This window comes from Phocoena phocoena, chromosome 17 (genome assembly GCF_963924675.1).
Source record: "Phocoena phocoena chromosome 17, mPhoPho1.1, whole genome shotgun sequence".
Lineage (NCBI taxonomy): Eukaryota > Metazoa > Chordata > Mammalia > Artiodactyla > Phocoenidae > Phocoena > Phocoena phocoena.
Window position 1 is genome coordinate 44663 of NC_089235.1, and position 144179 is coordinate 188841.

Consider the following 144179-nt stretch of genomic DNA (forward strand, 5'->3'; position numbering starts at 1 on the left):
CCCTAACCCATCCCCTAATCCTAACCCTTACTCTAACACTAACCCGTACCGTAACACGTACGCTCACCCTAAACCGTTGTCGTACCCTAACCTGTCCCCTAAACCGTCCCCGTACCCTAACCCTAACCCTAACCCTACCCCTAACACTAATTCTTACCCGAAGCCTTCCCCTAACCCGTCCCCTAATCCTAACCCGTACGCTAACACTAACCCTTACCCTAACACGTACGCTCACTGTAAACCATTGTCGTACCCTAACCTGTCCCCTAAAGCGTCCCCGTCCCCTAACCCTAACCCTAACCCTAACCCTAACCCTAACCCTTACCCGAAGGCTTACCCTAACCCGTCCCCTAATCCTAACCCGTACGCTGACACTAACCCGTACCCTAACACGTATGCACACTATAAACCGTTGTCGTACCCTAACCTGTCCACTAAACCGTCCCCGTCCCCTAACCCTAACACTAACCCTAACCCTAACACTTACCCGAAGTCTTGCTCTAACCCGTCGCCTAATCCTAACCCGTACGCTAACACTAACCCGTACCCTAACACGTATGCTCACCCTAAACCGTTGTCGTAACCTAACCTGTCCCCGAAACCGTCCCCGTCCCCTAACCCTAACCCTAACCCTAACCCTAACCCTAACCCTTACCCGAAGCGTTAACCTAACACGTCCCCTAATTCTAACCCGTAGGCTAACACTAACCCGTACCCTAACACGTACGCTCACCCTAAACCGTTGTCGTACCCTAACCTGTCCCCTAAACCGTCCCCGTCCCCGTCCCCGTCCCCTAACTCTAACCCTAACCCTTACCCGAAGCCTTACCCTAACCCGTCCCCTAATCCTAACACGTACGCTAACACTAAACGATACCCTAACACATACGCTCACCCTAAACCGTTGTCGTACCCTAACCTGTCCCGTAAACCGTCCCCGTCCCCTAACCCTAACACTAACCCTTACCCGAAGCCTTACACTTACCCGTCCCCTAATCCTAACTCGTATGCTAACACTAACACGTACCCTAACACGTACGCTCACCCTAAACCATTGTCCTACCCTAAACTGTCCCCTAAACCGTCCCCGTCCCCTAACACTAACCCTAACCCTAACCCTAACCCTAACCCTTACCCGAAGCCTTACTGTAACCCGTCCCCTAATCCTAACCCGTACGCTAACACTAACCCGTACCCTAACACGTACGCTCACCCTAAACCGTTGTCGTACCCTAACCTGTCCCCTAAACCGTCCCCGTCCCCTAACCCTAACCCTAACCCTAACCCTAACCCTTACACGAAGCGTTAACCTAACACGTCCCCGAATTCTAACCCGTACGCTAACATTAACCCGTACCCTAACACGTACGCTCACCCTAAACCGTTGTCGTACCCTAACCTGTCCCCTAAACCGTCCCCGTCCCCGTCCCCGTCCCCTAACTCTAACCCTAAACCTTACCCGAAGCCTTACCCTAACCCGTCCCCTAATCCTAACACGTACGCTAACACTAAAACATACCCTAACACGTATGCTCACCCTAAACCGTTGTCGTACACTAACCTGTCCCATAAAGCATCCCCGTCCCCTAACCCTAACCCTAACCCTAACCCTAACACGAACCGTTACCCGAAGCCTTACACTTACCCGTCCCCTAATCCTAACTCGTATGCTAACACTAACATGTACCCTAACACGTACGCTCACCCTAAACCGTTGTCCTACACTAACCTGTCCCCTAAACCGTCCCCGTCCCCTACCCCTAACCCTAACCCTAACCCTAACCCTTAACCGAAGCCTTACACTAACCCGTCCACTAATCCTAACCCGTACGCTAACACTAACCCGTACCCTAACACGTACGCTCACCCTAAACCGTTGTCGTAACCTAACCTGTCCCCTAAACCGTACCCATCCCCTAACCCTAACCCTAACCCTACACCTAACACTAACCCTTACCCGAAGCCTTGCGCTAACCCGTCCCCTAATCCTAACCCGTACTCTAACACTAACCCATACCCTAACACGTACACTCACCGTAAACTGTTGTCGTACCCTAACCTGTCCCCTAAACCGTCCCCGTACCCTAACCCTAACCCTAAACCTAACCCTTACCCGAAGCCTTACCCTAACCCGTCACCTAATCCTAATCCGTACGCTAACACTAACCCGTACCCTAACAAGTACGCTCACCCTAAATCGTTGTTGTACCCTAACCTGTCCCCTAAACCGTCCCCGTCCCCTAACCCTAACCCTAACCCTAACCCTAAACCTATCCCTTACCCGAAGCCTTACCCTCACCCGTCCCCTAATTCTAACCCGTACTCTAACACTAACCCGTACCCTAACACGTACGCTCACCCTAAACCGTTGTCGTACCCTAACCTGTCCCCTAAACCGTCCCCGTCCCCTAAACCTAACCCTAACCCTAACCCTAACCCTTACCCGAAGCCTTACCCTAACCCGTCCCCTAATCCTAAACCGAACGCTAACACTAACCGGTACCCTAAGACGTACGCTCACCCTAAACCGTTGTCGTACACTAACCTGTCCCCTAAACCGTCCCCGTCCCCTAACGCTAACCCTAACCCTACCCCTAACCCTAATCCTTACCCGAAGCCTTCCCGTAACACGTCCCCTAATCCTAACCCGTACGCTAACACTAACCCGTACCCTAACACGTACGCTCACCGTAAACCGTTGTCGTACCCTAACCTGTCCCCTAAACAGTCCCCATCCCCTAACCCTAACCCTAACCCTAACCCTATCCCTAACCCTAACCCTTACCCGAAGCCTTACCCTAACCTGGCCCCTAATCCTAAACCGTACGCTAACACGAACCCGTACCGTAACACGTACGTTCACCCTAAACCGTTGTCGTACCCTAACATGTCCCCTAAATCGTCCCTGTCCCCTAACGCTAACCCTAACCCTACCCCTAACCCTAATCCTTACCCGAAGCCTTCCGCTAACACGTCTCCTAATCCTAACCGGTACGCTAACAGTAACCCGTACCCTAACACGTATGCTCACTGTAAACCGTTGTCATACCCTAACCTGTCCCCTAAACATTCCGCATCCCCTAACCCTAACCCTAACCCTAACCCTAACCCTAACCCTAACCCTTACCCGAAGCCTCACCCTAACCCGTCCCCTAATCCTAACCCGTACGCTAACACGAACCCGTACCCTAACACGTACGCTCACCCTAAACTGTTGTCGTACCCTTACCTGTCCTCTAAACCGTCCCCGTCCCCTAACCCTAACACTAACCCTAACCCTAACCCTTACCCGAAGCCTTACCCTAACCCGTCCCCTAATCCAAACCCGTACGCTAACACTAACCGGTACCCTAACACGTATGCTCACCCTAAACTGTTGTCGTACCCTAACCTGTCCCCTAAACCGTCCCCGTCCCCTAACCCTAACCCTAACCCTACCCCTAACCCTTACCCAAAGCCTTACCCTAACCCGTAACCGAATCCTAACCCTTACTCTAACACTAACCCACACCCTAACACGTACGCTCACCCTAAACTGTTGTCGTACCCTAACCTGTCCCCTAAACCGTCCCCATCCCCTAACCCCAACCCTAACCCTAACCCTAACCCTTACCCGAAGCCTTACCATAACCCGTCCCCTAATCCTAACCCGTAAGCTAACACTAACCCGTACCCTAACACGTACGCTCACCCTAAACCGTTGTCGTACCCTAATCTGTCCCCTAAACCGTCCCCGTCCCCTTACCCTAACCCTAATCCTAACCCTAACCCTTAACCGAAGCCTTACACTAACCCGACCCCTAATCCTAACCCGTACGCTAACACTAACCCGTACCCTAACACGTACGCTCACCCTAAACGGTTGTCGTACCCTAACCTGACCACTAAACCGTCCCCATCCCCTAACCCTAAACCTAACCCTAAACCTAACACTTACCCGAAGCCTTACCCTAACCCGTCCCCTAATCCAAACACGTACGCTAACACTAACCGGTACCCTAACACGTGCCCTCACCCTAAACCGTTGTCGTACCCTAACCTGTCCCCTAAACCGTCCCCGTCCCCTAACCCTAACCCTAACCCTAACCCTAACCCTTACCCGAAGCCTTACCCTAACCCGTCCCCTAATCCTAATCCGTACGCTAACACTAACCCGTACCCTAACAAGTACGCTCACCCTAAATCGTTGTTGTACCCTAACCTGTCCCCTAAACCGTCCCCGTCCCCTAACTCTAACCTTAACCCTAACCCTAAACCTATCCCTTACCCGAAGCCTTACCCTCACCCGTCCCCTAATCCTAACGCGTACGCTAACACTAACCCGTACCCTAACACGTACGCTCACCCTAAACCGTTGTCGTACCCTAATCTGTCCCCTAAACCGTCCCCGTCCCCTAACCCTAACCCTAACCCTAACCCTAACCCTTAACCGAAGCCTTACACTAACCCGACCCCTAATCCTAACCCGTACGCTAACACTAACCCGTACCCTAACACGTTCGCTCACCCTAAACCGTTGTCGTAACCTAACCTGTCCCCTAAACCGTCCCCGTCCCCTAACGCTAACCCTAACCCTACCCCTAACCCTAATCCTTACCCGAAGCCTTCCCCCTACATGTCCCCTAATCCTAACCCGTACGCTAACACTAACCCTTACCCTAACACGTACGCTCACCGTAAACCATTGTCGTACCCTAACCTGTCCCCTAAACCGTCCCCGTCCCCTAACCCTAACCCTAACCCTAACCCTAACCCTAACCCATACCCGAAGGCTTACGCTAACCCGTCCCCTAATCCTAACCCGTACGCAAACACTAACCCGTACCCTAACACGTATGCACACCTTAAACCGTTATCGTACCCTAACCTGTCCACTAAACCGTCCCCGTCCCCTAACCCTAACACTAACCCTAAACCTAACACTTACCCGAAGTCTTGCTCTAACCCGTCGCCTAATCCTAACCCGTACGCTAACACTAACCCGTACCCTAACACGTATGCTCACCCTAAACCGTTGTCGTACCCTAACCTGTCCCCTAAACCGTCCCCGTCCCCTAACCCTAACCCTAACCCAAATCCTAACCCTAACCCTAACCCTTACCCGAAGCGTTAACCTAACCCGTCCACTAATCCTAAACCGTACGCTAACACTAACCCGTACCCTAACACGTACGCTCACCCTAAACCGTTGTCGTACCCTAACCTGTCCCCTAAACCGTCCCCGTCCCCGTCCCCGTCCCCTAACTCTAACCCTAACCCTTACCCGAAGCCTTACCCTAACCCGTCCCCTAATCCTAACACGTACGCTAACACTAAACCATACCCTAACACGTACGCTCACCCTAAACCGTTGTCGTACACTAACCTGTCCCGTAAACCGTCCCCATCCCCTAACCCTAACCCTAACCCTAACCCTAACACTAACCCTTACCCGAAGCCTTACACTTACCCGTCCCCTAATCCTAACTCGTATGCTAACACTAACATGTACCCTAACACGTACGCTCACCCTAAACCGTTGTCCTACCCTAACCTGTCCCTTAAACCGTCCCCGTCCCCTAACCCTAACCCTAACCCTAAACCTATCCCTTACCTGAAGCCTTACCCTCACCCGTCCCCTAATTCTAACCCGTACTCTAACACTAACCCGTACCCTAACACGTACGCTCACCCTAAACCGTTGTCGTACCATAACCTGTCCCCTAAACCGTCCCCGTCCCCTAAACCTAACCCTAACCCTAACCCTAACCCTTAACCGAAGCCTAACCCTAACCCTTACCCGAAGCCTTACCCTAACCCGTCCCCTAATCCTAAACCGAACGCTAACACTAAACGGTACCCTAAAACGTACGCTCACCCTAAACCGTTGTCGTACCCTAACCTGTCCCCTAAACCGTCCCCGTCCCCTAACGCTAACCCTAACCCTACCCCTAACCCTAATCCTTACCCGAAGCCTTCCCCTAACACGTCTCCTAATCCTAACCGGTACGCTAACACTAACCCGTACCCTAACACGTATGCTCACTGTAAACCGTTGTCGTACCCTAACCTGTCCCCTAAACATTCCGCATCCCCTAACCCTAACCCTAACCCTAACCCTAACCCTAACCCTAACCCTTACCCGAAGCCTCACCCTAACCCGTCCCCTAATCCTAACCCGTACGCTAACACGAACCCGTACCCTAACACGTACGCTCACCCTAAACTGTTGTCGTACCCTTACCTGTCCTCTAAACCGTCCCCGTCCCCTAACCCTAACACTAACCCTAACCCTAACCCTTACCCGAAGCCTTACCCTAACCCGTCCCCTAATCCAAACCCGTACGCTAACACTAACCGGTACCCTAACACGTATGCTCACCCTAAACTGTTGTCGTACCCTAACCTGTCCCCTAAACCGTCCCCGTCCCCTAACCCTAACCCTAACCCTACCCCTAAACCTTACCCAAAGCCTTACCCTAACCCGTCCCCTAATCCTAACCCTTACTCTAACACTAACCCATACCCTAACACGTACGCTCACCCTAAACCGTTGTCGTACCCTAACCTGTCCCTTAAACCGTCCCCGTCCCCTAACCCTAACCCTAACCCTAAACCTAAACCTAACCCTTACCCGAAGCCTTACCCTAACCCGTCCCCTAATCCTAACCCGTACGCTAACACTAAACCATACCCTAACACGTACGCTCACCCTAAACCGTTGTCGTACCCTAACCTGTCCCCTAAACCGTCCCCGTCCCCTAACGCTAACCCTAACCCTACCCCTAACCCTAATCCTTACCCGAAGCCTTCCCCTAACACGTCTCCTAATCCTAACCCGTACGCTAACACAAACCCGTACCCTAACACGTATGCTCACCGTAAACCGTTGTCGTACCCTAACCTGTCCCCTAAACAGTCCGCATCCCCTAACCCTAACCCTAACCCTAACCCTAACCCTAACCCTTACCCGAAGCCTCACCCTAACCCGTCCCCTAATCCTAACCCGTACGCTAACACGAATCCGTACCCTAACACGTATGCTCACCCTAAACTGTTGTCGTACCCTAACCTGTCCCCTGAACCGTCCCCATCCCCTAACCCTAACCCTAACCCTACCACTAACCCTTACCAAAAGCCTTACCCTAACCCGTCCCCTAATCCTAACCCTTACTCTAACACTAACCCATACCCTAACACGTACGCTCACCCTAAACCGTTGTCGTACCCTAACCTGTCCACTATACCGTCCCCGACCCCTAACCCCAACCCTAACCCTAAACCTAACCCTTACCCGAAGCTCTTACCCTAACCCGTCCCCTAATCCTAACCCGTACGCTAACACTAACCCGTACCCTAACACGTACGCTCACCCTAAAGCGTTGTCGTACCCTAACCTGTCCCCTAAACCGTCCCCGTCCCCTAACCCTAACCCTAACCCTAACCCTAACACTAACCCTTACCCGAAGCCTTACACTTACCCGTCCCCTAATCATAACTCGTATGCTAACACTAACACGTACCCTAACACGTACGCTCACCCTAAACCTTTGTCCTACCCTAACCTGTCCCCTAAACCGTCCCCGTCCCCTAACCCTAACCCTAACCCTAACCCTAACCCTTAACCGAAGCCTTACACTAACCCGTCCACTAATCCTAATCCGTACGCTAACACTAACCCGTACCCTAACACGTACGCTCACCCTAAACCGTTGTCGTAACCTAACCTGTCCCCTAAACCGTACCCATCCCCTAACCCTAACCCTAACCCTACCCCTAACACTAACCCTTACCCGAAGCCTTGCGCTAACCCGTCCCCTAATCCTAACCCGTACTCTAACACTAACCCATACCCTAACACATACGCTCACCGTAAACTGTTGTCGTACCCTAACCTGTCCCCTAAACCGTCCCCGTCCCCTTACCCTAACCCTAACCCTAACCCTAACCGTAACCCTTACCTGAAGCCTTACCCTAACCCGTCCCCTAATCCAAACACGTACGCTAACACTAACCGGTACCCTAACACGTGCCCTCACCCTAAACTGTTGTCGTACCCTAACCTGTCCCCTAAACCGTCCCCGTCCCCTAACCCTAACCCTAACCCTAACCCTAACCCTTACCCGAAGCCTTACCCTAACCCGTCCCCTAATCCTAATCCGTACGCTAACACTAACCCGTACCCTAACAAGTACGCTCACCCTAAATCGTTGTTGTACCCTAACCTGTCCCCTAAACCGTCCCCGTCCCCTAACTCTAACCTTAACCCTAACCCTAAACCTATCCCTTACCCGAAGCCTTACCCTCACCCGTCCCCTAATCCTAACCCGTACGCTAACACTAACCCGTACCCTAACACGTACGCTCACCCTAAACCGTTGTCGTACCCTAATCTGTCCCCTAAACCGTCCCCGTCCCCTAACCCTAACCCTAACCCTAACCCTAACCCTTAACCGAAGCCTTACACTAACCCGACCCCTAATCCTAACCCGTACGCTAACACTAACCCGTACCCTAACACGTTCGCTCACCCTAAACCGTTGTCGTAACCTAACCTGTCCCCTAAACCGTCCCCGTCCCCTAACGCTAACCCTAACCCTACCCCTAACCCTAATCCTTACCCGAAGCCTTCCCCCTACATGTCCCCTAATCCTAACCCGTACGCTAACACTAACCCGTACCCTAACACGTACGCTCACCGTAAACCGTTGTCGTACCCTAACCTGTCCCCTAAACAGTCCCCATCCCCTAACCCTAAACCTAACCCTAACCCTAACCCTAACCCTAACCCTTACCCGAAGCCTTACCCTAACCTGTCCCCTAATCCTAACCCGTACGCTAACACGAACCCGTACCCTAACACGTACGCTCACCCTAAACGGTTGTCGTACCCTTACCTGTCCTCTAAACCGTCCCCGTCCCCTAACCCTAACACTAACCCTAACCCTAACCCTTACCCGAAGCCTTACCCTAACCCGTCCCCTAATCCAAACCCGTACACTAACACTAACCGGTACCCTAACACGTATGCTCACCGTAAACTGTTGTCGTACCCTAACCTGTCCCCTAAACCGTCCCCGTCCCCTAACCCTAACCCTAACCCTACCCCTAACCCTAACCCTTACCCAAAGCCTTACCCTAACCCGTCCCATAATCCTAACCCTTACTCTAACACTAACCCATACCCTAACACGTACGCTCACCCTAAACCGTTGTCGTACCCTAACCTGTCCCCTAAACCGTACCCATTCCCTAACCCTAACCCTAAACCTACCCCTAACACTAACCCTTACCCGAAGCCTTACGCTAACCAGTCCCCTAATCCTAACCCGCACTCTAACACTAACACATACCCTAACACGTACGCTCACCCTAAACTGTTGTCGTACCCTAACCTGTCCCCTAAACCGTCCCCGTCCCCGTCCCCTAACCCTAACCCTAACCCTAACCAAAACCCTTACCCGAAGTGTTAACCTAACCCGTCCCCTAATCCTAACCCGTACGCTAACACTAACCCGTACCCTAACACGTACGCTCACCCTAAACCGTTGTCGTACTCTAACAGGTCCCCTAAACCGTCCCCGTCCCCTAACGCTAACCCTAACCCTAACCCTACACCTAACCGTTACCCGAAGCCTTACACCCTCCTGTACCCTAATTCTAACCCGTACGCTAACACTAACCCGTACCCTAACACGTACGCTCACCCTAAAGAGTTGTCGTACCCTAACCTGTCCCCTGAACCATCCCCGTCCCCTAACCCTAACCCTAACCCTACCCCTAAACCTAACCCTTACCCGAAGCCTTACCCTAACCCGGCCCCTAATCCTAACCCGTACGCTAACACTAAATCATACCCTAACACGTACGCTCACCCTAAACCGTTGTCGTACCCTAACCTGTCCCATAAACCGTCCCCGTCCCCTAACCCTAACCCTAACCCTAACCCTAACACTAACCCTTACCCGAAGCCTTACACTTACCCGTCCCCTAATCCTAACTCGTATGCTAACACTAACACGTACCCTAACACGTACGCTCACCCTAAACCTTTGTCCTACCCTAACCTGTCCCCTAAACTTTCCCCGTCCCCTAACCCTAACCCTAACCCTAACCCTAACCCTTAACCGAAGCCTTACACTAACCCGTCCCCTAATCCTAACCCGTACGCTAACACTAACCCGTACCCTAACACGTAAGCTCACCCTAAACCGTTGTCGTAACCTAACCTGTCCCCTAAACCGTACCCATCCCCTAACCCTAACCCTAACCCTACCCCTAACACTAACCCTTACCCGAAGCCTTACGCTAACCCGTCCCCTAATCCTAACCCGTACTCTAACACTAACCCATACCCTAACACGTACGCTCACGGTAAACTGTTGTCGTACCCTAACCTGTCCCCTAAACCGTCCCCGTCCCCTAACCCTAACCCTAACCCTACCCCAAACCCTAACACTTACCCGAAGCCTTACCCTAACCCATCCCCTAAACTTAACCTGTACTCTAACACTAACCCGTACCCTAACACGTACGCTCACCCTAAACCGTTGTCGTACCCTAACCTGTGCCCTAAACCGTCCCCGTCCCCTAACCCTAACCCTAACCCTAACCCTAACCCGTACCCGAAGCCTTACACTAACCCGTCCCCTAATTCTAACCCGTACGCTAACACTAACCCGTACCCTAACAAGTACGCTCACCCTAAATCGTTGTTGTACCCTAACCTGTTCCCTAAACCGTCCCCATCCCCTAACCCTAACCCTAACCCTAACCCTAAACCTATCCCTTACCCGAAGCCTTACCCTCACCCGTCCCCTAATTCTAACCCGTAGGCTAACACTAACCGGTACCCTAACACGTACGCTCACCGTAAACCGTTGTCGTACCCTAACCTGTCCCCTAAACAGTCCCCATTCCCTAACCCTAACCCTAACCCTAACCCTAACCCTAAACCTAACCCTTACCCGGAGCCTTACGCTAACTTGTCCCTTAATCCTAACCCGTACGCTAACACGAACCCATACCCTAACACATACGCTCTCCCTAAACTGTTGTCGTACCCTTACCTGTCCTCTAAACCGTCCCCGTCCCCTAACCCTAACCCTAACCCTAACCCTAACCCTTACCCGAAGCCTTACCCTAACCCGTCCCCTAATCCTAAACCGAACGCTACCACTAACCGATACCCTAAGACGTACGCTCACCCTAAACCGTTGTCGTACCCTAACCTGTCCCCTAAACCGTCCCCGTCCCCTAACGCTAACCCTAACCCTACCCCTAACCCTAATCCTTACCCGAAGCCTTCCCCTAACACGTCACCTAATCCTAACACGTACGCTAACACTAACCCGTACCCTAACACGTACGCTCACCGTAAACCGTTGTCGTACCCTAACCTGTCCCCTAAACAGTCACCATCCCCTAACCCTAACCCTAACCCTAACACTAACCCTAACCCTAACCCTTACCCGAAGCCTTACGCTAACCCGTCCCCTAATCCAAACCCGTACGCTAACACTAACCGGTACCCTAACACGTATGCTCACCCTAAACTGTTGTGGTAACCTAACCTGTCCCCTAAACCGTCCCCGTCCCCTAACCCTAACCCTAACCCTAACCCTAACCCTAACCCTTACCCGAAGGCTTACCCTAACCCGTCCACTAATCCTAACCCGTAAGCTAACACTAACCCATACCCTAACACGTATGCACACCCTAAACCGTTGTCGTACCCTAACATGTCCACTAAACCGTCCCCGTCCCCTAACCCTAACACTAACCCTAACCCTAACACTTACCCGAAGTCTTGCTCTAACCCGTCGCCTAATCCTAACCCGTACGCTAACACTAACCCGTACCCTAACACGTATGCTCACCCTAAACCGTTGTCGTACCCTAACCTGTCCCCTAAACCGTCCCCGTCCCCTAACCCTAACCCTAACCCTAACCCTAACCCTAACACGTACCCGAAGCGTTAACCTAACACGTCCCCTAATTCTAACCCGTACGCTAACACTAACCCGTACCCTAACACGTACGCTCACCCTAAACCGTTGTCGTACCCTAACCTGTCCCCTAAACCGTCCCCGTCCCCGTCCCCGTCCCCTAACTCTAACCCTAACCCTTACCCGAAGCCTTACCCTAACCCGTCCCCTAATCCTAACACGTACGCTAACACTAAACCATACCCTAACACATACGCTCACCCTAAACCGTTGTCGTACCCTAACCTGTCCCGTAAACCGTCCCCGTCCCCTAACCCTAACCCTAAACCTAACCCTAACACTAACCCTTACCCGAAGCCTTACACTTACCCGTCCCCTAATCCTAACTCGTATGCTAACACTAACACGTACCCTAACACGTACGCTCACCCTAAACCGTTGTCCTACCCTAACCTGTCCCCTAAACCGTCCCCGTCCCCTAACCCTAACCCTAACCCTAAACCTAACCCTTAACCGAAGCCTTACACTAACCCGTCCCCTAATCAAAACACGTACGCTAACACTAACCGGTACCCTAACACGTGCCCTCACCCTAAACCATTGTCGTACCCTAACCTGTCCCGTAAACCGTCCCCGTCCCCTAACCCTAACCCTAACCCTAACCCTAAACCTAACCCTTACCCGAAGCCTTACCCTAACCCGTCCCATAATCTTAACCCATAAGCTAACACTAAACCATACCCTAACACGTACGCTCACCCTAAACCGTTGTCGTACCCTAACCTGTCCCCTAAACCGTCCCCGTCCCCTAACCCTAACCCTAACCCTAAACCTAACACTAACCCTTACCCGAAGCCTTACACTTACCCGTCCCCTAATCCTAACTCGTATGCTAACACTAACACGTACCCTAACACGTACGCTCACCCTAAACCGTTGTCCTACCCTAACCTGTCCCCTAAACCGTCCCCGTCCCCTAACCCTAACCCTAACCCTAACCCTAACCCTTAACCGAAACCTTACACTAACCCGTCCACTAATCCTAACCCGTACGCTAACACTAACCCATACCCTAACACGTACGCTCACCCTAAATCGCTGCTGTACCCTAACCTGTCCCCTAAACCGTCCCCGTCCCCTAACCCTAACCCTAACCCTAACCCTAAACCTATCCCTTACCCGAAGCCTTACCCTCACCCGTCCCCTAATTCTAATCCGTACTCTAACACTAACCCGTACCCTAACACGTACGCTCACCCTATACCGTTGTCGTACACTAACCTGTCCCCTAAACCGTCCCCGTCCCCTAAACCTAACCCTAACCCTAACCCTAACCCTTACCCGAAGCCTTACCCTAACCCGTCCCCTAATCCTAAACCGAACGTTAACACTAACCGGTACCCTAAGACGTACGCTCACCCTAAACCGTTGTCGTACCCTAACCTGTCCCCTAAACCGTCCCCGTCCCCTAACGCTAACCCTAACCCTACCCCTAACCCTAATCCTTACCCGAAGCCTTCCCCTAACACGTCCCCTAATCCTAACCCGTACGCTAACACTAACCCGTACCCTAACACGTACGCTCACCCTAAACTGTTGTCGTACCCTTACCTGGCCTCTAAACCGTCCCCGTCCCCTAACCCTAACACTAACCCTAACCCTAACCCTTACCCAAAGCCTTACCCTAACCCATCCCCTAATCCTAACCCTTACTCTAACACTAACCCGTACCGTAACACGTACGCTCACCCTAAATCGTTGTCGTACCCTAACCTGTCCCCTAAACCGTCCCCGTACCCTAACCCTAACCCTAACCCTACCCCTAACACTAATTCTTACCCGAAGCCTTCCCCTAACCCGTCCCCTAATCCTAACCCGTACGCTAACACTAACCCTTACCCTAACACGTACGCTCACTGTAAACCATTGTCGTACCCTAACCTGTCCCCTAAAGCGTCCCCGTCCCCTAACCCTAACCCTAACCCTAACCCTAACCCTAACCCTTACCCGAAGGCTTACCCTAACCCGTCCCCTAATCCTAACCCGTACGCTGACACTAACCCGTACCCTAACACGTATGCACACTATAAACCGTTGTCGTACCCTAACCTGTCCACTAAACCGTCCCCGTCCCCTAACCCTAACACTAACCCTAACCCTAACACTTACCCGAAGTCTTGCTCTAACCCGTCGCCTAATCCTAACCCGTACGCTAACACTAACCCGTACCCTAACACGTATGCTCACCCTAAACCGTTGTCGTAACCTAACCTGTCCCCGAAACCGTCCCCGTCCCCTAACCCTAACCCTAACCCTAACCCTAACCCTAACCCTTACCCGAAGCGTTAACCTAACACGTCCCCTAATTCTAACCCGTAGGCTAACACTAACCCGTACCCTAACACGTACGCTCACCCTAAACCGTTGTCGTACCGTAACCTGTCCCCTAAACCGTCCCCGTCCCCGTCCCCGTCCCCTAACTCTAACCCTAACCCTTACCCGAAGCCTTACCCTAACCCGTCCCCTAATCCTAACACGTACGCTAACACTAAACGATACCCTAACACATACGCTCACCCTAAACCGTTGTCGTACCCTAACCTGTCCCGTAAACCGTCCCCGTCCCCTAACCCTAACACTAACCCTTACCCGAAGCCTTACACTTACCCGTCCCCTAATCCTAACTCGTATGCTAACACTAACACGTACCCTAACACGTACGCTCACCCTAAACCATTGTCCTACCCTAAACTGTCCCCTAAACCGTCCCCGTCCCCTAACACTAACCCTAACCCTAACCCTAACCCTAACCCTTACCCGAAGCCTTACTGTAACCCGTCCCCTAATCCTAACACGTACGCTAACACTAACCCGTACCCTAACACGTACGCTCACCCTAAACCGTTGTCGTACCCTAACCTGTCCCCTAAACCGTCCCCGTCCCCTAACCCTAACCCTAACCCTAACCCTAACCCTTACACGAAGCGTTAACCTAACACGTCCCCTAATTCTAACCCGTACGCTAACATTAACCCGTACCCTAACACGTACGCTCACCCTAAACCGTTGTCGTACCCTAACCTGTCCCCTAATCCTAACACGTACGCTAACACTAAAACATACCCTAACACGTATGCTCACCCTAAACCGTTGTCGTACACTAACCTGTCCCATAAAGCATCCCCGTCCCCTAACCCTAACCCTAACCCTAACCCTAACACGAACCGTTACCCGAAGCCTTACACTTACCCGTCCCCTAATCCTAACTCGTATGCTAACACTAACATGTACCCTAACACGTACGCTCACCCTAAACCGTTGTCCTACACTAACCTGTCCCCTAAACCGTCCCCGTCCCCTACCCCTAACCCTAACCCTAACCCTAACCCTTAACCGAAGCCTTACACTAACCCGTCCACTAATCCTAACCCGTACGCTAACACTAACCCGTACCCTAACACGTACGCTCACCCTAAACCGTTGTCGTAACCTAACCTGTCCCCTAAACCGTACCCATCCCCTAACCCTAACCCTAACCCTACACCTAACACTAACCCTTACCCGAAGCCTTGCGCTAACCCGTCCCCTAATCCTAACCCGTACTCTAACACTAACCCATACCCTAACACGTACACTCACCGTAAACTGTTGTCGTACCCTAACCTGTCCCCTAAACCGTCCCCGTACCCTAACCCTAACCCTAAACCTAACCCTTACCCGAAGCCTTACCCTAACCCGTCACCTAATCCTAATCCGTACGCTAACACTAACCCGTACCCTAACAAGTACGCTCACCCTAAATCGTTGTTGTACCCTAACCTGTCCCCTAAACCGTCCCCGTCCCCTAACCCTAACCCTAACCCTAACCCTAAACCTATCCCTTACCCGAAGCCTTACCCTCACCCGTCCCCTAATTCTAACCCGTACTCTAACACTAACACGTACCCTAACACGTACGCTCACCCTAAACCGTTGTCGTACCCTAACCTGTCCCCTAAACCGTCCCCGTCCCCTAAACCTAACCCTAACCCTAACCCTAACCCTTACCGGAAGCCTTACCCTAACCCGTCCCCTAATCCTAAACCGAACGCTAACACTAACCGGTACCCTAAGACGTACGCTCACCCTAAACCGTTGTCGTACACTAACCTGTCCCCTAAACCGTCCCCGTCCCCTAACGCTAACCCTAACCCTACCCCTAACCCTAATCCTTACCCGAAGCCTTCCCGTAACACGTCCCCTAATCCTAACCCGTACGCTAACACTAACCCGTACCCTAACACGTACGCTCACCGTAAACCGTTGTCGTACCCTAACCTGTCCCCTAAACAGTCCCCATCCCCTAACCCTAACCCTAACCCTAACCCTATCCCTAACCCTAACCCTTACCCGAAGCCTTACCCTAACCTGTCCCCTAATCCTAAACCGTACGCTAACACGAACCCGTACCGTAACACGTACGTTCACCCTAAACCGTTGTCGTACCCTAACATGTCCCCTAAATCGTCCCTGTCCCCTAACGCTAACCCTAACCCTACCCCTAACCCTAATCCTTACCCGAAGCCTTCCGCTAACACGTCTCCTAATCCTAACCCGTACGCTAACAGTAACCCGTACCCTAACACGTATGCTCACTGTAAACCGTTGTCATACCCTAACCTGTCCCCTAAACATTCCGCATCCCCTAACCCTAACCCTAACCCTAACCCTAACCCTAAACCTAACCCTTACCCGAAGCCTCACCCTAACCCGTCCCCTAATCCTAACCCGTACGCTAACACGAACCCGTACCCTAACACGTACGCTCACCCTAAACTGTTGTCGTACCCTTACCTGTCCTCTAAACCGTCCCCGTCCCCTAACCCTAACACTAACCCTAACCCTAACCCTTACCCGAAGCCTTACCCTAACCCGTCCCCTAATCCAAACCCGTACGCTAACACTAACCGGTACCCTAACACGTATGCTCACCCTAAACTGTTGTCGTACCCTAACCTGTCCCCTAAACCGTCACCGTCCCCTAACCCTAACCCTAACCCTACCCCTAACCCTTACCCAAAGCCTTACCCTAACCCGTAACCTAATCCTAACCCTTACTCTAACACTAACCCACACCCTAACACGTACGCTCACCCTAAACCGTTGTCGTACCCTAACCTGTCCCCTAAACCGTCCCCATCCCCTAACCCCAACCCTAACCCTAACCCTAACCCTTACCCGAAGCCTTACCATAACCCGTCCCCTAATCCTAACCCGTAAGCTAACACTAACCCGTACCCTAACACGTACGCTCACCCTAAACCGTTGTCGTACCCTAATCTGTCCCCTAAACCGTCCCCGTCCCCTAACCCTAACCCTAATCCTAACCCTAACCCTTAACCGAAGCCTTACACTAACCCGACCCCTAATCCTAACCCGTACGCTAACACTAACCCGTACCCTAACACGTACGCTCACCCTAAACGGTTGTCGTACCCTAACCTGACCACTAAACCGTCCCCATCCCCTAACCCTAAACCTAACCCTAAACCTAACACTTACCCGAAGCCTTACCCTAACCCGTCCCCTAATCCAAACACGTACGCTAACACTAACCGGTACCCTAACACGTGCCCTCACCCTAAACCGTTGTCGTACCCTAACCTGTCCCCTAAACCGTCCCCGTCCCCTAACCCTAACCCTAACCCTAACCCTAACCCTTACCGAAGCCTTACCCTAACCCGCCCCTAAACCTAATCCGTACGCTAACACTAACCCGTACCCTAACAAGTACGCTCACCCTAAATCGTTGTTGTACCCTAACCTGTCCCCTAAACCGTCCCCGTCCCCTAACTCTAACCTTAACCCTAACCCTAAACCTATCCCTTACCCGAAGCCTTACCCTCACCCGTCCCCTAATCCTAACCCGTACGCTAACACTAACCCGTACCCTAACACGTACGCTCACCCTAAACCGTTGTCGTACCCTAATCTGTCCCCTAAACCGTCCCCGTCCCCTAACCCTAACCCTAACCCTAACCCTAACCCTTAACCGAAGCCTTACACTAACCCGACCCCTAATCCTAACCCGTACGCTAACACTAACCCGTACCCTAACACGTTCGCTCACCCTAAACCGTTGTCGTAACCTAACCTGTCCCCTAAACCGTCCCCGTCCCCTAACGCTAACCCTAACCCTACCCCTAACCCTAATCCTTACCCGAAGCCTTCCCCCTACATGTCCCCTAATCCTAACCCGAACGCTAACACTAACCCTTACCCTAACACGTACGCTCACCGTAAACCATTGTCGTACCCTAACCTGTCCCCTAAACCGTCCCCGTCCCCTAACCCTAACCCTAACCCTAACCCTAACCCTAACCCTTACCCGAAGGCTTACGCTAACCCGTCCCCTAATCCTAACCCGTACGCAAACACTAACCCGTACCCTAACACGTATGCACACCTTAAACCGTTATCGTACCCTAACCTGTCCACTAAACCGTCCCCGTCCCCTAACCCTAACACTAACCCTAAACCTAACACTTACCCGAAGTCTTGCTCTAACCCGTCGCCTAATCCTAACCCGTACGCTAACACTAACCCGTACCCTAACACGTATGCTCACCCTAAACCGTTGTCGTACCCTAACCTGTCCCCTAAACCGTCCCCGTCCCCTAACCCTAACCCTAACCCAAATCCTAACCCTAACCCTAACCCTTACCCGAAGCGTTAACCTAACCCGTCCACTAATCCTAAACCGTACGCTAACACTAACCCGTACCCTAACACGTACGCTCACCCTAAACCGTTGTCGTACCCTAACCTGTCCCCTAAACCGTCCCCGTCCCCGTCCCCATCCCCTAACTCTAACCCTAACCCTTACCCGAAGCCTTACCCTAACCCGTCCCCTAATCCTAACACGTACGCTAACACTAAACCATACCCTAACACGTACGCTCACCCTAAACCGTTGTCGTACACTAACCTGTCCCGTAAACCGTCCCCATCCCCTAACCCTAACCCTAACCCTAACCCTAACACTAACCCTTACCCGAAGCCTTACACTTACCCGTCCCCTAATCCTAACTCGTATGCTAACACTAACATGTACCCTAACACGTACGCTCACCCTAAACCGTTGTCCTACCCTAACCTGTCCCTTAAACCGTCCCCGTCCCCTAACCCTAACCCTAACCCTAAACCTATCCCTTACCTGAAGCCTTACCCTCACCCGTCCCCTAATTCTAACCCGTACTCTAACACTAACCCGTACCCTAACACGTACGCTCACCCTAAACCGTTGTCGTACCCTAACCTGTCCCCTAAACCGTCCCCGTCCCCTAAACCTAACCCTAACCCTAACCCTAACCCTTAACCGAAGCCTAACCCTAACCCTTACCCGAAGCCTTACCCTAACCCGTCCCCTAATCCTAAACCGAACGCTAACACTAAACGGTACCCTAAAACGTACGCTCACCCTAAACCGTTGTCGTACCCTAACCTGTCCCCTAAACCGTCCCCGTAACCCCTAACGCTAACCCTAACCCTACCCCTAACCCTAATCCTTACCCGAAGCCTTCCCCTAACACGTCTCCTAATCCTAACCGGTACGCTAACACTAACCCGTACCCTAACACGTATGCTCACTGTAAACCGTTGTCGTACCCTAACCTGTCCCCTAAACATTCCGCATCCCCTAACCCTAACCCTAACCCTAACCCTAACCCTAACCCTAACCCTTACCCGAAGCCTCACCCTAACCCGTCCCCTAATCCTAACCCGTACGCTAACACGAACCCGTACCCTAACACGTACGCTCACCCTAAACTGTTGTCGTACCCTTACCTGTCCTCTAAACCGTCCCCGTCCCCTAACCCTAACACTAACCCTAACCCTAACCCTTACCCGAAGCCTTACCCTAACCCGTCCCCTAATCCAAACCCGTACGCTAACACTAACCGGTACCCTAACACGTATGCTCACCCTAAACTGTTGTCGTACCCTAACCTGTCCCCTAAACCGTCCCCGTCCCCTAACCCTAACCCTAACCCTACCCCTAAACCTTACCCAAAGCCTTACCCTAACCCGTCCCCTAATCCTAACCCTTACTCTAACACTAACCCATACCCTAACACGTACGCTCACCCTAAACCGTTGTCGTACCCTAACCTGTCCCCTAAACCGTCCCCGTCCCCTAACCCCAACCCTAACCCTAACCCTAACCCTTACCCGAAGCCTTACCATAACCCGTCCCCTAATCCTAATCCGTACGCTAACACTAACCCGTACCCTAACACGTACGCTCACCCTAAACCGTTGTCGTACCCTAACCTGTCCCTTAAACCGTCCCCGTCCCCTAACCCTAATCCTAACCCTAACCCTAAACCTAACCCTTACCCGAAGCCTTACCCTAACCCGTCCCCTAATCCTAACCCGTACGCTAACACTAAACCATACCCTAACACGTACGCTCACCCTAAACCGTTGCTGTACCCTAACCTGTCCCCTAAACCGTCCCCGTCCCCTAACCCTAACCCTAACCCTAACCCTAACACTAACCCTTACCCGAAGCCTTACACTTACCCGTCCCCTAATCCTAACTCGTATGCTAACACTAACACGTACCCTAACACGTACGCTCACCCTAAACCGTTGTCCTACCCTAACCTGTCCCCTAAACCGTCCCCGTCCCCTAACACGAACCCTAACCCTAACCCTAACCCTAACCCTTACCCGAAGCCTTACCCTAACCCGTACCCTAATCCAAACCCGTACGCTAACACTAACCCGTACCCTAACACGTACGCTCACCCTAAACCGTTGTCGTACCGTAACCTGTCCCCTAAACCGTCCCCGTCCCCTAACGCTAACCCTAACCCTACCCCTAACCCTAATCCTTACCCGAAGCCTTCCCCTAACACGTCTCCTAATCCTAACCCGTACGCTAACACAAACCCGTACCCTAACACGTATGCTCACCGTAAACCGTTGTCGTACCCTAACCTGTCCCCTAAACAGTCCGCATCCCCTAACCCTAACCCTAACCCTAACCCTAACCCTAACCCTAACCCTTACCCGAAGCCTCACCCTAACCCGTCCCCTAATCCTAACCCGTACGCTAACACGAATCCGTACCCTAACACGTATGCTCACCCTAAACTGTTGTCGTACCCTAACCTGTCCCCTGAACCGTCCCCATCCCCTAACCCTAACCCTAACCCTACCCCTAACCCTTACCCAAAGCCTTACCCTAACCCGTCCCCTAATCCTAACCCTTACTCTAACACTAACCCATACCCTAACACGTACGCTCACCCTAAACCGTTGTCGTACCCTAACCTGTCCACTATACCGTCCCCGACCCCTAACCCCAACCCTAACCCTAAACCTAACCCTTACCCGAAGCTCTTACCCTAACCCGTCCCCTAATCCTAACCCGTACGCTAACACTAACCCGTACCCTAACACGTACGCTCACCCTAAAGCGTTGTCGTACCCTAACCTGTCCCCTAAACCGTCCCCGTCCCCTAACCCTAACCCTAACCCTAACCATAACACTAACCCTTACCCGAAGCCTTACACTTACCCGTCCCCTAATCATAACTCGTATGCTAACACTAACACGTACCCTAACACGTACGCTCACCCTAAACCTTTGTCCTACCCTAACCTGTCCCCTAAACCGTCCCCGTCCCCTAACCCTAACCCTAACCCTAACCCTAACCCTTAACCGAAGCCTTACACTAACCCGTCCACTAATCCTAATCCGTACGCTAACACTAACCCGTACCCTAACACGTACGCTCACCCTAAACCGTTGTCGTAACCTAACCTGTCCCCTAAACCGTACCCATCCCCTAACCCTAACCCTAACCCTACCCCTAACACTAACCCTTACCCGAAGCCTTGCGCTAACCCGTCCCCTAATCCTAACCCGTACTCTAACACTAACCCATACCCTAACACATACGCTCACCGTAAATTGTTGTCGTACCCTAACCTGTCCCCTAAACCGTCCCCGTCCCCTTACCCTAACCCTAACCCTAACCCTAACCGTAACCCTTACCTGAAGCCTTACCCTAACCCGTCCCCTAATCCTAACCCGTACGCTAACACTAACCCGTACCCTAACACGTACGCTCACCCTAAACGGTTGTCGTACCCTAACCTGACCACTAAACCGTCCCCATCCCCTAACCCTAAACCTAACCCTAAACCTAACCCTTACCCGAAGCCTTACCCTAACCCGTCCCCTAATCCAAACACGTACGCTAACACTAACCGGTACCCTAACACGTGCCCTCACCCTAAACCGTTGTCGTACCCTAACCTGTCCCCTAAACCGTCCCCGTCCCCTAACCCTAACCCTAACCCTAACCCTAACCCTTACCCGAAGCCTTACCCTAACCCGTCCCCTAATCCTAATCCGTACGCTAACACTAACCCGTACCCTAACAAGTACGCTCACCCTAAATCGTTGTTGTACCCTAACCTGTCCCCTAAACCGTCCCCGTCCCCTAACTCTAACCTTAACCCTAACCCTAAACCTATCCCTTACCCGAAGCCTTACCCTCACCCGTCCCCTAATCCTAACCCGTACGCTAACACTAACCCGTACCCTAACACGTACGCTCACCCTAAACCGTTGTCGTACCCTAATCTGTCCCCTAAACCGTCCCCGTCCCCTAACCCAACCCTAACCCTAACCCTAACCCTTAACCGAAGCCTTACACTAACCCGACCCCTAATCCTAACCCGTACGCTAACACTAACCCGTACCCTAACACGTTCGCTCACCCTAAACCGTTGTCGTAACCTAACCTGTCCCCTAAACCGTCCCCGTCCCCTAACGCTAACCCTAACCCTACCCCTAACCCTAATCCTTACCCGAAGCCTTCCCCCTACATGTCCCCTAATCCTAACCCGTACGCTAACACTAACCCGTACCCTAACACGTACGCTCACCGTATACCGTTGTCGTACCCTAACCTGTCCCCTAAACAGTCCCCATCCCCTAACCCTAAACCTAACCCTAACCCTAACCCTAACCCTAACCCTTACCCGAAGCCTTACCCTAACCTGTCCCCTAATCCTAACCCGTACGCTAACACGAACCCGTACCCTAACACGTACGCTCACCCTAAACTGTTGTCGTACCCTTACCTGTCCTCTAAACCGTCCCCGTCCCCTAACCCTAACACTAACCCTAACCCTAACCCTTACCCGAAGCCTTACCCTAACCCGTCCCCTAATCCAAACCCGTACACTAACACTAACCGGTACCCTAACACGTATGCTCACCGTAAACTGTTGTCGTACCCTAACCTGTCCCCTAAACCGTCCCCGTCCCCTAACCCTAACCCTAACCCTACCCCTAACCCTAACCCTTACCCAAAGCCTTACCCTAACCCGTCCCATAATCCTAACCCTTACTCTAACACTAACCCATACCCTAACATGTACGCTCACCCTAAACCGTTGTCGTACCCTAACCTGTCCCCTAAACCGTACCCATTCCCTAACCCTAACCCTAAACCTACCCCTAACACTAACCCTTACCCGAAGCCTTACGCTAACCAGTCCCCTAATCCTAACCCGCACTCTAACACTAACCCATACCCTAACACGTACGCTCACCCTAAACTGTTGTCGTACCCTAACCTGTCCCCTAAACCGTCCCCGTCCCCGTCCCCTAACCCTAACTCTAACCCTAACCAAAACCCTTACCCGAAGCGTTAACCTAACCCGTCCCCTAATCCTAACCCGTACGCTAACACTAACCCGTACCCTAACACGTACGCTCACCCTAAACCGTTGTCGTACTCTAACAGGTCCCCTAAACCGTCCCCGTCCCCTAACGCTAACCCTAACCCTAACCCTACACCTAACCGTTACCCGAAGCTTTACACCCTCCTGTACCCTAATTCTAACCCGTACGCTAACACTAACCGCTACCCTAACACGTACGCTCACCCTAAAGAGTTGTCGTACCCTAACCTGTCCCCTGAACCATCCCCGTCCCCTAACCCTAACCCTAACCCTACCCCTAAACCTAACCCTTACCCGAAGCCTTACCCTAACCCGGCCCCTAATCCTAACCCGTACGCTAACACTAAACCATACCCTAACACGTACGCTCACCCTAAACCGTTGTCGTACCCTAACCTGTCCCATAAACCGTCCCCGTCCCCTAACCCTAACCCTAACCCTAACACTAACCCTTACCCGAAGCCTTACACTTACCCGTCCCCTAATCCTAACTCGTATGCTAACACTAACACGTACCCTAACACGTACGCTCACCCTAAACCTTTGTCCTACCCTAACCTGTCCCCTAAACCTTCCCCGTCCCCTAACCCTAACCCTAACCCTAACCCTAACCCTTAACCGAAGCCTTACACTAACCCGTCCCCTAATCCTAACCCGTACGCTAACACTAACCCGTACCCTAACACGTACGCTCACCCTAAACCGTTGTCGTAACCTAACCTGTCCCCTAAACCGTACCCATCCCCTAACCCTAACCCTAACCCTACCCCTAACACTAACCCTTACCCGAAGCCTTACGCTAACCCGTCCCCTAATCCTAACCCGTACTCTAACACTAACCCATACCCTAACACGTACGCTCACGGTAAACTGTTGTCGTACCCTAACCTGTCCCCTAAACCGTCCCCGTCCCCTAACCCTAACCCTAACCCTACCCCAAACCCTAACACTTACCCGAAGCCTTACCCTAACCCATCCCCTAAACTTAACCTGTACTCTAACACTAACCCGTACCCTAACACGTACGCTCACCCTAAACCGTTGTCGTACCCTAACCTGTGCCCTAAACCGTCCCCGTCCCCTAACCCTAACCCTAACCCTAACCCTAACCCGTACCCGAAGCCTTACACTAACCCGTCCCCTAATTCTAACCCGTACGCTAACACTAACACGTACCCTAACAAGTACGCTCACCCTAAATCGTTGTTGTACCCTAACCTGTCCCCTAAACCGTCCCCGTCCCCTAACCCTAACCCTAACCCTAACCCTAAACCTATCCCTTACCCGAAGCCTTACCCTCACCCGTCCCCTAATTCTAACCCGTACGCTAACACTAACCGGTACCCTAACACGTACGCTCACCGTAAACCGTTGTCGTACCCTAACCTGTCCCCTAAACAGTCCCCATTCCCTAACCCTAACCCTAACCCTAACCCTAACCCTAAACCTAACACTTACCCGGAGCCTTACGCTAACTTGTCCCTTAATCCTAACCCGTACGCTAACACGAACCCATACCCTAACACATACGCTCTCCCTAAACTGTTGTCGTACCCTTACCTGTCCTCTAAACCGTCCCCGTCCCCTAACCCTAACCCTAACCCTAACCCTAACCCTTACCCGAAGCCTTACCCTAACCCGTCCCCTAATCCTAAACCGAACGCTACCACTAACCGATACCCTAAGACGTACGCTCACCCTAAACCGTTGTCGTACCCTAACCTGTCCCCTAAACCGTCCCCGTCCCCTAACGCTAACCCTAACCCTACCCCTAACCCTAATCCTTACCCGAAGCCTTCCCCTAACACGTCACCTAATCCTAACACGTACGCTAACACTAACCCGTACCCTAACACGTACGCTCACCGTAAACCGTTGTCGTACCCTAAACTGTCCCCTAAACAGTCACCATCCCCTAACCCTAACCCTAACCCTAACACTAACCCTAACCCTAACCCTTACCCGAAGCCTTACGCTAACCCGTCCCCTAATCCAAACCCGTACGCTAACACTAACCGGTACCCTAACACGTATGCTCACCCTAAACTGTTGTGGTAACCTAACCTGTCCCCTAAACCGTCCCCGTCCCCTAACCCTAACCCTAACCCTACCCCTAACCCTGACGCTTACCCAAAGCCTTACCCTAACCCTTCCCATAATCCTAACCCTTACTCTAACACTAACCCGTACCGTAACACGTACGCTCACCCTAAACCATTGTCGTACCCTAACCTGTCCCCTAAACCATCCCCGTCCCCTAACCCTAACCCTAACCCTACCCCTAACACTAATTCTTACCCGAAGCCTTCCCCTAACCCGTCCCCTAATCCTAACCCGTACGCTAACACTAACCCTTACCCTAACACGTACGCTAACCGTAAACCATTGTCGTACCCTAACCTGTCCCCTAAACCGTCCCCGTCCCCTAACCCTAACCCTAACCCTAACCCTAACCCTAACCCTTACCCGAAGGCTTACCCTAACCCGTCCACTAATCCTAACCCGTAAGCTAACACTAACCCGTACCCTAACACGTATGCACACCCTAAACCGTTGTCGTACCCTAACCTGTCCACTAAACCGTCCCCGTCCCCTAACCCTAACACTAACCCTAACCCTAACACTTACCCGAAGTCTTGCTCTAACCCGTCGCCTAATCCTAACCCGTACGCTAACACTAACCCGTACCCTAACACGTATGCTCACCCTAAACCGTTGTCGTACCCTAACCTGTCCCCTAAACCGTCCCCGTCCCCTAACCCTAACCCTAACCCTAACCCTAACCCTAACACGTACCCGAAGCGTTAACCTAACACGTCCCCTAATTCTAACCCGTACGCTAACACTAACCCGTACCCTAACACGTACGCTCACCCTAAACCGTTGTCGTACCCTAACCTGTCCCCTAAACCGTCCCTGTCCCCGTCCCCGTCCCCTAACTCTAACCCTAACCCTTACCCGAAGCCTTACCCTAACCCGTCCCCTAATCCTAACACGTACGCTAACACTAAACCATACCCTAACACATACGCTCACCCTAAACCGTTGTCGTACCCTAACCTGTCCCGTAAACCGTCCCCGTCCCCTAACCCTAACCCTAAACCTAACCCTAACACTAACCCTTACCCGAAGCCTTACACTTACCCGTCCCCTAATCCTAACTCGTATGCTAACACTAACACGTACCCTAACACGTACGCTCACCCTAAACCGTTGTCCTACCCTAACCTGTCCCCTAAACCGTCCCCGTCCCCTAACCCTAACCCTAACCCTAAACCTAACCCTTAACCGAAGCCTTACACTAACCCGTCCCCTAATCCAAACACGTACGCTAACACTAACCGGTACCCTAACACGTGCCCTCACCCTAAACCATTGTCGTACCCTAACCTGTCCCTTAAACCGTCCCCGTCCCCTAACCCTAACCCTAACCCTAACCCTAAACCTAACCCTTACCCGAAGCCTTACCCTAACCCGTCCCATAATCTTAACCCATAAGCTAACACTAAACCATACCCTAACACGTACGCTCACCCTAAACCGTTGTCGTACCCTAACCTGTCCCCTAAACCGTCCCCGTCCCCTAACCCTAACCCTAACCCTAAACCTAACACTAACCCTTACCCGAAGCCTTACACTTACCCGTCCCCTAATCCTAACTCGTATGCTAACACTAACACGTACCCTAACACGTACGCTCACCCTAAACCGTTGTCCTACCCTAACCTGTCCCCTAAACCGTCCCCGTCCCCTAACCCTAACCCTAACCCTAACCCTTAACCGAAACCTTACACTAACCCGTCCACTAATCCTAACCCGTACGCTAACACTAACCCGTACCCTAACACGTACGCTCACCCTAAATCGTTGCTGTACCCTAACCTGTCCCCTAAACCGTCCCCGTCCCCTAACCCTAACCCTAACCCTAACCCTAAACCTATCCCTTACCCGAAGCCTTACCCTCACCCGTCCCCTAATTCTAACCCGTACTCTAACACTAACCCGTACCCTAACACGTACGCTCACCCTATACCGTTGTCGTACACTAACCTGTCCCCTAAACCGTCCCCGTCCCCTAAACCTAACCCTAACCCTAACCCTAACCCTTACCCGAAGCCTTACCCTAACCCGTCCCCTAATCCTAAACCGAACGTTAACACTAACCGGTACCCTAAGACGTACGCTCACCCTAAACCGTTGTCGTACCCTAACCTGTCCCCTAAACCGTCCCCGTCCCCTAACGCTAACCCTAACCCTACCCCTAACCCTAATCCTTACCCGAAGCCTTCCCCTAACACGTCCCCTAATCCTAACCCGTACGCTAACACTAACCCGTACCCTAACACGTACGCTCACCCTAAACTGTTGTCGTACCCTTACCTGGCCTCTAAACCGTCCCCGTCCCCTAACCCTAACACTAACCCTAACCCTAACCCTTACCCAAAGCCTTACCCTAACCCATCCCCTAATCCTAACCCTTACTCTAACACTAACCCGTACCGTAACACGTACGCTCACCCTAAACCGTTGTCGTACCGTAACCTGTCCCCTAAACCGTCCCCGTACCCTAACCCTAACCCTAACCCTACCCCCAACACTAATTCTTACCCGAAGCCTTCCCCTAACCCGTCCCCTAATCCTAACCCGTACGCTAACACTAACCCTTACCCTAACACGTACGCTCACTGTAAACAATTGTCGTACCCTAACCTGTCCCCTAAAGCGTCCCCGTCCCCTAACCCTAACCCTAACCCTAACCCTAACCCTAACCCTTACCCGAAGGCTTACCCTAACCCGTCCCCTAATCCTAACCCGTACGCTGACACTAACCCGTACCCTAACACGTATGCACACTATAAACCGTTGTCGTACCCTAACCTGTCCACTAAACCGTCCCCGTCCCCTAACCCTAACACTAACCCTAACCCTAACACTTACCCGAAGTCTTGCTCTAACCCGTCGCCTAATCCTAACCCGTACGCTAACACTAACCCGTACCCTAACACGTATGCTCACCCTAAACCGTTGTCGTAACCTAACCTGTCCCCGAAACCGTCCCCGTCCCCTAACCCTAACCCTAACCCTAACCCTAACCCTAACCCTTACCCGAAGCGTTAACCTAACACGTCCCCTAATTCTAACCCGTAGGCTAACACTAACCCGTACCCTAACACGTACGCTCACCCTAAACCGTTGTCGTACCCTAACCTGTCCCCTAAACCGTCCCCGTCCCCGTCCCCGTCCCCTAACTCTAACCCTAACCCTTACCCGAAGCCTTACCCTAACCCGTCCCCTAATCCTAACACGTACGCTAACACTAAACGATACCCTAACACATACGCTCACCCTAAACCGTTGTCGTACCCTAACCTGTCCCGTAAACCGTCCCCGTCCCCTAACCCTAACCCTAACCCTAACACTAACCCTTACCCGAAGCCTTACACTTACCCGTCCCCTAATCCTAACTCGTATGCTAACACTAACACGTACCCTAACACGTACGCTCACCCTAAACCATTGTCCTACCCTAAACTGTCCCCTAAACCGTCCCCGTCCCCTAACACTAACCCTAACCCTAACCCTAACCCTAACCCTTACCCGAAGCCTTACTGTAACCCGTCCCCTAATCCTAACCCGTACGCTAACACTAACCCGTACCCTAACACGTACGCTCACCCTAAACCGTTGTCGTACCCTAACCTGTCCCCTAAACCGTCCCCGTCCCCTAACCCTAACCCTAACCCTAACCCTAACCCTTACACGAAGCGTTAACCTAACACCACCCCTAATTCTAACCCGTACGCTAACATTAACCCGTACCCTAACACGTACGCTCACCCTAAACCGTTGTCGTACCCTAACCTGTCCCCTAAACCGTCCCCGTCCCCGTCCCCGTCCCCTAACTCTAACCCTAAACCTTACCCGAAGCCTTACCCTAACCCGTCCCCTAATCCTAACACGTACGCTAACACTAAAACATACCCTAACACGTATGCTCACCCTAAACCGTTGTCGTACCCTAACCTGTCCCGTAAAGCATCCCCGTCCCCTAACCCTAACCCTAACCCTAACCCTAACACGAACCGTTACCCGAAGCCTTACACTTACCCGTCCCCTAATCCTAACTCGTATGCTAACACTAACATGTACCCTAACACGTACGCTCACCCTAAACCGTTGTCCTACCCTAACCTGTCCCCTAAACCGTCCCCGTCCCCTACCCCTAACCCTAACCCTAACCCTAACCCTTAACCGAAGCCTTACACTAACCCGTCCACTAATCCTAACCCGTACGCTAACACTAACCCGTACCCTAACACGTACGCTCACCCTAAACCGTTGTCGTAACCTAACCTGTCCCCTGAACCGTACCCATCCCCTAACCCTAACCCTAACCCTACACCTAACACTAACCCTTACCCGAAGCCTTGCGCTAACCCGTCCCCTAATCCTAACCCGTACTCTAACACTAACCCATACCCTAACACGTACACTCACCGTAAACTGTTGTCGTACCCTAACCTGTCCCCTAAACCGTCCCCGTACCCTAACCCTAACCCTAAACCTAACCCTTACCCGAAGCCTTACCCTAACCCGTCCCCTAATCCTAATCCGTACGCTAACACTAACCCGTACCCTAACAAGTACGCTCACCCTAAATCGTTGTTGTACCCTAACCTGTCCCCTAAACCGTCCCCGTCCCCTAACCCTAACCCTAACCCTAACCCTAAACCTATCCCTTACCCGAAGCCTTACCCTCACCCGTCCCCTAATTCTAACCCGTACTCTAACACTAACCCGTACCCTAACACGTACGCTCACCCTAAACCGTTGTCGTACCCTAACCTGTCCCCTAAACCGTCCCCGTCCCCTAAACCTAACCCTAACCCTAACCCTAACCCTTACCCGAAGCCTTACCCTAACCCGTCCCCTAATCCTAAACCGAACGCTAACACTAACCGGTACCCTAAGACGTACGCTCACCCTAAACCGTTGTCGTACACTAACCTGTCCCCTAAACCGTCCCCGTCCCCTAACGCTAACTCTAACCCTACCCCTAACCCTAATCCTTACCCGAAGCCTTCCCGTAACACGTCCCCTAATCCTAACCCGTACGCTAACACTAAACCGTACCCTAACACGTACGCTCACCGTAAACCGTTGTCGTACCCTAACCTGTCCCCTAAACAGTCCCCATCCCCTAACCCTAACCCTAACCCTAACCCTATCCCTAACCCTAACCCTTACCCGAAGCCTTACCCTAACCTGTCCGCTAATCCTAACCCGTACGCTAACACGAACGCGTACCGTAACACGTACGTTCACCCTAAACCGTTGTCGTACCCTAACATGTCCCCTAAATCGTCCCCGTCCCCTAACGCTAACCCTAACCCTACCCCTAACCCTAATCCTTACCCGAAGCCTTCCGCTAACACGTCTCCTAATCCTAACCGGTATGCTAACAGTAACCCGTACCCTAACACGTATGCTCACTGTAAACCGTTGTCGTACCCTAACCTGTCCCCTAAACATTCCGCATCCCCTAACCCTAACCCTAACCCTAACCCTAACCCTAACCCTAACCCTTACCCGAAGCCTCACCCTAACCCGTCCCCTAATCCTAACCCGTACGCTAACACGAACCCGTACCCTAACACGTACGCTCACCCTAAACTGTTGTCGTACCCTTACCTGTCCTCTAAACCGTCCCCGTCCCCTAACCCTAACACTAACCCTAACCCTAACCCTTACCCGAAGCCTTACCCTAACCCGTCCCCTAATCCAAACCCGTACGCTAACACTAACCGGTACCCTAACACGTATGCTCACCCTAAACTGTTGTCGTACCCTAACCTGTCCCCTAAACCGTCCCCGTCCCCTAACCCTAACCCTAACCCTACCCCTAACCCTTACCCAAAGCCTTACCCTAACCCGTCCCCTAATCCTAACCCTTACTCTAACACTAACCCACACCCTAACACGTACGCTCACCCTAAACCGTTGTCGTACCCTAACCTGTCCCCTAAACCGTCCCCATCCCCTAACCCCAACCCTAACCCTAACCCTAACCCTTACCCGAAGCCTTACCATAACCCGTCCCCTAATCCTAACCCGTAAGCTAACACTAACCCGTACCCTAACACGTACGCTCACCCTAAACCGTTGTCGTACCCTAACCGGTCCCCTAAACCGTCCCCGTCCCCTAACCCTAACCCTAACCCTAAATCTAACCCTTACCCGAAGCCTTACCCTAACCCGTCCCCTAATCCTAACACGTACGCTAACACTAAACAATACCCTAACACGTACGCTCACCCTAAACCGTTGTCGTACCCTAACCTGTCCCCTAAACTGTCCCCATCCCCTAACCCTAATCCTAACCCTAACCCTAACACTAACACTTACCCGAAGCCTTACACTTACCAGTCCCCTAATCCTAACTCGTATGCTAACACTAACACGTACCCTAACACGTACGCTCACCCTAAACCGTTGTCCTACCCTAAACTGTCCCCTAAACCGTCCCCGTCCCCTAACACTAACCCTAACCCTAACCCTAACCCTAACCCTTACCCGAAGCCTTACCCTAACCCGTACCCTAATCCAAACCCGTACGCTAACACTAACCCGTACCCTAACACGTACGCTCACCCTAAACCGTTGTCGTACCCTAACCTCTCCCCTAAACCGTCCCCGTCCCCTAACCCTAACCCTAACCCTAACCCTAACCCTTAACCGAAGCCTTACACTAACCCGTCCACTAATCCTAACCCGTACGCTAACACTAACCCGTACCCTAACACGTACGCTCACCCTAAACCGTTGTCGTAACCTAACCTGTGCCCTAAACCGTACCCATCCCCTAACCCTAATCCTAACCCTACCCCAAACACTAACCCTTACCCGAAGCCTTGCGCTAACCCGTCCCCTAATCCTAACCCGTACTCTAACACTAACCCATACCCTAACACGTACGCTCACCGTAAACTGTTTTCGTACCCTAACCTGTCCCCTAAACTGTCCCCGTCCCCTTACCCTAACCCTAACCCTAACCCTAACCCTAACCCTTACCTGAAGCCTTACCCTAACCCGTCCCCTAATCCTAACCCGTACGCTAACACTAACCCGTACCCTAAAACGTACGCTAACCCTAAACGGTTGTCGTACCCTAACCTGTCCACTAAACCGTCCCCATCCCCTAACCCTAAACCTAACCCTAAACCTAACCCTTACCCGAAGCCTTACACTAACCCGTCCCCTAATCCAAACCCGTACGCTAACACTAACCGGTACCATAACACGTGCCCTCACCCTAAACAGTTGTCGTATCCTAACCTGTCCCCTAAACCGTCCCCGTCCCCTAAGCCTAACCCTAACCCTACCCCTAACCCTAATCCTTACCCGAAGCCTTACCCTAACCCGTCCCCTAATCCTAAACCGTACTCTAACACTAACCAGTACCCTAACACGTACGCTCACCCTAAACCGTTGTCATACCCTAACCTCTCCCCTAAACCGTCCCCGTCCCCTAACCCTAACCCTAACCCTAACCCTAACCCTTACCCGAAGCCTTACCCTAACCCGTCCCCTAATCCTAACCCGTACGCTAACACTAACCCGTACCCTAACAAGTACGCTCACCCAAAACCGTTGTTGTACCCTAACCTGTCCCCTAAACCGTCCCCGTCCCCTAACCCTAACCCTAACCCTAACCCTAAACCTATCCCTTACCCGAAGCCTTACTCTCACCCGTCCCCTAATTCTAACCCGTACTCTAACACTAACCCGTACCCTAACACGTACGCTCATCCTAAACCGTTGTTGTACCCTAAACTGTCCCCTAAACCGTCCCCGTCCCCTAAACCTAACCCTAACCCTAACCCTAACCCTTACCCGAAGCCTTACTCTAACCCGTCCCCTAATCCTAAACCGAACGCTAACACTAACCGGTACCCTAACACGTACGCTCACCCTAAACCGTTGTCGTACCCTAACCTGTCCCCTAAATTGTCCCCGTCCCCTAACGCTAACCCTAACCCTACCCCTAACCCTAATCCTTACCCGAAGCCTTCCCCTAACACGTCTCCTAATCCTAATCCGTACGCTAACACAAACCCGTACCCTAACACGTATGCTCACCGTAAACCGTTTTCGTACCCTAACCTGTCCCCTAAACAGTCCGCATCCCCTAACCCTAACCCTAACCCTAACCCTAACCCTAACCCTAACACTTACCCGAAGCCTCACCCTAACCCGTCCCCTAATCCTAACCCGTACGCTAACACGAACCCGTACCCTAACACGTATGCTCACCCTAAACTGTTGTCGTACCCTAACCTGTCCCCTGAAACGTCCCCATCCCCTAACCCTAACCCTAACCCTACCCCTAACCCTAATTCTTACCCGAAGCCTTCCCCTAACCCGTCCCCTAATCCTAACCCGTACGCTAACACTAACGCTTACCCTAACACGTACGCTCACCGTAAACCATTGTCGTACCCTAACCTGTCCCTTAAACCTTCCCCGTCCCCTAACCCTAACCCTAACCCTAACCCTAACCCTAACCCTTACCCGAAGGCTTACCCTAACCCGTCCCCTAATCCTAACCCGTACGCAAACACTAACCCGTACCCTAACACGTATGCACACCCTAAACCGTTGTCGTACCCTAACCTGTCCACTAAACCGTCCCCGTCCCCTAACCCTAACACTAACCCTAAACCTAACACTTACCCGAAGTCTTGCTCTAACCCGTCGCATAATCCTAACCCGTACGCTAACACTAACCCGTACCCTAACACGTATGCTCACCCTAAACCGTTGTCGTACCCTAACCTGTCCCCTAAACCGTCCCCGTCCCCTAAACCTAACCCTAACCCTAACCCTAACCCTAACCCTAACCCTTACCCGAAGCGTTAACCTAACCCGTCCACTAATACTAAACCGTACGCTAACACTAACCCGTACCCTAACACGTACGCTCACCCTAAACCGTTGTCGTACCCTAACCTGTCCCCTAAACCGTCCCCGTCCCCGTCCCCGTCCCCTAACTCTAACCCTAACTCTTACCCGAAGCCTTACCCTAACCCGTCCCCTAATCCTAACACGTACGCTAACACTAAACCATACCCTAACACGTACGCTCACCCTAAACCGTTGTCGTACCCTAACCTGTCCCGTAAACCGTCCCCGTCCCCTAACCCTAACCCTAACCCTAACCCTAACACTAACCCTTACCCGAAGCCTTACACTTACCCGTCCCCTAATCCTAACTCGTATGCTAACACTAACACGTACCCTAACACGTACGCTCACCCTAAACCGTTGTCCTGCCCTAACCTGTCCCTTAAACCGTCCCCGTCCCCTAACCCTAACCCTAACCCTAAACCTAACCCTTAACCGAAGCCTTACCCTTACCCGTCCCCTAATCCTAACCGGTACGCTAACACTAACCCGTACCCTAACACGTATGCTCACTGTAAACCGTTGTCGTACCCTAAACTGTCCCCTAAACAGTCCGCATCCCCTAACCCTAACCCTAACCCTAACCCTAACCCTTACCCGAAGCCTCACCCTAACCCGTCCCCTAATCCTAAACCGTATGCTAACACGAACCCGTACCCTAACACGTACGCTCACCCTAAACCGTTGTCGTAACCTAACCTGTCCCCTAAACCGTACCGATCCCCTAACCCTAACCCTAACCCTACCCCAAACACTAACCCTTACCCGAAGCCTTGCGCTAACCCGTCCCCTAATCCTAACCCGTACTCTAACACTAACCCATACCCTAACACATACGCTCACCGTAAACTGTTGTCGTACACTAACCTGTCCCCTAAACCGTCCCCGTCCCCTTACCCTAACCCTAACCCTAACCCTAACACTAACCCTTACCTGAAGCCTTACCCTAACCCGTCCCCTAATCCTAACCCGTACGCTAACACTAACCCGTACCCTAACACGTACGCTCACCCTAAACGGTTGTCGTACCCTAACCTGTCCACTAAACCGTCCCCATCCCCTAACCCTAAACCTAACCCTAAACCTAACCCTTACCCGAAGCCTTACACTAACCCGTCCCCTAATCCAAACCCGTACGCTAACACTAACCGGTACCATAACACGTGCCCTCACCCTAAACCGTTGTCGTATCCTAACCTGTCCCCTAAACCGTCCCCGTCCCCTAACCCTAACCCTAACCCTACCCCAAACCCTAATCCTTACCCGAAGCCTTACCCTAACCCGTCCCCTAATCCTAAACCGTACTCTAACACTAACCAGTACCCTAACACGTACGCTCACCCTAAACCGTTGTCGTACCCTAACCTGTCCCCTAAACCGTCCCCTAACCCTAACCCTAACCCTAACCCTAACCCTTACCCGAAGCCTTACCCTAACCCGTCCCCTAATCCTAACCCGTACGCTAACACTAACCCGTACCCTAACAAGTACGCTCACCCTAAATCGTTGTTGTACCCTAACCTGTCCCCTAAACCGTCCCCGTCCCCTAACCCTAACCCTAACCCTAACCCTAAACCTATCCCTTACCCGAAGCCTTACTCTCACCCGTCCCCTAATTCTAACCCGTACTATAACACTAACCCGTACCCTAACACGTACGCTCATCCTAAACCGTTGTTGTACCCTAACCTGTCCCCTAAACCGTCCCCGTCCCCTAAACCTAACCCTAACCCTAATCCTAACCCTTACCCGAAGCCTTACCCTAACCCGTCCCCTAATCCTAAACCGAACGCTAACACTAACCGGTACCCTAACACGTACGCTCACCCTAAACCGTTGTCGTACCCTAACCTGTCCCCTAAACCGTCCCCGTCCCCTAACGCTAACCCTAAGCCTAACCCTAACCCTAATCCTTACCCGAAGCCTTCCCCTAACACGTCTCCTAATCCTAACCCGTACGCTAACACAAACCCGTACCCTAACACGTATGCTCACCGTAAACCGTTGTCGTACCCTAACCTGTCCCCTAAACAGTCCGCATCCCCTAACCCTAACCCTAACCCTAAACCTAACCCTAACCCTAACCCTTACCCGAAGCCTCACCCTAACCCGTCCCTTAATCCTAACCCGTACGCTAAAACGAACCCATACCCTAACACGTATGCTCACCCTAAACTGTTGTCGTACCCTAACCTGTCCCCTGAACCGTCCCCATCCCCTAACCCTAACCCTAACCCTACCCCTAACCCTTACCCAAAGCCTTACACTAACCCGTCCCCTAATCCTAACCCTTACTCTAACACTAACCCATACCCTAACACGTACGCTCAACCTAAACCGTTGTCGTACCCTAACCTGTCCACTAAACCGTCCCCGACCCCTAACCCCAACCCTAACCCTAACCCTAACCCTTACCCGAAGCCTTACCCTAACCCGTCCCCTAATCCTAACCCGTACGCTAACACTAACCCGTACCCTAACACGTACGCTCACCCTAAAGCGTTGTCGTACCCTAACCTGTCCCCTAAACCGTCCCCGTCCCCTAACCCTAACCCTAACCCTAAACCTAACACTAACTCTTACCCGAAGCCTTACACTTACCCGTCCCCTAATCATAACTCGTATGCTAACACTAACACGTACCCTAACACGTACGCTCACCCTAAACCGTTGTCCTACCCTAACCTGTCCCCTAAACCGTCCCCGTCCCCTAACCCTAACCCTAACCCTAACCCTAACCCTTAACCGAAGCCTTACACTAACCCGTCCACTAATCCTAATCCGTACGCTAACACTAACCCGTACCCTAGCACGTACGCTCACCCTAAACCGTTGTCGTAACCTAACCTGTCCCCTAAACCGTACCCATCCCCTAACCCTAACCCTAACCCTACACCTAACACTAACCCTTACCCGAAGCCTTGCGCTAACCCGTCCCCTAATCCTAACCCGTACGCTAACACTAACCCGTACCCTAACATGTACGCTCACCCTAAACCGTTGTCGTACCCTAACCTGTCCCCTAAACCGTCCCCGTCCCCTAACCCTAACCCTAACCCTAACCCTAACCCTTACCCGAAGCGTTAACCTAACACGTCCCCTAATTCTAACCCGTACGCTAACACTAACCCGTACTCTAACACGTACGCTCACCCTAAACCGTTGTCGTACCCTAACCTGTCCCCTAAACCGTCCCCGTCCCCGTCCCCGTCCGCTAACTCTAACCCTAACCCTTACCCGAAGCCTTACCCTAACCCGTCCCCTAATCCTAACACGTACGCTAACACTAAACCATACCCTAACACGTATGCTCACCCTAAACCGTTGTCGTACCATAACCTGTCCCGTAAACCATCCCCGTCCCCTAACCCTAACCCTAACCCTAACCCTAACCCTAACCCTTACCCGAAGCCTTACCCTAACCCGTCCCCTAATCCTAATCCGTACGCTAACACTAACCCGTACCCTAACAAGTACGCTCACCCTAAATCGTTGTTGTACCCTAACCTGTCCCCTAAACCGTCCCCGTCCCCTAACCCTAACCCTAAACCTAACCCTAAACCTATCCCTTACCCGAAGCCTTACCCTCACCCGTCCCCTAATTCTAACCCGTACTCTAACACTAACCCGTACCCTAACACGTACGCTCACCCTAAACCGTTGTCGTACCCTAACCTGTCCCCTAAACCGTCCCCGTCCCCTAAACCTAACCCTAACCCTAACCCTAACCCTTACCCGAAGCCTTACCCTAACCCGTCCCCTAATCCTAAACCAAACGCTAACACTAACCGGTACCCTAAGACGTACGCTCACCCTAAACCGTTGTCGTACCCTAACCTGTCCCCTAAACCGTCCCCGTCCCCTAACGCCAACCCTAACCCTACTCCTAACCCTAATCCTTACCCGAAGCCTTCCCCTAACACGTCCCCTAATCCTAACCGTTACACTAACACTAACCCGTACCCTAACACGTACGCTCACCGTAAACCGTTGTCGTACCCTAACCTGTCCCCTAAACAGTCCCCATCCCCTAACCCTAACCCTAACCCTAACCCTATCCCTAACCCTAACCCTTACCCGAAGCCTTACCCTAACCCGTCCCCTAATCCTAACCCTTACTCTAACACTAACCCATACCCTAACACGTACGCTCACCCTAAACCGTTGTCGTACCCTAACCTGTCCCCTAAACCTTTCCCGTCCCCTAACCCCAACCCTAACCCTAACCCTAACCCTTACCCGAAGCCTTACCATAACCCGTCCCCTAATCCAAACCCGTACGCTAACACTAACCCGTACCCTAACACGTACACTCACCCTAAACCGTTGTCGTACCCTAACCTGTCCCCTAAACCGTCCCCGTCCCCTAACCCTAAGCCTAACCCTAATCCTAAACCTAACCCTTACCCGAAGCCTTACCCTAACCCGTCCCCTAATCCTAACCCGTACGCTAACACTAAACCATACCCTAACACGTACGCTCACCCTAAACCGTTGTCGTACCCTAACCTGTCCCCTAAACCGTCCCCGTCCCCTAACCCTAACCCTAACCCTAACCCTAACACTAACCCTTACCCGAAGCCTTACACTTACCCGCCCCTAATCCTAACTCGTATGCTAACACTAACACGTACCCTAACACGTACGCTCACCCTAAACCGTTGTCCTACCCTCACCTGTCCCCTAAACCGTCCCCGTCACCTAACACTAACCATAACCCTAACCCTAACCCTAACCCTTACCCGAAGCCTTACCCTAACCCGTACCCTAATCCAAACCGGTACGCTAACACTAACCCGTACCCTAACACGTACGCTCACCCTAAACCGTTGTCGTACCCTAACCTCTCCCCTAAACCGTCCCCGTCCCCTAACCCTAACCCTAACCCTAACCCTAACCCTTAACCGAAGCCTTACACTAACCCGTCCACTAATCCTAACCCGTACGCTAACACTAACCCGTACCCTAACACGTACGCTCACCCTAAACCGTTGTCGTAACCTAACCTGTCCCCTAAACCGTACCCATCCCCTAACCCTAACCCTAACCCTACCCCAAACACTAACGCTTACCCGAAGCCTTACCCTAACCCGTCCCCTAATCCTAACCCGTACGCTAACACTAACCCGTACCCTAACAAGTACGCTCACCCTAAATCGTTGTTGTACCCTAACCTGTCCCCTAAACCGTCCCCGTCCCCTAACCCTAACCCTAACCCTAACCCTAAACCTATCCCTTAACCGAAGCCTTACTCTCACCCGACCCCTAATTCTAACCCGTACTCTAACACTAACCCGTACCCTAACACGTACGCTCATCCTAAACCGTTGTTGTACCCTAACCTGTCCCCTAAACCGTCCCCGTCCCCTAAACCGAACCCTAACCCTAACCCTAACCCTTACGGGAAGCCTTACCCTAACCCGTCCCCTAATCCTAAACCGAACGCTAACACTAACCAGTACCCTAACACGTACGCTCACCCTAAACCGTTGTCGTACCCTAACCTGTCCCCTAAACCGTCCCCATCCCCTAACGCTAACCCTAACCCTACCCCTAACCCTAATCCTTACCCGAAGCCTTCCCCTAACACGTCTCCTAATCCTAACCCGTACGCTAACACAAACCCGTACCCTAACACGTATGCTCACCGTAAACCGTTGTCGTACCCTAACCTGTCCCCTAAACAGTCCGCATCCCCTAACGCTAACCCTAACCCTAACCCTAACCCTAACCCTAACCCTTACCAGAAGACTCACACTAACCCGTCCCCTAATCCTAACCCGTACGCTAACACGAACCCGTACCCTAACACGTATGCTCACCCTAAACTGTTGTCGTACCCTAACCTGTCCCCTGAACCGTCCCCATCCCATAACCCTAACCCTAACCCTACCCCTAACCCTTATCCAAAGCCTTACCCTAACCCGTCCCCTAATCCTAACACTTACTCTAACACTAACCCATACCCTAACACGTACGCTCACCCTAAACCGTTGTCGTACCCTAACCTGTCCACTAAACCGTCCCCGACCCCTAACCCCAACCCTAACCCTAACCCTAACCCTTACCCGAAGCCTTACACTAACCCGTCCCCTAATCCTAACCCGTACGCTAACACTAACCCGTACCCGACCACGTACGCTCACCCTAAAGCGTTGTCGTACCCTAACCTGTCCCCTAAACCGTACCCGTCCCCTAACCCTAACCCTAACCCTAACCCTAACACTAACCCTTACCCGAAGCCTTACACTTACCCGTCCCCTAATCATAACTCGTATGCTAACACTAACACGTACCCTAACACGTACGCTCACCCTAAACCGTTGTCCTACCCTAACCTGTCCCCTAAACCTTCCCCGTCCACTAACCCTAACCCTAACCCTAACCCTAACCCTTAACCGAAGCCTTACACTAACCCGTCCACTAATCCTAATCCGTACGCTAACACTAACCCGTACCCTAACACGTACGCTCACCCTAAACCGTTGTCGTAACCTAACCTGTCCCCTAAACCGTACCCATCCCCTAACCCTAACCCTAACCCTACCCCTAACACTAACCCTTACCCGAAATCTTGCGCTAACCCGTCCCCTAATCCTAACCCGTACTCTAACACTAACCCATACCCTAACACGTACGCTCACCGTAAACTGTTGTCGTACCCTAACCTGTCCCCTAAACCGTCCCCGTCCCCTTACCCTAACCCTAACCCTAACCCTAACCGTAACCCTTACCTGAAGCCTTACCCTAACCCGTCCCCTAATCCTAACCCGTACGCTAACACTAATCCGTACCCTTACACGTACGCTCACCCTAAACGGTTGTCGTACCCTAACCTGTCCACTAAACCGTCCCCATCCCCTAACCCTAAACCTAACCCTAAACCTAAACCTTACCCGAAGCCTTACCCTAACCCTTCCCCTAATCCAAACAAGTACGCTAACACTAACCGGTACCCTAACACGTGCCCTCACCCTAAACCGTTGTCGTACCCTAACCTGTCCCCTAAACCGTCCCCGTCCCCTAACCCTAACCCTAACCCTAACCCTAACCCTTACCCGAAGCCTTACCCTAACCCGTCCCCTAATCCTAATCCGTACGCTAACACTAACCCGTACCCTAACAAGTACGCTCACCCTAAATCGTTGTTGTACCCTAACCTGTCCCCTAAACCGTCCCCGTCCCCTAACCCTAACCCTAACCCTAACCCTAAACCTATCCCTTACCCGAAGCCTTACCCTCACCCGTCCGCTAATCCTAACCCGTACGCTAACACTAACCCATACCCTAACACGTACGCTCACCCTAAACCGTTGTCGTACCCTAACCTGTCCCCTAAACCGTCCCCGTCTCCTAACCCTAACCCTAACCCTAACCCTAACCCTTAACCGAAGCCTTACACTAACCCGACCCCTAATCCTAACCCGTACGCTAACACTAACCCGTACCCTAACACGTACGCTCACCCTAAACCGTTGTCGTAACCTAACCTGTCCCCTAAACCGTCCCCGTCCCCTAACGCTAACCCTAACCCTACCCCTAACCCTAATCCTTACCCGAAGCCTTCCCCTAACACGTCCCCTAATCCTAACCCGTACGCTAACACTAACCCGTACCCTAACACGTACGCTCACCGTAAACCGTTGTCGTACCCTAACCTGTCCCCTAAACAGTCCCCATCCCCTAACCCTAAACCTAACCCTAACCCTAACCCTAACCCTAACCCTTACCCGAAGCCTTACCCTAACCTGTCCCCTAATCCTAACCCGTACGCTAACACTAACCCATACCCTAACACGTACGCTCACCCTAAACCGTTGTCGTACCCTAACCTGTCCCCTAAACCGTACCCATTCCCTAACCCTAACCCTAAACCTACCCCTAACACTAACCCTTACCCGAAGCCTTACGCTAACCAGTCCCCTAATCCTAACCCGCACTCTAACACTAACCCATACCCTAACACGTACGCTCACCCTAAACTGTTGTCGTATACTAACCTCTCCCCTAAACCGTCCCCGTCCCCTAACCCTAACCCTAACCCTAACCCTAACCCTAACCCTTACCCGAAGCCTTACCCTAACCCGTCCGCTAATCCTAACCCGTACGCTAACAATAACCGGTACCCTAACACGTATGCTCACCCTAAACCGTTGTCGTACCCTAACCTGTCCCCTAAACAGTCCCCGTCCCCTAACCCTAACCCTAACCCTACCCCTAACCCTAATCCTTACCCGAAGCCTTCCCCTAACCCGTCCCGTATTCCTAACCCGTACGCTAACACTAACCCGTACCCTAACACGTACGCTCACCGTAAACCGTTGTCGTACCCTAACCTGTCCCCTAAATCGTCCCCGTCCCCTAACCCTAACCCTAACCCTAACCCTAACCCTAACCCTAACCCTTACCCGAAGCCTTACCCTAGCCCGTCCCCTAATCCTAAACCGTACGCTAACACGAACCCGTACCCTAACACTTACACTCACCCTAAACTGTTGTCGTACCCTTACCTGTCCTCTAAACCGTCCCCGACCCCTAACCCTAACACTAACCCTAACCCTAACCCTTACCCGAAGCCTTACCCTAAACCGTCCCCTAATCCAAACCCGTACGCTAACACTAACCGGTACCCTAACACGTATGCTCTCCCTAAACTGTTGTCGTACCCTAACCTGTCCCCTAAACCGTCCCCGTCCCCTAACCCTAACCCTAACCCTACCCCTAACCCTAACACTTACCCAAAGCCTTACCCTAACCCGTCCCCTAATCCTAACCCTTACTCTAACACTAACCCATACCCTAACACGTACGCTCACCCTAAACCGTTGTCGTACCCTAACCTGTCCCGTAAACCGTCCCCGTCCCCGTCCCCTAACCCTAACCCTACCCCTAACCCTAATCCTTACCCGAAGCCTTCCCCTAACCCGTCCCCTAATCCTAACCCGTACGCTAACACTAACCCGTACCCTAACACGTACGCTCACCGTAAACCATTGTCGTACCCTAACCTGTCCCCTAAACCGTCCCCGTCCCCTAACCCTAACCCTAACCCTAACCCTAACCCTAACCCTTACCCGAAGCCTTACCCTAACCCGTCCCCTAATCCTAACACGTACGCTAACACTAACCCGTACCCTAACATGTACGCTCACCCTAAACCGTTGTCGTACCCTAACCTGTCCACTAAACCGTCCCCGTCCCCTAACCCTAACACTAACCCTAAACCTAACACTTACCCGAAGCCTTACCTTAACCCGTCCCCTAATCCAAACCCGTACGCTAACACTAACCGGTACCCTAACACGTATGCTCACCCTAAACCGTTGTCAAACCCCAACCTGTCCCCTAAACCGTCCCAGTCCCCTAACCCTAACCCTAACCCTACCCCTAACCCTAACCCTTACCCAAAGCCTTACCCTAACCCGTCCCCTAAACCTAATCCTTACTCTAACACTAACCCGTACCCTAACACGAACGTGCACCCTAAACCGTTGTCGTACCCTAACCTGTCCCCTAAACCGTCCCCGTCCCCTAACCCTAACCCTAACCCTTACCCGAAGCCTTGATCTAACCCGTCGCCTAATCCTAACCCGTACGCTAACACTAACCCGTACCCTAACACGTACGCTCACCGTAAACTGTTGTCGTACCCTAACCTGTCCCCTAAACCGTCCCCGTCCCCTAACACTAACACTAAACCTACCCCTAACCCTAACCCTTACCCAAAGCCTTACCCTAACCCGTCCCCTAATCCTAACCCTTACTCTAACACTAACCCGTACCCTTACACGTACGCTCACCCTAAACCGTTGTCGTACCCTAACCTGTCCACTAAACCGTCCCCGTCCCCTAACCCTAACACTAACCCTAACCCTAACCCTTACCCGAAGCGTTAACCTAACCCGTCCCCTAATCCAAACCCGTATGCTAACACTAACCGGTACCCTAACACGTATGCTCACCGTAAACCGTTATCGTACCACAACCTGTCCCCTAAACCGTCCCAGTCCCCTAACCCTAACCCTAACCCTACCCCTAACCCTAACCCTTACCCAAAGCCTTACGCTAACCCGTCCCCTAATCCTAACCCTTACACTAACACTAACCCATACCCTAACACGTACGCGCACCCTAAACGGTTGTCGTACCCTAACCTGTCCCCTAAACCGTCCCCGTCCCCTAACCCTAACCCTAACCCTACCCCTAACCCTAATCCTTACCCGAAGCGTTCCCCTAACCCGTCCCCTAATCCTAACCCGTACGCTAACACTAACCCGTACCGTAACACGTACGCTCACCCTAAACCGTTGTGGTACCCTAACCTGTCCCCTAAACCGTCCCCGTCCCCTATCCCTAACCTTAACCGTACCCCTAACCCTAATCCTTACCCGAAGCCTTCCCCTAACCCGTCCCATATTCCAAACCCGTACGCTAACACTAAACCGTTCCCTAACACGTACGCTCACCGTAAACCGTTGTCGTACCCTAACCTGTCCCCTAAACCGTCCCCATCCCTTAACCCTAACCCTAACCCTAACCCTAACCCTAACCCTAACCCTTACCCGAAGCCTTACCCTAACACTTCCCCTAATACTAAACCGTACGCTAACACGAACCCGTACCCTAACACGTACGCTCACCCTAAACTGTTGTCGTACCCTTACCTGTCCTCTAAACCGTTCCCGTCCCCTAACACTAACACTAACCCTAACCCTAACCCTTACCCGAACCCTAACCCTTACCCGTACCCTAATCCAAACCCGTACGCTAACACTAACCAGTACCCTAACACGTATGCTCACCCTAAACTGTTGTCGTACCCTAACCTGTCCCCTAAACCGTCCCCGTCCCCTAAGCCTAACCCTAACCCTACACCTAACCCTAACCCTTACCCAAAGCCTTACACTAACCCGTCCCCTAATCCTAACCCGTACGCTAACACAAACCCGTACCCTAACATGTACGCTCACCGTAAAACGTTGTCGTACCCTAACCTGTCCCCTAAACCGTCCCCGTCCCCTAACCCTAACCCTAACCCTAACCCTAACCCTAACCCTTACCCGAAGCCTTACCCTAACCCGTCCCCTAATCCTAACCCGTACGCTAACACTAACCCGTACCCTAACACGTATGCTCACCCTCAACCGTTGTCGTACACTAACCTGTCCACTAAACCGTCCCCGTCCACTAACCCTAACACTAACCCTAACCCTAACACTTACCCGAAGCCTTGCTCTAACCCGTCGACTAATCCTAACCCGTACGCTAACACTAACCCGTACCCTAACACGTATGCTCACCCTAAACCGTTGTCGTACCCTAACCTGTCCCCTTAACCGTCCCCGTCCCCTAACCCTAACCCTAACCCTAACCCTAAACCTAACCGTTACCCGAAGCCTTACCCCCACCCGTACCCTAATTCTAACCCGTACGCTAACACTAACCCCCACCCTAACACGTACGCTCACCCTAAACCGTTGTCGTACCCTAACCTTCCCCTAAACCGTCCCCGTCCCCTAACCCTAAACTTAACCCTACCCCTAACCCTAATCCTTACCCGAAGCCTTCCACTAACCCGTCCCCAAAACCTAACCCGTACGCTAACACAAACCCGTACCCTAACATGTACGCTCACCGTAAACCGTTGTTGTACCCTAACCTGTCCCCTAAACCGTCCCCGTCCCCTAACCCTACCCTAACCCTAACCCTAACCCTAACCCTTACCCGAAGCCTTACCCTAACACGTCCCCTAATCCTAACCCGTACGCTAACACGAACCCGTACCCTAACACGTATGCTCACCCTACACCATTGTCGTACCCTAACCTGTCCCCTAAACCGTCCCCGTCCCCTAACCCTAACCCTAACCCTAACCCTAACCCTAACCTTACCCGAAGACTTACACTAACCCGTCCCCTAATCCTAACCCGTACGCTAACACTAACCCATACCCTAACACGTACGCTCACCCTAAACCGTTGTCGTACCCTAACCTGTCCCCTATACCGTCCCCGTCCCCTAACCCTAACCCTAACCCTAACCCTAAACCTAACCGTTACCCGAAGCCTTACCCCCACCCGTCCCCTAATTCTAACCCGTATGCTAACACTAACCCGTACCCTAAAACATACGCTCACCCTAAACCGTTGTCGTACCCTAACCTGTCCCCTAAACCGTCCCCGTCCCCGTCCCCTTACCCTAACCCTTACCCTAACCCTTACCCGTAGCCTTACCCTAACCCGTCCCCTAATCCTAACCCGTACTCTAACACTAACCGGTACCCTAACACGTACGCTCACCCTAAACCGTTGTCGTACCCTAACCTGTCCCCTAAACCGTCCCCGTCCCCTAACCCTAACCCTAACCCTACCCCTAAACCTAACCCTTACCAGAAGCCTTACCCTAACCCGTCCCCTAATCCTAACCCGTACGCTAACACTAAACCATACCCTAACACGTACGCTCACCATAAACTTTTGTCGTACCCTAACCTGTCCCCTAAACCGTCCCAGTCCCCTAACCCTAACCCTAACCCTAAACCTAACCCTTACCCGAAGCCTTACACTTACCCGTCCCCTAATCCTAACTCGTATGCTAACACTAAAACGTACCCTAACACGTACGCTCACACTAAACCGTTGTCCTACCCTAACATGTCCCCTAAACCGTCCCCGTCCCCTAACACTAACCCTAACCCTAACCCTAACCCTAACCCTTACCCGAAGCCTTACCCTAACCCGTCCCCTAAACCTAACCCGTACGCTAACACTAGCCCGTACCCTAACACGTACGCTCACCCTAAACCGTTGTCGTACCCTAACCTGTCCCCTAAACCGTCCCCGTCCCCTAACCCTAACCCTAACCCTAACCCTAACTCTTAACCGAAGACTTACACTAACCCGTCACCTAATCCTAACCCGTACCCTAACACTAACCCGTACCCTAACACGTGCGCTCACCCTAAACCGTTGTCGTACCCTAACCTGTCCCCTAAACCGTACCCATCACCTAACCCTAACCCTAACCCTACCCCTAACACTAACCCTTACCCGAAGCCTTACGCTAACACGTCCCCTAATCCTAACCCGTACTCTAACACTAACCCATACCCTAACACGTACGCTCACCCTAAACAGTTGTCGTACCCTAACCTGTCCCCTAAACCGTCCCCGTCCCCTAACCCTAACCCTAACCCTAACCCTAACACTAACCCTTACCCGAAGCCTTACCCTTACCCGTCCCCTAATCCTAACCCGTACGCTAACACTAACCGGTACCCTAACACGTACGCTCACCCTAAACAGTTGTCGTACCCTAACCTGTCCCCTAAACCGTCCCCGTCCCCTAACACTAACACTAACCCTAACCCTAACCCTAACCCTTACCCGAAGCCTTACACTTACCCGTCCCCTAATCCTAACTCGTATGCTCACACTAACACGTACCCTAACATGTACGCTCACCCTAAACCGTTGTCCTACCCTAACCTGTCCCCTAAAACGTCCCCGTCCCCTAACACTAACCCTAACCCTAACCCTAACCCTAACCCTTACCCGAAGCCTTACTCTAACCCGTCCCCTAAACCTAACCCGTACGCTAACACTAACCCGTAACCTAACACGTACGCTCACCCTAAACCGTTGTCGTACCCTAACCTGTCCCCTAAACCGTCCCCGTCCCCTAACCCTAACCCTAACCCTAACCCTAAGCCTTAACCGAAGCCTTACACTAACCCGTCACCTAATCCTAACCCGTACGCTAACACTAAGCCGTACCCTAACACGTACGCTCACCCTAAACCGTTGTCGTACCCTAAGCTGTCCCCTAAACCGTACCCATCCCCTAACCCTAATCCTAACCCTACCCCTAACACTAACCCTTACCCGAAGCCTTGGGCTAACCCGTCCCCTAATCCTAACCCGTACTCTAACACTAACCCATACCATAACACTTACGCTCACCGTAAACTGTTGTCGTACCCTAACGTGTCCCCTAAACCGTCCCCGTCCCCTAACCCTAACCCTAAACCTAACCCTAACCCTAACCCTTACCCGAAGCCTTACCCTTACCCGTCCCCTAATCCTAACCCGTACGCTAACACTAACCCATACCCTAACACGTACGCTCACCCTAAACCTTTGTCGTACCCTAACCTGTCCACTAAACCGTCCCCGTACCCTAACCCTAACACTAACCCTAACCCTAACCCTTACCCGAAGCCTTACACTAACCTGTCCCCTAATCCTAACCCGTACGCTAACACGAACCCGTACCCTAACACGTACGCTCACCCTAAACAGTTGTCGTACCCTAACCTGTCCCCTAAACCGTCCCCGTCCCCTAACACTAACCCTAACCCTACCCCTAACCCTAATCCTTACCCGAAGCCTTCCCCTAACACGTCCCCTAATCCTAAACCGTACGCTAACACTAAACCGTACCCTAACACGTACGCTCACCGTAAACCGTTGTCGTACCCTAACCTGTCCCCTAAACAGTCCCCATCCCCTAACCCTAACCCTAACCCTAACCCTAACCCTAACCCTAACCCTTACCCGAAGTCTTACCCTAACCTGTCCCCTAATCCTAACCCGTACGCTAACACGAATCCGTACCCTAACACGTACGCTCACCCTAAACTATTGTCGTACCCTTAACTGTCCTCTAAACCGTCCCCGTCCCCTAACCCTAACACTAACCCTAACCCTAACCCTTACCCGAAGCCTTACGCTAACCCGTCCCCTAATCCAAACCCGTACGCTAACACTAAACGGTACCCTAACACGTATGCTCACTCTAAACTGTTGTGGTACCCTAATCCGTCCCCTAAACCGTCCCCGTCCCCTAACCCTAACCCTAACCCTACCCCTAACCCTAACCCTTACCCAAAGCCTTACCATAACCCGTCCCCTAATCCTAACCCTTACTCTAACACTAACCCGTACCGTAACACGTACGCTCACCCTAAACCGTTGTCGTACCCTAACCTGTCCCCTAAAGTGTCCCCGTCCCCTAACCCTAACCCTAACCCTACCCCTAACCCTAATTCTTACCCGAAGCCTTCCCCTAACCCGTCCCCTAATCCTAACCCGTACGCTAACACTAACCCTTACCCTAACACGTACGCTCACCGTAAACCATTGTCGTACCCTAACCTGTCCCCTAAACCATCCCCGTCCCCTAACCCTAACCCTAACCCTAACCCTAACCCTACCCGAAGGCTTACCCTAACCCGTCCCCTAATCCTAACCCGTACGCTAACACTAACCCATACCCTAACACGTATGCACACACTAAACCGTTGTCGTACCCTAACCTGTCCACTAAACCGTCCCCGTCCCCTAACCCTAACACTAACCCTAACCCTAACACTTACCCGAAGTCTTGCTCTAACCCGTCGCCTAATCCTAACCCGTACGATAACACTAACCCGTACCCTAACACGTATGCTCAGCCTAAACCGTTGTCGTACCCTAACCTGTCCCCTAAACCGACCCCGTCCACTAACCCTAACCCTAACCCTAACCCTAACCCTAACCCTTACCCGAAGCGTTAACCTAACACGTCCTCTAATTCTAACCCGTACGCTAACACTAACCCGTACCCTAACACGTACGCTCACCCTAAACCGTTGTCGTACCCTAACCTGTCCCCTAAACCGTCCCCGTCCCCGTCCCCGTCCCCTAACTCTAACCCTAACCCTTACCCGAAGCCTTACCCTAACCCGTCCCCTAATCCTAACACGTACGCTAACACTAAACCATACCCTAACACGTATGCTCACCCTAAACCTTTGTCGTACCCTAACCTGTCCCGTAAACCATCCCCGTCCCCTAACCCTAACCCTAACCCTAACCCTAACACTAACCGTTACCCGAAGCCTTACACTTACCCGTCCCCTAATCCTAACTCGTATGCTAACACTAACATGTACCCTTACACGTACGCTCACCCTAAACCGTTGTCCTACCCTAACCTGTCCCCTAAACCGTTCCCGTCCCCTACCCCTAACTCTAACCCTAACCCTAACCCTTAACCGAAGCCTTACACTAACCCGTCCACTAATCCTAAGCCGTACGCTAACACTAACCCGTACCCTAACACGTACGCTCACCCTAAACCGTTGTCGTAACCTAACCTGTCCCCTAAACCGTACCCATCCCCTAACCCTAACCCTAAACCTACACCTAACACTAACCCTTACCCGAAGCCTTGCGCTAACCCGTCCACTAATCCTAACCCGTACTCTAACACTAACCCATACCCTAACACGTACACTCACCGTAAACTGTTGTCGTACCCTAACCTGTCCCCTAAACCGTCCCCGTCCCCTAACACTAACCCTAACCCTAACCCTTACCCGAAGCCTTACCCTAAACCGTCCCCTAATGCTAATCCGTACGCTAACACTAACCCGTACCCTAACAAGTACGCTCACCCTAAATCGTTGTTGTACCATAACCTGTCCCCTAAACCGTCCCCGTCCCCTAACCCTAACCCTAACCCTAACCCTAAACCTATCCCTTACCCGAAGCCTTACCCTCACCCGTCCCCTAATTCTAACCCGTACTCTAACACTAACCCGTACCCTAACACGTACGCTCACCCTAAACCGTTGTCGTACCCTAACCTGTCCCGTAAACCGTCCCCGTCCCCTAAACCTAACCCTAACCCTAACCCTAACCCTTACCCGAAGCCTTACCCTAACCCGTCCCCTAATCCTAAACCGAACGCTAACACTAACCGGTACCCTAAGACGTACGCTCAACCTAAACCGTTGTCGTGCCCTAACCTGTCCCCTAAACCGTCCCCGTTCCCTAACGCTAACCCTAACCCTACCCCTAACCCTAATCCTTACCCGAAGCCTTCCCCTAACACGTCCCCTAATCCTAACCCGTACGCTAACACTAACCCGTACCCTAACACGTACGCTCACCATAAACCGTTGTCGTACGCTAACCTGTCCCCTAAACAGTCCCCATCCCCTAACCCTAACCCTAACCCTAACCCTATCCCTAACCCTAACCCTTACCCGAAGCCTTACCCTAACCTGTCCCCTAATCCTAACCCGTACGCTAACACGAACCCGTACCCTAACACGTACGCTCACCCTAAACTGTTGTCGTACCCTTGCCTGTCCTCTAAACCGTCCGCTTCCCCTAACCCTAACACTAACCCTAACCCTAACACTTACCCGAAGCCTTACGCTAACCCGTCCCCTAATCCAAACCCATACGCTAACACTAACCGGTACCCTAACACGTATGCTCACCCTAAACTGTTGTGGTACCCTAACCTGTCCCCTAAACCGTCCCCGTCCCCTAACCCTAACCCTAACCGTACCCCTAACCCTAACCTTACCCAAAGCCTTACCCTAACCCGTCCCCTAATCCTAACCCTTACTCTAACACTAACCCGTACCGTAACACGTACGCTCACCCTAAACCGTTGTCGTACCCTAACCTGTCCCCTAAACCGTCCCCGTCCCCTAACCCTAACCCTAACCCTACCCCTAACCCTAATTCTTACCCGAAGCCTTCCCCTAACCCGTCCCCTAATCCTAACCCGTACGCTAACACTAACCCATACCCTAACACGTATGCACACACTAAACCGTTGTCGTACCCTAACTTGTCCACTAAACCGTCCCCGTCCCCTAACCCTAACACTAACCCTAACCCTAACACTTACCCGAAGTCTTGCTCTAACCCGTCGCCTAATCCTAACCCGTACGATAACACTAACCCGTACCCTAACACGTATGCTCAGCCTAAACCGTTGTCGTACCCTAACCTGTCCCCTAAACCGACCCCGTCCACTAACCCTAACCCTAACCCTAACCCTAACCCTAACCCTTACCCGAAGCGTTAACCTAACACGTCCCTTAATTCTAACCCGTACGCTAACACTAACCCGTACCCTAACACGTACGCTCACCCTAAACCTTTGTCGTACCCTAACCTGTCCCCTAAACCGTCCCCGTCCCCGTCCTCGTCCCCTAACTCTAACCCTAAACCTTACCCGAAGCCTTACCCTAACCCGTCCCCTAATCCTAACACGTACGCTAACACTAAACCATACCGTAACACGTACGCTCACCCTAAACCGTTGTCGTACCCTAACCTGGCCCATAAACCGTCCCCATCCCCGAACCCTAACCCTAACCCTAACCCTAACACTAACCCTTACCCGAAGCCTTACACTTACCCGTCCCCTAATCCTAACTCGTATGCTCACACTAACACGTACCCTAACACGTACGCTCACCCTAAACCATTGTCCTACACTAAACTGTCCCCTAAACCGTCCCCGTCCCCTAACACTAACCCTAACCCTAACCCTAACCCTAACCCTTATCCGAAGCCTTACTCTAACCCGTCCCCTAATCCTAACCCGTACGCTAACACTAACCCGTACCCTAACACGTAGGCTCACCCTAAACCGTTGTCGTACCCTAACCTGTCCCCTAAACCGTCCCCGTCCCCTAACCCTAACCCTAACCCTAACCCTAACCCTTACCCGAAGCGTTAACCTAACACGTCCCCTAATTCTAACCCGTACGCTAACACTAACCCGTACCCTAACACGTACGCTCACCCTAAACCGTTGTCGTACCCTAACGTGTTCCCTAAACCGTCCCCGTCCCCGTCCCCTTCCCCTAACTCTAACCCTAACCCTTACCCGAAGCCTTACCCTAACCCGTCCCCTAATCCTAACACGTACGCTAACACTAAACCATACCCTAACACGTATGCTCACCCTAAACCGTTGTCGTACCCTAACCTCTCCCGTAAACCATCCCCGTCCCCTAACCCTAACCCTAACCCTAACCCTAACACTAACCGTTACCCGAAGCCTTACACTTACCCGTCCCCTAATCCTAACTCGTATGCTAACACTAACATGTACCCTAACACGTACGCTCACCCTAAACCGTTGTCCTACCCTAACCTGTCCCCTAAACCGTTCCCGTCCCCTACCCCTAACCCTAACCCTAACCCTAACCCTTAACCGAAGCCTTACACTAACCCGTCCACTAATCCTAAGCCGTACGCTAACACTAACCCGTACCCTAACACGTACGCTCACCCTAAACCGTTGTCGTAACCTAACCTGTCCCCTAAACCGTACCCATCCCCTAACCCTAACCCTAAACCTACACCTAACACTAACCCTTACCCGAAGCCTTGCGCTAACCCGTCCACTAATCCTAACCCGTACTCTAACACTAACCCATACCCTAACACGTACACTCACCGTAAACTGTTGTCGTACCCTAACCTGTCCCCTAAACCGTCCCCGTCCCCTAACACTAACCCTAACCCTAACCCTTACCCGAAGCCTTACCCTAAACCGTCCCCTAATGCTAATCCGTACGCTAACACTAACCCGTACCCTAACAAGTACGCTCACCCTAAATCGTTGTTGTACCCTAACCTGTCCCCTAAACCGTCCCCGTCCCCTAACCCTAAGCCTAACCCTAACCCTAAACCTATCCCTTACCCGAAGCCTTACCCTCACCCGTCCCCTAATTCTAACCCGTACTCTAACACTAACCCGTACCCTAACACGTACGCTCACCCTAAACCGTTGTCGTACCCTAACCTGTCCCCTAAACCGTCCCCGTCCCCTAAACCTAACCCTAACCCTAACCCTAACCCTTACCCGAAGCCTTACCCTAACCCGTCCCCTAATCCTAAACCGAACGCTAACACTAACCGGTACCCTAAGACGTACGCTCACCCTAAACCGTTGTCGTACCCTAACCTGTCCCCTAAACCGTCCCCGTTCCCTAACGCTAACCCTAACCCTACCCCTAACCCTAATCCTTACCCGAAGCCTTCCCCTAACACGTCCCCTAATCCTAACCCGTACGCTAACACTAACCCGTACCCTAACACGTACGCTCACCATAAACCGTTGTCGTACCCTAACCTGTCCCCTAAACAGTCCCCATCCCCTAACCCTAAACCTAACCCTAACCCTATCCCTAACCCTAACCCTTACCCGAAGCCTTACCCTAACCTGTCCCCTAATCCTAACCCGTACGCTAACACGAACCCGTACCCTAACACGTACGCTCACCCTAAACTGTTGTCATACCCTTACCTGTCCTCTAAACCGTCCGCTTCCCCTAACCCTAACACTAACCCTAACCCTAACCCTTACCCGAAGCCTTACGCTAACCCGTCCCCTAATCCAAACCCATACGCTAACACTAACCGGTACCCTAACACGTATGCTCACCCTAAACTGTTGTGGTACCCTAACCTGTCCCCTAAACCGTCCCCGTCCCCTAACCCTAACCCTAACCGTACCCCTAACCCTAACCTTACCCAAAGCCTTACCCTAACCCGTCCCCTAATCCTAACCCTTACTCTAACACTAACCCGTACCGTAACACGTACGCTCACCCTAAACCGTTGTCGTACCCTAACCTGTCCCCTAAACCGTCCCCGTCCCCTAACCCTAACCCTAACCCTACCCCTAACCCTAATTCTTACCCGAAGCCTTCCCCTAACCCGTCCCCTAATCCTAACCCGTACGCTAACACTAACCCTTACCCTAACACGTACGCTCACCATAAACCATTGTCGTACACTAACCTGTCCCCTAAACCGTCCCCGTCCCCGTCCCCTAACCCTAACCCTAACCCTAACCCTAACCCTTACCCGAAGGCTTACCCTAACCCGTCCCCTAATCCTAACCCGTACGCAAACACTAACCCGTACCCTAACACGTATGCACACCCTAAACCGTTGTCGTACCCTAACCTGTCCACTATACCGTCCCCGTCCCCTAACCCTAACACTAACCCTAAACCTAACACTTACCCGAAGTCTTGCTCTAACCCGTCGCCTAATCCTAACCCGTACGCTAACACTAACCCGTACCCTAACACGTATGCTCACCCTAAACCGTTGTCGTACCCTAACCTGTCCCCTAAACCGTCCCCGTCCCCTAACCCTAACCCTAACCCTAACCCTAACCCTTACCCGAAGCGTTAACCTAACCTGTCCACTAATCCTAAACCGTACGCTAACACTAACCCGTACCCTAACACGTACGCTCACCCTAAACCGTTGTCGTACCCTAACCTGTCCCCTAAACCGTCCCCGTCCCCGTCCCCGTCCCCTAAATCTAACCCTAACCCTTACCCGAAGCCTTACACTAACCCGTCCACTAATCCTAACACGTACGCTAACACTAAACCATACCCTAACACGTACGCTCACCCTAAAACGTTGTCGTACCCTAACCTGTCCCGTAAACCGTCCCCGTCCCCTAACCCTAACCCTAACCCTAACCCTAACACTAACCCTTACCCGAAGCCTTACACTTACCCGTCCCCTAATCCTAACTCGTATGCTAACACTAACACGTAACCTAACACGTATGCTCACCCTAAACCGTTGTCCTACCCTAACCTGTCCCTTAAACCGTCCCCGTCCCCTAACCCTAACCCTAACCCTAAACCTAACCCTTAACCGAAGCCTTACCCTTACCTGTCCCCTAATCCTAACCGGTACGCTAACACTAACCCGTACCCTAACACGTATGCTCACTGTAAACCGTTGTCGTACCCTAAACTGTCCCCTAAACAGTCCGCATCCCCTAACCCTAACCCTAAACCTAACCCTAACCCTTACCCGAAGCCTTACCCTAACCCGTCCCCTAATCCTAACCCGTACGCTAACACTAACCCGTACCCTAACAAGTACGCTCACACTAAATCGTTGTTGTACCCTAACCTGTCCCCTAAACCGTCCCCATCCCCTAACCCTAACCCTAACCCTAACCCTAAACCTATCCCTTACCCGAAGCCTTACCCTCACCCGTCCCCTAATTCTAACCCGTACTCTAACACTAACCCGTACCCTAACACGTACGCTCACCCTAAACCGTTGTCATACCCTAACCTGTCCCCTAAACCGTCCCCGTCCCCTAAACCTAACCCTAACCCTAACCCTTACCCGAAGCCTTACCCTAACCCGTCCCCTAATCCTAAACCGAACGCTAACACTAACCGGTACCCTAAAACGTACGCTCACCCTAAACCGTTGTCGTACCCTAACCTGTCCCCTAAACCGTCCCCGTCCCCTAACGCTAACCCTAACACTACCCCTAACACTAATCCTTACCCGAAGCCTTCCCCTAACACGTCTCCTAATCCTAACCGGTACGCTAACACTAACCCGTACCCTAACACGTATGCTCACTGTAAACCGTTGTCGTATCCTAACCTGTCCCCTAAACATTCCGCATCCCCTAACCCTAACCCTAACCCTAACCCTAACCCTAACCCTAACCCTTACCCGAATCCTCACCCTAACCCGTCCCCTAATCCTAACCCGTACGCTAACACGAATCCGTACCCTAACACGTACGCTCACCCTAAACTGTTGTCGTACCCTTACCTGTCCTCTAAACCGTCCCTGTCCCCTAACCCTAACACTAACCCAACCCTAACCCTTACCCGAAGCCTTACCCTAAACCGTCCCCTAATCCAAACCCGTACGCTATCACTAACCGGTACCCTAACACGTATGCTCACCCTACACTGTTGTCGTACCCTAACCTGTCCCCTAAACCGTCCCCGTCCCCTAACCCTAACCCTAACCCTACCCCTAACCCTTACGCAAAGCCTTACCCTAACCCGTCCCCTAATCCTAACCCTTACTCTAACACTAACCCATACCCTAACACGTACGCTCACCCTAAACCGTTGTCGTACCCTAACCTGTCCCCTAAACAGTCCCCGACCCTAACCCCAACCCTAACCCTAACCCTAACCCTTACCCGAAGCCTTACCATAACCCGTCCCCTAATCCTAACCCGTACGCTAACACTAACCCGTACCCTAACACGTACGCTCACCCTAAACCGTTGTCGTACCCTAACCTGTCCCCTAAACCGTCCCCGTCCCCTAACCCTAACCCTAACCCTAACCCTAAACCTAACCCTTACCCGAAGCCTTACCCTAAACCGTCCCCTAATCCTAACCCGTACGCTAACACTAAACCATACCCTAACACGTACGCTCACCCTAAACCGTTGTCGTACCCTAACCTGTCCCCTAAACCGTCCCCGTCCCCTAACCCTAACCCTAACCCTAACCCTAACACTAACACTTACCCGAAGCCTTACACTTACCCGTCCCCTAATCCTAACCCTTACTCTAACACTAACCCATACCCTAACACGTACGCTCACCGTAAACTGTTGTCGTACCCTAACCTGTCCCCTAAACCGTCCCCGTCCCCTTACCCTAACACTAACCCTAACCCTAACCCTAACCCTTACCTGAAGCCTTACCCTAACCCGTCCCCTAATCCTAACCCGTACGCTAACACTAACCCGTACCCTAACACGTACGCTCACACTAAACGGTTGTCGTACCCTAACCTGTCCACTAAACCGTCCCCATCCCCTAACCCTAAACCTAACCCTAAACCTAACCCTTACCCGAAGCCTTACACTAACCCGTCCCCTAATCCAAACCCGTACGCTAACACTAACCGGTACCCTAACACGTGCCCTCACCCTAAACCGTTGTCGTATCCTAACCTGTCCCCTAAACCGTCCCCGTCCCCTAACCCTAACCCTAACCCTACCCCAAACCCTAATCCTTGCCCGAAGCCTTACCCTAACCCGTCCCCTAATCTTAAACCGTACTCTAACACTAACCAGTACCCTAACACGTACGCTCACCCTAAACCGTTGTCGTACCCTAACCTGTCCCCTAAACCGTCCCCGTCCCCTAACCCTAACCCTAACCCTAACCATAACCCTTACCCGAAGCCTTACCCTAACCCGTCCCCTAATCCTAACACATACGCTAACACTAACCCGTACCCTAACAAGTACGCTCACCCTAAATCGTTGTTGAACCCTAACCTGTCCCCTAAACCGTCCCCGTCCCCTAACCCTAACCCTAACCCTAAACCTATCCCTTACCTGAAGCCTTACTCTCACCCGTCCCCTAATTCTAACCCGTACTCTAACACTAACCCGTACCCTAACACGTACGCTCATCCTAAACCGTTGTTGTACCCTAGCCTGTCCCCTAAACCGTCCCCGTCCCCTAAACCTAACCCTAACCCTAACCCTAACCCTTACCCGAAGCCTTACCCTAACCCGTCCCCTAATCCTAAACCGAACGCTAACACTAACCGGTACCCTAACACGTACGCTCACCCTAAACCGTTGTCGTACCCTAACCTGTCCCCTAAACCGTCCCCGTCCCCTAACGCTAACCCTAACCATACCCCTAACCCTAATCCTTACCCGAAGCCTTCCCCTAACACGTCTCCTGATCCTAACCCGTACGCTAACACAAACCCGTACCCTAACACGTATGCTCACCGTAAACCGTTGTCGTACCCTAACCTGTCCCCTAAACAGTCCGCATCCCCTAACCCTAACCCTAACCCTAACCCTAACCCTAACCCTAACCCTTACCCGAAGCCTCACCCTAACACGTCCCATAATCCTAACCCGTACGCTAACACGAACCTGTACCCTAACACGTATGCTCACCCTAAACTGTTGTCGTACCCTAACCTGTCCCCTGAACCGTCCCCATCCCCTAACCCTAACCCTAACCCTACCCCTAACCCTTACCCAAAGCCTTACCCTAACCCGTCCCCTAATCCTAACCCTTACTCTAACATTAACCCATACCCTAACACGTACGCTCACCCTAAACCGTTGTCGTACCCTAACCTGTCCACTAAACCGTCCCCGACCCCTAACCCCAACCCTAACCCTAACCCTAACCCTTACCCGAAGCCTTACCCTAACCCGTCCCCTAATCCTAACCCGTACGCTAACACTAACCCGTACCCTAACACGTACGCTCACCCTAAAGCGTTGTCGTACCCTAACCTGTCCCCTAAACCGTCCCCGTCCCCTAACCCTAACCCTAACCCTAACCCTTAACCGAAGCCTTACACTAACCCGTCCCCTAATCCTAACCCGTACGCTAACACTAACCCGTACCCTAACACGTACGCTCACCCTAAACCGTTGTCGTAACCTAACCTGTCCCCTAAACCGTCCCCGTCCCCTAACGCTAACCCTAACCCTACCCCTAACCCTAATCCTTACCCGAAGCCTTCCCCTAACACGTCCCTTAATCATAACCCGTACGCTAACACTAACCCGTACCCTAACACGTACGCTCACCGTAAACCGTTGTCGTACCCTAACCTGTCCCCTAAACAGTCCCCATCCCCTAACCCTAACCCTAACCCTAACCCTAACCCTAACCCTAACCCTTACCCGAAGCCTTACCCTAACCTGTCCCCTAATCCTAACCCGTACGCTAACACGAACCCGTACCCTAACACGTACGCTCACCCTAAACTGTTGTCGTACCCTTACCTGTCCTCTAAACTGTCCCCGTCCCCTAACCCTAACACTAACCCTAAACCTAACCCTTACCCGAAGCCTTACCCTAACCCGTCCCCTAATCCAAACCCGTACGTTAACACTAACCGGTACCCTAACACGTATGCTCACCGTAAACTGTTGTCGTACCCTAACCTGTCCCCTAAACCGTCCCCGTCCCCTAACCCTAACCCTAACCCTACCCCTAACCCTAACCCTTACCCAAAGCCTTACCCTAACCCGTCCCATAATCCTAACCCTTACTCTAACACTAACCCATACCCTAACATGTACGCTCACCCTAAACCGTTGTCGTACCCTAACCTGTCCCCTAAACCGTCACCGTCCTCTAACCCCAACCCTAACCCTAACCCTAACCCTTACCCGAAGCCTTACACTAACCCGTCCCCTAATCCTAACCCGTACGCTAACACTAACCCGTACCCTAACACGTACGCTCACCCTAAACCGTTGTCGTACCCTACCCTGTCCCCTAAACCGTAACCATTCCCTAACCCTAACCCTAAACCTACCCCTAACACTAACCCTTACCGGAAGCCTTACGCTAACCAGTCCCCTAATCCTAACCCGCACTCTAACACTAACCCATACCCTAACACGTACCCTCACCCTAAACTGTTGTCGTACCCTAACCTGTCCCCTAATCCGTCCCCGTCCCCTAACCCTAACCCTAACCCTAACCCTAACCCTAACCCTTACCCGAAGCGTTAACCTAACCCGTCCCCTAATCCTAACCCGTACGCTAACACTAACCCGTACCCTAACACGTACGCTCACCCTAAACCGTTGTCGTACTCTAACCGGTCCCCTAAACCGTCCCCGTCCCCTAATGCTAACCCTAACCCTAACCCTACACCTAACCATTACCCGAAGCCTTACACCCTCCCGTAACCTAATTCTAACCCGTACGCTAACACTAACCCGTACCCTAACACGTACGCTCACCCTAAACCGTTGTCGTACCCTAAACTGTCCCCTAAACCGTCCCCGTCCCCGTCCCCTAACCCTAACACTAACCCTAACCCTTACCCGAAGCCTTACCCTAACCCGTCCCGTAATCCTAACCCGTTCGCTAACACTAACCGCTACCCTAACACGTACGCTCACCCTAAAGAGTTGTCGTACCCTAACCTGTCCCCTAAACCATCCCCGTCCCCTAACCCTAACTCTAACCCTACCCCTAAACCTAACCCTTACCCGAAGCCTTACCCTAACCCGGCCCCTAATCCTAACCCGTACGCTAACACTAAACCATACCCTAACACGTACGCTCACCCTAAACCGTTGTCGTACCCTAACCTGTCCCATAAACCGTCCCCGTCCCCTAACCCTAACCCTAACCCTAACCCTAACACTAACCCTTACCCGAAGCCTTACACTTACCCGTCCCGTAATCCTAACACGTATGCTAACACTAACACGTACCCTAACACGTACGCTCACCCTAAACCGTTGTCGTAACCTAACCTGTCCCCTAAACCGTCCCCGTCCCCTAACACTAACCCTAACCCTAACCCTAACCCTTACCCGAAGCCTTACCCTAACCCGTCCCCTAATCCTAACCCGTACGCTAACACTAACCCGTACTCTAACACGTACGCTCACCCTAAACCGTTGTCGTACCCTAACCTGTCCCCTAAACCGTCCCCGTCCCCTAACCCTAACCCTAACCCTAACCCTAACCCTTAACCGAAGCCTTACACTAACCCGTCCCCTAATCCTAACCCGTACGCTAACACTAACCCGTACCCTAACACGTACGCTCACCCTAAACCGTTGTCGTAACCTAACCTGTCCCCTAAACCGTACCCATCCCCTAACCCTAACCCTAACCCTACCCCTAACACTAACCCTTACCCGAAGCCTTGCGCTAACCCATCCCCTAATCCTAACCCGTACTCTAACACTAAGCCATACCCTAACACGTACGCTCACGGTAAACTGTTGTCGTACCCTAAACTGTCCCCTAAACCGTCCCCGTCCCCTAACCCTAACCCTAACCCTACCCCAAACCCTAACCCTTACCCGAAGCCTTACCCTAACCCATCCCCTAATCTTAACCTGTACTATAACACTAACCCGTACCCTAACACGTACGCTCACCCTAAACCGTTGTCGTACCCTAACCTGTGCCCTAAACCGTCCCCGTCCCCTAACCCTAACCCTAATCCTAACCCGTACCCGAAGCCTTACACTAACCCGTCCCCTAATTCTAACCCGTACGCTAACACTAACCCGTACCCTAACAAGTACGCTCACCCAAAATCGTTTTTGTACCCTAACCTGTCCCCTAAACCGTCCCCGTCCCCTAACCCTAACCCTAACCCTAACCCTAAACCTATCCCTTACCCGAAGCCTTACCCTCACCCTTCCCCTAATTCTAACCCGTACGCTAACACTAACCGGTACCCTAACACGTACGCTCACCGTAAACCGTTGTCGTACCCTAACCTGTCCCCTAAACAGTCCCCATCCCCTAACCCTAACCCTAACCCTAACCCTAACCCTAAACCTAACCCTTACCCGGAGCCTTACGCTAACTTGTCCCTTAATCCTAAACCGTACGCTAACACGAACACGTACCCTAACACGTACGCTCTCCCTAAACTGTTGTCGTACCCTTACCTGTCCTCTAAACCGTCCCGTCCCCTAACCCTAACACTAACCCTAACCCTAACCCTTAACCGAAGCCTTACACTAACCCGTCCCCTAATCCTAACCCGTACGCTAACACTAACCCGTACCCTAACACGTACGCTCACCCTAAACCGTTGTCGTACCCTAACCTGTCCCCTAAACCGTCCCCGTCCCCTAACCCTAACCCTAACCCTACCCCTAACCCTAACCCTTACCCAAAGCCTTACCCTAACCCGTCCCATAATCCTAACCCTTACTCTAACACTAACCCATACCCTAACATGTACGCTCACCCTAAATCGTTGTCGTACCCTAACCTGTCCCCTAAACCGTCCCCGTCCTCTAACCCCAACCCTAACCCTAATCCTAACCCTTACCCGAAGCCTTACACTAACCCGTCCCCTAATCCTAACCCGTACGCTAACACTAACCCGTACCCTAACACGTACGCTCACCCTAAACCGTTGTCGTACCCTAACCTGTCCCCTAAACCGTACCCATTCCCTAACCCTAACCCTAAACCTACCCCTAACACTAACCCTTACCCGAAGCCTTACGCTAACCAGTCCCCTAATCCTAACCCGCACTCTAACACTAACCCATACCCTAACACGTACGCTCACCCTAAACTGTTGTCGTACCCTAACCTGTCCCCTAAGCCGTCCCCGTCCCCTAACCCTAACCCTAACCCTAACCCTAACCCTAACCCTTACCCGAAGCGTTAACCTAACCCGTCCCCTAATCCTAACCCGTACGCTAACACTAACCCGTACCCTAACACGTACGCTCACCCTAAACCGTTGTCGTACTCTAACCGGTCCCCTAAACCGTCCCCGTCCCCTAACGCTAACCCTAACCCTAACCCTACACCTAACCGTTACCCGAAGCCTTACACCCTCCCGTACCCTAATTCTAGCCCGTACGCTAACACTAACCGGTACCCTAACACGTACGCTCACCGTAAACCGTTGTCGTACCCTAACCTGTCCCCTAAACAGTCCCCATCCCCTAACCCTAACCCTAACCCTAACCCTAACCCTAAACCTAACCCTTACCCGGAGCCTTACGCTAACTTGTCCCATAATCCTAACCCGTACGCTAACACGAACACGTACCCTAACACGTACGCTCTCCCTAAACTGTTGTCGTACCCTTACCTGTCCTCTAAACCGTCCCCGTCCCCTAACCCTAACACTAACCCTAACCCTAACACTTACCCGAAGCCTTACCCTAACCCGTCCCCTAATCCAAACCAGTACGCTAACACTAACCGGTACCCTAACACGTATGCTCACCGTAAACTGTTGTCGTTTCCTAACCTGTCCCCTAAACCGTCCCCGTCCCCTAACCCTAACCCTAACCCTACCCCTAACCCTAACCCTTACCCAAAGCCTTACCCTAACCCGTCCCCTAATCCTAACCCTTACTCTACCACTAACCCATACCCTAACACGTACGCTCACCCTAAACCGTTGTCGTACCCTAACCTGTCCCCTAAACCGTCCCCGTCCCCTAACCCCAACCCTAAACCTAAACCTAACCCTTACCCGAAGCCGTACCCTAACCCGTCCCCTAATCCTAACCCGTACGCTAACACTAACCCGTACCCTAACACGTACGCTCACCCTAAACCGTTGTCGTACACTAACCTGTCCACTAAACCGTACCCATTCCCTAACCCTAACCCTAAACCTACCCCTAACACTAACCCTTACCCGAAGCCTTACGCTAACCAGTCCCCTAATCCTAACCCTCACTCTAACACTAACCCATACCCTAACACGTACGCTCACCCTAAACTGTTGTCGTATACTAACCTGTCCCCTAAACCGTCCCCGTCCCCTAACCCTAACCCTAACCCTAACCCTAACCCTAACCATTACCCGAAGCCTTACCCTAACCCGTCCCCTAATCCTAACCCGTACGCTAACAATAACCGGTACCCTAACACGTATGCTCACCCTAAACCGTTGTCGTACCCTAACCTGTCCCCTAAACAGTCCCCGTCCCCTAACCCTAACCCTAACCCTACCCCTAACCCTAATCCTTACCCGAAGCCTTCCCCTAACCCGTCCCCTATTCCTAACCCGTACGCTAACACTAACCCCTACCCTAACACGTACGCTCACCGTAAACCGTTGTCGTACCCTAACCTGTCCCCTAAATCGTCCCCGTCCCCTAACCCTAACCCTAACCCTAACCCTAACCCTAACCCTAACCCTTACCCGAAGCCTTACCCTAACCCGTCCCCTAATCCTAAACCGTACGCTAACACGAACCCGTACCCTAACACTTACACTCACCCTAAACTGTTGTCGTACACTTACCTGTCCTCTAAACAGTCCCCGTCCCCTAACCCTAACACTAACCCTAACCCTAACCCTTACCCGAAGCCTTACCCTAAACCGTCCCCTAATCCAAACCCGTACGCTAACACTAACCGGTACCCTAACACGTATGCTCACCCTAAACTGTTGTCGTACCCTAACCTGTCCCCTAAACCGTCCCCGTCCCCTAACCCTAACCCTAACCCTACCCCTAACCCTAACCCTTACCCAAAGCCTTACCCTAACCCGTCCCCTAATCCTAACCCTTACTCTAACACTAACCCATACCCTAACACGTACGCTCACCCTAAACCGTTGTCGTACCCTAACCTGTCCCCTAAACCGTCCCCGTCCCCGTCCCCTAACCCTAACCCTACCCCTAACCCTAATCCTTACCCGAAGCCTTCCCCTAACCCGTCCCCTAATCCTAACCCGTACGCTAACACTAACCCGTACCCTAACACGTACGCTCACCGTAAACCATTGTCGTACCCTAACCTGTCCCCTAAACCGTCCCCGTCCCCTAACCCTAACCCTAACCCTAACCCTAACCCTTACCCGAAGCCTTCCCCTAACCCGTCCCCTAATCCTAACACGTACGCTAACACTAACCCGTACCCTAACATGTACGCTCACCCTAAACCGTTGTCGTACACTAACCTGTCCACTAAACCGTCCCCGTCCCCTAACCCTAACACTAACCCTAAACCTAACACTTACCCGAAGCATTACCTTAACCCGTCCCCTAATCCAAACCCGTACGCTAACACTAACCGGTACCCTAACACGTATGCTCACCCTAAATCGTTGTCGAACCCCAACCTGTCCCCTAAACCGTCCCAGTCCCCTAACCCTAACCCTAACCCTACACCTAACCCTAACCCTTACCCAAAGCCTTACCCTAACCCGTATCCTAAACCTAATCCTTACTCCAACACTAACCCGTACCCTAACACGAACGCACACCCTAAACCTTTGTCGTACCCTAACCTGTCCCATAAACCGTCCCCGTCCCCTAACCCTAACCCTAACCCTTACCCGAAGCCTTGCTCTAACCCTTCGCCTAATCCTAACCCGTACGCTAACACTAACCTGTACCCTAACACGTATGCTCACCGTAAACCGCTGTCGTACCCTAACCTGTCCCCTAAACCGTCCCCTTCCCCTAACCCTAACCCTAACCCTAACCCTAACCCTAACCCTTACCCGAAGCCTTACCATAACCCGTCCCCTAATCCTAAACCGTACGCTAACACGAACCCGTACCCTAACACGTACGCTCACCCTAAACTGTTGTCGTACCCTTACCTGTCCTCTAAACCGTCCCCGTCCCCTAACGCTAACACTAAACCTAACCCTAACCCTTACCCGAAGCCTTACCCTAAACCGTCCCCTAATCCACACCCGTACGCTAACACTAACCGGTACCCTAACACGTATGCTCACCCTAAACTGTTGTCGTACCCTAACCTGTCCCCTAAACCGTCCCCGTCCCCTAACCCTAACCCTAACCCTACCCCTAAACCTAACCCTTACCCAAAGCCTTACCCTAACCCGTCCCCTAATCCTAACCCTTACTCTAACACTAACCCGTACCCTAACACGTACGCTCACCCTAAACCGTTTTCGTACCCTAACCTGTCCCCTAAACCGTCCCCGTCCCCTAACCCTAACCCTAACCCTACCCCTAACCCTAATCCTTACCCGAAGCCTTCCCCTAACCCGTCCCCTAATCCTAACCCGTACGCTAACACTAACCCCTACCCTAACACGTACGCTCACCGTAAAGCATTGTCGTACCCTAACCTGTCCCCTAAACCGCCCCGGTCCCCTAACCCTAACCCTAACCCTAACCCTAACCCTAACCCTAACCCTTACCCGAAGCCTTACCCTAACCCGTCCCCTAATCCTAACCCGTACGCTAACACTAACCCGTACCCTAACATGTACGCTCACCCTAAAGCGTTGTCGTACCCTAACCTGTCCACTAAACCGTCCCCGTCCCCTAACCCTAACACTAACCCTAAACCTAACACTTACCCGAAGCCTTACCTTAACCCGTCCCCTAATCCAAACCCGTACGCTAACACTAACCGGTACCCTAACACGTATGCTCACCCTAAACCGTTGTCGTACACCAACCTGTCCCCTAAACCGTCCCAGTCCCCTAACCCTAACCCTAACCCTACCCCTAACCCTAACCCTTACCCAAAGCCTTACCCTAACCCGTCCCCTAAACCTAATCCTTACTCTAACACTAACCCGTACCCTAACACGAACGGGCACACTAAACCGTTGTCGTACCCTAACCTGTCCCCTAAACCGTCTCCGTCCCCTAACCCTAACCCTAACCCTTACCCGAAGCCTTGCTCTAACCCGTCGCCTAATCCTAACCCGTACGCTAACACTAACCCGTACCCTAACACGTATGCTCACCCTAAACCGTTGTCGTACCCTAACCTGTCCCCTAAACTGTCCCCATCCCCTAACCCTAACCCTAACCCTAACCCTAACCCTAACCCTTACCCGAAGCCTTAACCTAACCCGTCCCCTAATCCTAACCCGTACGCTAACACTAACCCGTACCCTAACACGTACGCTCACCCTAAACCGTTGTTGTACACTAACCTGTCCCCTAAACCGTCCCCGTCCCCTAACCCTAACCCTAACCCTACCCCAAACCCTAACCCTTACCCAAAGCCTTACCCTAACCCGTCCCCTAATCCTAACCCTTACTCTAACAATAACCCGTACCCTAACACGTACGCTCACCCTAAACCGTTGTCGTACCCTAACCTGTCCCCTAAACCGTCCCCGTCCCCGTCCCCTAACCCTAACCCTACCCCTAACTCTAATCCTTACCCGAAGCCTTCCCCTAACCCGTCCCCTAATCCTAACCCGTACGCTAACACTAACCCGTACCCTAACACGTACGCTCACCGTAAACCATTGTCGTACCCTAACCTGTCCCCTAAACCGTCCCCGTCCCCTAACCCTAACCCTAACCCTAACCCTAACCCTTACCCGAAGCCTTACCCTAACCCGTCCCCTAATCCTAACACGTACGCTAACACTAACCCGTACCCTAACATGTACGCTCACCCTAAACCGTTGTCGTACCCTAACCTGTCCACTAAACCGTCCCCATCCCCTAACCCTAACACTAACCCTAAACCTAACACTTACCCGAAGCCTTACCTTAACCCGTCCCCTAATCCAAACCCGTACGCTAACACTAACCGGTACCCTAACACGTATGCTCACCCTAAACCGTTGTCGAAGCCCAACCTGTCCCCTAAACCGTCCCAGTCCCCTAACCCTAACCCTAACCCTACCCCTAACCCTAACCCTTACCCAAAGCCTTACCCTAACCCGTCCCCTAAACCTAATCCTTACTCTAACACTAACCCGTACCCTAACACGAACGCGCACCCTAAACCGTTGTCGTACCGTAACCTGTCCCCTAAACCGTCCCCGTCCCCTAACCCTAACCCTAACCCTAACCCTTACCCGAAGCCTTGCTCTAACCTGTCGCCTAATCCTAACCCGTACGCTAACACTAACCCGTACCCTAACACGTATGCTCACCGTAAACCGTTGTCGTACCCTAACCTGTCCCCTAAACCGTCCCCTTCCCCTAACCCTAACCCTAACCCTAACCCTAACCCTTACCCGAAGCCTTACCCTAACCCGTCCCCTAATCCTAAACCGTACGCTAACACGAACCCGTACCCTAACACGTACGCTCACCCTAAACTGTTGTCGTACCCTTACCTGTCCTCTAAACCGTCCCCGTCCCCTAACCCTAACACTAAACCTAACCCTAACCCTTACCCGAAGCCTTACCCTAAACCGTCCCCTAATCCAAACCCGTACGCTAACACTAACCGGTACCCTAACACGTATGCTCACCCTAAACTGTTGTCGTACCCTAACCTGTCCCCTAAACCGTCCCCGTCCCCTAACCCTAACCCTAACCCTACCCCTAACCCTAACCCTTACCCAAAGCCTTACCCTAACCCGTCCCCTAATCCTAACCCTTACTCTAACACTAACCCGTACCCTAACACGTACGCTCACCCTAAACCGTTTTCGTACCCTAACCTGTCCCCTAAACCGTCCCCGTCCCCTAACCCTAACCCTAACCCTACCCCTAACCCTAATCCTTACCCGAAGCCTTCCCCTAACCCGTCCCCTAATCCTAACCCGTACGCTAACACTAACCCCTACCCTAACACGTACGCTCACCGTAAACCATTGTCGTACCCAAACCTGTCCCCTAAACCGTCCCGGTCCCCTAACCCTAACCCTAACCCTAACCCTAACCCTAACCCTAACCCTTACCCGAAGCCTTACCCTAACCCGTCCCCTAATCCTAACCCTTACGCTAACACTAACCCGTACCCTAACATGTACGCTCACCCTAAAGCGTTGTCGTACCCTAACCTGTCCACTAAACCGTCCCCGTCCCCTAACCCTAACACTAACCCTAAACCTAACACTTACCCGAAGCCTTACCTTAACCCGTCCCCTAATCCAAACGCGTACGCTAACACTAACCGGTACCCTAACACGTATGCTCACCCTAAACCGTTGTCGTACACCAACCTGTCCCCTAAACCGTCCCAGTCCCCTAACCCTAACCCTAACCCTACCCCTAACCCTAACCCTTACCCAAAGCCTTACCCTAACCCGTCCCCTAAACCTAATCCTTACTCTAACACTAACCCGTACCCTAACACGAACGCGCACACTAAACCGTTGTCGTACCCTAACCTGTGCCCTAATCCGTCCCCGTCCCCTAACCCTAACCCTAACCCTTACCCGAAGCCTTGCTCTAACCCGTCGCCTAATCCTAACCCGTACGCTAACACTAACCCGTACCCTAACACGTATGCTCACCCTAAACCGTTGTCGTACCCTAACCTGTCCCCTAAACTGTCCCCATCCCCTAACCCTAACCCTAACCCTAACCCTAACCCTAACCCTTACCCGAAGCCTTAAACTAACCCGTCCCCTAATCCTAAACCGTACGCTAACACTAACCCGTACCCTAACACGTACGCTCACCCTAAACCGTTGTTGTACACTAACCTGTCCCCTAAACCGTCCCCGTCCCCTAACCCTAACCCTACCCCTAACCCTAACCCTTACCCAAAGCCTTACCCTAACCCGTCCCCTAATCCTAACCCTTACTCTAACACTAACCCGTACCCTAACACGTACGCTCACCCTAAACCGTTGTCGTACCCTAACCTGTCCCCTAAACCGTCCCCGTCCCCGTCCCCTAACCCTAACCCTACCCGTAACCCTAATCCTTACCCGAAGCCTTCCCCTAACCCGTCCCCTAATCCTAACCCGTACGCTAACACTAACCCGTACCCTAACACGTACGCTCACTGTAAACCATTGTCGTACCCTAACCTGTCCCCTAAACCGTCCCCGTCCCCTAACCCTAACCCTAACCCTACCCCTAACCCTAATCCTTACCCGAAGCCTTCCCCTAACCCGTCCCCTAATCCTAACCCGTACGCTAACACTAACCCCTACCCTAACACGTACGCTCACCGTAAACCATTGTCGTACCCTAACCTGTCCCCTAAACCGTCCCGGTCCCCTAACCCTAACCCTAACCCTAACCCTAACCCTAACCCTTACCCGAAGCCTTACCCTAACCCGTCCCCTAATCCTAACCCGTACGCTAACACTAACCCGTACCCTAACATGTACGCTCACCCTAAAGCGTTGTTGTACCCTAACCTGTCCACTAAACCGTCCCCGTCCCCTAACCCTAACACTAACCCTAAACCTAACACTTACCCGAAGCCTTACCTTAACCCGTCCCCTAATCCAAACCCGTACGCTAACACTAACCGGTACCCTAACACGTATGCTCACCCTAAAACGTTCTCGTACCCTAACCTGTCCCCTAAACCGTCCCCGTCCCCTAACCCTAACCCTAACCCTTACCCGAAGCCTTACACTAACCCGTCCCCTAATCCTAATCCGTACGCTAACACTAACCCGTACCCTAACAAGTACGCTCACCCTAAAACGTTGTTGTACCCTAACCTGTCCCCTAAACCGTCCCCGTCCCCTAACCCTAACCCTACCCCTAACCCTAACCCTTACCCAAAGCCTTACCCTAACCCGTCCCCTAATCCTAACCCTTACTCTAACACTAACCCATACCCTAACACGTACGCTCACCCTAAACCGTTGTCGTACCCTAACCTGTCCCCTAAACCGTCCCCGTCCCCTAACCCCAACCCTAACCCTAAACCTAACCCTTACCCGAAGCCGTACTCTAACCCGTCCCCTAATCCTAACCCGTACGCTAACACTAACCCGTACCTTAACACGTACGCTCACCCTAAACCGTTGTCGTACACTAACCTGTCCCCTAAACCGTACCCATTCCCTAACCCTAACCCTAAACCTTCCCCTAACACTAACCCTTACCCGAAGCCTTACGCTAACCAGTCCCCTAATCCTAACCCGCACTCTAACACTAACCCATACCCTAACACGTACGCTCACCCTAAACCGTTGTCGTACCCTAACCTGTCCCCTAAACCGTCCCCGTCCCCTAACCCCAACCCTACCCCTAACCCTAATCCTTACCCGAAGCCTTCCCCTAACCCGTCCCCTAATCCTAACCCGTACGCTAACACTAACCCCTACCCTAACACGTACGCTCACCGTAAACCATTGTCGTACCCTAACCTGTCCCCTAAACCGTCCCGGTCCCCTAACCCTAACCCTAACCCTAAACCTAACCCTAACCCTAACCCTTACCCGAAGCCTTACCCTAACCCGTCCCCTAATCCTAACCCGTACGCTAACACTAACCCGTACCCTAACATGTACGCTCACCCTAAAGCGTTGTCGTACCCTAACCTGTCCACTAAACCGTCCCCGTCCCCTAACCCTAACACTAACCCTAAACCTAACACTTACCCGAAGCCTTACCTTAACCCGTCCCCTAATCCAAACCCGTACGCTAACACTAACCGGTACCCTAACACGTATGCTCACCCTAAACCGTTGTCGTACACCAACCTGTCCCCTAAACCGTCCCAGTCCCCTAACCCTAACCCTAACCCTACCCCTAACCCTAACCCTTACCCAAAGCCTTACCCTAACTCGTCCCCAAAACCTAATCATTACTCTAACACTAACCCGTACCCTAACACGAACGCGCACACTAAACCGTTGTCGTACCCTAACCTGTCCCCTAAACTGTCCCCATCCCCTAACCCTAACCCTAACCCTAACCCTAACCCTAACCCTTACCCGAAGCCTTAAACTAACCCGTCCCCTAATCCTAACCCGTACGCTAACACTAACCCGTACCCTAACACGTACGCTCACCCTAAACCGTTGTTGTACACTAACCTGTCCCCTAAACCGTCCCCGTCCCCTAACCCTAACCCTAACCCTACCCCTAACCCTAACCCTTACCCAAAGCCTTACCATAACCCGTCCCCTAATCCTAACCCTTACTCTAACACTAACCCGTACCCTAACACGTACGCTCACCCTAAACCGTTGTCGTACCCTAACCTGTCCCCTAAACCGTCCCCGTCCCCGTCCCCTAACCCTAACCCTACCCCTAACCCTAATCCTTACCCGAAGCCTTCCCCTAACCCGTCCCCTAATCCTAACCCGTACGCTAACACTAACCCGTACCCTAACACGTACGCTCACCGTAAACCATTGTCGTACCCTAACCTGTCCCCTAAACCGTCCCCATCCCCTAACCCTAACACTAACCCTAACCCTAACCCTTACCCGAAGCCTTACCCTAACCCGTCCCCTAATCCTAACACGTACGCTAACACTAACCCGTACCCTAACATGTACGCTCACCCTAAACCGTTGTCGTACCCTAACCTGTCCACTAAACCGTCCCTGTCCCCTAACCCTAACACTAACCCTAAACCTAACACTTACCCGAAGCCTTACTTTAACCCGTCCCCTAATCCAAACCCGTACGCTAACACTAACCGGTACCCTAACACGTATGCTCACCCTAAACCGTTGTCGAACCCCAACCTGTCCCCTAAACCGTCCCAGTCCCCTAACCCTAACCCTAACCCTACCCCTAACCCTAACCCTTACCCAAAGCCTTACCCTAACCCGTCCCCTAAACCTAATCCTTACTCTAACACTAACCCGTACCCTAACACGAACGCGCACCCTAAACCGTTGTCGTACCCTAACCTGTCCCCTAAACCGTCCCCGTCCCCTAACCCTAACCCTAACCCTAACCCTTACCCGAAGCCTTGCTCTAACCCGTCGCCTAATCCTAACCCGTACGCTAACACTAACCCATACCCTAACACGTATGCTCACCGTAAACCGTTGTCGTACCCTAACCTGTCCCCTAAACCGTCCCCTTCCCCTAACCCTAACCCTAACCCTAACCCTAACCCTAACCCTTACCCGAAGCCTTACCCTAACCCGTCCCCTAATCCTAAACCGTACGCTAACACGAACCCGTACCCTAACACGTACGCTCACCCTAAACTGTTGTCGTACCCTTACCTGTCCTCTAAACCGTCCCCGTCCCCTAACCCTAACACTAAACCTAACCCTAACCCTTACCCGAAGCCTTACCCTAAACCGTCCCCTAATCCAAACCCGTACGCTAACACTAACCGGTACCCTAACACGTATGCTCACCCTAAACTGTTGTCGTACCCTAACCTGTCCCCTAAACCGTCCCCGTCCCCTAACCCTAACCCAAACCCTACCCCTAACCCTAACCCTTACCCAAAGCCTTACCCTAACACGTCCCCTAATCCTAACCCTTACTCTAACACTAACCCGTACCCTAACACGTACGCTCACCCTAAACCGTTTTCGTACCCTAACCTGTCCCCTAAACCATCCCCGTCCCCTAACCCTAACCCTAACCCTACCCCTAACCCTAATCCTTACCCGAAGCCTTCCCCTAACCCGTCCCCTAATCCTAACCCGTACGCTAACACTAACCCCTACCCTAACACGTACGCTCACCGTAAAACATTGTCGTACCCTAACGTGTCCCCTAAACCGTCCCGGTCCCCTAACCCTAACCCTAACCCTAACCCTAACCCTAACCCTTACCCGAAGCCTTACCCTAACCCGTCCCCTAATCCTAACCCGTACGCTAACACTAACCGGTACCCTAACACGTATGCTCACCCTAAACCGTTGTCGTACACCAACCTCTCCCCTAAACCGTCCCAGTCCCCTAACCCTAACCCTAACCCTACCCCTAACCCTAACCCTTACCCAAAGCCTTACCCTAACCCGTCCCCTAAACCTAATCCTTACTCTAACACTAACCCGTACCCTAACACGAACGCGCACACTAAACCGTTGTCGTACCCTAACCTGTCCCCTAAACCGTCCCCGTCCCCTAACCCTAACCCTAACCCTTACCCGAAGCCTTGCTCTAACCCGTCGCCTAATCCTAACCCGTACGCTAACACTAACCCGTACCCTAACACGTATGCTCACCCTAAACCGTTGTCGTACCCTAACCTGTCCCCTAAACTGTCCCCATCACCTAACCCTAACCCTAACCCTAACCCTAACCCTAACCCTTACCAGAAGCCTTAACCTAACCCGTCCCCTAATCCTAACCCGTACGCTAACTCTAGCCCGTACCCTAACACGTACGCTCACCCTAAACCGTTGTTGTACACTAACCTGTCCCCTAAACCGTCCCCATCCCCTAACGCTAACCCTAACCCTAACCCTAAACCTAACGGTTACCCGAAGCCTTACCCCCACCCGTACCCTAATTCTAACCCGTACGCTAACACTAACCCGTACCCTAACACGTACGCTCACCCTAAACCGTTGTCGTACCCTAACCTGTCCACTAAACCGTCCCCGTCCCCTAACCCTAACCCTAACCCTAACCCTAACCCTTAACCGAAGCCTTACACTAACCCGTCCCCTAATCCTAACCCGTACGCTAACACTAACCCGTACCGTAACACGTACGCTCACCCTAAACCGTTGTCGTAACCTAACCTGTCCCCTAAACCGTACCCATCCCCTAACCCTAACCCTAACCCTACCCCTAACACTAACCCTTACACGAAGCCTTGCGCTAACCCGTCCCCTAATCCTAACCCGTACTCTAACACTAACCCATACCCTAACACGTACGCTCACCGTAAACTGTTGTCGTACCCTAACCTGTCCCCTAAACCTTCCCCGTCCCCTAACCCTAACCCTAACCCTAACCCTTACCTGAAGCCTTACCCTAACCCGTCCCCTAATCCTAACCCGTACGCTAACACTATCCCGTACCCTAACACGTACGCTCACCGTAAACCGTTGTCGTACCCTAACCTGTCCCCTAAACAGTCCCCATCCCCTAACCCTAACCCTAACGCTAACCCTAACCCTAACCCTAACCCTTACCCGGAGCCTTACACTAACTTGTCCCCTAATCCTAACCCGTACGCTAACACTAACCGGTACCCTAACACGTATGCTCACCGTAAACTGTTGTCGTACCCTAACCTGTCCCCTAAACCGTCCCCGTCCCCTAACCCTAACCCTACCCCTAACCCTAACCCTTACCCAAAGCCTTACCCTAACCCGTCCCCTAATCCTAACCCTTACTCTAACACTAACCCATACCCTAACACGTACGCTCACCCTAAACCGTTGTCGTACCCTAACCTGTCCCCTAAACCGTCCCCGTCCCCTAACCCCAACCCTAACCCTAAACCTAACCCTTACCCGAAGCCGTACGCTAACCCGTCCCCTAATCCTAACCCGTACGCTAACACTAACCCGTACCCTAACACGTACACTCACACTAAACCGTTGTCGTACACTAACCTGTCCCCTAAACCGTACCCATTCCCTAACCCTAACCCTAAACCTACCCCTAACACTAACACTTACCCGAAGCATTACGCTAACCAGTCCCCTAATCCTAACCCGCACTCTAACACTAACCCATACCCTAACACGTACGCTCACCCTAAACTGTTGTCGTATACTAACCTGTCCCCTAAACTGTCCCCGTCCCCTAACCCTAACCCTAACCCTAACCCTAACCCTAACCCTTACCCGAAGCCTTACCCTAACCCGTCCCCTAATCCTAACCCGTACGCTAACAATAACCGGTACCCTAACACGTATGCTCACCCTAAACCGTTGTCGTACCCTAACCTGTCCCCTAAACAGTCCCCGTCCCCTAACCCTAACCCTAACCCTACCCCTAACCCTAATCCTTACCCAAGCCTTCCCCTAACCCGTCCCCTATTCCTAACCCGTACGCTAACACTAACCCGTACCCTAACACGTACGCTCACCGTAAACCGTTGTCGTACCCTAACCTGTCCCCTAAACCGTCCCCGTCCCCTAACCCTAACCCTAACCCTAACCCTAACCCTAACCCTAACCCTTACCCGAAGCCTTACCCTAACCCGTCCCCTAATCCTAAACCGTACGCTAACACGAACCCGTACCCTAACACGTACACTCACCCTAAACTGTTGTCGTACCCTTACCTGTCCTCTAAACCGTCCCCGTCCCCTAACCCTAACACTAACCCTAACCCTAACCCTTACCCGAAGCCTTACCCTAAACCGTCCCCTATTCCAAACCCGTACGCTAACACTAACCGGTACCCTAACACGTATGCTCACCCTAAACTGTTGTCGTACCCTAATCTGTCCCCTAAACCGTCCCTGTCCCCTAACCCTAACCCTAACCCTACCCCTAACCCTAACCCTTACCCAAAGCCTTGCCCTAACCCGTCCCCTAATCCTAACCCTTACTCTAACACTAAACCGTACCCTAACACGTACGCTCACCCTAAACCGTTGTCGTACCCTAACCTGTCCCCTAAACTGTCCCCGTCCCCGTCCCCTAACCCCAACCCTACCCCTAACCCTAATCCTTACCCGAAGCCTTCCCCTAACCCGTCCCCTAATCCTAAGCCGTACGCTAACACTAACCCGTACCCTAACACGTACGCTCACCGTAAACCATTGTCGTACCCTAACCTGTCCCCTAAACCGTCCCCGTCCCCTAACCCTAACCCTAAACCTAACCCTAACCCTAACCCTTACCCGAAGCCTTACCCTAACCCGTCCCCTAATCCTAACCCGTACCCTAACACTAACCCGTACCCTAACATGTACGCTCACCCTAAACCGTTGTCGTACCCTAACCTGTCCACTAAACCGTCCCCGTCCCCTAACCCTAACACTAACCCTAAACCTAACACTTACCCGAAGCCTTACCTTAACCCGTCCCCTAATCCAAACCCGTACGCTAACACTAACCGGTACCCTAACACGTATGCTCACCCTAAACCGTTGTCGTACCCAAAACTGTCCCCTAAACCGTCCCAGTTCCCTAACCCTAACCCTAACCCCAACCCTAACCCTAACCCTTACCCAAAGCCTTACCCTAACCCGTCCCCTAAACCTAATCCTTACTCTAACACTAACCCGTACCCTAACACGAACGCGCACCCTAAACCGTTGTCGTACCCTAACCTGTCCCCTAAACCGTCCCCGTCCCCTAACCCTAACCTTAACCCTAACCCTTACCCGAAGCCTTGGTCTAACCCGTCGCCTAATCCTAACCCGTACACTAACACTAACCCGTACCCTAACACGTACGTTCACCGTAAACCGTTGTCGTACCCTAACCTGTCCACTAAACCGTCCCCGTCCCCTAACCCTAACCCTAACCCTAACCCTAACCCTAACCCTTACCCGAAGCCTTACCCTAACCCGTCCCCTAATCCTAAACCGTACGCTAACACGAACCCGTACCCTAACACGTACGCTCACCCTAAACTGTTGTCGTACCCTTACCTGTCCTCTAAACCGTCCCCGTCCCCTAACCCTAACACTAACCCTAACCCTAACCCTTACCCGAAGCCTTACTCTAAACCGTCCCCTAATCCAAACCCGTACGCTAACACTAACCGGTACCCTAACACGTATGCTCACCCTAAACTGTTGTCGTACCCTAACCTGTCCCCTAAACCGTCCCCGTCCCCTAACCCTAACCCTAACCCTAACACTAACCCTAACCCTTACCCGAAGCCTTACCCTAACCCGTCCCCTAATCCTAACCCGTACGCTAACACTAACCCGTACCCTAACATGTACGCTCACCCTAAACCGTTGTCGTACCCTAACCTGTCCACTATACCGTCCCCGTCCCCTAACCCTAACACTAACCCTAAACCTAACACTTACCCGAAGCCTTACCTTAACCCGTCCCCTAATCCAAACCCGTACGCTAACACTAAGCGGTACCCTAACACGTATGCTCACCCTAAACCGTTGTCGTACACCAACCTGTCCCCTAAACCGTCCCAGTCCCCTAACCCTAAACCTAACCCTACCCCTAACCCTAACACTTACCCAAAGCCTTACCCTAACCCGTCCCCTAAACCTAATCCTTACTCTAACACTAACCCGTACCCTAACACGAACGCGCACACTAAACCGTTGTCGTACCCTAACCTGTCCCCTAAACCGTCCCCGTCCCCTAACCCTAACCCTAACCCTTACCCGAAGCCTTGCTCTAACCCGTCGCCTAATCCTAACCCGTACGGTAACACTAAACCGTACCCTAACACGTATGCTCACCCTAAACCGTTGTCGTACCCTAACCTGTCCCCTAAGCTGTCCCAATCCCCTAACCCTAACCCTAACCCTAACCCTAACCCTAACCCTTACCCGAAGCCTTAACCTAACCCGTCCCCTAATCCTAACCCGTACGCTAACACGAACCCATACCCTAACACGTAAGCTCACCCTAAACCGTTGTTGTACACTAACCTGTCCCCTAAACCGTCCCCGTCCCCTAACGCTAACCCTAACCCTAACCCTAAACCTAACCGTTACCCGAAGCCTTACCCCCACCCGTACCCTAATTCTAACCCGTACGCTAACACTAACCCGTACTCTAACACGTACGCTCACCCTAAACCGTTGTCGTACCCTAACCTGTCCACTAAACCGTCCCCGTCCCCTAACCCTAACCCTAACCCTAACCCTAACCCTTAACCGAAGCCTTACACTAACCCGTCCCCTAATCCTAACCCGTACGTTAACACTAACCCGTACCCTAACACGTACGCTCACCCTAAACCGTTGTCGTAACCTAACCTGTCCCCTAAACCGTACCCATCCCCTAACCCTAACCCTAACCCTAGCCCTAACACTAATCCTTACCCGAAGCCTTGCGCTAACCCGTCCCCTAAACCTAACCCGTACTCTAACTCTAACCCATACCCTAACACGTACGCTCACCGTAAACTGTTGTCGTACACTAACCTGTCCCCTAAACCGTCCCCGTCCCCTAACCCTAAACCTAACCCTAACCCTAACCCTAACCCTTACCTGAAGCCTTACCCTAACCCGTCCCCTAATCCTAAACCGTACGCTAACACTAACCCGTACCCTAACACGTACGCTCACCCTAAACGGTTGTCGTACCCTAACCTGTCCACTAAACCGTCCCCATCCCCTAACCCTAAACCTAACCCTAAACCTAACCCTTACCCGAAGCCTTACACTAACCCGTCCCCTAATCCAAACAAGTACGCTAACACTAACCGGTACCCTAACACGTGCCCTCACCCTAAACCGTTGTCGTACCCTAACCTGTCCCCTAAACCGTCCCCGTCCCCTAACCCTAACCCTAACCCTAACCCTAACCCTTACCCGAAGCCTTACACTAACCCGTCCCCTAATCCTAATCCGTACGCTAACACTAACCCGTACCCTAACAAGTACGCTCACCCTAAATCGTTGTTGTACCATAACCTGTCCCCTAAACCGTCCCCGTCCCCTAACCCTAACCCTAAAACTAACCCTAAACCTATCCCTTACCCGAATCCTTACCCTCACCCGTCCCCTAATTCTAACCCGTACGCTAACACTAACCGGTACCCTAACACGTACGCTCAACGTAAACCGTTGTCGGACCCTAACCTGTCCCCTAAACAGTCCCCATCCCCTAACCCTAACCCTAACCCTAACCCTAACCCTAACCCTAACCCTTACCCGGAGCCTTACCCTAACTTGTCCCCTAATCCTAACCCGTACGCTAACACGAACCCGTACCCTAACACATACGCTCTCCCTAAACTGTTGTCGTACCCTTACCTGTCCTCTAAACCGTCCCCGTCCCCTAACCCTAACACTTACCCTAACCCTAACACTTAGCCGAAGCCTTACCCTAACCCGTCCACTAATGCAAACCCGTACGCTAACACTAACCGGTACCCTAACACGTATGCTCACCGTAAACTGTTGTCGTACCCTAACCTGTCCCCTAAATCGTCCCCGTCCCCGTCCCCTACCCCTAACCCTTCCCCTAACCCTAACCCTTACCCAAAGCCTTACCCTAACCCGTCCCCTAATCCTAACCCTTACTCTAACACTAACCCATACCCTAACACGTACGCTCACCCTAAACCGTTGTCGTACCCTAACCTGTCCCCTAACCGTCCCCGTCCCCTAACCCCAACCCTAACCCTAACCCTAACCCTTACCCGAAGCCGTACCCTAACCCGTCCCCTAATCCTAACCCGTACGCTAACACTAACCCGTACCCTAACACGTACGCTCACCCTAAACCGTTGTCGTACACTAACCTGTCCCCTAAACCGTACCTATTCCCTAACCCTAACCCTAAACCTACCCCTAACACTAACCCTTACCCGAAGCCTTACGCTAACCAGTCCCCTAATCCTAACCCGCACTCTAACACTAACCCATACCCTAACACGTACGCTCACCCTAAACAGTTGTCGTACCCTAACTTGTCCCCTAAACATTCCCCGTCCCCTAACCCTAACCCTAACCCTACCCCTAACCCTAATCCTTACCCGAAGCCTTCCCCTAACCCGTCCCCTATTCCTAACCCGTACGCTAACACTAACCCGTACCCTAACACGTACGCTCACCGTAAACCGTTGTCGTACCCTAACCTGTCCCCTAAACCGTCCCCGTCCCCTAACCCTAACCCTAAACCTAACCCTAACCCTAACCCTAACACTTACCCGAAGCCTTACCCTAACCCGTCCCCTAATCCTAAACCGTACGCTAACACGAACCCGTACCCTAACACGTACACTCACCCTAAACTGTTGTCGTACCCTTACCTGTCCTCTAAACCGTCCCCGTCCCCTAACCCTAACACTAACCCTAACCCTAACCCTTACCCGAAGCCTTACCCTAAACCGTCCCCTATTCCAAACCCGTACGCTAACACTAACCGGTACCCTAACACGTATGCTCACCCTAAACTGTTGTCGTACCCTACCCTGTCAACTAAACCGTCCCCGTCCCCTAACCCTAACCCTAACCCTACCCCTAACCCTAACCCTTACCCAAAGCCTTACCCTAACCCGTCCCCTAATCCTAACCCTTACTCTAACACTAACCCGTACCCTAACACGTACGCTCACCCTAAACCGTTGTCGTACCCTAACCTGTCCCCTAAACTGTCCCCGTCCCTGTCCCCTAACCCTAACCCTACCCCTAACCCTAATCCTTACCCGAAGCCTTCCCCTAACCCGTCCCCTAATCCTAACCCGTACGCTAACACTAACCCGTACCCTAACACATACGCTCACCGTAAACCATTGTCGTACACTAACCTGTCCCCTAAACCGTCCCCGTCCCCTAACCCTAAACCTAACCCTAACCCTAACCCTAACCCTTACCCGAAGCCTTACCCTAACCCGTCCCCTAATCCTAACCCGTACGCTAACACTAACCCGTACCCTAACATGTACGCTCACCCTAAACCGTTGTCGTACCCTAACCTGTCCACTAAACCGTCCCCGTCCCCTAACCCTAACCCTAACCCTAACCCTAACCCTTACCCGAAGCCTTACCCTAACCCGTCCCCTAATCCTAACCCGTACGCTAACACTAACCGGTACCCTAACACGTATGCTCACCCTAAACCGTTGTCGTACCCCAACCTGTCCCCTAAACCGTCCCAGTCCCCTAACCCTAACCCTAACCCTACCCCTAACCCTAACCCTTACCCAAAGCCTTACCCTAACCCGTCCCCTAAACCTAATCCTTACTATAACACTAACCCGTACCCTAACACGAACGCGCAACCTAAACCGTTGTCGTACCCTAACCTGTCCCCTAAACCGTCCCCGTCCCCTAACCCTAACCCTAACCCTAACCCTTACCCGAAGCCTTGCTCTAACTCGTCGCCTAATCCTAACCCGTACGCTAACACTAACCCGTACCCTAACACGTACGCTCACCGTAAACCGTTGTCGTACCCTAACCTGTCCCCTAAACAGTCCCCGTCCCCTAACCCTAACCCTAACCCTAACCCTAACCCTTACCCGAAGCCTTACCCTAACCCGTCCCCTAATCCTAAACCGTACGCTAACACGAACCCGTACCCTAACACGTACGCTCATCCTAAACTGTTGTCGTACCCTTACCTGTCCTCTAAACCGTCCCTGTCCCCTAACCCTAACACTAACCCTAACCCTAACCCTTACCCGAAGTCTTACCCTAAACCGTCCCCTAATCCAAACCCGTACGCTGACACTAATCGGTACCCTAACACGTATGCTCACCCTAAACTGTTGTCGTACCCTAACCTGTCCCCTAAACCGTCCCCGTCCCCTAACCCTAACCCTAACACTACCCCTAACCCTAACCCTTAACCAAAGCCTTACCCTAACCCGTCCCCTAATCCTAAGCCTTACTCTAACACTAACCCGTACCCTAACACGTACGCTCACCCTAAACCGTTGTCGTACCCTAACGTGTCCCCTAAACCGTCCCCGTCCCCTAACCGTAACCCTAACCCTACCCCTAACCCTAATCCTTACCCGAAGCCTTCCCCTAACCCGTCCCCTAATCCTAACCCGTACGATAACACTAACCCCTACCCTAACACGTACGCTCACCGTAAACCATTGTCGTACCCTAACCTGTCCCCTAAACCGTCCCCGTCCCCTAACCCTAACCCTAACCCTAACCCTAACCCTTACCCGAAGCCTTACCCTAACCCGTCCCCTAATCCTAACCCGTACGCTAACACTAACCCGTACCCTAACATGTACGCTCACCCTAAACCGTTGTCGTACCCTAACCTGTCCCCTAAACCGTCCCCGTCCCCTAACCCTAACCCTAACCCTACCCCTAACCCTAACCCTTAACCAAAGCCTTACCCTAACCCGTCCCCTAATCCTAAGCCTTACTCTAACACTAACCCGTACCCTAACACGTACGCTCACCCTAAACCGTTGTCGTACCCTAACGTGTCCCCTAAACCGTCCCCGTCCCCTAACCGTAACCCTAACCCTACCCCTAACCCTAATCCTTACCCGAAGCCTTCCCCTAACCCGTCCCCTAATCCTAACCCGTACGATAACACTAACCCCTACCCTAACACGTACGCTCACCGTAAACCATTGTCGTACCCTAACCTGTCCCCTAAACCGTCCCCGTCCCCTAACCCTAACCCTAACCCTAACCCTAACCCTTACCCGAAGCCTTACCCTAACCCGTCCCCTAATCCTAACCCGTACGCTAACACTAACCCATACCCTAACATGTACGCTCACCCTAAACCGTTGTCGTACCCTAACCTGTCCACTAAACCGTCCCCGTCCCCTAACCCTAACAGTAACCCTAAACCTAACACTTACCCGAAGCCTTACCTTAACCCGTCCCCTAATCCAAACCCGTACGCTAACACTAACCGGTACCCTAAAACGTATGCTCACCCTAAACCGTTGTCGTACCCCAACCTGTCCCCTAAACCGTCCCAGTCCCCTAACCCTAGCCCTAACCCTACCCCTAACCCTAACCCTTACCCAAAGCCTTACCCTAACCCGTCCCCTAAACCTAATCCTTACTCTAACACTAACCCGTACCCTAACACGAACGCGCACACTAAACCGTTGTCGTACCCTAACCTATCCCCTAAACCGTCCCCGTCCCCTAACCCTAACCCTAACCCTTACCCGAAACCTTGCTCTAACCCGTCGCCTAATCCTAACCCGTACGCTAACACTAACCCGTACCCTAACACGTATGCTCACCCTAAACCGTTGTCGTACCCTAACCTGTCCCCTAAACTGTCCCCATCCCCTAACCCTAACCCTAACCCTAACCCTAACCCTAACCCTTACCCGAAGCCTTAACCTAACCCGTCCCCTAAACCTAACCTGTACGCTAACACTAACCCTTACCCTAACACGTACGCTCACCCTAAACCGCTGTTGTACACTAACCTGTCCCCTAAACCGTCCCCGTCCCCTAACGCTAACCCTAACCCTAACCCTAAACCTAACCGTTACCCGAAGCCTTACCCCCACCCGTACCCTAATTCTAACCCGTACGCTAACACTAACCCGTACCCTAACACGTACGCTCACCCTAAACCGTTGTCGTACCCTAACCTGTCCCCTAAACCGTCCCCGTCCCCGTCCCCGTCCCCTAACCCTAACCCTAACCCTAACCCTTACCCGAAGGCTTACACTTACCCGTCCCCTAATCCTAACTCGTATGCTAACACTAACACGTACCGTAACACGTACGCTCACCCTAAACCGTTGTCCTACCCTAACCTGTCCCCTAAACCGTCCCCATCCCCTAACACTAACCCTAACCCTAACCCTAACCCTAACCTTTACCCGAAGCCTTACCCTAACCCGTCCCCTATTCCTAACCCGTACGCTAACAATAACCCGTACCCTAACACGTATGCTCTCCCTAAACCGTTGTCGTACCCTAAACTGTCCCCTAAACCGTCCCCGTCCCCTAACGCTAACCGTAAACCTAACCCTAACCGTTAACCGAAACCTTACACTAACCCGTCCCCTAATCCTAAACCGTACGCTAACACTAACCCGTACCGTAACACGTACGCTCACCCTAAACCATTGTCGTAACCTAACCTGTCCCCTAAACCGTACCCGTCCCCTAACCCTAACCCTAACCCTACCCCTAACACTAACACTTACCCGAAGCCTTGGGCTAACCCGTCCCCTAATCCTATCCCGTACTCTAACACTAACCCATACCCTAACACGTACGCTCACCGTAAACTGTTGTCGTACCCTAACCTGTCCCCTAAACCGTCCCCGTCCCCTAACCCTAACCCTAACCCTAACCCTTACGTGAAGCCTTACCCGAACCCGTCCCCTAATCCTAAACCGTACGCTAACACTAACCCGTACCCTAACACGTACGCTCACCCTAAACAGTTGTCGTACCCTAACCTGTCCCCTAAACCGTCCCCGTCCCCTAACCCTAACACTAACCCTAACCCTAACCCTTACCTGAAGCCTTACCCTAACCCGTCCCCTAATCCTAACCCGTACGCTAACACTAACCCCTACCCTAACAAGTACGATCACCCTAAATCGTTGTTGTACCCTAACCTGTCCCCTAAACCGTCCCCGTCCCCTAACCCTAACCCTAACCCTAACCCTAACCCTAACCCTTACCCGAAGCCTTACTGTAACCCGTCCCCTAATCCTAACCCGTACGCTAACACTAACCCGTACCCTAACACGTACGCTCACCCTAAACCGTTGTCGTACCCTAACCTGTCCACTAAACCGTCCCCGTCCCCTAACCCTAACCCTAACCCTAACCCTAACCCTTAACCGAAGCCTTACACTAACCCGTCCCCTAATCCTAACCCGTACGTTAACACTATCCCGTACCCTAACACGTACGCTCACCCTAAACCGTTGTCGTAACCTAACCTGTCCCCTAAACCGTACCCATCCCCTAACCCTAACCCTAACCCTAGCCCTAACACTAACCCTTACCCGAAGCCTTGCGCTAACCCGTCCCCTAATCCTAACCCGTACTCTAACTCTAACCCATACCCTAACACGTACGCTCACCGTAAACTGTTGTCGTACCCTAACCTGTCCCCTAAACCGTCCCCGTCCCCTAACCCTAAACCTAACCCTAATCCTAACCCTAACCCTTACCTGAAGCCTTACCCTAACCCGTCCCCTAATCCTAACCCGTACGCTAACACTAACCCGTACCGTAACACGTACGCTCACCCTAAACGGTTGTCGTACCCTAACCTGTCCACTAAACCGTCCCCATCTCCTAACCCTAAACCTAACCCTAAACCTAACCCTTACCCGAAGCCTTACCCTAACCCGTCCCCTAATCCAAACAAGTACGCTAACACTAACCGGTACCCTAACACGTGCCCTCACCCTAAACCGTTGTCGTACCCTAACCTGTCCCCTAAACCGTCCCCGTCCCCTAACCCTAACCCTAACCCTAACCCTAACCCTTACCCGAAGCCTTACACTAACCCGTCCCCTAATCCTAATCCGTACGCTAACACTAACCCGTACCCTAACAAGTACGCTCACACTAAATCTTTGTTGTACCATAACCTGTCCCCTAAACCGTCCCCGTCCCTTAACCCTAACCCTAACCCTAACCCTAAACCTATCCCTTACCCGAATCCTTACCCTCACCCGTCCCCTAATTCTATCCCGTACGCTAACACTAACCGGTACCCTAACACGTACGCTCATCGTAAACAGTTGTCGTACCCTAACCTGTCCCCTAAACAGTCCCCATCCCATAACCCTAACCCTAACCCTAACCCTAACCCTAACCCTTACCCGGAGCCTTACCCTAACTTGTCCCCTAATCCTAACCCGTACGCTAACACGAACCCGTACCCTAACACATACGCTCTCCCTAAACTGTTGTCGTACCCTTACCTGTCCTCTAAACCGTCCCCGTCCCCTAACCCTAACACTAACCCTAACCCTAACACTTACCCGAAGCCTTACCCTAACCCGTCCCCTAATGCAAACCCGTACGCTAACACTAACCGGTACCCTAACACGTATGCTCACCGTAAACTGTTGTCGTACCCTAACCTGTCCCCTAAACCGTCCCCGTCCCCGTCCCCTAACCCTAACCCTTCCCCTAACCCTAACCCTTACCCAAAGCCTTACCCTAACCCGTCCCCTAATCCTAACCCTTACTCTAACACTAACCCATACCCTAACACGTACGCTCATCCTAAACCGTTGTCATACCCTAACCTGTCCCCTAACCGTCCCCGTCCCCTAACCCCAACCCTAACCCTAACCCTAACCCTTACCCGAAGCCGTACCCTAACCCGTCCCCTAATCCTAACCCGTACGCTAACACTAACCCGTACCCTAACACGTACGCTCACCCTAAACCGATGTCGTACACTAACCTGTCCCCTAAACCGTACCCATTCCCTAACCCTAACCCTAAAGCTACCCCTAACACTAACCCTTACCCGAAGCCTTACGCTAACCAGTCCCCTAATCCTAACCCGCACTCTAACACTAACCCATACCCTAACACGTACGCTCACCCTAAACTGTTGTCATATACTAACCTGTCCCCTAAACCGTCCCCGTCCCCTAACCCTAACCCTAACCCTAACCCTAACCCTAACACTTACCCGAAGCCTTACCCTAACCCGTCCCCTAATCCTAACCCGTACGCTAACGATAACCGGTACCCTAACACGTATGCTCACCCTAAACAGTTGTCGTACTCTAACTTGTCCCCTAAACATTCCCCGTCCCCTAACCCTAACCCTAACCCTACCCCTAACCCTAATCCTTACCCGAAGCCTTCCCCTAACCCGTCCCCTATTCCTAACACGTACGCTAACACGAACCCGTACCCTAACACGTACGCTCACCGTAAACCGTTGTCGTACCCTAACCTGTCCCCTAAACCGTCCCCGTCCCCTACCCCTAACCCTAACCCTAACCCTAACCCTAACCCTAACACTTACCCGAAGCCTTACCCTAACCCGTCCCCTAATCCTAAACCGTACGCTAACACGAACCCGTACCCTAACACGTACACTCACCCTAAACTGTTGTCGTACCCTTACCTGTCCTCTAAACCGTCCCCGTCCCCTAACCCTAACACTAACCCTAACCCTAACCCTTACCCGAAGCCTTACCCTAAACCGTCCCCTGTTCCAAACCCGTACGCTAACACTAACCGGTACCCTAACACGTATGCTCACCCTAAACTGTTGTCGTACCCTACCCTGTCAACTAAACCGTCCCCGTGCCCTAACCCTAACCCTAACCCTACCCCTAACCCTAACCCTTACCCAAAGCCTTACCCTAACCCGTCCCCTAATCCTAACCCTTACTCTAACACTAACCCGTACCCTAACACGTACGCTCACCCTAAACCGTTGTCGTACCCTAACCTGTCCCCTAAACTGTCCCCGTCCACGTCCCCTAACCCTAACCCTACCCCTAACCCTAATCCTTACCCGAAGCCATCCCCTAACCCGTCCCCTAATCCTAACCCGTACGCTAACACTAACCCGTACCCTAACACGTACGCTCACCGTAAACCATTGTCGTACCCTAACCTGTCCCCTAAACCGTCCCCGTCCCCTAACCCTAACCCTAACCCTAACCCTAACCCTAACCCTTACCCGAAGCCTTACCCTAACCCGTCCCCTAATCCTAACCCGTACGCTAACACTAACCCGTACCCTAACATGTACGCTCACCCTAAACCGTTGTCGTACCCTAACCTGTCCACTAAACCGTCCTCGTCCCCTAACCCTAACACTAACCCTAAACCTAACACTTACCCGAAGCCTTAACTTAACCCGTCCCCTAATCCAAACCCGTACGCTAACACTAACCGGTACCCTAACACGTATGCTCACCCTAAACCGTTGTCGTACCCCAACCTGTCCCCTAAACCGTCCCAGTCCCCTAACCCTAACCCTAACCCTACCCCTAACCCTATCCCTTACCCAAAGCCTTACCCTAACCCGTCCCCTAAACCTAATCCTTACTATAACACTAACCCGTACCCTAACACGAACGCGCAACCTAAACCGTTGTCGTACCCTAACCTGTCCCCTAAACCGTCCCCGTCCCCTAACCCTAACCCTAACCCTAACCCTTACCCGAAGCCTTGCTCTAACCCGTCGCCTAATCCTAACCCGTACGCTAACACTAACCCGTACCCTAACACGTACGCTCACCGTAAACCGTTGTCGTACCCTAACCTGTCCCCTAAACCGTCCCCGTCCCCTAACCCTAACCCTGACCCTAACCCTAACCCTAACCCTTACCCGAAGCCTTACCCTAACCCGTCCCCTAATCCTAAACCGTACGCTAACACGAACCCGTACCCTAACACGTACGCTCACCCTAAACTGTTGTCGTATCCTTACCTGTCCTCTAAACCGTCCCTGTCCCCTAACCCTAACACTAACCCTAACCCTAACCCTTACCCGAAGCCTTACCCTAAACCGTCCCCTAATCCAAACCCGTACGCTAACACTATCCGGTACCCTAACACGTATGCTCACCCTAAACTGTTGTCGTACCCTAACCTGTCCCCTAAACCGTCCCCGTCCCCTAACCCTAACCCTAACCCTACCCCTAACCCTAACCCTTACCCAAAGCCTTACCCTAACCCGTCCCCTAATCCTAAGCCTTACTCTAACACTAACCCGTACCCTAACACCTACGCTCACCCTAAACCGTTGTCGTACCCTAACCTGTCCCCTAAACCGTCCCCGTCCCCTAACCCTAACCCTAACCCTACCCCTAACCCTAATCCTTACCCGAAGCCTTCCCCTAACCCGTCCCCTAATCCTAACCCGTACGATAACACTAACCCCTACCCTAACACGTACGCTCACCGTAAACCATTGTCGTACCCTAACCTGTCCCCTAAACCGTCCCCGTCCCCTAACCCTAACCCTAACCCTAACCCTAACCCTTACCCGAAGCCTTACCCTAACCCGTCCCCTAATCCTAACCCGTACGCTAACACTAACCCGTACCCTAACATGTACGCTCACCCTAAACCGTTGTCGTACCCTAACCTGTCCACTAAACCGTCCCCGTCCCCTAACCCTAACAGTAACCCTAAACTTAACACTTACCCGAAGCCTTACCTTAACCCGTCCCCTAATCCAAACCCGTACGCTAACACTAACCGGTACCCTAACACGTATGCTCACCCTAAACCGTTGTCGTACCCCAACCTGTCCCCTAAACCGTCCCAGTCCCCTAACCCTAACCCTAACCCTACCCCTAACCCTAACCCTTACCCAAAGCCTTACCCTAACCCGTCCCCTAAACCTAATCCTTACTCTAACACTAACCCGTACCCTAACACGAACGCGCACACTAAACCGTTGTCGTACCCTAACCTATCCCCTAAACCGTCCCCGTCCCCTAACCCTAACCCTAACCCTTACCCGAAACCTTGCTCTAACCCGTCGCCTAATCCTAACCCGTACGCTAACACTAACCCGTACCCTAACACGTATGCTCACCCTAAACCGTTGTCGTACCCTAACCTGTCCCCTAAACTGTCCCCATCCCCTAACCCTAACCCTAACCCTAACCCTAACCCTAACCCTTACCCGAAGCCTTAACCTAACCCGTCCCCTAAACCTAACCCGTACGCTAACACTAACCCTTACCCTAACACGTACGCTCACCCTAAACCGTTGTTGTACACTAACCTGTCCCCTAAACCGTCCCCGTCCCCTAACGCTAACCCTAACCCTAAACCTAACCGTTACCCGAAGCCTTACCCCCACCCGTAGCCTAATTCTAAACCGTACGCTAACACTAACCTGTACCCTAACACGTACGCTCACCCTAAACCGTTGTCGTACCCTAACCTGTCCCCTAAACCGTCCCCGTCCCCGTCCCCGTCCCCTAACCCTAACCCTAACCCTAACCCTTACCCGAAGGCTTACACTTACCAGTCCCCTAATCCTAACTCGTATGCTAACACTAACACGTACCCTAACACGTACGCTCACCCTATACCGTTGTCCTACCCTAACCTGTCCCCTAAACCGTCCCCGTCCCCTAACACTAACCCTAACCCTAACCCTAACCCTAACCTTTACCCGAAGCCTTACCCTAACCCGTCCCCTATTCCTAACCCGTACGCTAACACTAACTTGTACCCTAACACGTACGCTCTCCCTAAACCGTTGTTGTACCCTAAACTGTCCCCTAAACCGTCCCTGTCCCCTAACGCTAACCGTAAACCTAACCCTAACCGTTAACCGAAGCCTTACACTAACCCGTCCCCTAATCCTAAACCGTACGCTAACACTAACCCGTACCTTAACAAGTACGCTCACCCTAAACCATTGTCGTAACCTAACCTGTCCCCTAAACCGTACCCATCCCCTAACCCTAACCCTAACCCTACCCCTAACACTAACACGTACCCGAAGCCTTGGGCCTACCCGTCCCCTAATCCTATCCCGTACTCTAACACTAACCCATACCCTAACACGTACGCTCACCGTAAACCGTTGTCGTACCCTAACCTGTCCACTAAACCGTCCCCGTCCCCTAACCCTAACCCTAACCCTACCCCTAACCCTAACCCTTACCCAAAGCCTTACCATAACCCGTCCCCTAATCCTAACCCTTACTCTAACACTAACCCGTACCCTAACACGTACGCTCACCCTAAACCGTTTTCGTACACTAACCTGTCCCCTAAACCGTCCCCGTCCCCTAACCCTAACCCTAACCCTACCCCTAACCCTAATCCTTACCCGAAGCCTTCCCCTAACCCGTCCCCTAATCCTAACCCGTACGCTAACACTAACCCCTACCCTAACACGTACGCTCACCGTAAACCATTGTCGTACCCTAACCTGTCCCCTAAACCGTCCCGGTCCCCTAACCCTAACCCTAACCCTAACCCTAACCCTAACCCTAACCCTTACCCGAAGCCTTACCCTAACCCGTCCCCTAATCCTAACCCGTACGCTAACACTAACCCGTACCCTAACATGTACGCTCACCCTAAAGCGTTGTCGTACCCTAACCTGTCCACTAAACCGTCCCCTTCCCCTAACCCTAACACTAACCCTAAACCTAACACTTACCCGAAGCCTTACCTTAACCCGTCCCCTAATCCAAACCCGTACGCTAACACTAACCGGTACCCTAACACGTATGCTCACCCTAAACCGTTGTCGTACACCAACCTGTCCCCTAAACCGTCCCAGTCCCCTAACCCTAACCCTAACCCTACCCCTAACCCTAACCCTTACCCAAAGCCTTACCCTAACCCGTCCCCTAAACCTAATCCTTACTCTAACACTAACCCGTACCCTAACACGAACGCGCACACTAAACCGTTGTCGTACCCTAACCTGTGCCCTAATCCGTCCCCGTCCCCTAACCCTAACCCTAACCCTTACCCGAAGCCTTGCTCTAACCCGTCGCCTAATCCTAACCCGTACGCTAACACTAACCCGTACCCTAACACGTAAGCTCACCCTAAACCGTTGTCGTACCCTAACCTGTCCCCTAAACTGTCCCCATCCGCTAACCCTAACCCTAACCCTAACCCTAACCCTAACCCTTACCCGAAGCCTTAAACTAACCCGTCCCCTAATCCTAAACCGTACGCTAACACTAACCCGTACCCTAACACGTACGCTCACCCTAAACTGTTGTTGTACACTAACCTGTCCCCTAAACCGTCCCCGTCCCCTAACCCTAACCCTACCCCTAACCCTAACCCTTACCCAAAGCCTTACCCTAACCCGTCCCCTAATCCTAACCCTTACTCTAACACTAACCCGTACCCTAACACGTACGCTCACCCTAAACCGTTGTCGTACCCTAACCTGTCCCCTAAACCGTCCCCGTCCCCGTCCCCTAACCCTAACCCTACCCCTAACCCTAATCCTTACCCGAAGCCTTCCCCTAACCCGTCCCCTAATCCTAACCCGTACGCTAACACTAACCCGTACCCTAACACGTACGCTCACTGTAAACCATTGTCGTACCCTAACCTGTCCCCTAAACCGTCCCCGTCCCCTAACCCTAACCCTAACCCTAACCCTAACCCTTACCCGAAGCCTTACCCTAACCCGTCCCCTAATCCTAACACGTACGCTAACACTAACCCGTACCCTAACATGTACGCTCACCGTAAACCGTTGTCGTACCCTAACCTGTCCACTAAACCGTCCCTGTCCCCTAACCCTAACACTAACCCTAAACCTAACACTTACCCGAAGCCTTACCTTAACCCGACACCTAATCCAAACCCGTACGCTAACACTAACCGGTACCCTAACACGTATGCTCACCCTAAACCGTTGTCGAACCCCAACCTGTCCCCTAAACCGTCCCAGTCCCCTAACCCTAACCCTAACCCTACCCCTAACCCTAACCCTTACCCAAAGCCTTACCCTAACCCGTCCCCTAAACCTAATCCTTACTCTAACACTAACCCATACCCTAACACGAACGCGCACCCTAAACCGTTGTCGTACCCTAACCTGTCCCCTAAACCGTCCCCGTCCCCTAACCCTAACCCTAACCCTAACCCTTACCCGAAGCCTTGCTCTAACCCGTCGCCTAATCCTAACCCGTACGCTAACACTAACCCGTACCCTAACACGTATGCTCACCGTAAACCGTTGTCGTACCCTAACCTGTCCCCTAAACCGTCCCCTTCCCCTAACCCTAACCCTAACCCTAACCCTAACCCTAACCCTTACCCGAAGCCTTACCCTAACCCGTCCCCTAATCCTAAACCGTACGCTAACACGAACCCGTACCCTAACACGTACGCTCACCCTAAACTGTTGTCGTACCCTTACCTGTCCTCTAAACCGTCCCCGTCCCCTAACCCTAACACTAAACCTAACCCTAACCCTTACCCGAAGCCTTACCCTAAACCGTCCCCTAATCCAAACCCGTACGCTAACACTAACCGGTACCCTAACACGTATGCTCACCCTAAACTGTTGTCGTACCCTAACCTGTTCCCTAAACCGTCCCCGTCCCCTAACCCTAACCCTAACCCTACCCCTAACCCTAACCCTTACCCAAAGCCTTACCCTAACCCGTCCCCTAATCCTAACCCTTACTCTAACACTAACCCGTACCCTAACACGTACGCTCACCCTAAACCGTTTTCGTACACTAACCTGTCCCCTAAACCGTCCCCGTCCCCTAACCCTAACCCTAACCCTACCCCTAAGGCTAATCCTTACCCGAAGCCTTCCCCTAACCCGTCCCCTAATCCTAACCCGTACGCTAACACTAACCCCTACCCTAACACGTACGCTCACCGTAAACCATTGTCGTACCCTAACCTGTCCCCTAAACCGTCCCGGTCCCCTAACCCTAACCCTAACCCTAACCCTAACCCTAACCCTTACCCGAAGCCTTACCGTAACCCGTCCCCTAATCCTAACCCGTACGCTAACACTAACCCGTACCCTAACATGTACGCTCACCCTAAAGCGTTGTCGTACCCTAACCTGTCCACTAAACCGTCCCCGTCCCCTAACCCTAACACTAACCCTAAACCTAACACTTACCCGAAGCCTTACCTTAACCCGTCCCCTAATCCAAACCCGTACGCTAACACTAACCGGTACCCTAACACGTATGCTCACCCTAAACCGTTGTCGTACACCAACCTGTCCCCTAAACCGTCCCAGTCCCCTAACCCTAACCCTAACCCTACCCCTAACCCTAACCCTTACCCAAAGCCTTACACTAACCCGTCCCCTAAACCTAATCCTTACTCTAACACTAACCCGTACCCTAACAGGAACGCGCACACTAAACCGTTCTCGTACCCTAACCTGTCCCCTAAACCGTCCCCTTCCCCTAACCCTAACCCTAACCCTTACCCGAAGCCTTGCTCTAACCCGTCGCCTAATCCTAACCCGTACGCTAACACTAACCCGTACCCTAACACGTATGCTCACCCTAAACCGTTGTCGTACCCTAACCTGTCCCCTAAACTGTCCCCATCCCCTAACCCTAACCCTAACCCTAACCCTAACCCTAACCCTTACCCGAAGCCTTAACCTAACCCGTCCCCTAATCCTAACCCGTACGCTAACACTAACCCGTACCCTAACACGTACGCTCACCCTAAACCGTTGTTGTACACTAACCTGTCCCCTAAACCGTCCCCATCCCCTAACGCTAACCCTAACCCTAACCCTAAACCTAACCGTTACCCGAAGCCTTACCCCCACCCGTACCCTAATTCTAACCCGTACGCTAACACTAACCCGTACCCTAACACGTACGCTCACCCTAAACCGTTGTCGTACCCTAACCTGTCCACTAAACCGTCCCCGTCCCCTAACCCTAACCCTAACCCTAACCCTAACCCTTAACCGAAGCCTTACACTAACCCGTCCCCTAATCCTAACCCGTACGCTAACACTAACCCGTACCGTAACACGTACGCTCACCCTAAACCGTTGTCGTAACCTAACCTGTCCCCTAAACCGTACCCATCCCCTAACCCTAACCCTAACCCTAACCCTAACCCTAACCCTAACCCTTACCCGGAGCCTTACCCTAACTTGTCCCCTAATCCTAACCCGTACGCTAACACTAACCGGTACCCTAACACGTATGCTCACCGTAAACTGTTGTCGTACCCTAACCTGTCCCCTAAACCGTCCCCGTCCCCTAACCCTAACCCTACCCCTAACCCTAACCCTTACCCAAAGCCTTACCCTAACCCGTCCCCTAATCCTAACCCTTACTCTAACACTAACCCATACCATAACACGTACGCTCACCCTAAACCGTTGTCGTACCCTAACCTGTCCCCTAAACCGTCCCCGTCCCCTAACCCCAACCCTAACCCTAAACCTAACCCTTACCCGAAGCCGTACCCTAACCCGTCCCCTAATCCTAACCCGTACGCTAACACTAACCCGTACCCTAACACGTACGCTCACACTAAACCGTTGTCGTACACTAACCTGTCCCCTAAACCGTACCCATTCCCTAACCCTAACCCTAAACCTACCCCTAACACTAACCCTTACCCGAAGCCTTACGCTAACCAGTCCCCTAATCCTAACCCGCACTCTAACACTAACCCATACCCTAACACGTACGCTCACCCTAAACCGTTGTTGTACACTAACCTGTCCCCTAAACCGTCCCCGTCCCCTAACCCTAACCCTAACCCTACCCCTAACCCTAACCCTTACCCAAAGCCTTACCATAACCCGTCCCATAATCCTAACCCTTACTCTAACACTAACCCGTACCCTAACACGTATGCTCACCCTAAACCGTTGTCGTACCCTAACCTGTCCCCTAAACCGTCCCCGTCCCCGTCCCCTAACCCTAACCCTACCCCTAAACCTAATCCTTACCCGAAGCCTTCCCCTAACCCGTCCCCTAATCCTAACCCGTACGCAAACACTAACCCGTACCCTAACACGTACGCTCACTGTAAACCATTGTCGTACCCTAACCTGTCCCCTAAACCGTCCCCGTCCCCTAACCCTAACCCTAACCCTAACCCTAACCCTTACCCGAAGCCTTACCCTAACCCGTCCCCTAATCCTAACACGTACGCTAACACTAACCCGTACCCTAACATGTACGCTCACCCTAAACCGTTGTCGTACCCTAACCTGTCCACTAAACCGTCCCTGTCCCCTAACCCTAACACTAACCCTAAACCTAACACTTACCCGAAGCCTTACCTTAACCCGTCCCCTAATCCAAACCCGTACGCTAACACTAACCGTTACCCTAACACGTATGCTCACCCTAAACCGTTGTCGAACCCCAACCTGTCCCCTAAACCGTCCCAGTCCCCTAACCCTAACCCTAACCCTACCCCTAACCCTAACCCTTACCCAAAGCCTTACCCTAACCCGTCCCCTAAACCTAATCCTTACTCTAACACTAACCCGTACCCTAACACGAACGCGCACCCTAAACCGTTGTCGTACCCTAACCTGTCCCCTAAACCGTCCCCGTCCCCTAACCCTAACCCTAACCCTAACCCTTACCCGAAGCCTTGCTCTAACCCGTCGCCTAATCCTAACCCGTACGCTAACACTAACCCGTACCCTAACACGTATGCTCACCGTAAACCGTTGTCGTACCCTAACCTGTCCCCTAAACCGTCCACTTCCCCTAACCCTAACCCTAACCCTAACCCTAAACCTAACCCTTACCCGAAGCCTTACCCTAACCCGTCCCCTAATCCTAAACCGTACGCTAACACGAACCCGTACCCTAACACGTACGCTCACCCTAAACTGTTGTCGTACCCTTACCTGTCCTCTAAACCGTCCCCGTCCCCTAACCCTAACACTAAACCTAACCCTAACCCTTACCCGAAGCCTTACCCTAAACCGTCCCCTAATCCAAACCCGTACGCTAACACTAACCGGTACCCTAACACGTATGCTCACCCTAAACTGTTGTCGTACCCTAACCTGTTCCGTAAACCGTCCCCGTCCCCTAACCCTAACCCTAACCCTACCCCTAACCCTAAACCTTACCCAAAGCCTTACCCTAACCCGTCCCCTAATCCTAACCCTTACTCTAACACTAACCCGTACCCTAACACGTACGCTCACCCTAAACCGTTTTCGTACACTAACCTGTCCCCTAAACCGTCCCCGTCCCCTAACCCTAACCCTAACCCTACCCCTAACCCTAATCCTTACCCGAAGCCTTCCCCTAACCCGTCCCCTAATCCTAACCCGTACGCTAACACTAACCCCTACCCTAACACGTACGCTCACCGTAAACCATTGTCGTACCCTAACCTGTCCCCTAAACCGTCCCGGTCCCCTAACCCTAACCCTAACCCTAACCCTAACCCTAACCCTTACCCGAAGCCTTACCCTAAACCGTCCCCTAATCCTAACCCGTACGCTAACACTAACCCGTACCCTAACATGTACGCTCACCCTAAAGCGTTTTCGTACCCTAACCTGTCCACTAAACCGTCCCCGTCCCCTAACCCTAACACTAACCCTAAACCTAACACTTACCCGAAGCCTTACCTTAACCCGTCCCCTAATCCAAACCCGTACGCTAACACTAACCGGTACCCTAACACGTATGCTCACCCTAAACCGTTGTCGTACACCAACCTGTCCCCTAAACCGTCCCAGTCCCCTAACCCTAACCCTAACCCTACCCCTAACCCTAACCCTTACCCAATGCCTTACCCTAACTCGTCCCCTAAACCTAATCCTTACTCTAACATTAACCCGTACCCTAACACGAACGCGCACACTAAACCGTTGTCGTACCCTAACCTGTCCCCTAAACCGTCCCCGTCCCCTAACCCTAACCCTAACCCTTACCCGAAGCCTTGCTCTAACCCGTCGCCTAATCCTAACCCGTACGCTAACACTAACCCGTACCCTAACACGTATGCTCACCCTAAACCGTTGTCGTACCCTAACCTGTCCCCTAAACTGTCCCCATCCCCTAACCCTAACCCTAACCCTAACCCTAACCCTAACCCTTACCCGAAGCCTTAACCTAACCCGTCCCCTAATCCTAACCCGTACGCTAACACTAACCCGTACCCTAACACGTACGCTCACCCTAAACCGTTGTTGTACACTAACCTGTCCCCTAAACCGTCCCCATCCCCTAACGCTAACCCTAACCCTAACCCTAAACCTAACCGTTACCCGAAGCCTTACCCCCACCCGTACCCTAATTCTAACCCGTACGCTAACACTAACCCGTACCCTAACACGTACGCTCACCCTAAACCGTTGTCGTACCCTAACCTGTCCACTAAACCGTCCCCGTCCCCTAACCCTAACCCTAACCCTAACCCTAACCCTTAACCGAAGCCTTACACTAACCCGTCCCCTAATTCTAACCCGTACGCTAACACTAACCCGTACCGTAACACGTACTCTCACCCTAAACCGTTGTCGTAACCTAACCTGTCCCCTAAACCGTACCCATCCCCTAACCCTAACCCTAACCCTACCCCTAACACTAACCCTTACCCGAAGCCTTGCGCTAACCCGTCCCCTAATCCTAACCCGTACTCTAACACTAACCCATACCCTAACACGTACGCTCACCGTAAACTGTTGTCGTACCCTAACCTGTCCCCTAAACCATCCCCGTCCCCTAACCCTAACCCTAACCCTAACCCTAACCCTTACCTGAAGCCTTACCCTAACCCGTCCCCTAATCCTAACTCATACGCTAACACTATCCCGTACCCTAACACGTACGCTCACCCTAAACGGTTGTCGTACCCTAACCTGTCCACTAAACCGTCCCCATCCCCTAACCCTAAACCTAACCCTAAACCTAATCCTTACCCGAAGCCTTACCCTAACCCGTACCCTAATCCAAACACGTACGCTAACACTAACCGGTACCCTAACACGTGCCCTCACCCTAAAACGTTCTCGTACCCTAACCTGTCCCCTAAACCGTCCCCGTTCCCGTCCCCTAACCCTAACCCTAACCCTAACCCTTACCCGAAGCCTTACACTAACCCGTCCCCTAATCCTAATCCGTACGCTAACACTAACCCGTACCCTAACAAGTACGCTCACCCTAAAACGTTGTTGTACCCTAACCTGTCCCCTAAACCGTCCCCGTCCCCTAACCCTAACCCTAACCCTAACCCTAAACCTATCCCTTACCCGAAGCTTACCCTCACCCGTCCCCTAATTCTAAACCGTACGCTAACACTAACCGGTACCCTAACACGTACGCTCACCGTAAACCGTTGTCGTACCCTAACCTGTCCCCTAAACAGTCCCCATCGCCTAACCCTAACCCTAACCCTAACCCTAACCCTAACCCTAACCCTTACCCGGAGCCTTACCCTAACTTGTCCCCTAATCCTAACCCGTACGCTAACACTAACCGGTACCCTAACACGTATGCTCACCGTAAACTGTTGTCGTACCCTAACCTGTCCCCTAAACCGTCCCCGTCCCCTAACCCTAACCCTACCCCTAACCCTAACCCTTACCCAAAGCCTTACCCTAACCCGTCCCCTAATCCTAACCCTTACTCTAACACTAACCCATACCCTAACACGTACGCTCACCCTAAACCGTTGTCGTACCCTAACCTGTCCCCTAAACCATCCCCGTCCCCTAACCCCAACCCTAACCCTAAACCTAACCCTTACCCGAAGCCGTACTCTAACCCGTCCCCTAATCCTAACCCGTACGCTAACACTAACCCGCACCCTAACACGTACGCTCACCCTAAACCGTTGTCGTACAATAACCTGTCCCCTAAACCGTACCCATTCCCTAACCCTAACCCTAAACCTACCCTAACACTAACCCTTACCCGAAGGCTTACGCTAACCAGTCCCCTAATCCTAACCCGCACTCTAACACTAACCCATACCCTAACACGTACGCTCACCCTAAACCGTTTTCGTACCCTAACCTGTCCCCTAAACCGTCCCCGTCCCCTAACCCTAACCCTAACCCTACCCCTAACCCTAATCCTTACCCGAAGCCTTCCCCTAACCCGTCCCCTAATCCTAACCCGTACGCTAACACTAACCCCTACCCTAACACGTACGCTCACCGTAAACCATTGTCGTACCCTAACCTGTCCCCTGAACCGTCCCGGACCCCTAACCCTAACCCTAACCCTAACCCTAACCCTAACCCTTACCCGAAGCCTTACCCTAAACCGTCCCCTAATCCTAACCCGTACGCTAACACTAACCCGTACCCTAACATGTACGCTCACCCTAAAGCGTTGTCGTACCCTAACCTGTCCACTAAACCGTCCCCGTCCCCTAACCCTAACACTAACCCTAAACCTAACACTTACCCGAAGCCTTACCTTAACCCGTCCCCTAATCCAAACCCGTACGCTAACACTAACCGGTATCCTAACACGTATGCTCACCCTAAACCGTTGTCGTACACCAACCTGTCCCCTAAACCGTCCCAGTCCCCTAACCCTAACCCTAACCCTACCCCTAACCCTAACCCTTACGCAAAGCCTTACCCTAACCCGTCCCCTAAACCTAATCATTACTCTAACACTAACCCGTACCCTAACACGAACGCGCACACTAAACCGTTGTCGTACCCTAACCTGTGCCCTAAACCGTCCCCGTCCCCTAACCCTAACCCTAACCCTTACCCGAAGCCTTGCTCTAACCCGTCGCCTAATCCTAACCCGTACGCTAACACTAACCCGTACCCTAACACGTATGCTCACCCTAAACCGTTGTCGTACCCTAACCTGTCCCCTAAACTGTCCCCATCCCCTAACCCTAACCCTAACCCTAACCCTAACCCTAACCCTTACCCGAAGCCTTAAACTAACCCGTCCCCTAATCCTAACCCGTACGCTAACACTAACCCGTACCCTAACACGTACGCTCACCCTAAACCGTTGTTGTACACTAACCTGTCCCCTAAACCGTCCCCGTCCCCTAACCCTAACCCTAACCCTACCCCTAACCCTAACCCTTACCCAAAGCCTTACCATAACCCGTCCCCTAATCCTAACCCTTACTCTAACACTAACCCGTACCCTAACACGTACGCTCACCCTAAACCGTTGTCGTACCCTAACCTGTCCCCTAAACCGTCCCCGTCCCCGTCCCCGTCCCCTAACCCTACCCCTAACTCTAATCCTTACCCGAAGCCTTCCCCTAACCCGTCCCCTAATCCTAACCCGTACGCTAACACTAACCCGTACCCTAACACGTACGCTCACCGTAAACCATTGTCGTACCCTAACCTGTCCCCTAAACCGTCCCCGTCCCCTAACCCTAACCCTAACCCTAACCCTAACCCTTACCCGAAGCCTTACCCTAACCCGTCCCCTAATCCTAACACGTACGCTAACACTAACCCGTACCCTAACATGTACGCTCACCCTAAACCGTTGTCGTACCCTAACCTGTCCACTAAACCGTCCCTGTCCCCTAACCCTAACACTAACCCTAAACCTAACACTTACCCGAAGCCTTACCTTAACCCGTCCCCTAATCCAAACCCGTACGCTAACACTAACCGGTACCCTAACACGTATGCTCACCCTAAATCGTTGTCGAACCCCAACCTGTCCCCTAAACCGTCCCAGTCCCCTAACCCTAACCCTAACCCTACCCCTAACCCTAACCCTTACCCAAAGCCTTACCCTAACCCGTCCCCTAAACCTAATCCTTACTCTAACACTAACCCGTACCCTAACACGAACGCGCACTCTAAACCGTTGTCGTACCCTAACCTGTCCCCTAAACCGTCCCCGTCCCCTAACCCTAACCCTAACCCTAACCCTTACCCGAAGCCTTGCTCTAACCCGTCGCCTAATCCTAACCCGTACGCTAACACTAACCCGTACCCTAACACGTATGCTCACCGTAAACCGTTGTCGTACCCTAACCTGTCCCCTAAACCGTCCCCTTCCCCTAACCCTAACCCTAACCCTAACCCTAACCCTAACCCTTACCCGAAGCCTTACCCTAACCCGTCCCCTAATCCTAAACCGTTCGCTAACTCGAACCCGTACCCTAACACGTACGCTCACCCTAAACTGTTGTCGTACCCTTACCTGTCCTCTAAACCGTCCCCGTCCCCTAACCCTAACACTAAACCTAACCCTAACCCTTACCCGAAGCCTTACCCTAAACCGTCCCCTAATCCAAACCCGTACGCTAACACTAACCGGTACCCTAACACGTATGCTCACCCTAAACTGTTGTCGTACCCTAACCTGTCCCCTAAACCGTCCCCGTCCCCTAACCCTAACCCTAACCCTACCCCTAACCCTAATCCTTACCCGAAGCCTTCCCCTAACCCGTCCCCTAATCCTAACCCGTACGCTAACACTAACCCCTACCCTAACACGTACGCTCACCGTAAACCATTGTCGTACCCTAACCTGTCCCCTAAACCGTCCCGGTCCCCTAACCCTAACCCTAACCCTAATCCTAACCCTAACCCTTACCCGAAGCCTTACCCTAACCCGTACCCTAATCCTAACCCGTACGCTAACACTAACCCGTACCCTAACATGTACGCTCACCCTAAAGCGTTGTCGTACCCTAACCTGTCCACTAAACCGTCCCCGTCCCCTAACCCTAACACTAACCCTAAACCTAACACTTACCCGAAGCCTTACCTTAACCCGTCCCCTAATCCAAACCCGTACGCTAACACTAACCGGTACCCTAACACGTATGCTCACCCTAAACCGTTGTCGTACACCAACCTCTCCCCTAAACCGTCCCAGTCCCCTAACCCTAACCCTAACCCTACCCCTAACCCTAACCCTTACCCAAAGCCTTACCCTAACCCGTCCCCTAAACCTAATCCTTACTCTAACACTAACCCGTACCCTAACACGAACGCGCACACTAAACCGTTGTCGTACCCTAACCTGTCCCCTAAACCGTCCCCATCCCCTAACCCTAACCCTAACCCTAACCCTTACCCGAAGCCTTGCTCTAACCCGTCCCCTAATCCTAACCCGTACGCTAACACTAACCCGTACCCTAACACGTATGCTCACCCTAAACCGTTGTCGTACCCTAACCTGTCCCCTAAACTGTCCCCATCCCCTAACTCTAACCGTAACCCTAACCCTAACCCTAACCCTTACCCGAAGCCTTAACCTAACCCGTCCCCTAATCCTAACCCGTACGCTAACACTAACCCGTACCCTAACACGTACGCTCACCCTAAACCGTTGTTGTACACTAACCTGTCCCCTAAACCGTCCCCAACCCCTAACGCTAACCCTAACCCTAACCCTAAACCTAACGGTTACCCGAAGCCTTACCCCCACCCGTACCCTAATTCTAACCCGTACGCTAACACTAACCCGTACCCTAACACGTACGCTCACCCTAAACCGTTGTTGTACCCTAACCTGTCCACTAAACCGTCCCCGTCCCCTAACCCTAACCCTAACCCTAACCCTAACCCTTAACCGAAGCCTTACACTAACCCGTCCCCTAATCCTAACCCGTACGCTAACACTAACCCGTACCGTAACACGTACGCTCACCCTAAACCGTTGTCGTAACCTAACCTGTCCCCTAAACCGTACCCATCCCCTAACCCTAACCCTAACCCTACCCCTAACACTAACCCTTACCCGAAGCCTTGCGCTAACCCGTCCCCTAATCCTAACCCGTACTCTAACACTAACCCATACCCTAACACGTACGCTCACCGTAAACTGTTGTCGTACCCTAACCTGTCCCCTAAACCGTCCCCGTCCCCTAACCCTAACCCTAACCCTAACCCTAACCCTTACCTGAAGCCTTACCCTAACCCGTCCCCTAATCCTAACCCATACGCTAACACTATCCCGTACCCTAACACGTACGCTCACCGTAAACCGTTGTCGTACCCTAACCTGTCCCTAAACAGTCCCCATCCCCTAACCCTAACCCTAACCCTAACCCTAACCCTAACCCTAACCCTAACCCTTACCCGGAGCCTTACCCTAACTTGTCCCCTAATCCTAACCCGTACGCTAACACTAACCGGTACCCTAACACGTATGCTCACCGTAAACTGTTGTCGTGCCCTAACCTGTCCCCTAAACCGTCCCCGTCCCCTAACCCTAACCCTACCCCTAACCCTAACCCTTACCCAAAGCCTTACCCTAACCCGTCCCCTAATCCTAACCCTTACTCTAACACTAACCCATACCCTAACACGTACGCTCACCCTAAACCGTTGTCGTACCCTAACCTGTCCCCTAAACCGTCCCCGTCCCCTAACCCCAACCCTAACCCTAAACCTAACCCTTACCCGAAGCCGTACCCTAACCCGTCCCCTAATCCTAACCCGTACGCTAACACTAACCCGTACCCTAACACGTACGCTCACACTAAACCGTTGTCGTACACTAACCTGTCCCCTAAACCGTACCCATTCCCTAAACCTAACCCTAAACCTACCCCTAACACTAACCCTTACCCGAAGCCTTACGCTAACCAGTCCCCTAATCCTAACCCGCACTCTAACACTAACCCATACCCTAACACGTACGCTCACCCTAAACTGTTGTCGTATACTAACCTGTCCCCTAAACTGTCCCCGTCCCCTAACCCTAACCCTAACCCTAACCCTAACCCTAACCCTTACCCGAAGCCTTACCCTAACCCGTCCCCTAATCCTAACCCGTACGCTAACAATAACCGGTACCCTAACACGTATGCTCACCCTAAACCGTTGTCGTACCCTAACCTGTCCCCTAAACAGTCCCCGTCCCCTAACCCTAACCCTAACCCTACCCCTAACCCTAATCCTTACCCAAGCCTTCCCCTAACCCGTCCCCTATTCCTAACCCGTACGCTAACACTAACCCGTACCCTAACACGTACGCTCACCGTAAACCGTTGTCGTACCCTAACCTGTCCCCTAAACCGTCCCCGTCCCCTAACCCTAACCCTAACCCTAACCCTAACCCTAACCCTAACCCTAACCTGTCCCCTAAACCGTCCCCGTCCCCTATCCCTAACCCTAACCCTAACCCTTACCCGAAGCCTTGCTCTAACCCGTCGCCTAATCCTAACCCGTACACTAACACTAACCCGTACCCTAAAACGTACGTTCACCGTAAACCGTTGTCGTACCCTAACCTGTCCCCTAAACCGTCCCCGTCCCCTAACCCTAACCCTAACCCTAACCCTAACCCTAACCCTTACCCGAAGCCTTACCCTAACCCGTCCCCTAATCCTAAACCGTACGCTAACACGAACCCGTACCCTAACACGTACGCTCACCCTAAACTGTTGTCGTACCCTTACCTGTCCTCTAAACCGTCCCCGTCCCCTAACCCTAACACTAACCCTAACCCTAACCCTTACCCGAAGCCTTACCCTAAACCGTCCCCTAATCCAAACCCGTACGCTAACACTAACCGGTACCCTAACACGTATGCTCACCCTAAACTGTTGTCGTACCCTAACCTGTCCCCTAAACCGTCCCCGTCCCCTAACCGTAACCCTAACCCTACCCCTAACCCTAACCCTTACCCAAAGCCTTACCCTAACCCGTCCCCTAATCCTAACCCTTACTCTAACACTAACCCGTACCCTAACACGTACGCTCAACCTAAACCGTTGTCGTACGCTAAGCTGTCCCCTAAACCGTCCCCGTCCCCTAACCCTAAACCTAACCCTACCCCTAACCCTAATCCTTACCCGAAGCCTTCCCCTAACCCGTCCCCTAATCCTAACCCGTACGCTAACACTAACCCCTACCCTAACACGTACGCTCACCGTAAACCATTGTCGTACCCTAACCTGTCCCCTAAACCGTCCCCGTCCCCTAACCCTAACCCTAACCCTAACCCTAACCCTAACCCTTACCCGAAGCCTTACCCTAACCCGTCCCCTAATCCTAACCCGTACGCTAACACTAACCCGTACCCTAACATGTACGCTCACCCTAAACCGTTGTCGTACCCTAACCTGTCCACTATACCGTCCCCATCCCCTAACCCTAACACTAACCCTAAACCTAACACTTACCCGAAGCCTTACCTTAACCCGTCCCCTAATCCAAACCCGTACGCTAACACTAACCGGTACCCTAACACGTATGCTCACCCTAAACCGTTGTCGTACCCCAACCTGTCCCCTAAACCGTCCCAGTCCCCTAACCCTAACCCTAACCCTACCCCTAACCCTAACACTTACCCAAAGCCTTACCCTAACCCGTCCCCTAAACCTAATCCTTACTCTAACACTAACCCGTACCCTAACACGAACGCGCAGACTAAACCGTTGTCGTACCCTAACCTGTCCCCAAAACCGTCCCCGTCCCCTAACCCTAACCCTAACCCTTACCCGAAGCCTTGCTCTAACCCGTCGCCTAATCCTAACCCGTACGCTAACACTAAACCGTACCCTAACACGTATGCTCACCCTAAACCGTTGTCGTACCCTAACCTGTCCCCTAAACTGTCCCCATCCCCTAACCCTAACCCTAACCCTAACCCTAACCCTAACCCTTACCCGAAGCCTTAACCTAACCCGTCCCCTAATCCTAACCCGTACGCTAACACTAACCCGTACCCTAACACGTACGCTCACCCTAAACCGTTGTTGTACACTAACCTGTCCCCTAAACCGTCCCCATACCCTAACGCTAACCCTAACCCTAACCCTAAACCTAACCGTTACCCGAAGCCTTACCCCCACCCGTACCCTAATTCTAACCCGTACGCTAACACTAACCCGTACCCTAACACGTACGCTCACCCTAAACCGTTGTCGTACCCTAACCTGTCCACTAAACCGTCCCCGTCCCCTAACCCTAACCCTAACCCTAACCCTAACCCTTAACCGAAGCCTTACACTAACCCGTCCCCTAATCCTAACCCGTACGTTAACAATAACCCGTACCCTAACACGTACGCTCACCCTAAACCGTTGTCGTAACCTAACCTGTCCCCTAAACCGTACCCATCCCCTAACCCTAACCCTAACCCTAGCACTAACACTAACCCTTACCCGAAGCCTTGCGCTAACCCGTCCCCTAATCCTAACCCGTACTCTAACTCTAACCCATACCCTAACACGTACGCTCACCGTAAACTGTTGTCGTACCCTAACCTGTCCCCTAAACCGTCCCCGTCCCCTAACCCTAAACCTAACCCTAACCCTAACCCTAACCCTTACCTGAAGCCTTACCCTAACCCGTCCCCTAATCCTAACCCGTACGCTAACACTAACCCGTACCCTAACACGTACGCTCACCCTAAACGGTTGTCGTACCCTAACCTGTCCACTAAACCGTCCCCATCCCCTAACCCTAAACCTAACCCTAAACCTAACCCTTACCCGAAGCCTTACCCTAACCCGTCCCCTAATCGAAACAAGTACGCTAACACTAACCGGTACCCTAACACGTGCCCTCACCCTAAACCGTTGTCGTACCCTAACCTGTCCCCTAAACCGTCCCCGTCCCCTAACCCTAACCCTAACCCTAACCCTAACCCTTACCCGAAGCCTTACACTAACCCGTCCCCTAATCCTAATCCGTACGCTAACACTAACCCGTACCCTAACAAGTACGCTCACCCTAAATCGTTGTTGTACCATAACCTGTCCCCTAAACCGTCCCCGTCCCCTAACCCTAACCCTAACCCTAACCCTAAACCTATCCCTTACCCGAATCCTTACCCTCACCCGTCCCCTAATTCTAACCCGTACGCTAACACTAACCGGTACCCTAACACGTACGCTCATCGTAAACCGTTGTCGTACCCTAACCTGTCCCCTAAACAGTCCCCATCCCATAACCCTAACCCTAACCCTAACCCTAACCCTAACCCTTACCCGGAGCCTTACCCTAACTTGTCCCCTAATCCTAACCCGTACGCTAACACGAACCCGTACCCTAACACATACGCTCTCTCTAAACTGTTGTCGTACCCTTACCTGTCCTCTAAACCGTCCCCGTCCCCTAACCCTAAAACTAACCCTAACCCTAACACTTACCCGAAGCCTTACCCTAACCCGTCCCCTAATGCAAACCCGTACGCTAACACTAACCGGTACCCTAACACGTATGCTCACCGTAAACTGTTGTCGTACCCTAACCTGTCCCCTAAACCGTCCCCGTCCCCGTCCCCTAACCCTAACCCTTCCCCTAACCCTAACCCTTACCCAAAGCCTTACCCTAACCCGTCCCCTAATCCTAACCCTTACTCTAACACTAACCCATACCCTAACACGTACGCTCACCCTAAACCGTTGTCGTACCCTAACGTGTCCCCTAACCGTCCCCGTCCCCTAACCCCAACCCTAACCCTAACCCTAACCCTTACCCGAAGCCGTACCCTAACCCGTCCCCTAATCCTAACCCGTACGCTAACACTAACCCGTACCCTAACACGTACGCTCACCCTAAACCGTTGTCGTACACTAACCTGTCCCCTAAACCGTACCCATTCCCTAACCCTAACCCTAAAGCTACCCCTAACACTAACCCTTACCCGAAGCCTTACGCTAACCAGTCCCCTAATCCTAACCCGCACTCTAACACTAACCCATACCCTAACACGTACGCTCACCCTAAACTGTTGTCGTATACTAACCTGTCCCCTAAACCGTCCCCGTCCCCTAACCCTAACCCTAACCCTAACCCTAACCCTAACCCTTACCCGAAGCCTTACCCTAACCCGTCCCCTAATCCTAACCCGTACGCTAACGATAACCGGTACCCTAACACGTATGCTCACCCTAAACAGTTGTCGTACACTAACTTGTCCCCTAAACATTCCCCGTCCCCTAACCCTAACCCTAACCCTACCCCTAACCCTAATCCTTACCCGAAGCCTTCCCCTAACCCGTCCCCTATTCCTAACCCGTACGCTAACACTAACCCGTACCCTAACACGTACGCTCACCGTAAACCGTTGTCGTACCCTAACCTGTCCCCTAAACCGTCCCCGTCCCCTAACCCTATCCCTAACCCTAACCCTAACCCTAACCCTAACACTTACCCGAAGCCTTACCCTAACCCGTCCCCTAATCCTAAACCGTACACTAACACGAACCCGTACCCTAACACGTACACTCACCCTAAACTGTTGTCGTACCCTTACCTGTCCTCTAAACCGTCCCCGTCCCCTAACCCTAACACTAACCCTAACCCTAACCCTTACCCGAAGCCTTACCCTAAACCGTCCCCTATTCCAAACCCGTACGCTAACACTAACCGGTACCCTAACACGTATGCTCACCCTAAACTGTTGTCGTACCCTACCCTGTCAACTAAACCGTCCCCGTCCCCTAACCCTAACCCTAACCCTACCCCTAACCCTAACCCTTACCCAAAGCCTTACCCTAACCCGTCCCCTAATCCTAACCCTTACTCTAACACTAACCCGTACCCTAACACGTACGCTCACCCTAAACCGTTGTCGTACCCTAACCTGTCCCCTAAACTGTCCCCGTCCACGTCCCCTAACCCTAACCCTACCCCTAACCCTAATCCTTACCCGAAGCCTTCCCCTAACCCGTCCCCTAATCCTAACCCGTACGCTAACACTAACCCATACCCTAACACGTACGCTCACCGTAAACCATTGTCGTACCCTAACCTGTCCCCTAAACCGTCCCCGTCCCCTAACCCTAACCCTAACTCTAACCCTAACCCTATCCCTTACCCGAAGCCTTACCCTAACCCGTCCCCTAATCCTAACCCGTACGCTAACACTAACCCGTACCCTAACATGTACGCTCAACCTAAACCGTTGTCGTACCCTAACCTGTCCACTAAACCGTCCTCGTCCCCTAACCCTAACACTAACCCTAAACCTAACACTTACCCGAAGCCTTAACTTAACCCGTCCCCTAATCCAAACCCGTACGCTAACACTAACCGGTACCCTAACACGTATGCTCACCCTAAACCGTTGTCGTACCCCAACCTGTCCCCTAAACCGTCCCAGTCCCCTAACCCTAATCCTAACCCTAACCCTAACCCTATCCCTTACCCAAAGCCTTACCCTAACCCGTCCCCTAAACCTAATCCTTACTATAACACTAACCCGTACCCTAACACGAACGCGCAAACTAAACCGTTGTCGTACCCTAACCTGTCCCCTAAACCGTCCCCGTCCCCTAACCCTAACCCTAACCCTAACCCTTACCCGAAGCCTTGCTCTAACCCATCGCCTAATCCTAACCCGTACGCTAACACTAAACCGTACCCTAACACGTACGCTCACCGTAAACCGTTGTCGTACCCTAACCTGTCCCCTAAACCGTCCCCGTCCCCTAACCCTAACCCTAACCCTACCCCTAACCCTAACCCTTACCCGAAGCCTTACCCTAACCCGTCCCCTAATCCTAAGCCTTACTCTAAAACTAACCCGTACCCTAACACCTACGCTCACCCTAAACCGTTGTCGTACCCTAACCTGTCCCCTAAACCGTCCCCGTCCCCTAACCCTAACCCTAACCCTACCCCTAACCCTAATCCTTACCCGAAGCCTTCCCCTAACCCGTCCCCTAATCCTAACCCGTACGATAACACTAACCCCTACCCTAACACGTACGCTCACCGTAAACCATTGTCGTACCCTAACCTGTCCCCTAAACCGTCCCCGTCCCCTAACCCTAACCCTAACCCTAACCCTAACCCTTACCCGAAGCCTTACCCTAACCCGTCCCCTAATCCTAACCCGTACGCTAACACTAACCCGTACCCTAACATGTACGCTCACACTAAACCGTTGTCGTACCCTAACCTGTCCACTAAACCGTCCCCGTCCCCTAACCCTAACAGTAACCCTAAACCTAACACTTACCCGAAGCCTTACCTTAACCCGTCCCCTAATCCAAACCCGTACGCTAACACTAACCGGTACCCTAACACGTATGCTCACCCTAAACCGTTGTCGAACCCCAACCTGTCCCCTAAACCGTCCCAGTCCCCTAACCCTAACCCTAACCCTACCCCTAACCCTAACCCTTACCCAAAGCCTTACCCTAACCCGTCCCCTAAACCTAATCCTTACTCTAACACTAACCCGTACCCTAACACAAACGCGCACACTAAACCGTTGTCGTACCCTAACCTATCCCCTAAACCGTCCCCGTCCCCTAACCCTAACCCTAACCCTTACCCGAAACCTTGCTCTAACCCGTCGCCTAATCCTAACCCGTACGCTAACACTAACCCGTACCCTAACACGTATGCTCACCCTAAACCGTTGTCGTACCCTAACCTGTCCCCTAAACTGTCCCCATCCCCTAACCCTAACCCTAACCCTAACCCTAACCCTAACCCTTACCCGAAGCCTTAACCTAACCCGTCCCCTAAACCTAACCCGTACGCTAACACTAACCCTTACCCTAACACGTACGCTCACCCTAAACCGTTGTTGTACACTAACCTGTCCCCTAAACCGTCCCCGTCCCCTAACGCTAACCCTAACCCTAAACCTAACCGTTACCCGAAACCTTACCCCCACCCGTAGCATAATTCTAACCCATACGCTAACACTAACCCGTACCCTAACACGTACGCTCACCCTAAACCGTTGTCGTACCCTAACCTGTCCCCTAAACCGTCCCCGTCCCCGTCCCCGTCCCCTAACCCTAACCCTAACCCTAACCCTTACCCGAAGGCTTACACTTACCAGTCCCCTAATCCTAACTCGTATGCTAACACTAACACGTACCCTAACACGTACGCTCACCCTAAACCGTTGTCCTACCCTAACCTGTCCCCTAAACCGTCCCCGTCCCCTAACACTAACCCTAACCCTAACCCTAACCCTAACCTTTACCCGAAGCCTTACCCTAACCCGTCCCCTATTCCTAACCCGTACGCTAACACTAACCCGTACCCTAACACGTACGCTCTCCCTAAACCGTTGTCGTACCCTAAACTGTCCCCTAAACCGTCCCTGTCCCCTAACGCTAACCGTAAACCTAACCCTAACCGTTAACCGAAGCCTTACACTAACCCGTCCCCTAATCCTAAACCGTACGCTAACACTAACCCGTACCTTAACACGTACGCTCACCCTAAACCATTGTCGTAACCTAACCTGTCCCCTAAACCGTACCCATCCCCTAACCCTAACCCTAACCCTACCCCTAACACTAACACTTACCCGAAGCCTTGGGCCTAACCGTCCCCTAATCCTATCCCGTACTCTAACACTAACCCATACCCTAACACGTACGCTCACCGTAAACTGTTGTCATACCCTAACCTGTCCCCTAAACCGTCCCCGTCCCCTAACCCTAACCCTAACCCTAACCCTTACGTGAAGCCTTACCCTAACCCGTCCCATAATCCTAAACCGTACGCTAACACTAACCCGTACCCTAACACGTACGCTCACCCTAAACCGTTGTCGTACCCTAACCTGTTCACTAAACCATCCCCATCCCCTAACCCTAACACTAACCCTAACCCTAACCCTTACCTGAAGCCTTACCCTAACCCGTCCCCTAATCCTAACCCGTACGCTAACACTAACCCATACCCTAACAAGTACGCTCACCCTAAATCGTTGTTGTACCCTAACCTGTCCCCTAAACCGTCCCCGTCCCCTAACCCTAACCCTAACCCTAACCCTAAACCTATCCCTTACCCGAAGCCTTACCCTCACCCGTCCCCTAATTCTAACCCGTACTCTAACACTAACCCGTACCATAACACGTACGCTCACCCTAAACCGTTGTCGTACCCTAACCTGTCCCCTAAACCATCCCCGTCCCCTAAACCTAACCCTAACCCTAACCCTAACCCTTACCCGAAGCCTTCCCTAACACGTACCCTAATCCTAACCCGTACGCTAACACTAACCGCTACCCTAACACGTACGCTCACCCTAAACCGTTGTGGTACCCTAACCTGTCCCCTAAACCGTACCCATCCCCTAACCCTAACCCTAACCCTACCCCTAAACCTAACCCTTTTCCGAAGCCTTCCCCTAACACGTACCCTAATCCTAACCCGTACGCTAACACTAACCGCTACCCTAACACGTACGCTCACCCTAAACCGTTGTGGTACCCTAACCTGTCCCCTAAACCGTACCCATTCCCTAACCCTAACCCTAACCCTACCCCTAACACTAAGCCTTACCCGAAGCCTTGCGCTAACCCGTCCCCTAATCCTAACCCGTACTCTAACACTAACCCATACCCTAACACGTACGCTCACCGTAAACTGTTGTCGTACCCTAACCTGTCCCCTAAACCGTCCCCGTCCCCTAACCCTAAACCTAACCCTAACCCTAACCCTAACCCTTACCCAAAGCCTTACCCTAACCCGTCCCCTAATCCTAATCCGTACGCTAACACTAACCCGTACCCTAAGACGTACGCTCACCCTAAACCGTTGTCGTACCCTAACCTGTCCCCTAAACTGTCCCCGTCCCCTAACGCTAACCCTAACCCTACCCCTAACCCTAATCCTTACCCGAAGCCTTCCCCTAACACGTCCCCTAATCCTAACCCGTACGCTAACACTAACCCGTACCCTAACACGTACGCTCACCGTAAACCGTTGTCGTACCCTAACCTGTCCCCTAAACAGTCAGCATCCACTAACCCTAACCCTAACCCTAACCCTAACCCTAACCCTAACCCTTACCCGAAGCCTTACCCTAACCTGTCCCCTAATCCTAACCCGTACGCTAACACGAACCCGTACCCTAACACGTACGCTCACCCTAAACTGTTGTCGTACCCTTACCTGTCCTCTAAACCGTCCCCGTCCCCTAACCCTAACACTAACCCTAACCCTAACCCTTACCCGAAGCCTTACGCTAACCCGTCCCCTAATCCAAACCCGTACGCTAACACTAACCGGTACCCTAACACGTATGCTCACCCTAAACTGTTGTGGTAACCTAACCTGTCCCCTAAACCGTCCCCGTCCCCAGACCCTAACCCTAACCCTACCCCTAACCCTAACCCTTACCCAAAGCCTTACCCTAACCCGTCCCCGAATCCTAACCCTTACTCTAACACTAACCCGTACCGTAACACGTACGCTCACCGTAAACCGTTGTCGTACCCTAACCTGTCCCCTAAACAGTCCCCGTCCCCTAACCCTAAACCTAACCCTACCCCTAACCCTAATTCTTACCCGAAGCCTTCCCCTAACCCGTCCCATAATCCTAACCCGTACGCTAACACTAACCCTTACCCTAACACGTACGCTCACCGTAAACCATTGTCGTACCCTAACCTGTCCCCTAAACCGTCCCCGTCCCCGTCCCCTAACCCTAACCCTAGGCCTAACCCTAACCCTAACCCTTACCCGAAGGCTTACCCTAACCCGTCCCCTAATCCTAAACCGTACGCTAACACTAACCCGTACCCTAACACGTATGCACACCCTCAACCGTTGTCTTACCCTAACCTGTCCACTAAACCATCCCCGTCCCCTAACCCTAACACTAACCCTAACCCTAACACTTACCCGAAGTCTTGCTCTAACCCGTCGCCTAATCCTAACCCGTACGCTAACACTAACCCGTACCCTAACACGTATGCTCACCCTAAACCGTTGTCGTACCCTAACCTGTCCCCTAAACCGTCCCCATCCCCTAACCCTAACCCTAACCCTAACCCTAACCCTAACCCTTACCCGAAGCGTTAACCTAACACGTCCCCTAATTCTAACCCGTACGCTAACACTAACCCGTACCCTCACACGTACGCTCACCCTAAACCGTTGTCGTACCCTAACCTGTCCCCTAAACCGTCCCCGTCCCCGTCCCCGTCCCCTAACTCTAACCCTAACCCTTACCCGAAGCCTTACCCTAACCCGTCCCCTAATCCTAACACGTACGCTAACACTAAACCATACCCTAACACGTACGCTCACCCTAAACCGTTGTCCTACCCTAACCTGTCCCGTAAACCGTCCCCGTCCCCTAACCCTAACCCTAACCCTAACCCTAACACTAACCCTTACCCGAAGCCTTACACTTACCCGTCCCCTAATACTAACTCGTATGCTAACACTAACACGTACCCTAACACGTACGCTCACCCTAAACCGTTGTCCTACCCTAACCTGTCCCCTAAACCGTCCCCGTCCCCTAACCCTAACCCTAACCCTAACCCTAACCCTTAACCGAAGCCTTACACTAACCCGTCCACTAATCCTAACCCGTACGCTAACACTAACCCGTACCCTAACACGTACGCTCACCCTAAACCGTTGTCGTAACCTAACCTGTCCCCTAAACCGTACCCATCCCCTAACCCTAACCCTAACCCTACCCCTAACACTAACCCTTACCCGAAGCCTTGCGCTAACCCGTCCCCTAATCCTAACCCGTACTCTAACACTAACCCATACCCTAACACGTACGCTCACCGTAAACTGTTGTCCTACCCTAACCTGTCCCCTAAACCGACCCCGTCCCCTAACCCTAACCGTAACCCTAACCCTAACCCTAACCCTTACCCGAAGGCTTACCCTAACCCGTCCCCTAATCCTAACCCGTACGTTAACACTAACCCGTACCCTAACACGTATGCAGACCCTAAACCGTTGTCGTACCCTAACCTGTCCACTAAACCGTCCCCGTCCCCTAACCCTAACACTAACCCTAACCCTAACACTTACCCGAAGTCTTGCTCTAACCCGTCGCCTAATCCTAACCCGTACGCTAACACTAACCCGTACCCTAACACGTATGCTCACCCTAAACCGTTGTCGTACCCTAACCTGTCCCCTAAACCGTCCCCATCCCCTAACCCTAACCATACCCTAACCCTAACCCTAACCCTTACCCGAAGCGTTAACCTAACACGTCCCCTAATTCTAACCCGTACGCTAACACTAACCTGTACCCTAACACGTACGCTCACCCTGAACCGTTGTCGTACCCTAACCTGTCCCCTAAACCGTCCCCGTCCCCGTCCCCGTCCCCTAACTCTAACCCTAACCCTTACCTGAAGCCTTACCCTAACCCGTCCCCTAATCCTAACACGTACGCTAACACTAAACCATACCCTAACACGTACGCACACCCTAAACCGTTGTCGTACCCTAACCTGTCCCGTAAACCGTCCCCGTCCCCTAACCCTAACCCTAAACCTAACCCTAACACTAACCCTTACCCGAAGCCTTACACTTACCCGTCTCCTAATCCTAACTCGTATGCTAACACTAACACGTACCCTAACACGTACGCTCACCCTAAACCGTTGTCCTACCCTAACCTGTCCCCTAAACCGTCCCCGTCCCCTAACCCTAACCCTAACCCTAAACCTAACCCTTAACCGAAGCCTTACACTAACCCGTCCCCTAATCCAAACACGTACGCTAACACTAACCGGTACCCTAACACGTGCCCTCATCATAAACCATTGTCGTACCCTAACCTGTCCCCTAAACCGTCCCCATCCCCTAACCCTAACCCTAACCCTAACCCTAAACCTAACCCTTACCCGAAGCCTTACCCTAACCCGTCCCCTAATCCTAACCCATACGCTAACACTAAACCATACCCTAACACGTACGCTCACCCTAAACCATTGTCGTACCCTAACCTGTCCCCTAAACCGTCCCCGTCCCCTAACCCTAACCCTAACCCTAAACCTAACACTAACCCTTACCCGAATCCTTACACTTACCCGTCCCCTAATCCTAACTCGTATGCTAACACTAACACGTACCCTAACACGTACGCTCACCCTAAACCGTTGTCCTACCCTAACCTGTCCCCTAAACCGTCCCCATCCCCTAACCCTAACCCTAACCCAAACCCTAACCCTTAACCGAAACCTTACACTAACCCGTCCACTAATCCTAACCCGTACGCTAACACTAACCCGTACCCTAACACGTACGCTCACCCTAAATCGTTGCTGTACCCTAACCTGTCCCCTAAACCGTCCCCGTCCCCTAACCCTAACCCTAACCCTAACCCTAAACCTATCGCTTACCCGAAGCCTTACCCTCACCCGTCCCCTAATTCTAAGCCGTACTCTAACACTAACCCGTACCCTAACACGTACGCTCACCCTATACCGTTGTCGTACCCTAACCTGTCCCCTAAACCGTCCCCATCCCCTAAACCTAACCCTAACCCTAACCCTAACCCTTACCCGAAGCCTTACCCTAACCCGTCCCCTAATCCTAAACCGAACGCTAACACTAACCGGTACCCTAAGACGTACGCTCACCCTAAACCTTTGTCGTACCCTAACCTGTCCCCTAAACCGTCCCCGTCCCCTAACGCTAACCCTAACCCTACCCCTAACCCTAATCCTTACCCGAAGCCTTCCCCTAACACGTCCCCTAATCCTAACCCGTACGCTAACACTAACCTGTACCCTAACACGTACGCTCACCCTAAACTGTTGTCGTACACTTACCTGTCCTCTAAACCGTCCCCGTCCCCTAACCCTAACACTAACCCTAACCCTAACCCTTACCCAAAGCCTTACCCTAACCCATCCCCTAATCCTAACCCTTACTCTAACACTAACCCGTACCGTAACACGTACGCTCACCCTAAACCGTTGTCGTACCCTAACCTGACCCCTATACCGTCCCCGTCCCCTAACCCTAACCCTAACCCTACCCCTAACCCTAATTCTTACCCGAAGCCTTCCCCTAACCCGTCCCCTAATCCTAACCCGTACGCTAACACTAACCCTTACCCTAACACGTACGCTCACCGTAAACCATTGTCGTACCCTAACCTGTCCCCTAAACCGTCCCCGTCCCCTAACCCTAACCCTAACCCTAACCCTAATCCTAACCCTTACCCGAAGGCTTACTCTAACCCGTCCCCTAATCCTAACCCGTACGCTAACACTAACCCGTACCCTAACACGTACGCTCACCCTAAACCATTGTCGTACCCTAACCTGTCCCCTAAACCGTCCCCGTCCCCTAACCCTAACCCTAACCCTAACCCTAACCCTTACCCGAAGCGTTAACCTAACACGTCCCCTAATTCTAACCCGTACGCTAACACTAACCCGTACCCTAACACGTACGCTCACCCTATACCGTTGTCGTACCCTAAGCTGTCCCCTAAACCGTCCCCGTCCCCGTCCCCGTCCCCTAACTCTAACCCTAACCCTTACCCGAAGCCTTACCCTAACCCGTCCCCTAATCCTAACACGTACGCTAACACTTAACCATACCCTAACACGTATGCTCACCCTAAACCGTTGTCGTACCCTAACCTGTCCCGTAAACCATCCCCGTCCCCTAACCCTAACCCTAACCCTAACCCTAACACTAACCGTTACCCGAAGCCTTACACTTACCCGTCCCCTAATCCTAACTCGTATGCTAACACTAACATGTACCCTAACACGTACGCTCACCCTAAACCGTTGTCCTACCCTAACCTGTCCCCTAAACCGTCCCCGTCCCCTACCCCTAACCCTAACCCTAACCCTAACCCTTAACCGAAGCCTTACACTAACCCGTCCACTAATCCTAACCCGTACGCTAACACTAACCCGTACCCTAACACGTACGCTCACCCTAAACCGTTGTCGTAACCTAACCTGTCCCCTAAACCGTACCCATTCCCTAACCCTAACCCTAACCCTACACCTAACACTAACCCTTACCCGAAGCCTTGCGCTAACCCGTCCCCTAATCCTAACCCGTACTCTAACACTAACCCATACCCAAACACGTACACTCACCGTAAACTGTTGTCGTACCCTAACCTGTCCCCTAAACCGTCCCCGTCCCCTAACCCTAACCCTAACCCTAACCCTTACCCGAAGCCTTACCCTAACCCGTCCCCTAATCCTAATCCGTACGCTAACACTAACCCGTACCCTAACAAGTACGCTCACCCTAAATCGTTGTTGTACCCTAACCAGTCCCCTAAACCGTCCCCGTCCCCTAACCCTAACCCTAACCCTAACCCTAAACCTATCCCTTACCCGAAGCCTTACCCTCACCCGTCCCCTAATTCTAACCCGTACTCTAACACTAACCCATACCCTAACATGTACGCTCACCCTAAACCGTTGTCGTACCCTAACCTGTCCCCTAAACCGTCCCCGTCCCCTAAACCTAACCCTAACCCTAACCCTAACCCTTACCCGAAGCCTTACCCTAACCCGTCCCCTAATCCTAAACCGAACGCTAACACTAACCGGTACCCTAAGACGTACGCTCACCCTAAACCGTTGTCGTACCCTAACCTGTCCCCTAAACCGTGCCCGTCCCCTAACGCTAACCCTAACCCTACCCCTAACCCTAATCCTTACCCGAAGCCTTCCCCTAACACGTCCCCTAATCCTAACCCGTACGCTAACACTAAACCGTACCCTAACACGTACGCTCACCGTAAACCGTTGTCGTACCCTAACCTGTCCCCTAAACAGTCCCCATCCCCTAACCCTAACCCTAACCCTAACCCTATCCCTAACCCTAACCCTTACCCGAAGCCTTACCCTAAACTGTCCCCTAATCCTAACCCGTACGCTAACACGAACCCGTACCCTAACACGTACGCTCAACCTAAACTGTTGTCGTACCCTTACCTGTCCTCTAAACCGTCCCCTTCCCCTAACCCTAACACTAACCCTAACCCTAAACCTTACCCGAAGCCTTACGCTAACCCGTCCCCTAATCCAAACCCGTACGCTAACACTAACCGGTACCCTAACACGTATGCTCACCCTAAACAGTTGTGGTACCCTATCCTGTCCCCTAAACCGTCCCCGTCCCCTAACCCTAACCCTAACCCTACCCCTAACCCTAACCTTACCCAAAGCCTTACCCTAACCCGTCCCCTAATCCTAACCCTTACTCTAACACTAACCCGTACCGTAACACGTACGCTCACCCTAAACCGTTGTCGTACCCTAACCTGTCCCCTAAACCGTCCCCGTCCCCTAACCCTAACCCTAACCCTACCCCTAACCCTAATTCTTATCCGAAGCCTTCCCCTAACCCGTCCCCTAATCCTAACCCGTACACTAACACTAACCCTTACCCTAACACGTACGCTCACCGTAAACCATTGTCGTACCCTAACCTATCCCTTAAACCGTCCCCGTCCCCTAACCCTAACCCTAACCCTAACCCTAACCCTAACCCTTACCCGAAGCCTCACCCTAACCCGTCCCCTAATCCTAACCCGTACGCTAACACGAACCCGTACCCTAACACGTACGCTCACACTAAACTGTTGTCGTACCCTTACCTGTCCTCTAAACCGTCCCCGTCCCCTAACCCTAACACTAACCCTAACCCTAACCCTTACCCGAAGCCTTACCCTAACCCGTCCCCTAATCCAAACCCGTACGCTAACACTAACCGGTACCCTAACACGTATGCTCACCCTAAACTGTTGTCGTACCCTAACCTGTCCCCTAAACCGTCCCCGTCCCCTAACCCTAACCCTAACCCTACCCCTAACCCTTACCCAAAGCCTTACACTAACCCGTCCCCTAATCCTAACCCTTACTCTAACACTAACCCATTCCCTAACACGTACGCTCACCCTAAACCGTTGTCGTACCCTAACCTGTCCCCTAAACCGTCCCCGTCCCCTAACCCCAACCCTAATCCTAACCCTAACCCTTACCCGAAGCATTACCATAACCCGTCCCCTAATCCTAACCCGTACGCTAACACTAACCCGTACCCTAACACGTACGCTCAACCTAAAGCGTTGTCGTACCCTAACCTGTCCCCTAAACCGTCCCCGTCCCCTAACCCTAACCCTAACCCTAACCCTAACCCTAAACCTAACCCTTACCCGAAGCCTTACCCTAACCCGTACTCTAACACTAAACCATACCCTAACACGTACGCTCACCCTAAACCGTTGTCGTACCCTAACCTGTCCCCTAAACCGTCCCCGTCCCCTAACCATAACCCTAACCCTAACCCTAACACTAACCCTTACCCGAAGCCTTACACTTACCCGTCCCCTAATCCTAACTCGTATGCTAACACTAACACGTACCCTAACACGTACGCTCACCCTAAACCGTTGTCCTACCCTAACCTGTCCACTAAACCGTCCCCGTCCCCTAACACTAACCCTAACCCTAACCCTAACCCTAAGCCTTACCCGAAGCCTTACCCTAACCCGTACCGTAATCCAAACCCGTACGCTAACACTAACCCGTACCCTAACACGTACGCTCACCCTAAACCGTTGTCGTACCCTAACCTCTCCTAAACCGTCCCCGTCCCCTAACCCTAACCCTAACCCTAACGCTAACCCTTAACCGAAGCCTTACACTAACCCGTCCACTAATCCTAACCCGTTCGCTAACACTAACCCGTACCCTAACACGTACGCTCACCCTAAACCGTTGTCGTAACCTAACCTGTCCCCTAAACCGTACCCATCCCCTAACCCTAACCCTAACCCTACCCCAAACACTAACCCTTACCCGAAGCCTTGCGCTAACCCGTCCCCTAATCCTAACCCGTACTCTAACACTAACCCATACCCTAACACGTACGCTCACCCTAAACTGTTGTCGTACCCTAACCTGTCCCCTAAACCGTCCCCGTCCCCTTACCCTAACCCTAACCCTAACCCTAACCCTAACCCTTACCTGAAGCCTTACCCTAACCCGTCCCCTAATCCTAACCCGTACGCTAACACTAACCCGTACCCTAACACGTATGCTCACCGTAAACCGTTGTTGTACCCTAACCTGTCCCCTAAACAGTCCGCATCCCCTAACCCTAACCCTAACCCTAACCCTAACCCTAACCCTTACCCGTAGCCTCACCCTAACCCGTCCCCTAATCCTAACCCGTACGCTAACACGAACCCGTACCCTAACACGTATGCTCACCCAAAACTGTTGTCGTACCCTAACCTGTCCCCTGAACCGTCCCCATCCCCTAACCCTAACCCTAACCCTACCCCTAACCCTTACCCAAAGCCTTACCCTAACCCGTCCCCTAATCCTAACCCTTACTCTAACACTAACCCATACCCTAACACGTACGCTCACCCTAAACCGTTGTCGTACCCTAACCTGTCCACTAAACCGTCCCCGACCCCTAACCCCAACCCTAACCCTAACCCTAACCCTTACCCGAAGCCTTACCCTAACCCGTCCCCTAATCCTAACCCGTACGCTAACACTAACCCGTACCCTAACACGTACGCTCACCCTAAAGCGTTGTCGTACACTAACCTGTCCCCTAAACCGTCCCCGTCCCCTAACCCTAACCCTAACCCTAACCCTAACACTAACCCTTACCCGAAGCCTTACACTTACCCGTCCCCTAATCATAACTCGTATGCTAACACTAACACGTACCCTAACTCGTACGCTCACCCTAAACCGTTGTCCTACCCTAACCTGTCCCCTAAACCGTCCCCGTCCCCTAACCCTAACCCTAACCATAACCCTAACCCTTAACCGAAGCCTTACACTAACCCGTCCACTAATCCTAATCCGTACGCTAACACTAACCCGTACCCTAATACGTACGCTCACCCTAAACCGTTGTCGTAACCTAACCTGTCCCCTAAACCGTACCCATCCCCTAACCCTAACCCTAACCCTACCCCTAACACTAACCCTTACCCGAAGCCTTGCGCTAACCCGTCCCCTAATCCTAACCCGTACTCTATCACTAACCCATACCCTAACACGTACGCTCACCGTAAACTGTTGTTGTACCCTAACCTGTCCCCTAAACCGTCCCCGTCCCCTTACCCTAACCCTAACCCTAACCCTAACCCTAACCCTTACCTGAAGCCTTACCCTAACCCGTCCCCTAATCCTAACCCGTACGCTAACACTAACCCGTACCCTAACACGTACGCTCACCCTAAACGGTTGTCGTACCCTAACCGGTCCACTACACCGTCCCCATCCCCTAACCCTAAACCTAACCCTAAACCTAACCCTTACCCGAAGCCTTACCCTAACCCGTCCCCTAATCCAAACACGTACGCTAACACTAACCGGTACCCTAACACGTGCCCTCACCCTAAACCGTTGTCGTACACTAACCTGTCCCCTAAACCGTCCCCGTCCCCTAACCCTAACCCTAACCCTAACCCTAACCCTTACCCGAAGCCTTACCCTAACCCGTCCCCTAATCCTAATCCGTACGCTAACACTAACCCGTACCCTAACAAGTACGCTCACCCTAAATCGTTGTTGTTCCCTAACCTGTCCCCTAAACCGTCCCCGTCCCCTAACCCTAACCCTAACCCTAACCCTAAACCTATCCCTTACCCGAAGCCTTACCCTCACCCGTCCCCTAATCCTAACCCGTACGCTAACACTAACCCATACCCTAACACGTACGCTCACCCTAAACCGTTGTCGTACCCTAAACTGTCCCCTAAACCGTCCCCGTCCCCTAACCCTAACCCTAACCCTAACCCTTAACCGAAGCCTTACACTAACCCGTCCCCTAATCCTAACCCGTACGCTAACACTAACCCGTACCCTAACACGTACGCTCACCCTAAACCGTTGTCGTAACCTAACCTGTCCCCTAAACCGTCCCCGTCCCCTAACGCTAACCCTAACCCTACCCCTAACCCTAATCCTTACCCGAAGCCTTCCCCTAACACGTCCCCTAATCCTAACCCGTACGCTAACACTAACCCGTACCCTAACACGTACTCTCACCGTAAACCGTTGTCGTACCCTAACCTGTCCCCTAAACAGTCCCCATCCCCTAACCCTAACCCTAACCCTAACATTAACCCTAACCCTAACCCTTACCCGAAGCCTTACCCTAACCTGTACCCTAATCCTAACCCGTACGCTAACACGAACCCGTACCCTAACACGTACGCTCACCCTAAACTGTTGTCGTACCCTTACCTGTCCTCTAAACTGTCCCCATCCCCTAACCCTAACACTAACCCTAACCCTAACCCTTACCCGAAGCCTTACCCTAACCCGTCCCCTAATCCAAACCCGTACGCTAACACTAACAGGTACCCTAACACGTATGCTCACCGTAAACTGTTGTCATACCCTAACCTGTCCCCTAAACCGTCCCCGTCCCCTAACCCTAACCCTAACCCTACCCCTAACCCTAACCCTTACCCAAAGCCTTACCCTAACCCGTCCCCTAATCCTAACCCTTACTCTAACACTAACCCATACCCTAACATGTACGCTCACCCTAAACCGTTGTCGTACCCTAACCTGTCCGCTAAACCGTCCCCGTCCTCTAACCCCAACCCTAACCCTAACCCTAACCCTTACCCGAAGCCTTACCCTAACCCGTCCCCTAATCCTAACCCGTACGCTAACACTAACCCGTACCCTAACATGTACGCTCACCCTAAACCGTTGTCGTACCCTAACCTGTCCCCTAAACTGTACCCATTCCCTAACCCTAACCCTAAACCTACCCATAACACTAACCCTTACCCGAAGCCTTACGCTAACCAGTCCCCTAATCCTAACCCGCACTCTAACACTAACCCATACCCTAACACGTACGCTCACCCTAAACTGTTGTCGTACCCTAACCTGTCCCATAAACCGTCCCCGTCCCCTAACCCTAACCCTAACCCTAACCCTAACACTAACCCTTACCCGAAGCCTTACACTTGCCCGTCCCCTAATCCTATCTCGTATGCTAACACTAACACGTACCCTAACACGTACGCACACCCTAAACCGTTGTCCTACCCTAACCTGTCCCCTAAACCGTCCCCGTCCCCTAACACTAACCCTAACCCAAACCCTAACCCTTACCCGAAGCCTTACACTAACCCGTCCCCTAATCCTAACCCGTACGCTAACACTAACCCGTACCCTAACACGTACGCTCACCCTAAAACGTTGTCGTACCCTAACCTGCCCCTAAACCGTCCCCGTCACCTAACCCTAACCCTAACCCTAACCCTAACCCTTAACCGAAGCCTTACACTAACCCGTCCCCTAATCCTAACCCGTACGCTAACACTAACCCGTACCCTAACACGTACGCTCACCCTAAACCGTTGTCGTAACCTAACCTGTCCCCTAAACCGTACCCATCCCCTAACCCTAACCCTAACCCTACCCCTAACACTAACCCTTACCCGAAGCCTTGCGCTAACCCGTCCCCTAATCCTAACCCGTACTCTAACACTAACCCATACCCTAACACGTACGCTCACAGTAAACTGTTGTCGTACCCTAACCTGTCCCCTAAACCGTCCCCGTCCCCTAACCCTAACCCTAACCCTACCCCAAACCCTAACCCTTACCCGAAGCCTTACCCTAACCCATCCCCTAATCTTAACCTGTACTCTAACTCTAACCCGTACCCTAACCCGTACGCTCACCCTAAACCGTTGTCGTACCCTAACCTGTGCCCTTAACCGTCCCCGTCCCCTAACCCTAACCCTAACCCTAACCCTAACCCGTACCCGAAGCCTTACACTAACCCGTCCCCTAATTCTAACCCGTACGCTAACACTAACCCGTACCCTAACAAGTACGCTCACCGTAAATCGTTGTTGTACACTAACTTGTCCCCTAAACCGTCCCCGTCCCCTAACCCTAACCCTAACCCTAACCCTAAACCTATCCCTTACCCGAAGCCTTACCCTCACCCGTCCCCTAATTCTAACCCGTACGCTAACACTAAACGGTACCCTAACACGTACGCTCACCGTAAACTGTTGTCGTACCCTAACCTGTCCCCTAAACAGTCCCCATCCCCTAACCCTAACCCTAACCCTAACCCTAACCCTAACCCTAACCCTTACCCGGAGCCTTACGCTAACTTGTCCCTTAATCCTAACCCGTACGCTAACACGAACCCATACCCTAACACGTACGCTCTCCCTAAACTGTTGTCGTACCCTTACCTGTCCTCTAAACCGTCCCCGTCCCCTAACCCTAACACTAACACTAACTCTAACACTTACCCGAAGCCTTACCCTAACCCGTCCCCTAATCCAAACCCGTACGCTAACACTAACCGGTACCCTAACACGTATGCTCACCGTAAACTGTTGTTGTACCCTAACCTGTCCCCTAAACCGTCCCCGTCCCCTAACCCTAACCCTAACCCTACCCCTAACCCTAACCCTTACCCAAAGCCTTACCCTAACCCGTCCCCTAATCCTAACCCTTACTCTAACACTAACCCATACCCTAACACGTACGCTCACCCTAAACCGTTGTCGTACCCTAACCTGTCCCCTAAACCGTCCCCGTCCCCTAACCCCAACCCTAACCCTAACCCTAACCCTTACCCGAAGCCGTACCCTAACCCGTCCCCTAATCCTAACCCGTACGCTAACACTAACCCGTACCCTAACACGTACGCTCACCCTAAACCGTTATCGTACACTAACCTGTCCCCTAAACCGTACCCATTCCCTAACCCTAACCCTAAACCTACCCCTAACACTAACCCTTTCCCGAAGCCTTACGCTAACCAGTCCCCTAATCCTAACCCGCACTCTAACACTAACCCATACCCTAACACGTACGCTCACCCTAAACTGTTGTCGTATACTAACCTGTCCCCTAAACCGTCCCCGTCCCCTAACCCTAACCCTAACCCTAACCCTAACCCTAACCCTTACCCGAAGCCTTACCCTAACCTGTCCCCTAATCCTAACCCGTACGCTAACAATAACCGGTACCCTAACACGTATGCTCACCCTAAACCGTTGTCGTACCCTAACCTGTACCCTAAACAGTCCCCATCCCCTAACCCTAACCCTAACCCTAACCCTAACCCTAATCCTTACCCGAAGCCTTCCCCTAACCCGTCCCCTATTCCTAACCCGTACGCTAACACTAACCCATACCCTAACACGTACGCTCACCGTAAACCGTTGTCGTACCCTAACCTGTCCCCTAAATCGTCCCCTTCCCCTAACCCTAACCCTAACCCTAACCCTAACCCTAACCCTAACCCTTACCCGAAGCCTTACCGTAACCCGTCCCCTAATCCTAAACCGTACGCTAACACGAACCCGTACCCTAACACGTACACTCACCCTAAACTGTTGTCGTACCCTTACCTGTCCTCTAAACCGTCCCCGTCCCCTAACCCTAACACTAACCCTAACCCTAACCCTTACCCGAAGCCTTACCCTAAACCGTCCCCTAATCCAAACCCGTACGCTAACACTAACCGGTACCCTAACACGTATGCTCACCCTAAACTGTTGTCGTACCCTAACCTGTCCCCTAAACCGTCCCCGTCCCCTAACTCTAACCCTAACCCTACCCCTAACCCTAACCCTTACCCAAAGCCTTACCCTAACCCGTCCCCTAATCCTAACCCTTACTCTAACACTAACCCGTACCCTAACACGTACGCTCACCCTAAACTGTTGTCGTACCCTAACCTGTCCCCTAAACCGTCCCAGTACCCGTCCCCTAACCCTAACCCTACCCCTAACCCTAATCCTTACCCGAAGCCTTCCCCTAACCCGTCCCCTAATCCTAACCCGTACGCTAACACTAAACCGTACCCTAACACGTACGCTCACCGTAAATCATTGTCGTACCCTAACCTGTCCCCTAAACAGTCCCCGTTCCCTAACCCTAACCCTAACCCTAACCCTAACCCTAACCCTTACCCGAAGCCTTACCCTAACCCGTCCCCTAATCCTAACACGTACGCTAACACTAACCCGTACCCTAACATGTACGCTCACCCTAAACCGTTGTCGTACCCTAACCTGTCCACTAAACCGTCCCCGTCCCCTAACCCTAACACTAACCCTAAACCTAACACTTACCCGAAGCCTTACCTTAACCCGTCCCCTAATCCAAACCCGTACGCTAACACTAACCGGTACCCTAACACGTATGCTCACCCTAAACCGTTGTCGAACCCCAACCTGTCCCCTAAACAGTCCCAGTCCCCTAACCCTAACCCTAACCCTACCCCTAACCCTAACCCTTACACAAAGCCTTACCCTAACTCGTCCCCTAAACCTAATCCTTACTCTAACACTAACCCGTACCCTAACACGAACGCGCACCCTAAACCGTTGTCGTACCCTAACCTGTCCCCTAAACCGTCCCCGTCCCCTAACCCTAACCCTAACCCTAACCCTTACCCGAAGCCTTACCCTAACCCGTCCCCTAATCCTAAACCGTACGCTAACACGAACCCGTACCCTAACACGTACGCTCACGCTAAACTGTTGTCGTACCCTTACCTGTCCTCTAAACCGTCCCCGTCCCCTAACCCTAACACTAACCCTAACCCTAACCCTTACCCGAAGCCTTACCCTAAACCGTCCCCTAATCCAAACCCGTACGCGAACACTAACCGGTACCCTAACACGTATGCTCACCCTAAACTGTTGTCGTACCCTAACCTGTCCCCTAAACCGTCCCCGTCCCCTAACCCTAACCCTAACCCTACCCCTAACCCTAACCCTTACCCAAAGCCTTACCCTAACCCGTCCCCTAATCCTAACCCTTACTCTAACACTAACCCGTACCCTAACACGTACGTTCACCCTAAACCGTTGTCGTACCCTAACCTGTCCCCTAAACTGTCCCCGTCCCCTAACCCTAACCCTAACCCTACCCCTAACCCTAATCCTTACCCGAAGCCTTCCCCTAACCCGTCCCCTAATCCTAACCCGTACGCTAACACTAACCCCTACCCTAACACGTACGCTCACCGTAAACCATTGTCGTACCCTAACCTGTCCCCTAAACCGTCCCCGTCCCCTAACCCTAACCCTAACCCTAACCCTAACCCTAACCCTTACCCGAAGCCTTACCCTAACCCGTCCCCTATTCCTAACCCGTACGCTAACACTAACCCGTACCCTAACATGTACGCTCACCCTAAACCGTTGTCGTACACTAACCTGTCCACTAAACCGTCCCCGTCCCCTAACCCTAACCCTAACCCTAACCCTAACCCTTACCCAAAGCCTTACCCTAACCCGTCCCCTAAACCTAATCCTTACTCTAACACTAACCCGTACCCTAACACGAACGCGCACACTAAACCGTTGTCGTACCCTAACCTGTCCCCTAAACCGTCCCCGTCCCCTAACCCTAACCCTAACCCTTACCCGAAGCCTTGCTCTAACCCGTCGCCTAATCCTAACCCGTACGCTAACACTAACCCGTACCCTAACACGTGTGCTCACCCTAAACCGTTGTCGTACCCTAACCTGTCCGCTAAACTGTCCCCTTCCCCTAACCCTAACCCTAACCCTAACCCTAACCCTAACCCTTACCCGAAGCCTTAACCTAACCCGTCCCCTAATCCTAACCGGTACGCTAACACTAACCCGTACCCTAACACGTACGCTCACCCTAAACCGTTGTCGTAACCTAACCTGTCCCCTAAACCGTACCCATCCCCTAACCCTAACCCTAACCCTACCCCTAACACTAACCCTTACCCGAAGCCTTGCGCTAACCCGTCCCCTAATCCTAACCCGTACTCTAACACTAACCCATACCCTAACACGTACGCTCACCGTAAACTGTTGTCGTACCCTAACCTGTCCCCTAAACCGACCCCGTCCCCTAACCCTAACCCTAACCCTAACCCTAACCCTAACGCTTACCTGAAGCCTTACCCTAACCCGTCCCCTAATCCTAACCCATACGCTAACACTAACCCGTACCCTAACACGTACGCTCACCCTAAACGGTTGTCGTACCCTAACCTGTCCACTAAACCGTCCCCATCCCCTAACCCGAAACCTAACCCTAAACCTAATCCTTACCCGAAGCCTTACCCTAACACGTCCCCTAATCCAAACACGTACGCTAACACTAACCGGTACCCTAACACGTGCCCTCACCCTAAACCGTTGTCGTACCCTAACCTGTCCCCTAAACCGTCCCCGTCCCCTAACCCTAACCCTAACCCTAACCCTAACCCTTACCCGAAGCCTTACACTAACCCGTCCCCTAATCCTAATCCGTACGCTAACACTAACCCGTACCCTAACAAGTACGCTCACCCTAAATCGTTGTTGTACCCTAACCTGTCCCCTAAACCGTCCCCGTCCCCTAACCCTAACCCTAACCCTAACCCTAAACCTATCCCTTACCCGAATCCTTACCCTCACCCGTCCCCTAATTCTAAACCGTACGCTAACACTAACTGGTACCCTAACACGTACGCTCACCGTAAACTGTTGTCGTACCCTAACCTGTCCCCTAAACAGTCCCCATTCCCTAACCCTAACCCTAACCCTAACCCTAACCCTAACCCTAACCCTTACCCGGAGCCTTACCCTAACTTGTCCCCTAATCCTAACCCGTACGCTAACACGAACCCGTACCCTAACACATACGCTCTCCCTAAACTGTTGTCGTACCCTTACCTGTCCTCTAAACCGTCCCCGTCCCCTAACCCTAACACTAACCCTAACCCTAACACTTACCCGAAGCCTTACCCTAACCCGTCCCCTAATCCAAACCCGTACGCTAACACTAACCGGTACCCTAACACGTATGCTCACCGTAAACTGTTGTCGTACCCTAACCTGTCCCCTAAACCGTCCCCGTCCCCTAACCCTAACCCTAACCCTACCCCTAACCCTAACCCTTACCCAAAGCCTTACCCTAACCCGTCCCCTAATCCTAACCCTTACTCTAACACTAAACAATACCCTAACACGTATGCTCACCCTAAACCGTTGTCGTACCCCAACCTGTCCCCTAAACCGTCCCAGTCCCCTAACCCTAACCCTAACCCTACCCCTAACCCTAACCCTTACCCAAAGCCTTACCCTAATCCGTCCCCTAAACCTAATCCTTACTCTAACACTAACCCATACCCTAACACGAACGCGCACCCTAAACCGTTGTCGTACCCTAACCTGTCCCCTAAACCGTCCCCGCCCCCTAACCCTAACCCTAACCCTAACCCTTACCCGAAGCCTTGCTCTAACCCGTCGCCTAATCCTAACCCGTACACTAACACTAACCCGTACCCTAACACGTACGCTCACCGTAAACCGTTGTCGTACCCTAACCTGTCCCCTAAACCGTCCCCGTCCCCTAACCCTAACCCTAACCCTAACCCTAACCCTAACCCTTACCCGAAGCCTTACCCTAACCCGTCCCCTAATCCTAAACCGTACGCTAACACGAACCCGTACCCTAACACGTACGCTCACCCTAAACTGTTGTCGTACCCTTACCTGTCCTCTAAACCGTCCCCGTCCCCTAACCCTAACACTAACCCTAACCCTAACCCTTACCCGAAGCCTTACCCTAAACCGTCCCCTAATCCAAACCCGTACGCTAACACTAACCGGTACCCTAACACGTATGCTCACCCTAAACTGTTGTCGTACCCTAACCTGTCCCCTAAACCGTCCCCGTCCCCTAACCCTAACCCTAACCCTACCCCTAACCCTAACCCTTACCCAAAGCCTTACACTAACCCGTCCCCTAATCCTAACCCTTACTCTAACACTAACCCGTACCCTAACACATACGCTCACCCTAAACCGTTGTCGTACCCTAAGCTGTCCCCTAAACCGTCCCCGTCCCCTAACCCTAACCCTAACCCTACCCCTAACCCTAATCCTTACCCGAAGCCTTCCCCTAATCCGTCCCCTAATCCTAACCCGTACGCTAACACTAACCCCTACCCTAACACGTACGCTCACCGTAAACCATTGTCGTACCCTAACCTGTCCCCTAAACCGTCCCCGTCCCCTAACCCTAACCCTAACCTTAACCCTTACCCGAAGCCTTACCCTAACCCGTCCCCTAATCCTAACCCGTACGCTAACACTAACCCGTACCCTAACATGTACGCTCACCCTAAACCGTTGTCGTACCCTAACCTGTCCACTATACCGTCCCCGTCCCCTAACCCTAACACTAACCCTAAACCTAACACTTACCCGAAGCCTTACCTTAACCCGTCCCCTAATCCAAACCCGTACGCTAACACTAACAGGTACCCTAACACGTATGCTCACCCTAAACCGTTGTCGTACCCCAACCTGTCCCCTAAACCGGCCCAGTCCCCTAACCCTAACCCTAACCCTACCCCTAACCCTAACACTTACCCAAAGCCTTACCCTAACCCGTCCCCTAAACCTAATCCTTACTCTAACACTAACCCGTACCCTAACACGAACGCGCACACTAAACCGTTGTCGTACCCTAACCTGTCCCCTAAACCGTCCCCGTCCCCTAACCCTAACACTAACCCTTACCCGAAGCTTTGCTCTAACCCGTCGCCTAATCCTAACCCGTACGCTAACACTAAACCGTACCCTAACACGTATGCTCACCCTAAACCGTTGTCGTACCCTAACCTGTCCCCTAAACTGTCCCCATCCCCTAACCCTAACCCTAACCCTAACCCTTACCCGAAGCCTTAACCTAACCCGTCCCCTAATCCTAACCCGTACGCTAACACTAACCCGTACTCTAACACGTACGCTCACCCTAAACCGTTGTTGTACACTAACCTGTCCCCTAAACCGTCCCCGTCCCCTAACGCTAACCCTAACCCTAACCCTAAACCTAACCGTTACCCGAAGCCTTACCCCCACCCGTACCCTAATTCTAACCCGTACGCTAACACTAACCCGTACCCTAACACGTACGCTCACCCTAAACCGTTGTCGTACCCTAACCTGTCCACTAAACCGTCCCCGTCCCCTAACCCTAACCCTAACCCTAACCCTAACCCTTAACCGAAGCCTTACACTAACCCGTCCCCTAATCCTAACACGTACGTTAACACTAACCCGTACCCTAACACGTACGCTCACCCTAAACCGTTGTCGTAACATAACCTGTCCCCTAAACCGTCCCCGTCCCCTAACCCTAACCATAACCCTAACCCTAACCCTTACCCGAAGCCTTACACTAACCCGTCCCCTAATCCTAATCCGTACGCTAACACTAACCCGTACCCTAACAAGTACGCTCACCCTAAATCGTTGTTGTACCCTAACCTGTCCCCTAAACCGTCCCCGTCCCCTAACCCTAACCCTAACCCTAACCCTAAACCTATTCCTTACCCGAATCCTTACCCTCACCCGTCCCCTAATTCTAACCCGTACGCTAACACTAACCGGTACCCTAACACGTACGCTCACCGTAAACCGTTGTCGTACCCTAACCTGTCCCCTAAACAGTCCCCATCCCCTAACCCTAACCCTAACCCTAACCCTAACCCTAACCCTAACCCTTACCCGGAGCCTTACCCTAACTTGTCCCCTAATCCTAACCCGTACGCTAACACGAACCCGTACCCTAACACATACGCTCTCCCTAAACTGTTGTCGTACCCTTACCTGTCCTCTAAACCGTCCCCGTCCCCTAACCCTAACACTAACCCTAACCCTAACACTTACCCGAAGCCTTACCCTAACCCGTCCCCTAATCCAAACCCGTACGCTAACACTAACCGGTACCCTAACACGTATGCTCTCCGTAAACTGATGTCGTACCCTAACCTGTCCCCTAAACCGTCCCCGTCCCCTAACCCTAACCCTAACCCTACCCCTAACCCTAACCGTTACCCAAAGCCTTACACTAACCCGTCCCCTAATCCTAACCCTTACTCTAACACTAAACAATACCCTAACACGTACGCTCACCCTAAACCGTTGTCATACCCTAACCTGTCCCCTAACCGTCCCCGTCCCCTAACCCCAACCCTAACCCTAACCCTAACCCTTACCCGAAGCCGTACCCTAACCCGTCCCCTAATCCTAACCCGTACGCTAACACTGACCCGTACCCTAACACGTACGCTCACCCTAAACCGTTGTCGTACACTAACCTGTCCCCTAAACCGTACCCATTCCCTAACCCTAACCCTAAACCTACCCCTAACACTAACCCTTACCCGAAGCCTTACGCTAACCATTCCCCTAATCCTAACCCGCACTCAAACACTAACCAATACCCTAACACGTACGCTCACCCTAAACTGTTGTCGTATACTAACCTGTCCCCTAAACCGTCCCCGTCCCCTAACCCTAACCCTAACCCTAACCCTAACCCTAACCCTTACCCGAAGCCTTACCCTAACCCGTCCCCTAATCCTAACCCGTACGCTAACGATAACCGGTACCCTAACACGTACGCTCACCGTAAACCGTTGTCGTACCCTAACCTGTCCCCTAAACCGTCCCCGTCCCCTAACCCTAACCCTAACCCTAACCCTAACCCAACCCTTACCCGAAGCCTTACACTAACCCGTCCCCTAATCCTAAACCGTACGCTAACACGAACCCGTACCCTAACACGTACACTCACCCTAAACTGTTGTCGTACCCTTACCTGTCCTCTAAACCGTCCCCGTCCCCTAACCCTAACACTAACCCTAACCCTAACCCTTACCCGATGCCTTACCCTAAACTGTCCCCTATTCCAAACCCGTACGCTAACACTAACCAGTACCCTAACACGTATGCTCACCCTAAACTGTTGTCGTACACTACCCTGTCCCCTAAACCGTCCCCGTCCCCTAACCCTAACCCTAACCCTACCCCTAACCCTAACCCTTACCCAAAGCCTTACCCTTACCCGTCCCCTAATCCTAACCCTTACTCTAACACTAACCCGTACCCTAACACGTACGCTCACCCTAAACCGTTGTCGTACCCTAACCTGTCCCCTAAACTGTCCCCGTCCCCGTCCCCTAACATTAACCCTACCCCTAACCCTAATCCTTACCCGAAGCCTTCCCCTAACCCGTCCCCTATTCCTAACCCGTACGCTAACACTAACCCGTACCCTAACACGTACGCTCACCGTAAACCATTGTCATACCCTAACCTGTCCCCTAAACGGTCCCCGTCCCCTAACCCTAACCCTAACCCTAACCCTAACCCTAACTCTTACCCGAAGCCTTACCCTAACCCGTCCCCTAATCCTAACCCGTACGCTAACACTAACCCGTACCCTAACATGTACGCTCACTCTAAACCGTTGTCGTACCCTAACCTGTCCACTAAACCGTCCCCGTCCCCTAACCCTAACACTAACCCTAAACCTAACACTTACCCGAAGCCTTACCTTAACCCGTCCCCTAATCCAAACCCGTACGCTAACACTAACCGGTACCCTAACACGTATGCTCACCCTAAACCGTTGTCGTACCCCAACCTGTCCCCTAAACCGTCACAGTCCCCTAACCCTATCCCTAACCCTACCCCTAACCCTAACCCTTACCCAAAGCCTTACCCTAACCCGTCCCCTAAACCTAATCCTTACTCTAACACTAACCCGTACCCTAACACGAACGCGCACCGTAAACCGTTGTCGTACCCTAACCTGTCCCCTAAACCGTCCCCGTCCCCTAACCCTAACCCTAACCCTAACCCTTACCAGAAGCCTTGCTCTAACCCGTCGCCTAATCCTAACCCGTACGCTAACACTAACCCGTACCCTAACACGTACGCTCACCGTAAACCGTTGTCGTACCCTAACCTGTCCCCTAAACCGTCCCCGTCCCCTAACCCTAACCGTAACCCTACCCCTAACCCTAATCCTTACCCGAAGCCTTCCCCTAACCCGTCCCCTAATCCTAACCCGTACGCTAACACTAACCTCTACCGTAACACGTACGCTCACCGTAAACCATTATCGTACCCTAACCTGTCCCCTAAACCGTCCCCGTCCCCTAACCCTAACCCTAACCCTAACCCTAACCCTAACCCTAACCCTTACCCGAAGCCTTACCCTAACCCGTCCCCTAATCCTAACCCGTACGCTAACACTAACCCGTACCCTAACATGTACGCTCACCCTAAACCGTTGTCGTACCCTAACCTGTCCACTAAACCGTCCCCGTCCCCTAACCCTAACACTAACCCTAAACCTAACACTTACCCGAAGCCTTACCTTAACCCGTCCCCTAATCCAAACCCGTACGCTAACACTAACCGGTACCCTAACACGTATGCTCACCCTAAACCGTTGTCGTACCCCAACCTGTCCCCTAAACCGTCCCAGTCCCCTAACCCTAACCGTAACCCTACCCCTAACCCTAACCCTTACCCAAAGCCTTACCCTAACCCGTCCCCTAAACCTAATCCTTACTCTAACACTAACCCGTACCCTAACACGAACGCGCACACTAAACCGTTGTCGTACCCTAACCTGTCCCCTAAACCGTCCCCGTCCCCTAACTCTAACCCTAACCCTAACCCTTACCAGAAGCCTTGCTCTAACCCGTCGCCTAATCCTAACCCGTACGCTAACACTAACCCGTACCCTAACACGTACGCTCACCGTAAACCGTTGTCGTACCCTAACCTGTCCCCTAAACCGTCCCCGTCCCCTAACCCTAACCCTAACCCTACCCCTAACCCTAATCCTTACCCGAAGCCTTCCCCTAACCCGTCCCCTAATCCTAACCCGTACGCTAACACTAACCTCTACCGTAACACGTACGCTCACCGTAAACCATTATCGTACCCTAACCTGTCCCCTAAACCGTCCCCGTCCCCTAACCCTAACCCTAACCCTAACCCTAACCCTAACCCTAACCCTTACCCGAAGCCTTACCCTAACCCGTCCCCTAATCCTAACCCGTACGCTAACACTAACCCGTACCCTAACATGTACGCTCACCCTAAACCGTTGTCGTACCCTAACCTGTCGACTAAACCGTCCCCGTCCCCTAACCCTAACACTAACCCTAAACCTAACACTTACCCGAAGCCTTACCTTAACCCGTCCCCTAATCCAAACCCGTACGCTAACACTAACCGGTACCCTAACACGTATGCTCACCCTAAACCGTTGTCGTACCCCAACCTGTCCCCTAAACCGTCCCAGTCCCCTAACCCTAACCGTAACCATACCCTTAACCCTAAACCTTACCCAAAGCCTTACCCTAACCCGTCCCCTAAACCTAATCCTTACTCTAACACTAACCCGTACCCTAACACGAACGCGCACACTAAACCGTTGTCGTGCCCTAACCTATCCCCTAAACCGTCCCCGTCCCCTAACCCTAACCCTAACCCTAACCCTAACCCTAACCCTAACCCTTACCCGAAGCCTTACCCTAACCCGTCCCCTAATCCTAACCCGTACGCTAACACTAACCCGTACCCTAACATGTACGCTCACCCTAAACCGTTGTCGTACCCTAACCTGTCCACTAAACCGTCCCCGTCCCCTAACCCTAACACTAACCCTAAACCTAACACTTACCCGAAGCCTTACCTTAACCCGTCCCCTAATCCAAACCCGTACGCTAACACTAACCGGTACCCTAACACGTATGCTCACCCTAAACCGTTGTCGTACCCCAACCTGTCCCCTAAACCGTCCCAGTCCCCTAACCCTAACCGTAACCCTACCCCTAACCCTAACCCTTACCCAAAGCCTTACCCTAACCCGTCCCCTAAACCTAATCCTTACTCTAACACTAACCCGTACCCTAACACGAACGCGCACACTAAACCGTTGTCGTACCCTAACCTGTCCCCTAAACCGTCCCCGTCCCCTAACTCTAACCCTAACCCTAACCCTTACCAGAAGCCTTGCTCTAACCCGTCGCCTAATCCTAACCCGTACGCTAACACTAACCCGTACCCTAACACGTACGCTCACCGTAAACCGTTGTCGTACCCTAACCTGTCCCCTAAACCGTCCCCGTCCCCTAACCCTAACCCTAACCCTACCCCTAACCCTAATCCTTACCCGAAGCCTTCCCCTAACCCGTCCCCTAATCCTAACCCGTACGCTAACACTAACCTCTACCGTAACACGTACGCTCACCGTAAACCATTATCGTACCCTAACCTGTCCCCTAAACCGTCCCCGTCCCCTAACCCTAACCCTAACCCTAACCCTAACCCTAACCCTAACCCTTACCCGAAGCCTTACCCTAACCCGTCCCCTAATCCTAACCCGTACGCTAACACTAACCCGTACCCTAACATGTACGCTCACCCTAAACCGTTGTCGTACCCTAACCTGTCCACTAAACCGTCCCCGTCCCCTAACCCTAACACTAACACTAAACCTAACACTTACCCGAAGCCTTACCTTAACCCGTCCCCTAATCCAAACCCGTACGCTAACACTAACCGGTACCCTAACACGTATGCTCACCCTAAACCGTTGTCGTACCCCAACCTGTCCCCTAAACCGTCCCAGTCCCCTAACCCTAACCGTAACCCTACCCCTAACCCTAACCCTTACCCAAAGCCTTACCCTAACCCGTCCCCTAAACCTAATCCTTACTCTAACACTAACCCGTACCCTAACACGAACGCGCACACTAAACCGTTGTCGTACCCTAACCTGTCCCCTAAACCGTCCCCGTCCCCTAACCCTAACCCTAACCCTAACCCTTACCAGAAGCCTTGCTCTAACCCGTCGCCTAATCCTAACCCGTACGCTAACACTAACCAGTACCCTAACACGTACGCTCACCGTAAACCGTTGTCGTACCCTAACCTGTCCCCTAAACCGTCCCCGTCCCCTAACCCTAACCCTAACCCTACCCCTAACCCTAATCCTTACCCGAAGCCTTCCCCTAACCCGTCCCCTAATCCTAACCCGTACGCTAACACTAACCTCTACCGTAACACGTACGCTCACCGTAAACCATTATCGTACCCTAACCTGTCCCCTAAACCGTCCCCGTCCCCTAACCCTAACCCTAACCCTAACCCTAACCCTAACCCTAACCCTTACCCGAAGCCTTACCCTAACCCGTCCCCTAATCCTAACCCGTACGCTAACACTAACCCGTACCCTAACATGTACGCTCACCCTAAACCGTTGTCGTACCCTAACCTGTCCACTAAACCGTCCCCATCCCCTAACCCTAACACTAACCCTAAACCTAACACTTACCCGAAGCCTTACCTTAACCCGTCCCCTAATCCAAACCCGTACGCTAACACTAACCGGTACCCTAACACGTATGCTCACCCTAAACCGTTATCGTACCCCAACCTGTCCCCTAAACCGTCCCAGTCCCCTAACCCTAACCGTAACCCTACCCCTAACCCTAACCCTTACCCAAAGCCTTACCCTAACCCGTCCCCTAAACCTAATCCTTACTCTAACACTAACCCGTACCCTAACACGAACGCGCACACTAAACCGTTGTCGTGCCCTAACCTATCCCCTAAACCGTCCCCGTCCCCTAACCCTAACCCTAACCCTTACCCGAAACCTTGCTCTAACCTGTCGCCTAATCCTAACCCGTACGCTAACACTAACCCGAACCCTAACACGTATGCTCACCCTAAACCGTTGTCGTACCCTAACCTGTCCCCTAAACTGTCCCCATCCCCTAACCCTAACCCTAACCCTAACCCTAACCCTAACCCTTACCCGAAGCCTTAACCTAACCCGTCCCCTAAACCTAACCCGTACGCTAACACTAACCCGTACCCTAACACGTACGCTCACCCTAAACCGTTGTTGTACACTAACCTGTCCCCTAAACCGTCCCCGTCCCCTAACGCTAACCCTAACCCTAACCCTAAACCTAACCGTTACCCGAAGCCTTACCCCCACCCGTACCCTAATTCTAACCCGTACGCTAACACTAACCCGTACCCTAACACGTACGCTCACCCTAAACCGTTGTCGTACCCTAACCTGTCCCCTAAACCGTCCCCGTCCCCGTCCCCGTCCCCTAACCCTAACCCTAACCCTAACCCTTACCCGAAGCCTTACACTTACCCGTCCCCTAATCCTAACTCGTATGCTAACACTAACACGTACGCTCACCCTAAACCGTTGTCCTACCCTAACCTGTCCCCTAAACCGTCCCCGTCCCCTAACACTAACCCTAACCCTAACCCTAACCCTAACATTTACCCGAAGCCTTACCCTAACCCGTCCCCTATTCCTAACCCGTACGCTAACACTAACCCGTACCCTAACACGTACGCTCTCCCTAAACCGTTGTCGTACCCTAAACTGTCCCCTAAACCGTCCCCGTCCCCTAACGCTAACCGTAAACCTAACCCTAACCCTTAACCGAAGCCTTACACTAACCCGTCCCCTAATCCTAAACCGTACGCTAACACTAACCCGTACCTTAACACGTACGCTCACCCTAAACCATTGTCGTAACCTAACCTGTCCCCTAAACCGTACCCATCCCCTAACCCTAACCCTAACCCTACCCCTAACACTAACACTTACCCGAAGCCTTGGGCTAACCCATCCCCTAATCCTAACCCGTACTCTAACACTAACCCATACCCAACACGTACGCTCACCGTAAACTGTTGTCGTACCCTAACCTGTCTCCTAAACCGTCCCCGTCCCCTAACCCTAACCCTAACCCTAACCCTAACCCTAAACCTTACGTGACGCCTTACCCTAACCCGTCCCCTAATCCTAACCCGTACGCTAACACTAACCCGTACCCTAACACGTACGCTCACCCTAAACCGTTGTCGTACCCTAACCTGTCCACTAAACCGTCCCCATCCCCTAACCCTAAACCTAACCCTAAACCTAACCCTTACCCGAAGCCTTACCCTAACCCGTCCCCTAATCCAAACCCGTACGCTAACACTAACCGGTACCCTAACACGTACGCTCACCCTAAACCGTTGTCGTACCCTAACCTGTCCCCTAAACCGTCCCCGTCCCCTAACCCTAACCCTAACCCTACCCCAAACCCTAGCCCTTACCCGAAGCCTTACCATAACCCGTCCCCTAATCTTAACCCGTACTCTAACACTAACCCGTACCCTAACACGTACGCTCACCCTAAACCGTTGTCGTACCCTAACCTGTCCCCTAAACCGTCCCCGTCCCCTAACCCTAACCCTAACCCTAACCCTAACCCTTACCTGAAGCCTTACCCTAACCCGTCCCCTAATCCTAACCCGTACGCTAACACTAAACCGTACCCTAACAAGTACGCTCACCCTAAATCGTTGTTGTACCCTAACCTGTCCCCTAAACCGTCCCCGTCCCCTAACCCTAACCCTAACCCTAACCCTAAACCTATCCCTTACCCGAAGCCTTACCCTCACCCGTCCCGTAATTCTAACCCGTACTCTAACACTAACCCGTACCCGAACACGTACGCTCACCCTAAACCGTTCTCGTACCCTAACCTGTCCCCTAAACCATCCCCGTCCCCTAAACCTAACCCTAACCCTAACCCTAACACTTACACGAAGCCTTACCCTAACCCGTCCTCTAATCCTAAACCGAACGCTAACACTAACCGATACCCTAACACGTACGCTCACCCTAAACCGTTGTCGTACCCTAACCTGTCCCCTAAACCATCCCCATCCCATAACGCTAACCCTAACCATACCCCTAACCCTAATCCTTACCCGAAGCCTTCCACTAACACGTCCCCTAATCCTAACCCGTACGCTAACACTAACCCATACCCTAACACGTACGCTCACCGTAAACTGTTGTCGTACCCTAACCTGTCCCCTAAACCGTCCCCGTCCCCTAACCCTAACCCTAACCCTAACCCTAACCCTAACTCTTACCTGAAGCCTTACCCTAACCCGTCCCCTAATCCTAACCCGTACGCTAACACTAACCCGTACCCTAACACGTACGCTCACCCTAAACCGTTGTCGTACCCTAACCTGTCCACTAAACCGTCCCCATCCCCTAACCCTAAACCTAACCCTAAACCTAACCCTTACCCGAAGCCTTATCTTAACCCGTCCCCTAATCCAAACCCGTACGCTAACACTAACCGTTACCCTAACACGTGCCCTCACCCTAAACCGTTGTTGTACCCTAACCTGTCCCCTAAACCGTCCCCGTCCCCTAACCCTAACCCTAACACTACCCCAAACCCTAACCCTTACCCGAAGCCTTACCCTAACCCGTCCCCTAATCTTAACCCGTACTCTAACACTAACCCGTACCCTAACACGTACGCTCACCCTAAACCGTTGTCGTACCCTAACCTGTCCCCTAAACCGTCCCCGTCCCCTAACCCTAACACTAACCCTAACCCTAACTCTTACCTGAAGCCTTACCCTAACCCGTCCCATAATCCTAACCCGTACGCTAACACTAACCCGTACCCTAACAAGTACGCTCACCCTAAATCGTTGTTGTACCCTAACCTGTCCCCTAAACCGTCCCCGTCCCCTAACCCTAACCCTAACCCTAACCCTAAACCTATCCCTTACCCGAAGCCTTACCCTCACCCGTCCCCTAATTCTAACCCGTACTCTAACACTAACCCGTACCCTAACACGTACGCTCACCCTAAACCGTTGTCGTACCCTAACATGTCCCCTAAACCATCCCCGTTCCCTAAACCTAACCCTAACCCTAACCCTAACCCTTACCCGAAGCCTTCCCCTAACACGTACCCTAATCCTAACCCGTACGCTAACACTAACCGCTACCCTAACACGTACGCTCACCCTAAACCGTTGTGGTACCCTAACCTGTCCCCTAAACCGTACCCATCCCCTAACCCTAACCCTAACCCTACCCCTAAACCTAACCCTTACCCGAAGCCTTACCCTAACCCGTCCCCTAATCCTAACCCGTACGCTAACACTAAACCATACCCTAACACGTACGCTCACCCTAAACCGTTGTCATACCCTAACCTGTCCCCTAAACCGTCCCCGTCCCCTAACCCTAACCCTAAACCTAACCCTAACCCTAACCCTTACCCGAAGCCTTACACTTACCCGTCCCCTAATCCTAACTCGTATGCTAACACTAACACGTACCCTAACACGTACGCTCACCCTAAACCGTTGTCCTACCCTAACCTGTCCCCTAAACCGTCCCCGTCCCCTAACACTAACCCTAACACTAACCCTAACCTTTACCCGAAGCCTTACCCTAACCCGTCCCCTAATCCTAACCCGTACGCTAACCCTAACCCGTACCCTAACACGTACGCTCACCCTAAACCGTTGTCGTACCCTAACCTGTCCCCTAAACCGTCCCCGTCCCCTAACCCTAACCGTAAACCTAACCCTAACCCTTAACCGAAGCCTTACACTAACCCGTCCCCTAATCCTAACCCGTACGCTAACACTAACACGTACCCTAACATGTACGCTCACCCTAAACCGTTGTCGTACCCTAACCTGTCCCCTAAACCGTCCCCGTCCCATAACGCTAACCCTAACCCTACCCCTAACCCTAATCCTTACCCGAAGCCTTCCCCTAACACGTCCCCTAATCCTAACCCGTACGCTAACACTAACCCGTACCCTAACACGTACGCTCACCGTAAACCGTTGTCGTACCCTAACCTGTCCCCTAAACAGTCCCCATCCCCTAACCCTAAGCCTAACCCTAACCCTAAACCTAACCCTAACCCTTACCCGAAGCCATACCCTAACCCGTCCCCTAATCCTAACCCGTATGCGAACACTAACCCGTACCCTAACATGTACGCTCACCCTAAATCGTTGTTGTACCCTAACCTGTCGCCTAAACCGTCCCCGTCCCCTAACCCTAACCCTAACCCTAACCCTTACCCGAAGCCTTGCTCTAACCCGTCGCCTAATCCTAACCCGTACGCTAACACTAACCCGTACCCTAACACGTATGCTCACCCTAAACAGTTGTCGTACCCTAACCTGTCCCCTAAACCGTCCCCATCCCCTAACCCTAACCCTAACCCTTACCCGAAGCCTTAACCTAACCCGTCCCCTAATCCTAACCCGTACGCTTACACTAAACCGTACCCTAACACGTACGCTCACCCTAAACCGTTGTCGTACACTAACCTGTCCCCTAAACCGTCCCCGTCCCCTAACGCTAACCCTAACCCTAACCCTAAACCTAACCGTTACCCGAAGCCTTACCCCCACCCGTACCCTAATTCTAACCCGTACGCTAACACTAACCCGTACCCTAACACGTACGCTCACCCTAAACTGTTGTCGTACCCTAATCTGTCCCCTAAACCGTCCCGTCCCCGTTCCCTAACCCTAACC